The following is a 119,122-nucleotide window of genomic DNA, read 5'->3' on the forward strand; positions in this document are numbered from 1 at the left end:
GTACATTCAACATCAAACACTTTCCTACTTTTACTGAAGTAGAATTTTGAATGGAGGACTTTTACTTTTACCAGAGAGTACTATTTTATCTTTCTATTTCTACTTTTACCTAAGTGAAGTAACTGTACTTCTTCCACCACAGGCTATGACTAACGGATCAGGAGATACTAATCTTTAAAGTTTGGCCTGAAGGTGGCGCTAAAGGATACCGTTGTTTTGCCGACACTCGATTCGGGGATATAATTACTTTGTTCACGTAAAATACGGTATCTTAAAGAATGATCATCTCACCTCAAAACTGATATTCTATACAAATTATCAAAAGCATTCAACTCACACACAATGTCTGTAGTTGAATGTAGGTCACTAGTAATGATTGAGGTACTGTATGCTGATGGTTTGTTCCTGGATATATTAATGGTACCTATTCCAATTCTTCCATTAAATTAGGTATAAATATTGTGTATTATACACTTAACCTTTAATTTAACAAAAATGGTCCCTAAATGTTTGTAAGCCACACAGACAATGCAGTGTTTCATTATATCCTACAGAGGGCAGTGTGGTTTAGGTGTAGTCCATTTATAGTTTATGGCACTATAGTTTTCAATGATAGCATTTCAATGATACATAAAATTAAAAACATGTACTCATCTAAAACAATGCAAAAGGAAATTGCTTGATTGTCAATACCAACCCACTGAAATTTGGCTAAAACCCTGCTATGACATGGATGTGTGGTTGGTGGTGCAACTGCAACGCACGTTTGAGCACTGATAACCAGTATGACAGAGAACATCCAAAGACAAAACTGTTTGGACCAAGAGAGACAATTCTAGGTGACGTGAACACGATGCAGGGTGACTAACAGGACTGACCTCCATTGACAATTTTCACACGGCGGCCATTTTTCTCTTATGTCATGCTCCAGTCGGGCTCCTTCCCACACAGGGTGAAAAGGAACCCAACCTGAGCATGACATAAGAGAAAAATGGCCGCCGTGTGAATACGGTCAATCGTGACGACTGACATACTGTTACTGTTCAGACGGCTTTAGCTTTAGTCTTAAGGAAATACTATGCAATAAAATCTTATATATTTCTATTAAGTAGAAACTAGAAACCAAAAAATACATACACTTAAAATCTACACCTATATCCATATACATATCTCATTTGTAATATATTTACTTTATATAACAAAAATTATAATTAGAATCATATGGTAATATTATAAATTCTATCAAACATGGAAGCTTTAAAAAAAATGTAAGACGTGAAAAGGCCTATCTTTTATTTGCGAGCAGTGTTTATAACTGAAGGATTTGGTATACGTTTGTGTTTGCGTGTGTGTGTGTATACCAATTATGCGTGTGTGTATACTATACTAGGGCTGTCCCCGACTAAGGATTTGGATAGTCTACTATGATTGGCCAAAATTTGCCATTAGTCGACCAAAAAATATTATATATATAATTTTTTTTTATATCATTCCATTTGGGCTGTGGGGGTGCTTAATGTCTGAAGGAGTCGACTGAAGGCTTCTTGTCCTCTGCAAAAGCATGCAATTGGTCCACTGATGGATACATCTTGATATTTGTCTAGTCTAGTGTGTTCATTAGATGGGTGAAATCCTCTTTCAGTGCCTCTGTGCCTGTTTTCTTAGGCAGTTAGCATCTGGTATGCGTGCCATTAGAGTTAGCCACGCTTCTAGGCCTCTTTTCTTTTGGAAAGAATGATTGAAAAAAAAAATATATATATATAATTTCTATTTTTTATTCGACTAAGAGGTTGGCAGTCAACTACGGCTCCTTTCGACCGATTAATCGACTAATCGACTAATAGGGGTCAGCCAATTATGCGTGTGTGTGTGTGTGTGCGTGTGCGTGCGTTTGTGTTAATTCAGTGAGTGTTTGTAGTATACAATTATGTGAGAGAAGTGTCGAAGCTTACGGGGCTCAGACCGAGGGGGGTAGAGACGGATCAGAGGGAATGGGAGGAACGAGTGTGCCACTACAGAGCGGTCTCCTTCAGATCGTTAAGGTTTGGCATACGGGACCGAGAGGGCCGTCCGAAGCCATGTCCGTTTTGGCCTCCCTTGGCGCTCATTTGCTCTGGGTAGGGGTTCCCCTCGCCACGGCCCAGGGCGGACGCGTGCCAGCTGGACTCCAGCTGTCCGGGAAGTGGGTAGACCGACTGGCGGCTTTTTAGCTGGGGGGTGCTGACCCCCGAGTGGCCCCTGCTTTCGCCGAAGCCACCTTTAGCAGAGGGCGGGTTGGGCAGGGGCTGGAAGCGCATGTCGGACGGAGCGGTCTGATTGGAGGACGAGGAGGAGAGGTGCAGGAGCTTGCGCAGGGACTTGAGCGGCTGGCTCTGGAAGGGAAGGACACACGGGATGAACTGCTTATCAAACCAGTGTGAAGGAAGAGAACTACACAAACAGTCCACTACGAGGGGGCAGAGAAGAACCCTTCAAAGCAATAACTGTAAAAAGGCCCAGTTGAGCTGGTTCAGGTGTATGGTCTCACCTCGTGAGATAGGTGAAAATAAGAAACAGGAATGAAGAGACGTTTTCATTCTCTAGTGTTGATTGCTCTTGAACTAAGAAAATACAAGTTTTTAATTGTATTTGCTGTATTTTGTGACTGTAAAAGGTCCTACACTATATTCTGATTTACAAAAAGTAGCAAAAAAGTACCAATTTCCTATCTACCGATGAAACTATTCCAGAACGCACATGAACACACCCCACCCCAGGTCCAGATCGGGGGGTTCAGGAAGTACCTGAGTGTGTTGTACGTCAGACTTCTCAGGTGGCCAGTCACCGTCTCGCTCTTGTTCCCGGTCCCTGCTCTTGTCCCGGGTCCTGTGGCGGCTGCTCTGGTGGCCAGAGGACCTGGAGGACTTCTGCATCGCCGCGTGATCCACCCCGTCGGTAGGGACCTGTCACAGGAGGAAAGGGCCCCGGGGTCATTCACCCTGCCACCACTTAACACCTGAACACCAAAGCTCACAATGTCTGGACCTCTAGCCCTATTTCTTAACTCGTTGATGATGCTGTGTAGGAGAAGAGTCCGTTCTCAGCACAATTCACGCTGTGCTTCATACCAGATACTCAGCTCCTCCTTAGCCGCAAAGCTAATGTGATGCTAATGGGGCCCACGTTAACTCTTTCACTACCACACTACAGAAGGTTAACCTTTCACTACCACACCTTCTGTAGTGTGGTAGTGAAAGGGTTAACCTTCTGTAGTGTGGTTGTGAAAGGGTTAACCCTTTGTCGTGTGGCCGTGAGATGGTTAACCTTCTGTATTGTCGCAGTGAAAGGGTTAACCCTTTGGTAGTGTGGTAGTGAAAGGGTTAAAAAATGTAAGTTGAAAAAGCACTTAATCATACAAAAAAACGACTTCTTTTCTTTGGGTGCAGCCGGGTGGAGTAGGTTTCGGCATTTATTTCAGGGCTTGTACAGACTGAAGCGTGGCCCCCATTACTTGACATTGGTTTTGTGTATGAAGAACAGCATGGGTCGTGCTGCGAAAAGGACTCTATACCGATCGACAAAATAATTGGTGAATTGTAAACAGGGCTATGGGTCCAAATATTCTGAACTTACCCTTCAAACAGGCACCCCTGAACATTCCCTAGACAACATGAGAGGAGGCGGAGGCAGAGGAGGAGGAGGAGTGACAGCTACTCCTGTACTTTACGGACGGTTTCATCTTGACAACATAAACATTCTAAATAGACTCAGGTTTACCTCCTGTTGCCATTTTAATTGACAGGAAATAAACATGGGTCCAAACTGTTCCCTAGAAACAGAATTCCAGTAAAACTGTCTATACAACTGACAACAGTCGAAGCTCTAGTGTTCATTATGGACATTTATACTGTCTACAGTATAATGTACATGCAGCCCGTCATTTCCATAGACCCACTGTGTGACTCCACTACACTGCATCACATCTGATTTGGTCAGCAGGGACAGCCTCTCTTATCTTTGGCTCTGAAAACATAGCTGCATACATACAGAAGAATAGAATGGAGAACAGTAGAAGAGAGGGTCTTTACGTCATACGCTATTGTTCTCATTGTCATGGCTGTGAAGGAAGAATGGCTAAAAACAGTACAAGCCAAGAAATGCATCTGATACAGTATTTGGTCATTCACGTTCCACAGGTCCTTCCGGTCCACAAAGTAGTCGTAGTAGTAATGGAATGACGAACTATAGACTGTGACTTTTTGCTCATCTCTCTCTCTCTCTCTCTCTCTCTCTCGCTCTTGTTAGGGCTGAGGTATGTTTAGAGGCGCAGACGAGTTCACATGGTGCATCTGTGTGATGTTAGCAGGCATACAGACTCAGCTCCTGGTGATAGTGTGTCCATGCAGTCCCTGGTCTCCTCAACAGCTCCCCTTTACGTGATTCATTTCCACCCAGGTCAGAACACTAACTTCTTCATCGGTCGGCCACAGTGGCTTTAGGATTCGGATCACTTTCAATATCGATCAGCCAAATTTTATTTCTTAAATCAGAAAAGAGTCTGGTTGTTTACATGCCAAATTGTCTAGTGGTTTATACAAACGTACAGCTGGTTTAATTTCCCACCCAGTCTCTCAGCCTCTTTCAGTCTTTGATTCAGAACCTGAGACATGCTGCTAGCTGTGTGGCTGGAATCAGTGGAGACTGATCATTGTCCCATAGACCAACAGAATGAACAGAAAAATAACCCAACCAGGGCTATTTGTAAACAGATTGGCTCTGGGGAGCCCTGTCATGTCTGTCCAAGTTCCACTTGAAAAACCGTAAGTGTTGAGTCTGTTGTGTTGTATTTCATATTACTATTGGACATAATTTAAATACCCCTGATAGGTTCATCATAATGTTCTATAAAATGTTACTGTGCCACTAAGTCTAATAGGAAAATAAACTGATAAACAAGTGGATCTGGTTGGTTTAATTTCCTCTTCATCACGACACGATCACTGTATTCATCCTCCATATTATAATCAAATAGCCCCCCTTGAAAACAAGCTTGGATGAAGACTACACACAGTGGAGTTGATTAATGTTGTTAATGGCATGCGATGGCTGTCTGTTGTGGTTGAGTTAGGAGGTGAGTAGGGTACTGTGTAAAAGGCGGTTTGTTGTGGTGAGTTAGGAGGTGAATATGGTACTGTGTAAAGGCGGTTTGTTGTGGTTGAGTTAGCAGGTGAATAGGGTACTGTGTAAAAGGGAAGTTGTACCATGGGAGAGGGCACTATGGGAAGGACTCTCACAGTGGAGCTATGCTTTATGTTATTCTTTGAGATAAACAGGGGGAAAAGACATTTCTTCATGATAGGAGCCCTTCCATCATGGAGCTCCGTCTGCAATATAAGAGGCATATGACTCCAGTGGAACAGGTAGACGTGATGCAGATCTCATCAACAACAAGAACAATAACAACAACAACAACAACAACAACAACAACATCATATGATTTGTCTCTCTCTGTATGGGTAACATATAATGCCATAAAGTGTCAGAAACACAGGGACAGATATGTACTGGATGAACATAAAGACATATTGCAGCCCAAAGACAGCTTACTTCTCTAACAGCACTATAATGAAAGAGTGACATTAGAAAACGTTTGAATCTCTGACACGGAATAGAACCCACCGGTTGGGACTTTTTCTTCTTCTTCTTTATTGCTTTGAAGAAACCCTGCTTCCCCTTTTCTTTGGACGGCTCAGGGGGTTCCATAATGCCGGTCTCTGGGCCGGTCCTGAGGGCAGAACATTGAACAGGCTGAGTACCACTAATTAACTCCAAATAACCCCAAGCGATGTCAGTTTGAAGGGCGGCATGCGGTGGGTGTGAGAACCATTCCTCAAGGTAGTCAATAGCACCACAGTACCGGTACAAATGAAGGATGAACAAGCGAGCTCCGTATCGATCACCTGGGTTGGGAGGGAAAGTGTGGAAGGGGGGGCGGGCGGTTATCTAAGTGTTGATGGGGTAAGAAGATATTTATTTACCAAGGGTCAAAGGCTGGTTGACGTTTGGAGAGGTTAGTTAACACGCTGCCATCCCCCGCCGTGCCGGACGCCCTGCCCTGAACCCTGCCGTTGTGGAATGAGTTATCCGGTCGGGGAGACGGCACTGTCCCGGAACAACAGCCATTAGATTGTGCGTGTTGTCACACACGCACGCGCACGCACGCACGCACACACACACACACACACACACACACACACACACACACACACACACACACACACACACACACACACACACACACACACACACACACACACACACACACACACACACACACACACACACACACACACACACACACACACACACACACACACACACACACACACACACACACACACACACACACACACACACACACACACACACACACACACACAGAAGGCTGAAAAGACAGGCCAAGAATAGTATAGTGCTGTGTGTGTAACCATACCAACCTCTGTAAAAGCTGCCCACCCTCCTCGGCATGGAGTCACTGTAGATGATGCGGTTCTCTTTGGAGGAGCCCCCGTCTTCCGCGTGCTGATCGTGGTACATTCCAACCTGGGTCACACAACAGTTGCGATTGGAGGATCAAAGAGAAGAGGGCGGTGTTTAAGATTCAGTCAATTCAGTACACCTGAAGATATAGACCTGGGGGAGTGAGGGTCCACTGTGATTCTCCCTCCCCACTGTAGTCACCCAGTGAAGATGATCTATTAAGTATTACAGCTAAACTGTATTATGTAGGTTCATAATATTTGATGCAGGGATCAATTATTTAATTATTGTAAGTGTTAACCAATGATGGTAAATGTTTTAACTTAACTTTTGAGAAAATGCATTTAATATCATGTTCACTAGTTTCCATGACACCTACTACTATACCCATAAGCCTTGCCGATCTTCAACCAATCACAAGAGCACAACTACTCTGATGTTGGTATCCCTTCATCTCGCTCGTCATCATGCCATCGATTGCTATATTAACATTTATGTCCAAAACCCGAAAACGATGGCGTTGGAAAATAATCAGAATAATATAATCATGAGTTTTTTTGTGTGACTATTTTGGATTAGTGACGTTGTCCTCTCGGCTACACAGCGTTCGATCGAGACTGGCCCTAAAATGTAGTTTCTTATGCATTTGGCGTTGTTACCTACAGTACACAGTCTTGTACTCATGGCTTTCCCCCTAATTCTTCTCAAATGTAAAATTGTATTACGCTCAACTCTGCTCCCGTCAAGTCAAAACCATTCCGGAGCAGGGCGGAAAAGTGACTCCCCACATGGAGGAAGGAATGTTAAGATACCAAATCATCATTCTGGCTAAATGATCTAATGTGCAGAATATATAGCTTCTTAATGCTCATTATCATATAACTATATTTATGAGTTACAAAGCCTTTAGCTACAACAGGTACGGTTTGTATTCCAGCAAGGTGACATCTCGTCCTGCCTGGGGACTGGGCTGGTATTATAAGCAGTTCTGTCACAGTGAAGCAAAGCACACAACCACTATGAGGAGGCATCTGATGCACAGAGACAGAGAGATACAGAGAGAGAGACAGAGAGAAAGAGAGAGAGAGAGAGAGAGAGACTGAGAGAGACAGAGAGAGAGACAGAGAGAGACAGAGAGAGGAAGACAGAGATAGAGAGAGAGGGAGACAGAGAGGCAGAGAGAGACAGAGAGAGGGAGAGAGAGAGACAGAGAGGAAGACAGAGAGACAGAAAGACTGAGAGAGACAGAGAGAAAGTGACAGAGAGAGTGAGTGACAGAGAGAGAGACAGAGAGAGTGACAGAGAGTGACAGAGAGAGACAGAGAGAGTGACAGAGAGAGGGTGACAGAGAGAGACAGAGAGAGAGTGACAGAGATAAAGAGAGAGGGAGACAGAGACAGAGAGAGAAAGACTGAGAGAGAAAGACTGAGAGAGAGTGACAGAGAGAGAGAGAGAGAGTGACAGACAGAGAGAGACAGAGAGAGAGAGAGACAAAGATAAAGAGAGAGGGAGACAGAGAGACAGAGAGAGAAAGACTGAGAGAGAAAGACTGAGAGAGAGAGTGACAGAGAGAGAGAGAGTGACAGAGAGAGACAGAGAGAGAGAGCGAGAGAGAGCCGTTCATGAGAGCAGGATCCACCCACGCCCGCTCTCTTGGAGGGCTGGATGTGGGTGGGTACTGGTGGGTGCAGCAGCAGTTCGGACCTCGCTTTTTTGCCGCTGTATGTGAAAGGAGGCTGTGTTGTCCCACGTGGACTCCCTGATAGGGGCTCTGCTGTGGGGGACCTCTGTGGGTGCCTGTTCACTCTGTTGATGGAGAGATGATGAGGGGTGAAGTGAGCACTTACGCACACACACACACACACACACACAGATACACAGATACACACACACAGACACACACACACAGATACACATACACACACACACACACACACACACACACACACACACACACACACACACACACACACACACACAGATACACATACACACACACACACACACAGATACACAAACACACAGACACACACACACAGATACACAGACACACACAGATACACAGACACACACACAGACACACACACAGATACACACACACACACACACACACACACACACACACACACACACACACACACACACACACACACACACACACAATACAGTATAATACAGGCGTTGAAATGATTCACTGCATCCTCCTACTGAGGCCGCACTACAACAATGAGCAACATATATAGGATGATCGCTGCAGGTAAACTACTTCTGGCCACTCAAACCTGTGAAATCAAGAGACTAGCAAGGTTACGATGAAAATATCTAAACAGATCAATATTATTTTCAGTACTGTGATAATCCTGACTGCGGGTACAAGCGAATGAGAACAGTACATGTTCGAACAGACAGGCATTCACTAAGAATACATCCCACTTCAACCCAAAGGTGTATACAGCTTGTTTAGGTACAGGCTGTAGGTTGGTGTCGGGGTGATGACTGACCCTGTCCTCTTCCCTCGAGGAGTTCCCAGAGTGCCGGGGGAGGGTTCTGTGCTGCAGCTGTGGAGAGAGGATCTGGAGGCTGCTGGCCCTGGTGGGCAAGCCCTGCCCCGCCGCCAGCCCCACTTCTGTCCCGTGCGTCCTCTGGTGGTCCCTCCGTACGTACATGGAGTGCCGGTGTGGGCGCTGCTGGGAGAGGAAGGGGCTGGTGTATCCCAGATCATATCCCAGGGTCTCTTGGGGGGCGGACAGGGAGTGAGCGTGGTTTCCGCCGCCACCTCCTTCCCCCGGGTCCAGGCTGGCGTCCGGGGACTTGGCCTCCTCCGCGGCCTTGTGACGGGACGAGGCACGCCGGGAGGACGAGTCCAGGGTGTTGCTCTCTCTCTCCGAGCGGCTACCCCCTCGGCCGGCCGGGCTGTGGCCTAACCTGTCGCCGTGGCGACCCGACGGGCTGCCCGGGGCGGTGAGGTCGAGGCAACTGGAGGGGAAGTAGCGGGACGAGGGCTCGTCGGCCAACAGGTGGACCTCATTCAGGTTCCCCACCGACTTGGCGTCGCTGAGCGTGCCGTGGCTCTTGGACAGGTTCAGGTAGGCGTACTTGGGGGCGCCGTGGGCCTCTATGTAGCTGTGCCGACTGTGTTTGTCCCCCGACTGCAGTGTGTTGGTCTTCCCCTCCACGAACGAGTGGCGGTTCTGCTGGGAACGGGAGTTGGACTTGAGGTATTTGGCTCCGGGGCCGTCGGAGGCCTTTGAGCCGGTGTTCTTGGGGCTGAGGAGGTGGGGCAGGTTGTTGCCCGCCAGGTCCATGCTGCAGGAGGTGGAGTGGTTGAGGTTGGGCTGGTAGCCCTTGGGGTGCATGGTGGGGCTGAGGCTGGCCGAGGCGGACATGTTGCCGTTGAGGAAGCCCTCGTTGTTGGGGTGGAGGTCCTCGTGACGAGGCAGGCTGGAGCAGTCTCTGCTGCTGTTGGAGCGCTGGTGTCCGGAGGTCTTCCCTCCGTGGACCCTGAAGAAGGAGAGACAAGACAGCATCAACTTGACGCACTTACAAACAAAGCGGTGTGTATGGACTGGATTTATATAGCGCTTTTATCCAAAGTGCTTTACAACTTATGCCTCACCAACGGCGGAGGCAACCATGCAAGGTGCCAACCTGCAGTTAGCAGTTAGGGGTTAAATGTCTTGCTCAAGGACACTTCAACGCTTTAGCATCCGGGAGAAGCTGGAATCGAACTGGGAACATTCAGATTACCAGACGGCCGCTCTACCTCCTGAGCCACCGTCTCCTAGAACCAGTGGTTCCCACATTTTCCTGGCTTGTATATCCCTCTTAGACAAGTACCCCCTTGACCGACGGATTTTTTTTTATAATTTTTTTTATTATTTTTTAAACATAACATAAAATTAGACATACAAGCATTAACAGTAAACATCCAATGAAATCACCATTTAAATAAATGTAGTATACGAGATATACACCTAATACTTGCTATCTAATACCCTACATACATATGCTCTCGCTCGCCCACCCCCCCCGGACCCCCACTTGGATAATCCATCCATTATCATTCGTTCCTAACCAGGCACTACAATTCATATGCTAGCTTTTATTCTCTCCACCACTTCTAACCAGATTGCAATTTTGGCTTCACTGACACCTAAAATTCTTGCTGTAGATATTTCTAGATAGATCACATCGAGATATGTAAGAACCCATACCTTCCGACACATTTTTTCCGGTTGAAACCATCGTGATGCTATCAGCTTTTTAGCCGCTGTGAGACCAGAAACTGAAAAACATCATTCAACAGCAATACAGAGGGGTGTACAGGTATGTTCAGAAATAAGAAATTTGATAATTGCTGGGCCACTTCTTTCCAGAATATCTTAACTGGTGGGCAATCCCAATACATGTGCATAAATGTACCCTCATCCCCATTTGTACATAAGGAACATCTGGAGTCTTGTTTAAGTCCCATTCTGTTCAATCTTATAGGAGTCAGGTATGTCCTATGAATATAATTAAGATTAATTTGTTGATGGTCCGGGTTACGTGACGCAATTCGAACGTTTGCCCAGACTTCTTGCCAATCAAAATTTATTTCCAAGTCTGGTATATCCCTCCTCCAGACTGAGTCTAGGGGGAGGATTCCATACGAGGACGTTAGTAAGTGATGATAAAAATCTGATACGAAACCTCTCGATGTCTCTCTTTCATATCATGTGTGTATGCCCTGCTTTTCCAATTTAGGGTATCTTATAGGTCGTTTTCCAATCAGGAGTGCATTGTTATTGAATAGGGGAGTATGACTATGCAATTTATGTTGGTTAGAATATTTTTTTTGTGTTTCACGCCATATTCGGATCACATGAGTAATAAGGGGGCCAAATTTCAATTCGCATTGCTTAATTGATAATATGGTGTATACTATGTCCTGTAGTCTATGTGGTGCTACTATATTTACTTCTAAGTTTCTCCAGGATACAGATGCTTGGGAATCAAACCAGGTTGTCAGTGGTCTTAAAGAGTACGCTTTAAAATAGTGGTAAAAATCTGGAAATGCCATACCTCCGTCGGCTTTGTTTCTCTATGCGGTGGATCTTTTTATACGTGGAGGTTTGTTATTCCAAATAAATTTGTATGCGGTGGAGTGTAATTTTTTCCAGTAACCATCAGGAGGGGGTAACGGTAACATTGAGCTAATGAAGTTGATTCTAGGTAAAACATCCATCTTTACTATTGATACCCGTGCCTGTACTGAGTTTTTGAGTTTGGACCACCTGTCAAAGTCGTATTTGATCTTATCTTGGAATTTTATGTAATTGTAGGGAATACTTCAACTCCTAAACATCTGAAGTGTTTAACCATTGGTATTTTTTCTGGAAGGAGTATATTCTTTGCAGGGGTATTAAGTGGAAGGAAAGCCGACTTTGGCCAATTTATCCTAAATCCCGATAGATTGCCAAAGTCATCAATCAACTTGAGAAGATGAGGCATTGAGGTGTTAGGGTTTTGTATGAACAATATTCCGTCATCCGCATATAAACTAATATGATGTTGTGTGCCCTTAATTGCGATTGGTTCTATAGATTGGGATTGTCTTATATATTGTGCTAAAGGCTCTAATGATAAAGCGAATAGTCCGGGACTAAGAGGGCAACCCTGTCTGGAGGAGCGCGATACCGGAAAGATTTCGGAGGTGATTATACCTGTTGTAATCATGGCCGATGGGTCTTTGTATAATACTTTAATCATATCAATGAATCCTTTTCCTAACCCCATCCTTTCTAATACTGCCCATAAATAAGACCATTCCAACCTATCAAAGGCTTTCATCGCATCCAGGGACAGCATCGCTATAGGTGTGGTGTCATCCTTGCTGGCATCTAGCACATGTAGTAACCGTCTTATATTATCCGTGATCAAGCGGCCTCTTATGAAGCCAGTCTGATAGGCGGCTACGTGGCGTAGTGGGCAAGGCGCTCGCCACAAAATGCTGGAGACGCTGGGCTCGTCAGTTCGAGCCCAGCGCTCCACATTTGCTTTCAGTTTAGCTTGTCCTCCGTACTAATACACATTGGTCGTATTAGGGGGTGGGATCGGGTGTTGTGGACAGCGACTCCTACAGGTCGGTTGGTGCGCCTGCGCAGTAGAATCAGGAAGTGTCGGGGGCAGCGTGAGCCTCCCACGGCCCCACGCGTTACTCCTCGCCACTGAGAGATCGAGCTGCGCAGGTGAAAAGATGCGACTGCTGTTACCTCAAGTACCGGAGGGGACTTGTGCTATGTATGACTTAGTCCACATTGCAGCCGGCTTGTGGGAGGCAAGAAACAGCGTCCGTGACAGGGGAGGGTTGAATTGGATGATACGAAATTGGGATGGGAGAAAAATATAGAAAAAATGGGAGAACAAGTGGATCAAAAACAAAAAAAGATTTAGCCAGTCTGATCAGGATGAACTAAAGACGTCATATGCTTTTGAAGTCTGATGGCTAATACCTTGGAATACAGCTTGATATCGGTTCCGAGGAGGCTTAAGGGTCTATAACTACCGCAATCGGTGGGGTCTTTGTCTTTTTTAAGGAGGACTGTTATGAGTGCAATATTGTCGATCTTATGGAAGTTCCCCTCCTTGATTGAATATAAAATCATATTAAGTAATAGGGGTCCAATTACATCCCAGCATGAGAGGTACATTTCTGGTGGGATACCGTCCCTTCCAGGAGCCCTACCACTTTGCATTTCAGATATGGCCTCCCTAAGTTCATCTAGTGTGATGGGTGTTTCTAACTGTTTTGCGTCATCCTCTGATAGTTTAGGAAGGTTAATTTGATTAAGATATATGTCCATTTTGTTTTGATCAAAGGCCATTTCTGATTTGTAGAAGTTGGAGTAGAACTCTTTGAATATCTCGTTGATTTTTTTAGAGTCTGTAACAAGTCCTTGCTGTGCCTTAATAGTAGTTATATCTGCAAATTTTGCATTGGCTCGTAACTGCATAGCTAGTAGGTGACTTGGTTTAGAACCATGAAAGTAATGCTGTTGTCTTGTGCTACGTATTTGAACTTCAGATTGTTGTTTAAAAATGGCATTAATCTCTTTTTTTAACACATTAATTTGAGATTCCAATCGAACCGAGTAGTTGTATTGTAAAGAGGAAAATAACGTAGAGTAAAGCGTTTCCAGCTCTGCCAGTTTTGAACAACGATTCTTGTGTATTTTGGAGGAAAAGTTCCCGGTAAAATCCTTGATAAATCCCTTTACCGACATCCATAATATTCTGGGGTCCTGTACCGATTTTGCATTCTCCAGTAGGAATACAACAAGAGCTTCTTTGAATTGTGTAATGAATTCCTTGTTTTTCAGCAATATCGAGTTAAAACGCCATCTTGGGGCTCGGGATGACAGTATACCAAATTATCCTTTTAGGAGTAAATAACAGTGATCTGATAGTGCATTGGGTACCATTTCCACGTCATAGTTATCAAATAGTCTAGGGGATGCAAAAACATAATCTATTCTGGAAAATGTGCTATGTCTTGCAGATCGACAAGAGTACTTCCGGGTTGTAGGGTTGAGTGATCGCCATAGGTCATTTACACCTGTATTCTTAGACCAATCCTTTAACGCATTAGATGAATTTTTCTGGTCAACCGACGAATTTTTTAAGATTTCTTGTTGCAAAATTACTGTATTACCCTGTATTTGACTGTCATAGGTTACAGTTAAACACAGAGTCTATGTATTACTTAGCTTTTTCCACTTTGCAAGAGACAATGAAACTCTTTAAATGCACTCAACGAGTAGACATCATTTACTATCAAGATGATCAAGATTGGTAAAGGATTCCAAGAAGGGTTGCAAGGTTAATTGATAGAAATAACAGATCTAAAAAAGAAGAGGTGATGTTTTCAAGAATCGGGGGATTATTTGGTAGGAAATATATTTGTATAGGAGCCATTGCGTTGTGAAATTGTTATTTGATTTCAAAGCAAAAGATGTTAACTGCAAAAGATGTTAACTTGTACATTACCCACTGTCAGGCCACATCGAGTCACTGAGAATGTGTCATAATCAAACAGTTATATTACATAATATGGGAAGATATAGTCAAGTCAAGTCAAGAGTTTTATTTGTCACGGCATACAAGTATACAATGAAATGCGGGTGGTCTTGCCCGCAACAATGTGCAATACAGTGGTATAACATATAATAGAATCCAATAAAAAAACAACATTGTGCAATAAACAGGTAACAGGTAACATGGTGGGACATCTCGGTATCTGTACATAGTTATTTACAGAGCATATAGGACATGCTGGGTCCTTTGGTAGTGCAATACACTGTTACTGTTGTTATACTATTTCTAAATTGACCTTTCCTTTTTGGCCATAAGTGTGGGCGTGTGCGGCATGAGTGTGTGCCTTCTCATGTTAAAGTGGCTGCTAGTGTGTGAGCGTGCACAGCGTGCGTGTCGTGTGTGTGCTCATGTGTGCTTGTGTGTGAGAAGTTCAGTGCTCTGTGGCACTCAGTGTTCATTGTTCAAGGCTCTGATGGCCTGGGGGAAGAAGCTGAGCCGAAGCCTCTCTGTCCTAGTAGCTGGGGTTCGCAGGCGTCTGCCTGACCTCAGCAGCTGGAACAGGCTGTTATTGGTGGTGGGGGTCTTTCATTATTCTGCAGGCTCTGGATTTGCACCTCTTGTTGTATAGAACCTGCAGGGGAGGTAGTGCAATACCCGTGGTACGCTCGGCTGAGCGCACCACTCTCTGTAGGGCCTTCTTGTCCTGTGCCGTGCTGTTTCCATACCAGGCAGTGATGTTTCCAGTCAAGATGCTCTCTACAGCTCCGGAGTAGAAGGACTGGAGTATCTTCCCCGATACTCTGAACTTCCTTAACTGTCTCAGGTGGTAGAGGCGCTGCTTCGCCTTTTTTACAACTGTGTCTATGTGTGTTGACCATGTCAGATCCTCTGAGATGTGGACCCCCAGGTACTTAAAGCTACTCACCCTGTCCACGGTAGCCCCGTTTATCATCAGTGGTGTGTGTGTCTCCTGCTGTCCTCTCCTATAATCCACGATCAGCTCCTTGTTCTTAGACATGCCTACCATTACATTTCTAGTGTAATATTCCGTTACTCCATTTTGTGATAAACCAGCTTATTGGCATAAATTCTCTAGCATGGCCTACAGGGAACGTGTTTTGTCTGTGACAACTAACAACCAACTCTCATAACAAAATGCAGAGCTTTTGTTTTGGGTATATTACAAGATTGTTTTTGGTGGTTTTTTCTGTAGTTTTCTCAAATATTGGTACGTCCCAGATGTATGAGAGGGGTGGGGTGTGGGCTTCAATATTATATATATATATATAGTTTGTTTTTTGGCCAACGAGACTCTAAGGGACATTTGTTTTTGTTGTCATGACTTAGGACACTGCCCTGCTCATTGGAGCTGAGTTGAAATGTTACCGGACAGTTTTTTATTTTTATTTCTTTCTCTCTCTCTTTTTCTTTTGTGAGTTCTCGCTGGGCGTGTCTCTCTTCAGTCTCCTGTGCCGGTCCAAATGCCCACTCAGCTATGGGACGCAGCTAGGACACTGCTGACAGCTGACCACTGAGAAAGGAGGTTGAGGCCCACGGTTCGAACCGGGGGCATGTGCTGGCCCAGCTGACCACTGAGAGAGGAAGCTGAGGCCCACTGCTCTAGCACGGGGAGACAAGTGCTGGCCCAGCTATTCTACTGAACTGATTACTGAGAAAGTAAGCTGTCCCAGTCTGCTGCAGAACTAGGCCTATCGGCTGGTGAACGCATACACCCAGCTAATGGGACGCTAAGAACATCAACCGACAGCTGACCCCAGCCTGATAGTATCTATCGGTGGTCCAGAGATAGAGATCTAAGAGACAGCTTCCATCAGGCTTTCGACCAGACTCATTGGGCATCAGCTGATGACAAAGATCTAAGCCAGCCGGTCTGGGCCATTCACCGGGCCGCTCCTTGCATCAGAGCCATGGACTGCAGAGGGGGGTGTTTGGACTGCGGGCAGAGGAAGGAGGAGAGACCGTTCCGGGATTCGTCACAGATGATAAATGAGGCAAGTTTGAGCCAAACACATACAGATATTACGGTATCATCTAAAAAAGATATTAGGTAATAATGTACTGAACTTGGTTCAGAATGAAGATGTTTTTGAATGTGCTGTACATTGCAATGGTAAACTTGGGTTATGTGTGACTTCCCTGAGATTATATTTCATTCTTTGTGAAGAGTCTGCAAATTTTGTTTTTGTTTCTTGCTGTTATCTGTTCTTCGCTACTGAAAGAGTTTTATGGGAATTGTTTGTTTTGAATACGTTTGTATGGGAAATGCTCTTTTTGGCGAGATACTCTCCTGGTTTTTTTTGTGATTCTATTTTTCAGCTTGGTGGTTAGAGAAAATATGGTGCAGCTGCTCCGGCCTTGACAAAACCAGAGATTGGACACTGTACTCTTAAGTCCTTCGACCACCGTCTGGACATTTGCAAAGAGACACTAATGATGGTTGGCTGTTATGGCAACTTCTCTTCTGCACGTGACACAGGGTCAATCCAGAGGACCTTTTGTTTTTAGATAATAAAAATAGTTTTTGCTGAGTTATTATAATTTGTGTTATTTTTGGTTTAAGGATGATAATATTTTTTGTTGTCTTTATGAAGTGATAATGATTGTGATTAATTATCAGACGGGGGAGTTGTCGTGGAATATATTATCATGTCCTTATAGATCTGTGTTGAGATATCATGTTATACAGCGTGACTTTCAGTGTGACCAGCTTGACTGGTTAATGTGTGTATGTCTCTTTAAGAAGACTCCAACATCTTCCCAGCCATAACAAAATTGTTGTTGCTTTCAGTGACTGAGAACCATTTTTGTTTACCTTCATCATCATATCTGATATTATCTGATATTATGTTACGTCTAACAACTGTGTATTTAACATATGTCTGAACAGAACTCTTGGTCAGTCTATGGCCAGACGCTAATGTGTTAACATATTGTCTCTGACTATAAACTGTCCTTTCATTTGTGGCCACGGTGAAATAAACGTTCTTATTATTATTAATAATGACTCAGAATGATTTGTAAACGGCTCATCGTTTAGTCCTTTAATATTTCCCATTACAACTTTTACTATTATGTTTTGTGTTTTTGTGTTTACATGTGATGTATTGTATATTGTATACATGCACTTTTATTATGTTCTTGTGTGATGTACTGCACATTTTATTGCTGTCTGATATATTGCAAATGTTATTGCTGTCATCTTGGCCAGGTCTCCCTTGCAAAAGAGATCTTGTATCTCAATGGGACTTCCTGGTTAAATAAATAAACATGGGAAATAGCATAATATTTATATATATGTTCATGTAGCAATATTTAATCAGTGGCTGGATTTTGTAGAAATCATTGTCTTGGTGTGATTCTGTGATACAACCTAGTGATACAACTAACTTGGTGAGTGATACAATACACAATGGTGGAATGAACTACCCACCCCAGTTAGGACAGCCCAAACCCATCCAATCTCTCGCCGTCGACTAAAGACGCACTTCTTCAACCATTATCTGATATAAAAAAATTTAAAAGATTTAAAATTTAAAATAAATAAATCTAACCCTAACTAACCTTACTGTCATACACTTATAAACTTAAACCTAAATAAACTAACCTACACTGTAGCACTCAACACTTTGATGAACATTGTTACTCAGTTGATAGAGTTGTACCCTTCCTGATGACTTGTCGTACAGAACTTTGGATAAAAGCGTCAGCTAAATGACTAAATGTAAATGTAACTTTTTATTTATTTTTATTTTATTTTTTTATCCACTTTTTCTCCCATTTTCTATATTTTTCTCCCATCCCAATTTCGTATCATCCAATTCAACCCTCCCCTGTCACGAACGCTGTTTCTTGCCTCCCACAAGCCGGCTGCAATGTGGACTAAGTCATACATAGCACAAGTCCCCTCCGGTACTTGAGGTAACAGCAGTCGCATCTTTTAACCTGCGCAGCTCGATCTATCAGTGGTGAGGAGTAACGCGTGGGAGGCTCACGCTGCCCCCGACACTTCCTGATTCCACTGCGCAGGCGCACCAACCGACCTGTAGGAGTCGCTATCCACAACGCCCGATCCCCACCCATCAGTTTCCCACCCCCTAATACGGCCAATGTGTATTAGTACGGACGACCAGCTAAACTGAAAGCAAATGTGGAGCGCTGGGCTCGAACAGGCGAGCCCAGCGTCTCCAGATTTCGTGGCGAGCGCCTTGCCCACTACGCCACATAGCCGCCAATTATTTATTTATTATTTAAGAAATCTTCTTGCGTATCCCTTGCAGTACTTCCACAAACCCATAGGGGGCACATGTACCCCCATTTTTTGAAAGTCTGTCCCTAAACCAAAATCTCAGAGACACATCCTGAGATCTCTTGATGCATTTACAGAAAGAACTCCTGTGTATCTGCTGGACTAAATAATGTTCAAACTAGTTTGGTAATTGAACCTCTCAAGCCTCAAGCCCTCTTTTCAAACCCACACATTCCGAGATTCCATAGGGACAAAAAAGTCAACCAACAAACTAGATTCTTGTACCGGATCTCCTCTCTGGTAAACAAGAATACCCTGAAGACTCTGGCAGGAGCACTCATTCAAGGGTAGTACGACTATGCTTGCACCTCATGGTACCAAAGCACCTCAAAGACGCTAAAAACAAGATTACAAACATCACAAAATAAACTGGTCAGACTACTGCTTGACCTTACTCTTAAAACCCACCTCACCCCTGCACATTTTGACAACATAGGATGGCTTAGAGTAGACGACAGAGTACAGCAACTTGCAATGGGCCTGGTCTACAAGATACACTACACCACTAAGGTACCCATGTACATGTCGAAATACTTCCCAAAGGTCAGTGAATACCACAACCACACCAGAGGGATTTCCACAAATCATGTTCAACCCAGATTCGGCACAAACAAGGGACTAAACACGTTTTGCAATTATGCCACAACATTGTGGAACGCCCTACCCACAGCTGTAAAAAAAATGTGAATCCCTCCCTACCCACCTTCAAAACCGCTCTCAAAGAGCACCTACGGCTGCAATTCGAAACTGGCCACCGTAAATGTCCAAACCCCCCCTCCCACTGACCCACCCCCTCCTAATGTACAGTCTCCTCCCCATCATATATATTTTCTGTTAGGATCTCTGTTTAACAGTACTGTATATTTGCATATCTTGTATGTCACAAATGTAACAGTACTAGGCCTATATGTCATAAATGTCATGATATATATCTGTATATCTGTATGTTGTGTATGTCATAAATGTCATTATGAATTGAAAATGGGGGACCCTGATGTAAACAAGATGAAAGTATTTCTCTGGTCTGCATCCCCTTAACAATTGTGTGTATTGAGCCGTACTGTATTGTACCCATTCAGCAATCTGTTAATAAAGTTTTCAATCAATCAATCAAACTATTGCAGCGCTACATCCATCTGTTCTATGCAAAGAGTTCAGTCAAAACAGCATGTGAGCACGACAGACAGCGGCACAGACACGAGTCAAAGGCAGCGGGGTGGTGACTGAACATAAGTGATCAGCAGTGGGTACAATACAACAATAACAACAACAATATCATGGTGATGATGATGTATTAAAGCCCTGCATGCAAACCGTTTGGACACGCAGAACATCAGAGTAAACGTCACGCCCAGAGTGACAACTAACAGACAAAATACAGACAATGGTATAGGAGCGCCGCGTCACTATGACAACGCACCAGCGTCACCATGTTTTCTTTTATTATTATATATTTTTTTATAAACTTTAATAAAAGACCAGCTTAGTGTGTGTGTGTGTGTGTGTGTGTGTGTGTGTGTGTGTGTGTGTGTGTGTGTGTGTGTGTGTGTGTGTGTGTGTGTGTGTGTGTGTGTGTGTGTTTTCATGTTCAACGTTCAACTATTGTGCAACTATTATTTGGAACTTGCCCTTGTGTTTGCTATTTTTATTGAAATAATGTTTTTAAGTTGCAGGAAATTACAGCAAATGGCTTTCTTTATTGCTAAATGCTTTGCCTCCAGGACGGGGGGCACTGCCACCCTCCAGACAACCCCCTAGTGGGGGGCACTGACACCCTCCAGACCACCCCCTAGTGGGGGGCACTGACACCCTCCAGACAACCTCCTAGTGGAGGGCACTGCCACCCTCCAGACAACCCCCTAGTGGAGGGCACTGCCAGTGTCACCCTCCAGACCACCCCCTAGTGGAGGGCACTGCCACCCTCCAGACCACCCCCTAGTGGCGACTCAGCAGCATCTTCTCTGAAAATCCTGGGGAAAGCCCTGAAATACTTATACAAACAGTATAGAACGATTACTATGAACATACTGTAGCCAAAACCTCATCATTTGTACACTTGAGCAACTGTGTTATCTTTGTAGCTATAGTTAAAGTAATTTTCTTAAACATTTTCATATAAATAAATGTCTATTACCACTCTCTATCGCCAACTGATATAACACGATAATGATTCTACCTGTACACAGCTCATTAATGTTTTGACATTTGCTGTTCTCAACACTAGTTTCACACTGGTATCTAGAGTTGGGCAGTAATAAGGATCCTGTGGTATTTGAAAATAGCAACTGTCATTACCGGCAAAGAAAATCTCTTCTACGCATATATATATATATATATATATACACTGTGTATATATATGTATAATGAACGCCTAAATTTAAAGTGTGGTTGGTTTTAGGTTTGTCTCTCATTCCGGTAGAATGCTTCTCTGTTTATTCGGGAGATGACGTTCGACAACCGTTGACAGCTTCTTCTCGGAAGAGAGAATTAGAAAAAGCAGATGGCAGGATCGAGCGAGTTGGTCCCTAAAGGAATGCAATTTGGCAGCGTTTGGGATTCTGACCTGAATAATGAGGGAGAGCCAGCATGGGACAGGGCTGATGATGTGTCCGTCTCAGCCAGATTTGTGGGGCAGAAAGGTCTGGAGGGTGAACTTTTGGAACTGACGGATAGGTTAGCTATCCTGTTTCTGCTTATGTTAGGTTCTGATAAGAGCCCAACAAACATGGACAGTAGAGCCTTGATCGGGCCAAAATAAATCTGTCCCGACCCGACATGAAACCGTGTAGGTTCTGTCCGAGCCCAAACCAGATACAAAAAATGGAATTTCCGGTAAAAAAAAGTATATATACCGTATATAAAACAAGCTAAAATAAACTACATTGCTGGGTCATAATGGCTGGTGAAAGTAATTCCAGAGTGGCCTACACTGACCAAGGTAAGGTCTTATACGTCTCAGACAGTGATGCCTGTGTATGTCTGCGTCAGCACTGTATTCTCTGTCTGACTCTCTGCACAGTGAGCTGGCACTGTCCATAGGATACGCTTTCATTTAATCGTGTTGATTATTGTACTGGATTGTAGCCCATAGACAATTTGTTGTTCATTTCATTTGGGTGAGAGGCGTTAATGTCATGTCCTTTGCACTTAAATTTCTTATTTTCCTTAGGCTACCCACATATACATGCATTCAAAAGTTTTGTTGTTAATGAGTTGTAAATATGTACATGTTTTGTTGTTATTGTTTCAATATCCTGTTGTAAAATATGTACCGTTTTCTATTCCAGATGTTGTCGCAGAGAAACGTTATAGCAGCGACTGCATACATTCATCATGTTGAACGGGGCACGGCTCCCTCCGAACCCGGCAACATGCTTTTTAAATCAGCTGGTAATACTGTATACCCTGGGAAAATCTGGAACATTTAACAGTGTCAAACATTGGATACCACCCAACCATACAGGTGTCTGGTGGGACATTCTCAGGAAAATCATCTGGCACAGAGGAAGTATATGCTTCACGTTACCAGCAGCGATGGCAGTTTATTTGGAATGAATAAAATGGTAAATGGTGCAGTTATAGCACTTTTATCCTTGCTTTACAATTTTGTTCCTTACATTCACCCATTCACTCGCACATTCACACACACCGATGGTGGAGGCAACCATGCAAGGTGCCAACCTGCTCATCGGGAGCAATTAGGGGTTAATTGTTTTGCTCAAGGACACTTCGACACACTGCCCGGGAGGAATCAAACCGGGAGCCTTCTGATTACCAGACGACAGCTCACTGTTGCCCCCGAATAGAAGATTAACTCAGTAGTTAACGTGATTTTTTCAAGATGGAAAGCATGTAAATATAAATAAATGTCCGCCTGGGCCGCCTGTTGCTTAATGACATCAGATTTAGGGTTGATACAACCATCATAATAATATTGTTAATAATAACAATAACAATAATGATGTAATAATGATGTAATAATGTAAAAATTATCATTAAAAAGACCTGATTATGAGAAAAAAAAATTACGATGCATGGAATATTGTTGAGGCACACTAGTTACAACTATATTTCAAACAGGCACTCCATGTCAAAAATGTTGCTGACCCCTGCACTATAGTATAGATACACTTAAGGTATAGATACAAATACAATATAATAATATAAAAAGTACAAACACAAGATAGTCCAGTGATGAGAGTCCAGTGATATGAGTCTCTAGTGCAAAATACACGATAGTCATTACGGTGATGTGAGTCTCTAGTTCTAAGTTATGACAGTGATAGTTCTGGCAGCAGATCCGGCCGCCCAAGCCCTTTGTTGTAGAGCCTGATGGCTGCCGGTATAAAGGACCAGGCCAGGCGCAGGCCAGGCGCCTGTTGCTTAATGACAAGCAAGCAGTGCAAGAATGCGGAAGCATTCGTCACCGCACGCCACTACGGTAATGCGCCTTTCATTTTCCTTCGCCCAGCGCCCAGGTGCGTGCACCGGCGGCGGCGTGCTCGCTCAGGTGCGTGCGTGCGCCGGCGTGCTCGCGAGGTGCCCGCGCATGCGCATGAGATCCCGCCTTGCTCGGCCGCGGAGCGGAGCTCATTATATCCCAGTAACCGCCCCTTATTCAGTATCCAGAAATAGCTCAATTGGCAAGACTGCATGGCTGTGGATCCTACGGCTCGTTGCTGGCGAGTTCGATTCCCTTCAATTTTTATTTTATTTTTTTTTTAACGTGCATTCGCATTCTTTCGCCGTTTCATTTCGCCGGTTAAGTTTAGGCATTGTTTCGGAGTTGGTTAAGGTTAGAAGGGTTAAGTTTAGGCGCTGTTAAGGAGCTGGTTAAGGTTAGAGTTTGACTTAGAGAATGGCAATATTTTTTAACGTGCATTCATTTCGCCGGTTAAGTTTAGGCATTGTTTCGGAGTTGGTTAAGGTTAGGCATTGTTTCGGAGTTGCTTAAGGTTAGAAGGGTTAAGTTTAGGCGCTGTTAAGGAGCTGGTTAAGGTTAGAGTTTGACTTAGAGAATGGCAATAGACAGCCAGCCGAGGTTTCAAGTGATTCGTTGCAATGTACGCGGAAATGCCATAGCATTTGTCTAAGCGGGCCTGAAAAGAAAGGCGCTTTACCGTAGTGGCGTGCGGTGACGAATGCTTCCGCATTCTTGCACTGCTTGCTTGTCATTAAGCAACAGGCGCCTGGCCTGCGCCTGGCCTGGTCCTTTATACCGGCAGCCATCAGGCTCTACTACAAAGGGCTTGGGCGGCCGGATCTGCTGCCAGAACTATCACTGTCATAACTTAGAACTAGAGACTCACATCACCGTAATGACTATCGTGTATTTTGCACTAGAGACTCATATCACTGGACTCTCATCACTGGACTATCTTGTGTTTGTACTTTTTATATTATTATATTGTATTTGTATCTATACCTTAAGTGTATCTATACTATAGTGCAGGGGTCAGCAACATTTTTGACATGGAGTGCCTGTTTGAAATATAGTTGTAACTAGTGTGCCTCAACAATATTCCATGCATCGTAATTTTTTTTTCTCATAATCAGGTCTTTTTAATGATAATTTTTACATTATTACATCATTATTACATCATTATTGTTATTGTTATTATTAACAATATTATTATGATGGTTGTATCAACCCTAAATCTGAGTTGGGGGGGGGGGGGATGCAATGCAGACAAACAGCTGCATACAGTGCGACCATTTCACTCACATTTGCCCATTCATTTTTGGACACATCACACACTGTACTGTACGTGTGCTGTCATAGCTCCACCTACAGGCCTAATGGAGAACACCAGGAGAACACCAGGATGTGAATGGAGGGTGAATGTGAGGTATATCGTGTAAATAAGTTTTGATTGATCGCAAGACTACACTGTAAAAAAATAAATAATAATAAGTTACCAGAACTTAAAAATATTGAGTTCAGTTACTGTGCATTAAGGTTTTCAGTTTTCAATCCATAATAAGTTAACAGACAAATAAGTACACAACCACATTATTTCAACCTAATAAAACTATGTTTATTGTCATTGTTTTAAGAACACAAGTTGACTTGGTAATACTCACATTTTGAGTAAAATGTTCAATGAAATAGAAAAGTAAATAATAAAATGTGTTGATTAATCCCACTGGTCACAATGGTGACCGTAATAATGTTTTTGTTATAAGGCTCTGCAAATGTTACTGAATGATGTAGCAATGTATTTCCAGCTAAATTGAAATAATAAACAAATAAACTAAGGGTCTCAATTAAATATGTGGTAGTAAAAATAACCTGTGGGAGGATTTCAACGAGATAAATGCGACAACAGTGCAAAATATTTCACTATAATATTTCAAAGCAAAAAAATAAAATAAAATAAAAAAATTATAATATATATATATATATATATATATATTTTTTTTTTTTAATGCTGCCCCCTGTGCCTATGCAAATGCCCCCGTGCCTAGGGTTGCCTACCCCTGCTATAGTGTATATAGATACTGGACTGTATAGGACTGTGAAGCTATGCATTCCCCACCCTGTATCCCCCCCCCCCCCCCATGCTGCTTTGACACCCGAATTTCCCCAAGAGGATCAATAAAGGATCATCTTATCTTATCTTATGTCAATACAGTGCAAAGACACAACAGCAATGATTGCTTATCGGCAAAACAAACCAAAAAAAGGGGATCTTGCGGATTAGCACTTTTATAGCTTAGCGCTAGGTGTGGTGGCACTGGTATGGCTGAAGTGTGCTCTCCTCACCTGCTGGGGGTGGCATTGTCTCCATGGTGAGGTTTCCTCTTGGAGGAGCGGACAGGTGTAGGTGTGGGCGGGCCGGGCCGCTCCACCAACCGCTGGGTCTGGAAGGAGTGGTGGTTCAGACTCTGTTCTGTCAGAAAGCGCTCCGTTGGGCTCAGCAGCAGCAGGTTCTAACACACACACACACACACACACACACAGGCAAGTCCTCAGAAAAGTAAACAAAGAAAGCAGTCTAGCTATTTTGAGTCACCTCTTTTATCATAAAAGTCAGGTTGCAATGAATGACCTATCAAAATATAAAGTCAGCAGACCATTTTATGCTATTACACCAGACAGACAACAAAGTGTCCCACTTGCACTAAATATTGTTGTGTTCTCCTCCTTTCACAACATAGTTCTTAAAGGAGCAAAAGACGGCTGTTGATTTTGGGCAGAACATAGAAATATTTTTTAATCCTTAAAGGGGTCATATTTTGCTTTATTTTTCACTATTTGGGCACTTTTACACAATTCCTGTGAGTCTATGGAACACATTTGTAAGGTCTTTTTCAATCAAATTCATTGTCATGTATTTTTAATCAAGTACTTTGGTGCACCACTTTCTGCCCTTGCAAAGTCCAAGCTGTTTTTGGCTGGGCTCCGCCCATACTCACAATGCGCTTTGAGTGACAGTCACCCACCTGCACTGGCAGATACCTTTGGTGGAGAGAGAGAGAGAGAGAGAGAGAGAAAGAAAGAGAGAGAGAGAGAGAGAGAGAGAGAGAGAGAGAGAGAGAGAGAGAGAGAGAGAGAGAGAGAGAGAGAGAGAGAGAGAGAGAGAGAGAGAGTGTACGTGTCTCTGTGTGTTTTCATGTGTGTCTGTGTGTGTGTGCTAACGCATGGTTCTGTGGGACTAATTAATTTCGCCGCGGGGGGGGCATAATCCCACGGGACAATGCATTGGTAACTTGTTTAGCATGACAAGATATAGCCCTGTAAATATTATTGCACGGATCGGAATACGGGCGTGCGCATGGGAGCGTGCGCTATGATATTTTGCAACAGGTTGACAGTGATACAGTGAGTGCTCTCAAGTCAAGTCAAGTCAAGAGTTTTAATTGTCACGGCATACAAGTATACAATGAAATGCGGGTGGTCTTGCCACAGAGAGAGAGAGAGAGACATAATCCCCCTCTCTCTCAATGCAGTGTATGAGCCTCTCTCTCTCTCTCTCTCTCTTGATTGATTGATTGATTGAAAAGTTTATTAACAGATTGCAGAATGGGTACAGTACAGTACAGCTCAATACATACAATTGTTAAGGGGATGCAGACCAGAGAAAGACTTTCGTCTTGTTTACATCAGGGTCCCCCATTTTCAATTCATCATAACATATATGACATACATGACATACAGATAGACAGTACTGCTACATCTATACATTTATGACATATCAGATTTGCAAATACAGTACTGTTTGTGATACAAAAGTGTCCAGAAAAGGAGTGTATATACATTTGGCATAGAAACTGTACATTGGAGGAGGTTGGTTGGGTGGGGTGGGGTTGGGTGGGTTGGGTGAGGGCTGTACATTGGGGGGGGGGGGGGGTTGGGAAGGGGACACACACACATTTTACACTGTACATTGGAATATTGACAAAGCCTTACTTGGTCATTTACTGTACAACTAGGTTAGGACATTTGTAGGGGCCAGTTTCGAATTGCAGTCTCACGTAGGTGTTTTTTGAGAGTGTTTTTGAAGGTGGGTAGTGATTCACATTCCTTTACAGCTTTAGGTAGGGCGTTCCACATTGATGTGGCATAATTGCGAAACGTGTTTAGTCCCTTGTTTGAGCCGAATCTGGGTTTTACATGATTTGTGGAGCTCCCTCTGGTGTTGTGATCGTGGTATTCACTGACCTTTGGGAAGTATTTTGACATGTACATGGGTACCTTGGTCGCGTAGTGTATCTTGTAGACCAGGCCCATTGCAAGTTGCTGTACTCTGTCGTCTACTCTAAGCCATCCTAGGTTGTCAAAGTGGGCAGGGGTGAGGTGGGTTCTAGGAGTCAGGTCAAGTAGTAGTCTGACTAGCTTGTTTTGAGATGTTTGTAATTTGTTTTTAGTGCCTTTGAGGTGCTTTGGTACCATGAGGTGCAAGCATAGTCGTAGTACCCTTGAATGAGTGCTCCTGCTAGAGTCTTCAGGGTATTCTTGTTTACCAGAGAGGAGATCCGGTACAAGAATCGCGTTCGTTGGTTGACTTTTTTTATTACATTGGATGCCATTTTGTCACAGGAAAGATTAGCCTCTAGGATGGAACCCAGGTAGGTAATTTCATCTTTCCTTGTGATAATATTGTCACCCACTGTAACCGAGAAGCCGTCGGTCTTGCTGAGTTTGTTATTTGAACCGAAGAGAATGGACTCTGTTTTGCCCATGTGTAATGATAGTTTGTTGTCGGCGAGCCATATGCAGATTTTGCCTAGTTCCGAGCTGAGGGCTTTTTCAACCTGTAACTTGTTCTTGTCAGAGACCAGCAGGGCTGAGTCGTCCGCAAACAGGAACAAGTTGCAGTCACAAGCTGACGACATGTCATTTGCATAAATTAGGAATAGTAGCGGTCCTAGTATGCTTCCTTGTGGAACACCACAGCTCACTGTGAGGGGGGGGATAGGGTACCGTTTACTTCCACCATCTGTTCCCTCCCCTCCAGGTAGGATTGTATCCAGCTCACTGATAAACTATCAAAACCAATTGCTTTTAGCTTGTCAATCAGAATGGTGTGATTGACAGTGTCGAAGGCCTTTTGTAGGTCCAGCATGACCATGCCGCAGTATTTGCCCGCGTCCACCTCTTGTTTGATGTGGTCGTTCAAGTAGAGAAGGCATGTGTCAGTGGAGTGGGATGTTCTGAAGCCAGATTGGAATTCGTAGATTAGATTTTTTTCCACGAGGTACTTTTCGATCTGTTCGTATACTATTTTTTCCATGACTTTCGAGATGGATGTAAGGATAGAAACAGGGCGGTAGTTACCCGGGTCTAATTTGCTGCCCTTTTTGTGCAGGGGTGTTACTCTCGCAATTTTGAAGTCCTTGGGGACGTGTCCCTGTTTTATGGAGAGGTTTATTATGTGTGTGATGACTGGGGTGATGGCTGCTGCTGAGTCTCTGAGGAATTTGGAGGGGATGTTGTCATGGCCAGTGGCCTTGTTTGGTTGGAGGGCGCTCAGTTTTTTGAGTACCTCATCTGTAGTTACTATTTCCAGTTTGAAATCGTCTTTGTGGACGCCTAGGTTCTTGTAGTATGCTACTATGTGTTCTACCCCATACTGCCCTGAGTGGGAGGGTAGTTTGTTTACCAGTGTTGTGGCTATGTTTGTGAAGAAAGTGTTTAAGTAATTGGCTACATCCAGCTTGTCTGTGATGAGCGTGTTGTCTTTATGTTTATGTTTGAGAACCTGGTTTTGAGTTTTTTACTGCAGCCTAGTTGATTGTTGAGTAATTTCCAAAGTTCACGTGGTTTATTTTTGTTTTCCTCGGTTTTGTCATCGATGAAATTTTTTTTAGCAGTTTTGATCATGGAGTTTACGTCATTTCTCTCTCTCTCTCTCTCTCTCTCTCTCCCTCTCGCTCTCTCTTTTTCTCTCTTTTGAGGAAGTGCTGACTGACAGGGAAACCACTTCTGCATTATTTCCACTCGCTCCGTTTTGACCATACTTACTCAACGTTACGCTAACTCCTCCAATCACAGTTAAGAATTCGTACACGTCACAGATCCACGTAAATTCAGAAGGGCTTGGTTTAGTGGGGGAGGTTATTGTCTCAGCTGAACTGGAGGAATGGGACTGGGTAGAAATTTCACATCTAGTCAGTGTTGGCACAACCCCACATTGCTACAAAACAATGCAAACCACTGGAAAAGGCCATTTATAAGATAGGGGACCTTTAAACCAAATTCGACAACTCCCTTCCCAATCAAAATGCCACGTCACTAGAGGGTTTTATAGACAGCTTGCTCGTTCCAATCATTTGACTTTTCTTTTGATTGTATGTCGATGTTTTAGCTTCTGCTCCTTACCGGAATGACAGATTTGTATTTCCTTGAGTACTATCGATTACTGTCAATATATATTAGAAATGTTGCCAAAAATTGGCTGCCGCCTATTGATCCTTTAATACTGGTAATAATCAAATCTATTTTTAATAATCCTTGAATCTTCATTTGTACATAACATTTTAATTAATGCCAGCTGGATCTTTTGCTAATACAGCCACCAAAAAAAATTCCCATATTGTGAAAAAGAATTTCAGTGCTTGTGCACTTACAGTACATTTCGGTCTCACATAGGGTCTCTCTTTTGCACCCAGCTCATATTCACAAACTGTGTCTTTAAACAATAATGTACAATGTAATCAGAAAAAGCTTATTGCAATGCGCAGTCCTAAAGTTGAACCTAAAATATGTTTCTGACTATTTAAACTGTAAGTTGTATATGAAATCGCTGGATCTTGAGTCATATTTGATCTGCAACGCCTAGTTTGGAAGCTTGATCTGAATTTTGTTTGATTGTTCACGCACAGGTGGCAGGATGACTGTTGAAGGAGAAAGCACGCTCACTCACTTAAAACATTACCGTTTAGGAGGCTATTCGGCTTTGCATTAGCAATTTGCAAGCAAAATAATATTCTGTATGATAAGAAAAAAGCATCAACTCCAGTGAATGCTTCAAACTGGAAAAATGTTTGTCCTCGCTCTAAGTCTGCCCCGGGATGGTGCATGAAATAAGCAAATGGATTAGGTCTTTGTGTTTTAGCGATGTTGAGTCACTGCATACAGGGAGAAGCACAAGTGCACCACTGTCCACTGCCCACAAGCTTGACACGAGCTTCTGTTTACAGTGCAGATGGTGTAAGACAAGCTGAGACACAGTATTCAAGTGGAACAGTACAATGAAAATCGTGTCTCTCATTGCATTATTTTACACAGTGGGTGTATTGATGTAAAGCTACCCATAATATTAAGATCTGTTTGTTGTGAATTTGTTTGTTGTGATTGTTGTGAAAATGATGACTCTTTGATTTCTATATCCCCCCTTGGATATCAACCAGAATCAAACTATTTCAGATATCCAATATGCTTCCCTGAAAACATTGCATAATCTACTCGCCTCGGGTTATTACCCTGATAGGCCCATCAGTCATTCTGTCCGTTGTCAGTAGTTGTAAAGCATATCAGCTAGCGTGTCCACAAACAAGTAATGACACTAGTGTTCAGCAATTTAGTTCAACGTCCACAGCAACTATGACAACTGATTTATCACCTGCTAAATAAAGGTTAGCCAACGTCAATCTCCCATAGCAAGTGATCACACTAGTCTCGAATTAGTTTGTACATTTGAAAGCTTCATGTATTATGATACTAACTTGACATCTCCGTTCAGTGAACAGAGGGCCACGTCTCCCCTCAGCATCCTGAGAGCTGGCTGTGCTTATACAGTTAAAACAAATCAAATAACATCGCCGACACATCTGACATTAACGGTCGGACAACAATAAGTGTAGACACTGACTGGGAAGATTGATACAGCAGTGACCAGAAGTCAGTCTTATTTCCACTGTAGTCTGTGTTATGCGTGTGTAGAAATAGAAATGAACACAGACTGAATCCTACAGCATTGCCCTGTGTGTCCTACCTTCATCAGGTCCAGCAGGGCACCGCTGATTATCCCTAGGTATCTCCGTTCCAGGGTCTGTGGGTGGTTCACGGCTGGGAACTGAAGCAGACGGAGAGCACAGAGGACACAGGTCAGAGGTCAGAGAGGGGGCGCGGTTGGGTCCCAGGGGTCTCTAGAACATCTACGTTGTGCTCGCTTCTTGTTGATATCTTAAAGCTATTAGGATGTTCCCACCCGGTGATTAAAACACGGGATCGTCTTGCGGGACCCATTGATTGGCATTTCACACACTAACAACACAGACATTGACAGACAGGGGCCGGGGGGGGGGGGGGGAGGGGGGGTGGGGGGAGACGACACCCCGCTGAAGGATGGAGCTAAAGGTTCTGGTGCATCTCCAGCAGCGAGCCGCTGAGGACTATCACACACAACCTGGCCTCAAAGCACACAGGATACATGATACATGATGACTCACTGTGATCCAATCAGTCACGGCACGGCAGACTCAGCCAAGGATGGAACACAGAACACAGGCGGGGGAGACGAGAGACCGGGAGGGAGAGAACATTAATAAGAGAAGAGAGAGAGAGAGAGAAGAGGGGGAGGGAACGAGAGAGATGTAGTGAACAACAGAAAAGAAAAGAAAAATATCAAGTTGAGAGCGACGGGGGAGAAAAAACCAGTAGAGAGCAGCAGGTATGAGAGGACGGGTGGAGTGAGTGGGCGAGAGAGGAAAGAGAGCACAGGACTGGAGAGAGAGGAGAATGAAAGTGGAGGGGTCCGGGGAGGGGTGTAGAGTGGCTCAGCATTACCCGCAGCCCGTGGAAGCGAGGGTTGTTGTAGAATAGCTTCATCTGCTCCGGCGGCAGGGGGCCCAGCACCTTCTGGATGGTGAAGAGCTGATCTATCTCACTCTCGCCTGGGAACAGGGGCTGCCCGTCACTCAGCTCCCCTAGGATACAGCCCACTGACCACATGTCCACCGCCTTGCCATAGGGAGCCCTGGGAGATGTAAAGGGTTGTGGGGTGATTAATGCTATAGGCATATTAATAACTGCAACAATACTGTATATGGAAGTTCAATGAGTTCCTCATAATAATAATAATAATAATAATAATAATAATAATAATAATAATAATAATAATAATAATAATAATAATAATAATAATAATAATAATACACTTTATTTGTATAGCACCTTTCATACAAGAATTGCAGCCCAAAGTGCTCCACAGCAGTGATGTAGACACAAAATCGACATGGGCATAATATGAGCATAGAATTGGCATAATTATAGACAGGCATAAAATGAGCAGAAAATTTATATTAAAACCTCCTAGAGAATTTGTAATCGATTTCTGTCATTAAAATCTATAAAAAGGATTGTAATAGATTTCTTATTGATTGTGATAGACTTCTAACATTAAGATCTATAAAAGACTATTAGCAGGTTTCTGACAATAAACCTAATAATAATAACAATAATAGTAACCTTGGTTTAGTTTTGGTGCCCCCACCGTTGGGTTCCTGGACAGGGCTGAAGAGAACAGACTTACCCGAGCAGGAGCTCTGGAGAGCGGTACCATCTAGTGGCCACATACTCTGTGTAATTGGCATCAGTTCCCTCAGAGAGATTACGAGCGAAGCCTGGGAAGATAGAGGCAGAGATAATGTTTGATGAAAGTTGATGTTACTGGAACTGCTACAATTACTTCAGTGCCTCTGATCATTTCATTTATCTTCATTTATACTCGAAAGGCAACTGAGGTTTCCCTCATTTACAGTCACGTCGAGTTTACATACAGAGATAAGCAATCATAAATACAGCATACAAATCATCTGCAATCATGCAGATCATGGTGATATGAAATCACAACAATAAGACAACAAGAAAGGGGTAGACAAAAGCAAGGATAACAAATCAATTAAAACACTGTTTTAATCGTTTTAATCATTGTTTGATAATGATTAGTGACCAAGTTCTTAAACTTTGCAACAGAGGGGAGAATCTCAACCTTTAAGGACTGTTGGGAGTTCATTCCATGAGCTAGGGGCATCATAATAAAATGCAGATTTACCCTGTTCTCTGGGTAAACAGAGTAAACTCTGGGGACTTCAAGAACCAGCCAATCACGGGTTCCATAGGTTCCAACATTCCATTCCAATAATGATGTGGTATATGAGGGTAGCTCAGTAGGGCCTTAAAATGAACAAATACCAGTGTTTTTTGCGCCTCTCCGTCAGTAGTTTTTATACAAGCACTTAACCCGTTGAGTGCCGACGACGCGAATTGTCGTTTTTATTTTATTTTTTATTAGCGATCTGAATTCATATTTCATCAACCGAGTCTCTCATTGGTACAGCAGCCCATCTAGGAGCTCAGATGGGAAAATACCGCCCCCTATCGTCTATTCCTGTGTAACTGCAGGCCATTCGATTAGACTGGTGGATCTGTGTGGGGGGAGCCAACTGGCTCCATTATGCTGGCGAGGGATCTGATGATGAGGGAAGTGATCGCGAGTTGGAAAGCAGCGTGGAATATATATTTACAGCAGCCAATAATCAATCAATAAACATGATCGATATTTGGAATGGCGATCAGGAATTGGAATAACCTTTTTGGAGAACATCTGATCTAAGGATAATCAGAGCTGTATTCACTGAGATAACAGCGTGTCCCGTATGTGTATATGTGTGTGTGTGTTGAGGAAATGAGAGAATCGATTTCTCAGCTCGCTTCTATAGCGTGCATAAGTACACATATACTATCGATAATCTAGCGTTTATTTGAAAACGATTCATAAATAGGCCGACAAATGACAACGTGTCTAGTGTATTAGAGAATATTCCAATAAATGCCGTTTATGAGGGAATCTTTCTATTTTCCGGAAATTTTCGAGAGAACGATAGCTTTTCGAAATGCTATAAAAAGGATATGAACCAATTAAAAAACAATCCGTTTCGACAATGTTGACTGCAAACAAGTCATTGATAAGCGACGGGCAGATTAGACACATAGCCATAATTTAAAACATAGATTATGCGTTTTTAACGCTAACATTGAAGTGGGTGGCGGCATTCAAGGGGGTAAAAAGGAAAACACGGCCGGCATTGAAAGTGTTAAGAATCATGACTGACTCAAGTAAGGATGGTTGTTGTTGGCAAGTCGCTAGGCCACCTCAACACTTGGAAAGCTAACCACGAGCTGACAACCCTGGCATGCTGTACAAAAACGGTCTTTCCTATCATCTAGGCAGCAGCAAACCGAGAGCAGGCAGTCTGAAAGCAAGCTGGCCGGTATCTCTGTAGATTACTGTAGTAAGTGAGTCAGCAGCAATGAGAGTCGTGAAGCTGTCGTCTCACTGTTAGATAAGAACAATAGATGGAAAATAGAACAGGATAATATGAGAGACCAACGGGACTCTGGGACTTTGACTGATTTTAATGGTTGCAATAGCTTTCTTTCTCACTGCTTACCTGCCACTGGCAATGGACCTATCTTAAACCCTGCCCTCATTTCTTGATCCTCCAATCACGACAGTTGCTTCATCAGAGGAAGAAGAGTGTGGAGCTTGAGATATCAATTACCACATTAATTTGAACATTATTTAGTCCAGCAGGTACAAAAGTTATTTTTGTAAATGCATCGAGGGACCCCAGGATGTGTGATTGGAGGATAATTGGAGGAAAATATGAATCCATAATGATAGTTACCATGTTAAATACTGTCTCCTACAAACGCAAACAGCAGTGGTGAAACCAAGAACAAAAGTTGTATCTCGCATTCTCCGGTCATGCCGAAGGTTCCGTTGGCACTAATCAGGACTGCCCCCTCATAGTCGATTAATCAGTTGATTGATTTGATCAACCAAGACTGTCAGTTGATTAGTAGTTTTTTTAATGCTTTTTTCCCTTATTATCTGAAAAATTATAAGCACATCTCTGGTAAACTCTAGATTTGAAGAGCTCTGCAGGATCGCACGTGGGGAAACACAGATTCAATCAAACTACGAACGAATCGATGAATTGACAAATTCCGTAACTACCAGTCGACTAATAATTTCTTTAGTCGAGAACAGCCCCAAGTGCTGCGGTGAAACACGTGAAGCATGTGTTTGTCTCAATGAGTGCTCTAAGTAGAGTACTGTGTTGGGTCTGTGACTGTGCATTTCTCTGACACAGAACACACCACAGTAGGTTCACAGTCTCTCACTCCAGATTGCCAACATTATGTTCACCATGCAGCGTTCATGGCTCCCTCCATTTTGTTTAAGTGTTGGTATCACTGCCAGATTGAATCGAGGCTCTATTTTTTTTTTATCTTCTTCTTCTTAAACACATTTAATTTGTTCGAGAACCGGGACATACGCACTCGATGCAGCGTACGTGTTGACGAGGCGGGAGCTACCGGATAAAAACACAGACACGTCAAAAGAGAGGTGGCTCCACGTTCTCGCCACCCTGATGAAGACGGGCTACGCTGTTGAAATGTTGGTTTTAAGAACTTGTGTCTCAATAATATATATTTTTTTAACTTTCACGTTAGAGCTATGATGGTGTCGTTTTTTCTTTTTTATAAATCTGTTTATTTGCATTTATGCAAATTTTATTTTATTTTATTTGCGTTTATACAGAAACTTCATAAAAGGATAAATAGAAAATGAAACGTAAACACCCACAACACTCCCGCCCCCCCCCATCCCACCACCCCTCACTGCCCCAGCTCAACTGCTCTCCCCACCCAAGATTCCCCACCAACCCCCTCCCAATCTCAGGACACCCATCTCCCCACACATGAAAGAATTAAACATTGAGCACAAAAACGAATTCACAAATGAACAAATAGCACTACAGTATGAACAAACAAAGCAAAACCATATAAGAAAATAAACAAAACAATTATAAAAGGAAGGGGACTGTAGGCCCACATCACTCCTCTAGTATCAGGGTCTGTGCGTGGGTGATAAAGGCTCTCCAAGTTTTCTCAAACTTGGCTAGAGATCCTTTCAATGAGAACCTCTCTTTTGTAGTTTTGAGGTGTTTGAGGAGTAATCGCTCACCAAAGTCACACAACTTGAGGACATCTTCAGAGCTGATGAGGAGGTTCTCTGGCTTTATATCTGAGGTAGAGGAACAGAGACAGGATGTGATGTCAGAGCGGCATCGGTGGTGGGCGTCATCACTACATCAGCAGACACTAGTTCTAGCGCCACATATTCAACTTCCTCATTGAAAAGTTTAAATGTAATTCAAGTATTCTTCAATCACTTCATTAAAGTGATCCAAATGATCAAAACAGCACACAAATAACCCCCCCCCCCCCCAATAATTCTGCATACATGGTTAAGATCCCAGGCCATCTGGATTCCTGTGCTGTCATTGATTCGCCAAAAGCTCCCATAGGCCATCTTGATTCCTGCTCTATGGTCACTGATTTGCCAAAAGCTCCTATCTTGTGGATTATTGATCAGTTAGTAACAGTAGACTGACTATATGATCCACAAAGCCATCATCTCAGACTCTTACATGCAACTCAGTAACAAGGATGGCCAGGATAAAGGAATGACTTTCAGTTGTTTACATGGGCGGATTCTTACCCCTATGAACAATGTCGTTCTTATGGCACCAGTGAATTGCTTTGATTAACTGGTAGATGTAATTTCGGACTTTTTCAGGCACTACACCGTTGGGCAACTCCTCGAGCAACTCGAGCATATTCTAGAGGAGAAAATCACAAAAAATTTAAATTTAAATCATCAAGTCGATTCAGTTCTCTTCATCTAATTATCTTGAAACACACTAGAAGCAGAACGGCTGCGGAACAGCCGGTGAATGGCAACCGTTTCCCTCTGCGGGGGGCTCATGGAGGAGGGGTAGTCTGAAGCGCTTCAAATCACATTGAGGCTGTTTTCACAGCGATCCCAGAGAGTATACGTTCAAAGATCATAAGAGAAGTAGCGCAAATGATGCAGAGTGAGATGGTTGACCTACCTTCTCCACATATTCAAAGACAAGATAAAGCTTTCCTCTCCTGCGGAACGCCTCCTTCAACTCCACAATGTTCTCCTGTTTGAGGGTGCGGAGCATCTTAAGCTCTCGTAGGGTGGTCTCTTTAACCTCCTCATTTTCTACATGGAGGTGAGAGAGAGCGAGACAGAGAGAAAGACACAGAGAGAGAGAGAGAGAGAGAGAGAGAGAGAGAGAGAGAGAGAGAGAGACAGAGACAGAGAGAGTGAGACAGGGAACGAGAGAGAGAGAGAAAATCAAGACACCCAAAACATAAAATATCATGCTGCTTTTGTTAGATATTGCAATTGCAATATGACTCACAATATAAGAGGAAATGGTGGTTTTTGCATCGTACTTTTCATTTAGGAAAATCTTGAAATGTTCTAATTATTAGATCTTTAATCTAATTAAAGATAATCGAATCTAATTTTTATTTAATTGATTGCATTTTTTTAGGGGCCTGTACTTAATAATGTCTTCTTGTGTCTGTAGAGTGATTTGGAGGCCAGGGCATCTGTGCAGCACCACAACATTTAAAGGTAGAATCTGTAATGCCGTCAAACAGCGACCTCTGGGCAAAAGAGCCCCACTTGGTATTGCGCTGCGTTTACTGCTTTGTTTTGAACCTATTATTCTGTGAATTTCTCCAGAGTGGTGGCCAGCGGTAGCAGCCCCTCCGCTATACCCACTGAAATCCAATCCACAGAACATTTTGATTACCGTAATTGTTCAGCTCGAGCTCAGAGACAATATTGGAGAAGACACAGAAATGAAATAGAATAGAATCGAATCCAGTCCACTCCAACTCCAATACAATAGAGCAGCGGTTCTCAAACTACGGGTCGTGACCCAAAGTGGGGTCGTGGGTAGGTGACAGTGGGGTCAATAATAACATTTTGGCTAAATATGTCTCGTTTTAGAAATGTGTATTGACAACATAGTGCTGTAATTAAATGTTCTAATAAATATGTATGATCAAGTTCAACAATGTGTGCTTTTATTTTGATATTCCTTAATTCCAGGTTGAAATTACGCAGTACATTAAGTGTGGGGTCGCCAAAAGAAATCCTAAATAAAATGGGGTTGTGGTATAAAAAAGTTTGAGAACCTGTGCGATAGAGAAACAGTTAAAGGGTTAGAGGGGCTAAAAGTCTAACATCACTCCATATGTCTACTACTGTATATTGTGCTAAATCTCAACAATTCAAACAATAAAATTTTCCGGAAACCTTTTCACCACAATGTTAGGATAGAGCGGTAAAGGTGCTCCTTTGTAGCATTGAAGGAGGAATGCACACGGGGATCACTGAGACCACTCAGGAGGAGCTGAGACGCAGAGCGGGAGAGAGGAGTGCTGTGTAACCGTGACGCAGATGAGTGTTTTTCTCCCAGAATAAACGTGAGCTGAGCTCTGCATCATAGATTAGTTTCATTATTCAGAAGATGGACCCCTTACCTTCGCTGTCCTTGAATTTCTTAATGGCCACGATTTCATTGGTTTCCTGCAATGATATCAGAGAGGCGACTGATTAGTCCAGCTATTCAGTGTTCCTGTCAGGGAGAGTGAACGAGTTATCGATCTCTCCCCCTCCCTTTAGTGTTCTCAGTAGGACTCTGAGTAGCCTAAACAAACAAACAAACAAACAAACAATTTAACAAACAAACAACATATTATTCAATATCTATTTTATATAATTCATTGTTGTGGTTGTTGTTGTTGTTCATTACCTAATACCATTAAGAAATCACCGCTAACTCATTGCTTTACACAGGAATTCTACCCTCTCCTAACTCTACTACCAAGATCTTTCTGCATCATCATCATCATGATCATCATCCTCATCATCATCTCTCGATCGGTCTTTGTGAGAGCGACAGAGAGAGAGACACCCGCCACCAGCATCCCTGCGTGTGCCTCTACATGGCCTAGTTAGGCCTGGTGTTTCTGCCTATGGCTCTGAGCTGTGCTCTAGTTTCCCCCCCTCCTCCCTCAGAAAGCCATGGGCAACATCACGCCAGAACAACGTGGATCACAGTAGAGCCCTCCTCCTCCCACCCTCTACCGAGGAATATAAGATGAGTCACAGCACTGAGAGCGCACGCATGCACAAACACACACACACATGCACATGCACACGCACACGCACACACTAGCCTGAGAATAAACACATCTAAATAGCCTGCTAGATTTTAACTCTTTAGTTGAAATCTAGTTTAGCTGAAAAAGTAGTAAATAAATACACCCCCGTCTGTGGTTAGGTTACTAGTGGTTACAGAGCATTTCAGATTTGTCAAGATACAGGATATGCATGCGGTATATTAAGAGAAATCTGTGAGATCTGTGAGAGGAAAACATGTGTTTGATAGAAACTCTGATGTACAAGACAAGGAGCCACACCGTAGCTCCTCTCCAGACAGACAGAGAGAGAGAGAGAGAGAGAGAGAGAGAGAGAGAGAGAGAGAGAGAGAGAGAGAGAGGAGAGAGAGAGAGAGAGCGAGAGAGAGAGAGAGAGCGAGAGAGCGAGAGAGAGAGAGAGAGAGAGAGAGAGAGAGCCTGGAAGAAAGAAGAACCAATTGTAATTCCAACATGATGAGGTGTGTAAAACGGTCATTACATGAAGCCTATTCCTGAACACGACAAGACTCACAGCTGCAACATCCTTGCTGCCCACGTGTTACAAAGAAAGTCTATGATTTAGTAACTGTTAGATAACAGGAGCAGGCTATATCAAGATACTTAACAAAACAGAGCCGTCTCAGTGGGTTGCTAGGCCGTAGCGCACACACATTTGGGACAAATTACGACACATTCAAATGCTCAAGTCTTGCAGAGTAATTCTCACTAGATCTGTGCTTTTCTGGGACCCAACCTCGTGGCTATAGATTCCAACGATTCCGACGCTTGATCTACACGCTGACAGCAGCCGGAGAACTTGCCACTGCATACTGTAGTGTGGACCAAAAGTAAAGTACCTGTGATCACACTGATCTCAATCTAATCTGTTCATAAAATGTGCCAAATGTAATCTGCATCTCTCACGTCATAATGTCAGCATGCTCCTAACCCATTAAAACCGGGAAACACATTTGTGTGTATATACAGGCTATATATAATGCATCATTAGCAGGCGTTTTAGGTCTAAGGGGGCTACATTAGGAGCAGGAGTGAATGTAATCTGCATCTCTCACGTCATAATGTCTGCATGCTCTCATTAAGGAGCAGGAGTGAATTTTAGCCCCACGTCTCTTGTGTAATACTTTTATTTTAAGCCCTTTAGGAATTCTCATGTGGGGCTGGATCGGAAGGCTCATTTCTGTGGGAGAGGCGGTCTACTCTGTCATTATGCACCGTCTCTTGCCACCTGAGGGGCAGCGCAGTAAGCAGGTCAGGTCTGTGCTTTGTGTGACCGCATCCGTTCAAACTTTAGAGCCTCCACAAGGAATTACTTAGTGTCGGTGCACAGTGTGGGAATAATTACACTTTTTTGGGCAATTTTGCCCCATGGAATTTCGGAACTTGAAGAATTTGTTTTCTAACTTTTTTAGCACATGTTCTAACCACAGCTATGACAATTTTCACACAAAGTTTATAATTTCTTTTTTATTATCAGAATACTTTTTTCACTCACAACAAAACTTTGAAAGCGATATTTTGTTTTGGAGTAATTCGTGTTTGTTTGACATGTGGTTTTGACTTTTTTTCCCTGTGATTTCTAGAGTGTGTCTGGGCAGGTGCAGCTAATCACTGTAACCATGGCAACCAAGGGCACAAGGGGGTCGTATGCACACTCCTATGCAGAGAGTTGAACAACATTCCACTGTCAAACACTGTTAAAAATAACTTCTTAAAGGAACAGACACATATTCAATAATAATAATAATAATACGCTCAATTGGTTTTAAAAGTGGTAGACAACTGCTTCTAGAAACACACACACACACCACACACACCCATATATGTATGCATAGTGCATACCCACACGCACACACACACGCACATAACCTCACCCTGAATGCTTCCAAAACGAAGGAGCTAGTCATCGATTTTAGATGTAGCAAGGTATCCCATCTCCTCATTACCATAAATGGCTCAGAGGTGGAGATGGTGAGCAGTTTTAAATTTCTTGGGGTCACTATTTCAAATGACCTGAGCTGGCACTCCAATACCAGAACCATTGTTAAAAAAGTCCCAGCAACGTCTTTTCTTTCTTAGGAAACTGAAAGAGTTCACTAATAACAGGGTGATTCTACACAACTTCTATCGCTGTGTGATTGAGAGCGTTCTTACTCCCTTCTGTACTATATGGTTTGGTAACATTACAGACCAGGAGAAGAAATCTCTGAACAGAATTGTGCGTCTCGCACGCAAGACAATCGGGGTTAGCCTGCCAGCTCTAGAAGAGATCTATGGTGCCAGGCTGCTTTGCCGTGCCTCTGGCATTATCAACGACCCCTCTGGTCACCCAGCCGCAGGCCTCTTTTCCCCCCTCCCGTCGGGCAGATGCTACCGCTCTATCACATGCTCTACCTCTCGGTTTACTAAGAGTTTCTTCCCCAGTGCTGTGCACAGCCTGAATAACTCCAAAGGCTAGATTTGTATATTATCCTATTTTATTTTGGTGTGTTATTAGTCAGGTTGTGGAAGTGCTGTTTCTGTGTGTCTGTGCATCACGTAAATTGTGCCTCTATGCATTATGCACTTTACTATGATATGCACTTTAGGGGATGTTGATATCAACCTTAGCATTTGTCTGTTTTTTTTTCTGTACTGTTTCTACTCTGCTCCTGTATTGGATTAGTTGTAGACACAGTGTTTGCTCTGTACCTGTCTTCCAATGTGGATTCGTCCATACATGGCAAATAAAATCTCTGACAACTCAAGCACACACCATTTAGCAGAAATGACACAGACAAACACACACCATTTAGCCACACCCCCTTTCATAACTCATATATATATATATATATATAGCTGTATAGTAACTTATTACACAGTGTATTTCTCTAGACCTCTCTTGGCAGAACCTGAGTTGTGGCCAGCAATAGCAACCCCTCCCTATAACTACTCAAATCCAACCCATCAGACCAAAACAATAAATGTAAACAAAACACAATACCAAGAGGGGCTCTTTTGCCATGGGGGTCGCTGTTTGAAGGATTACAGATTGAAGGCTGCAAACAATCTGTAAATCCACCCAATAAAAGTGGATTTACAGTAAAGGTTTCCCACTTTTTGGGGAGGATTTGCTATAGGACATAGAGAGTTTATACACAGTCTTTGTAAGAGCCTTAACTATTGCACTCGACTATGCGGTGAGAATATGTACAGAGGTAGAAGAGTTGTGGGGTGCGAGGGCTGATGTGTGGTGGACAGCCAGGGGACAGTTCACATGTTAAATGGTAAATTATGCATTTATATAGCGCTTTTATCCAAAGCACTTTAAAACATTTTGTTCCTCACATTCACGGTCACCCATTCACACACTGACGGCGGAGGCAACCATGCAAGGTGACAACCTGCTCATCGGGAGCAGTTAAGGGGTGTTGGAGCCATATTGCTTATTATGTAGAATGCTTTCTTTTTGACAATCATGTGTTTGATATTTAGATTTAAACTCATTCTATATTCTATATTGTGTATATATTTATCATGAAGCAGAAATAATTTATTTTGGTCACTTGGAATGATTGCGCCCTCTATGTTGATTTGGTATGGTAATGGTAGGCCTAATGGTTCACTGATTGATAATCATTAGCAGGTGTTAAATGGGTGTCTACCGGGAACAAGGACAGTTTTTGATTTGGAAAAGACAGGCGATCATACAGTTTTTCGACCACACACACGCAGCAACCACACTTTGTTATTCGCAGTTTGTTTTGTCATTTGTTTATTCGCTTTCATTTTGGAATTGTGCATCCTATGCTTGGAGACACAGGAACAGGAATCGAACCGGGAACCTTCCAACCACTCTACCTCCTGAGCCACTGTCACCCCCAAAGAAGAAGAAGAAGAAGAAGAAGAAGAAGAAGAAGAAGAAGAAGAAGAAGAAGAAGAAGAAGAAGAAGAAGAAGAAGAAGAAGAAGAAGAAGAAGAAGAAGAAGAAGAAGAAGAAGAAGAAGAAGAAGAAGAAGAAGAAGAAGAAGAAGAAGAAGAAGAAGAAGAAGAAGAAGAAGAAGAAGAAGAAGAAGAAGAAGAAGAAGAAGAAGAAGAAGTCTTTATTTGTCATGCAGATTAACACACACATTCGAGATGGGCAACACACAGGAACACACACACACACATTGGGTCACAGATGAAATGTCTCTCTGCACTCGACCCATCCCATCGTCCTTCTCCCCCCGAGGGCAGCCGGGAGCAGACACCAATCCAAGTGATCCTGTCCGTCTTCGTCAGGGACACGACAACGTTAGCGATCAGTTCTACATGTTTTTTTCTCCATTGGGTTTTTCTTATTGGGAGGGGAAACCCTTGCGAGCACGGGGAGAACATGCAAACTCCACACAGAAAGGCCCGGGAGTTACTCCACCTGGGTACCTGGCAACGTGGCAACCTGGTCCCCAAGCGGGAATCGAACCCAGGACCTTCTAGCTACACCACTACGAGGGGTGTTAAATGAGGGCCACAGTTTGAGGGAGAAAACTGTTCCTATGCCTCGTTGTTTTAGACACTACAGTCAGGGAGAGCTTGGAAGATGTGGTGGCCAGGATGTGCTGGGTCAGCGGTGGTCTTGTTGGCAACACCTCCTGGTCCTGGAGGCTTGGCAGGCTGCAGCCGATGATTCTCTTTGCTGTCTGGGTGATGCACTTTTGGCCACGTCTGACTGTTTACTGAGGAGGTGAGGATGGACTCAATAAATGGCCATGTAGGATTGGACCATCACTGCCTGTGGCAGGCTGAACTTCCTCAGCTGTCGCAGGAGGTTACATCTGTATATATCTGCAGACTCCTGTAGATAATGGTATCTAAATAAGAATCCTCTGTCTAATATTAAATTGCGCTTCTACTTCTTTTATCTATTTATTTTGTTATATTATTATTTTTCATTATCTGTCTTCTCTTTTCATGCTCTTACTTGCCTTTGTACATCGGTGCTGTGCGGTGCTGTGCTGTTGATAACGATGCAATTTCCCCTGGGGATAAGCTTTCTCTCTTCTCTTATCAAGAAAAATCAAGATTATGGTATATGGGTGAGCCACAAGAAAACACCTTCTGTATGAAAAATTTAAAAGCCTTTATTGCAAAGGACAAACAACAGAGTGGGCTAAAAGAGAGACATGTAATGAATTCAGAGTCCAATAGACATGTACATACATACTGTACATAATGCATAAACGCATTGCAGGCATCCAATGGGAAATCACACAGTCCAATTGTCAAACACTTCAAATACCTCTCCAATTACGAGAATCTATCATGTTTTTTGTAGGTCACCTCATCCGTAATGTATACCACAATTCTAATGTTTTTTTACAGGAAACTAGACCAAATCCTTGTTTTCAAAGATACCCTTTTATCACCCGCTCTATGTTTTCTACATGCTCACAATACACAGTTAAGTCATTCCAGCGCAGGCCAGACCAGCGCTCTGTTCAATGCGGATAATGCCGGTGTTTGTGAGTGCTAAAACTATATTAAATATTATAGCTATGGATCTAATAAACACGTCGATTGTCAGTGAGTTTCTTCCGGTCAACATGCAAAAAACAGATAATTTTTTCATACATACATTTCCGTTTTATACCGTGGTGAATATGAGTATAGTTTTAGAGTGATCCTGTCGAATCCCAATAACCCCAGCACACGGCGCTTCAATGTATTTTCTTAGAAATCGTGCCATTTGTCGCTTGATCTATGAATCGTTCTGAAATAAACGCTAGATTATCGGTATTATATTTCATCATACACGCACGGAAGCGGGGGAGGAAAAGTCGCCCCTCCGTGCTTTGGTCGCAGCCAACAGCAGGCACACACACACACACAGACACGTTGTGTTCGCTGCGAAAAAAACATCGGATTAACCCAAGATTGGTAACATCTGATGTACTGCAAAAATAATAATCCAATTCCTGATCGCCATTCCAAATATTGATCGCGGTCGTATTTCCAACGTTTCTCAACCAAAACACATGAATCTGCGGTGCTCAAGTCTCCCAGTCCATGTGTTATAAACGTTAGTCATGCCCGGAACGGAAAACCTGGACCGGACTTCTTAGATCGATGAACAGCCCAAGCAGGAGGGATTCCAATGATGTGCAATACCGGCCGGAAGGCGTTAGGCGGCGGTATTGGCCTTTTGCGAGCTCAGACCCATTCCCAATGATAACATCAGGCTGGATTAGGCCTGTCACGATAACACATTTTGCTGGGCGATTAATTGTCCCAGAAATTATTGCGATAAGTGATATTATTGCGGTTGAGAGAAATAATTTTTTTGAGAAATGTATTTCCCAAAAGTTTTCAATCAACTTTTTTTTTTACTAATATAATGATAATAGCATAATAATGCAAGGAAACCGTTTCAAAGTGCAATAAACCTTTATTTAACATTGGAAGACATTTTAAATATCCAAAATTACTACCTAACCAATCAGATATGAGGTAGCGTCAGAAGCAGAGTAAACTCGTTCCCAGTTTTATCTCCGTGAGAGCAATGATAAAACGAGCAGAGCAATGTGTGTGGACAAGAGGCGGGTTGCTACGTTTACTGTAGGAAGGGGCTTTTAGACCCATGTTTTTATTTTTTGCTTCGAAAAAAGGGACATCATCTCAATATGCGGGACGTGGGACATTAGGTAAAATGGCTGTGCAGTATACAACCAAAAGCGGGACACCTGGTCACCCTAACTGTGGCTCGCGTTTGTTTACTGTGGCTCGCGGATTATGTGATGGGCAAGCTACTTGGAAAATGTAGTAAGCTACACTACCAGTTACTCTCAATTAAAATATAGCTCAACAATAATCAAATAAACACAAATATATACTATCTCTATTGGAATGGAGACTTTTCAGCACAGGATAAACTAGGGATGGGCAAAAAAAACAGATAGATTGATCACATGATGTACTTGAGTACTCGTGGAGGAAAACGCTGTACAAAATAAACGTCTTTTCCGGTGTTTTAGACTTTGCACTTTTATTTTGAAACCCACCGACCGGAAGTATTGTTGTTATTATCCTAGCAGAACCTATGAGCGGACAACTTGTGTCGTCCGGTTCTGTGTTTTTGAGCTAATGATAAAACAAATGTTGAGATTGTTGGTGAACAACTAACTTTAGGTTAGTTTTAACGTTAGCTACTAACGTTAGATGCAGCTACTACAGGCAATCAACGATGAGGAGGAAGCGTCATAGCATCAACACTAGATCTTTAATCTTTATTTAGCAGTCCAGTTTCTCCGGGCAGTAGCGTATAGCGTTTGTTCACGCTACATCACTACTTGGGTCTAAAAATTGCTACACTACAAAGAACGCTACTTGGTTCAAAAGGAGCAACGCTACCATCACGCTACTGAGAAATGTAGTTAAGCTATGTAGCGTTGCTACTGCCCAACATACGCATGGTGCTCACAGGAGCTCCCGTGCTGTACTCTGTAGTAACGCCAGCGGCCCGCCTCCCCACACGGAGAGGTACTGGTTCCCGCCTCATTAAAACAAACACGCAAATAGCAATTAATTGCGCCCATCAAAATCATTGCATTCATTTTCATTATTGCGCGATAAATTGATTTATTGCTTATTGCAACAGGCCTAGGCTGGATGGATGAAAAATGAATGGATATAGCGAATAAAAGAAATAACGATTAAAACCCGACTTTTCTCGTGATTGGCGCTCAAGCGATGGCGAGTTAACCCGACTTTTTTTGGGATTGGCGCTGAAACAGTTAAAGGGGAACTATGCCCAATTTCAGAATTCATACATGTTATTCCGATTGTCTACGGAAATACATTGCCTGTAGCCTATAAAATAGGATAGAATAGAAATACTTTATTCATCCCGAGGGAAATTTGGCACTACAAATCGCTCACAGTAAACAGTAAACATTTAGGTAGACAAAAACAAAAGTCACGAATAAGAATAAAAATAAGCCTAAGAATAAAATACAGTCAGGGAAATACATTTCCTATGTTACATTCTAATATAAAATATACAGTAAAAATATACAGAAATATACAGTAAGCGTAGATTTGTAAAAGTAAAAGTCCAGGAAGATAGTACTGTCACCCTGTGCTCAGTGATGCAGTGAGGCACAGTGATGTATTATACAGTCTGATGGCTGTCGGAATGAAGGACTTCCTGTGCAGTTCAGTGCTACATCTTGGGAGTCTTAGTCTAGCACTGAGCGTGCTCCTTCTGTCAGCCAAGTCTGTGTATAGTGGGTGGGAGGGGTTATCCCTGATGGCATGGAGCTTAGCAAGGCTCCCCCTCGCCGCCACCACCGCTACAGAGCTTTAGATATATACTGTAAGATCCAAAGTGTAGCTAAATATTAAGAATAGTTTTGAGGAATTCAGAAAATAAATTAACATCTGTATGAAAATGTTAAGACGTGCCTTTTGAATACAAAGATGAATACATCTTAATCATAACGTAGGCCCACGCGCCCGCATTGTAACCACAGAGCCGATCAGTGCAAACAACACTACTTGTGACCATCTCAGGATATTTAGACCTTCAGCATGAGAGCACATCCAGAAAGAGACCCCCGACTACTAGCAACAGGTGGGACCAGACATTGTGCGTATTCAACAAGAGTCCATGCTTGAGAAACAAGCCTTAATGAGGGCCTGATGGCAGACCTGTCCCCTCGTTGTCTCTCTCCCTCTTGGTCTCCATTCACTCCTTGTGATAGGGCCACTCAAGGTGACCCATTTCACGCTACATGTGAATGTCCTTTCTTCCCTCTCCTGTCCCAGTTTCTGTTCTGTGGGTGCAAAAATAACTGCTCCCGTCAAAGGCGGGTGGATGGGCTATTTCCACTGAATGATGCTACATGTTACTTATATTACTGAAGATGTAGGCCTAAAACACAGAGCTCATTCATGATAAAACATAATCCCAATGTGTCACATTTATAATCTGTATAAAAAATAAAAAATACAGCATTGCCTTGGCTTGGGCTGAGGGGGAGGGAAGCCGTGGGTGGGAAACTGGCGTTGTGGACAGCGACGCCTACAGGTCAGGTCTGGGCGCTTGCTCAGCGGAGGCAGGACTTGATAAAGGCAGCGTGACCTCCCACGCATTACACTTCACCAATGAGAGTCCTCGCTGCCAGGTGAGAAGAGAACCACTGGCTGTCGCCGCACGTGTTGGAGGAAGCTTGCGGATACTTCAGGGTTTCCTTGTACCGACCAGTAGGCGAACATGCACACAACAACCAGGTAGGGGAGGGGGGGGGGGGGGGGGTATTGGCACAACGACTAAATTGGGACAGGGAGAAAAAACAGAGACAAATCGGAGAAAGAGAGATACAAAAAAATAAAAAAATTTAAAATAAAGATTCTAGAATCTAAAGCATTGGTCGTGCAGGACAAAAAACAGATGACTGTAGAGTTTAATGTTGTGACATGCTGTTACATGGCTGCTAGTGAAGTTGTGATGTGCATAATAGACCAGATGACAAGGCTAATTACTACTCTGTTCTGGAATGTTCTGTTTTGTGAAAAGTCTCAGGCAAAATCAATTAAAACATTTAGAAAATTTCAAACATGAAACAGCACAATTCACAACATAATAACAATAATAATAATACATAAAAAGACACAAAAAACATCGACTCAACACAACAATGACTAGACAATAAATAAAACAGATTGTACATTTAACACCCTAAGCCCCCTCCCTCACCACCCATCACAGCCACGATCCCCAACCCTTGAGAGCCCCAAGTCCGGTACCCCGGCGAGCCAGAGCATCATGCCTCTTTAACACCCCAACCCGCCAAGGGCCCGAACCAAGGGCCCCCCCACCCCTAGCCTGTGACACTCCGACACAATCAAAAGGGGCCCAGAACACAAACATAATGGGTTTCCTGAGCCCCCTCCATCTACAGGCCCGGCAGCCGTGAACCCCGACCCCGGAGGACCCGCAGTCCGGCGCCCCCACGAGCCAAAGCATCACGCCTCTTTAATGCAGAGACCCGCAGAGACCCCGAACCACTGCCCCCTCCAGTCCGAGCCCACAACCACCAGACCCACATCTAAAGGGGGCTCAGATTATATACATAATTAAAAATACAATAGAAAACAAAAAGAAAAAACAAGTGGACAATGGTCTTCGCTCGCTCTTCACCCCCACCCCCCCCCCCCCCCCACACACACTCACCCCAGGACCTCAACGTGAGTTAAATACATAATATATGGTAGATTATCTAGCAATTGACCGTTATATGTGCTCTTTAAGTTTTGCAACCGCTGCCAACCAGATAGCAATATTCGCTTCGTTAACCCCTAAAACTCGTGCAGTGGATATCTCCAGATATATCACATCGAGGTAGGTAAGAGTCCATACCTTCGGGCATAGCTTGTCTGGGTGTATCCATCGTGAGGCAATCAATTTCTTGGCGGCTGTGAGGCCGGCTAAAATGAGTCTCTTCACATGTGTAGAGGTAGAGGTCGGTAATTGGGAAACCTCATTCAATAATAATACAGAAGGCAGGACAGGTATAGTCAGAGAGAAAATATCTGATAGCTCGGTGGTAATCTCTTCCCAGAAAAGCTCAACAGGAGGACATTCCCAGTACATATTATGCATAAATGTTCCGATGGCCCCGTTTGGACATAAGGTACATCAAGAGTCAGGTCTGAGACCCATTAGATTCAATCGTCTAGGGGTCAAATAAGTCCTATGAATAAAATGTAGATGAATCTGTTGGTGATCTGGGTTGCGTGAGGACAGCCGGACATTTTCCATGACCGCATCCCAATCAAAATCTCCAACTCCAGGATATCCTTTCTCCAAATCGTATCCAGGGGGAGGTCCTTATACGAGGACGTAAGTAAATGGCGATAAAAGTCAGAAACGAAGCCTCTCGATGTCTCTTTGTCATAAAACAATTTGTGAAAGCGGTGGCGCTCATTTTAATTACGGGCCTGTAATGAATTTTTTTATTTTGACCATCTGTTGAAGTCATTTGTAATCCTGTCACCCAAGATGGAGTAGTTATACCGTATCGTCTGGCTAATAGTGGGGAATATTTCAATTCCGAGACATTTAAAGTGCTCCACCATAAGTATGTTTGCAGGCAGGATGGTAGCCTTCGCAGGCGCATTAAGTGGAAGAAAGGCAGATTTTGGCCAGTTGATCTTAAAGCCGGATAGGCTGCCAAACTCATCTATCGCATTGAGAAGATGTGTAACGGTTCCAGGGAGGACAATGAGAACTTTGCTCACAAAGTGAACATTGGCCACAATGGGAACAGTGGTCTCCTACCTCCCTCTAGTGGTCACCATCAGATGGGCCAGATGATGCAGGCCACCATTTTGTGTTTCTTCAAGATAGTTGAGTTAATTTCTTCATGTATGTTGTCCTGGGCTTTTCCTTTCCTTGTTTAATTGTCATCCCCCTGTCTGGTTGTTGTTCGTGATATTGTCTTGGTTGTTGTTGTGATATTGCTTTTGTGTCTGGTTGGTGTATAATTGTTTCTGTGTTTTTGGACGTGCCAGGTGTTGTCAATTGTAATTAGTCTAGTATTTAAGTGTGTGTCCTTCCTCATTTCTGTGTGGCGACATGCCTCCAGTTTCCCCCCTGTTCCTGTCCACGTCGTGTTGCAATGTGTTTTCATTCTAAGTAAGTGTTAGTGTTTTGTTGTTCCTGTTTATTTTCCGTATTCTCAAGTTCGCTGTTTCACTAGTGCCAGCACGGCTGCACCGTTTATGTTATTTTTGTTACTTGTAGTTTAACCTTGCTCTCTCGGTTCTAAATTAAATAGAACACCAAATTTTTGTGAAGAGCAACCACCGTCTCCGTTCTCTGGTCATTCTGCACCACCGTCTCCGTTATCCTATCATTCTGTAGTTCTGGGGCTCCTCCATCGTTCTGCATATTGGGTTCTGTTCTTCCCCAAATCCTAACAGAATGACAGGATAACGGAGACGGTTGTGCAGAATGACCAGAGAACGGAGACGGTGGTTGCTCTTCACAAAAATGTGGTGTTCTATTTATTTTAGAACCGAGAGAGCAAGGTTAAACTACAAGTAACAAAAATAACAAACGGCGCAGCCGTGCTGGCACTAGTGAAACAGCGAACTTGAGAATACGGAAAATAAACAGGAAAAACAAAACACTAACACTTACTTAGAATGAAAACACAGTGCAACACGACGTGGACAGGAACGGGGGGAAACTGGAGTCAACAGTTGGTCTGGGTGGAGTATGCCCATAATTTTCTCCCCAGTTCGGCCACCAATCTGTCCCCGTTTCAATGTTCTCTCGGCTACCAACCCCCTTTCTTTCCCGATCAGGAGGAGGAGGTTGGAGTTCCCTCTGCCCAAGCCTTCATCCGCCGTTGTCGGAGCACTTGGAGAAAGGCTCAGGAATCCCTACTCCAGACCTCGGCCAGGTATCAGAGGCAGTACGACCGACACCGGACACCTGCTCCCGACTACCGTACCGGACAGAGGGTTTGGTTGTCTACCCGGGACCTTCCATTAAAAATGGAGAGCCGTAAACTGGCTCCTAAATTTATCGGTCCTTTTAAAATCAACTGTATCATCAGCCGCTCTGCCATCCACCTATGGTTACCCCGGTCCCTCCGTATCCACCCTACCTTCCATGTTTCCCGGATTAAACCTGTCTCCTCCTGCCCACTTTAACTCCCCGCTCCAGCTCCTCCTCCTCCGTGGATTATCGATGATCACCCTGGCTACACGGTTCGTTGTTTGCTGGCCGTGCGTCACCGTGGACAGGGTCTCCAGTACTTGGTGGATTGGGAGGGGTACGCACCGGAGGAGAGAAGCTGTATACCCCGCTGCCAGATCCTGGACCCTTCCCTGATCGCTGATTTCCAGCGGGCTCATCCTTTTTTTTTTTTTTGGTCTTTTTCCCCCTCCATTTTCCTCCGATTTTCTCCCATCCCAATGTTAGTCGTATGCCAATTCCCAGTCCCTTCCTGGTCGCTGCGCACTTACCCCCCACAGTCAGATCATCTGGGAGAGTGGAGGCTACCACGTGCTTCCTCCGACACACGTCCAGCCAATCACCGCTTCTTTTCACCTGGCAGCGCGGATTCTCATTGAGAGGGCGTAGCGTGTGGGAGGACCACACTATCCCCCTCACGTCCAATCCGCACTTAGCAGGCGCCCCGACCGAACTGTAGGAGTCGCTGTTTACAACGACCCGGACCCACCCCGCCAGCTTCTCCCACCCTCTGATACAGCCAATTGTATCAGTGCAGACGGCCAGCCAAGCTGGTGACAACCCCGGAGCTGTGAGCTGGATTCGAACAGGCAAATCCAGCTCAGCTCCGGGGCTGGTGACGAACGCAATCTCCGCTCGGCCACCTAACCGCCCTTCCAGCGGGCTCATCCTGACCTCCCGGGACATACGCCAGGAGGCGTTAGTTGAGGGGGAGGTACTGTCATGCCCCTCCAGGTCTCCAGGGTTCCTGTCCACCTTAACTCTCGTTATTCCCTACCCAACTACTCTCCCTCTGTCTCTCTCTAACTACAGGATGGGGTGCAGGTGTGTGAGGACCAGAGGAGCAGCTGATTGGCATCAACAGGCTGATTACTATTCCTATTTAGTAGACCTGGCCCAGATGTCATGAAGCTGCTATGTAGTTCCTTATTTCCAGTCAGTCCGTATACTCGTGCCTTGTTCTCTTTGTCAGTCTGTGTTCTATTGTGCTTAAATCTAACATTCTTGTCCTCCTTTGCTCGCAGTTCCTTCCTGGCTCCACTCCCTGTTCCCCTGTCTTGGATTCCTGTGCATGACCTCCGCCTGCCTGACCATTGTCTCTGTGAACATCCCTGAACTGCATGAGAACCCACTCCTGGCTACGACCCCCCCCCCCCCCCCCCCCCCGCTCGTCTGTCTACCCCATACCTGCTCACTCCCTCTATTACTCTTCTTTTCTTATTAAATACACCCGACATTTGGGTTACACTCTGATTCCACATTGTCTCTGCTTGTTTGTGTCTGCATCTGTGTTCTGGCTTAGTGAAACCGTTACACTGCTAGCATGAATGACATGCAGTGATGCCGGTAACGCGTTACTAAGTAACGCGTTATTGTAATCTGATTACTTTCCCCCGAAAATAGTAATCTAACGCGTTAATCTTTAAAAGCCAGTAATCTGATTGCAGTTACTTGTCCAAGTGGCTGTGCATTACTATTTCGTTACTATCTCATCATAAATTCATAATGCAGGCGGAATGCAGTATTTTATTTCGTTTTCGACAGTCAAAAATACATTTTGAGCTGTTTTTCTTTTGGGAGTGACGTAGTGTGGCAGTGAAAGGGTTACACAAGAATGTGTCCCGCGGGCCGCGGCGTGACTGGACACTCTGTCTGTGAGTGACTCTGCTTTGGTACAATCACATTCCCCATCCACAGTCTGCGAATCAGAGGCAGAGTAGGGCGGGTCTTCACAGCACGTCATGTGACATATGCGCCAATCGTGTGACAGCAGGGCTCCGTCGTCGGAGAATTCCACCCCAAAACGCTTGGCAAAATTAAAAGTGAGTTTCTGTTCAGACTTCCATCCCAAAACGCTCGTCAGTCACTACTTCACGTTCATATGCGGAGGAAACAAAATACTGTCTACCGCTAAAAACAGCACATCCAATTGCATTGAAAGCATCTGGAATCACAACACTAGCCGACGCTTCGACTAGTAGGTACAGGAGGACTCGGAGGCCAGCCAAACAGCAAAAGAGAGAGATTGTTTCTTTCCCTTTTGATTAATGTATATTTGATGGTGGCAGAGCAAAAGCTCTTATTTGCCAGATTTACAGTTAATTTACATGTTAAAGAGAGACTGATTGTATGTTTATAGAGAGACATTTATAAAAACTATTTAATTGTTACAGTTGATATAATTGAATAGTTCAGCCTGCATTTGTTAGATGTGAATGGATACACTGGTTTTGTAAAACCACTGGCTGGCTGCTCTAATGCTGTGAGCATCATAGACTGTTGCTTTACCATACTTGATGGTACAGAAGCTGAAGCACTAGTTTAACAATTTACGTTATGTGCAGAGAAACAAGTTAAAAACAATTTATGCACTTTCAATAAAGCGTTTAAAAAAAACGGTTGGGGGAACGACGACGACTTCGTAACCTAGTTACTTTCAAAGTAACTAAGTTACTCTGATAATCAAGTAATCAGTAAAGTAACTTGGATTACTTTTTAAAGGAGTAATCAATAATCAGTAATCGGATTACTTTTACAAGTAATCTGTGGCATCACTGATGACATGTAACACTATACATCTATACACTCACTTAATCATCCAACTTCATTTGACTACTAAAACAAACACAAAGGACGAAACGTTGACTGAAATGAGCTAGGCCCCTTAAGTTTCACACTGCATTGTTTCACATCTGATTAAGACGCTGGATTTCATATTTCACGACTACAAGCTTTTCAGCTACATTACGGTAATTGATCCCCTTTGAATCATAAAAGCATTTTCATAAACACTTAAATGCTTTCAATTTACAAACCGCATAAAGGCTATACAATTTGCTGTTAATGTTTCACCTCTCTCTCGGCCAGGGCTTTCCTGGGGGAAACCATTAGTTAATGGCGTGAGTACATCCACGGCCCTGCCGCTGTGTGCAGAGTGAATTCCTCAGAGGCGTTCCACGGTTAAATAAATACTTGCCACAGCGATGTTTACTCTCTCCCTCCTCGCTGCTTATCTGTGACTAAAATACCCTGCATATACATGGACATAAATTAATGTGGGTAAAATAAGGAACAGCCATCGGCCACATGCAAGGTTTGCCCTAGATGTGAGGCTAGCGAGAAAAAAATATGTACTGTAGCAAGAAAAGAAAAAAATACTGTTTGGAGGAAGGAATCGGGTTACTGGTTTTTGACGGGCAACACGCGGTGCTTCATTTGTAAATCACTGTTTCCCTGAAACACTGGGAGGACGATAAACCAGCAGGGTGCCTGCCGCTTTCAACAACGTTTTTAAGACCATTTTGAATAGAATTGAATACCTATTTCACAGCCATACTGGCAAAAAGGGTATGAAGTAAAATGACTATGAACAGTAATTCCATACGAATTATGATTTTATTTCTGTACTGCTTACTTTGCAGCCTGGACATTTCTCCCTTAACATATTTAAGCGTGACACAGAGATGTTATCGCAACATAGAAGTAGCCTCCGAATCCAAATACATTTTTTATTAAAACTTTTTTTTATTTTAAAATGGTATTTGAGACCTTTTAAGCCCTTTAAGGCTTAAAATTCTGATTATTAAATGTAAGACTTTTTACGACCCTGGGGAACCCTTAACCAGTGAGTGAGGCTGAACACGAGTCAGCTGGGAAACTGATGTCAGGCAATATGTGCAGCAGATGTGAATAACCCTCTCCATGCAAACATACTGTACCATCACTACCATGGCATCAATTATTCCCCCAAATCATAGATATAGGGCATAACATTCTCATTCTGTTCACCAGGCAACAGCCTGCTTAAACTGGGTTGTGAAGGGGTGCATCACTAGCACATTAGGAGAAGCCTACAGTTTCCTATAGACTACTTTCTGATCGCAATGACCACAATAGACTTAGCGACAAAGGTTGTTGTGGAAATCACTTGTGTTGCACAAGTCAACAAGTGCGGCAAACAACTGTTTGCATGTGGTCAGTTCAATCAATACACAAATCAAAAGCTATAGCTTGGATAATTAACACTAAACGTGATGTTTGATACTGAGAAAATAATACATTGAGTATTTATGTTGACAATCTTAATTAATTATATTTATTTTGGGTTTCAGCTAAATCCTTTATTTGAAACAAAGAAGAAAAAGGAAAAACAAACATTATTTGCTGATGTTTTTGTCAAACTTCAGTAAGAGAAACTTGGTTTATATCACAGAAATATAAACACAGGAGAGTGTTAATTAGGCTATCTACCTTTTGTTGCTCTATTATAGCAATACAGGAGTGTAAAACCAACTTGCATCGTATTACAGTCACATTTTGGGTTAACTGAGTGAGCCCATTAATTAGGGGCCTTCCCTACAATCTACTCAACCGTGCCTTACACTTTGGGTCATTTAACTTGCGGTCATCCTGGGACAAGTGAAACCGTCTGTATTGATCTGCTTAGTTTCGTCCACACAAAGAACAACATCAGGCATTCTCAGAGTACAGTTATCTCACTGACTGTTTAACATTATGTTGGTAAATGCACATGTGTGATGACCACATAATCAATATTATGTGAAGGCATCATTGGCTTTTGTCACCCCTTTTAAAGGGATAGTTCTGATACTTTTTTTAACCCTTGCCCTATTTGCTACATACCAATGATGATGTTGGTTGGTTTCTCAGCACAATCCATGCTGTTGTTCCTCATACTTTAATTAAAACATTTTAAATATTACAAAACAAGTAGGAGTATATACAGTGCAAGGAAGTGTTGGAGGTTGAAGGACCATTAATAAAAAGTAATACTACATATATACACAGTAATAGAGAATATGCAGGGGTGGAGAGAATATCTTTGCTGTACAGCTTCATAAGAACATTAACTATTGCACTTGTGGAGGTGTTAAGTTCAGTTTAGTTTCTTTTGACAATCAATAACAAGTACACCGCCAACAGTCATGCATACATTATAGAAGCATGGAGGATGACACAATAAAGTTTAAAAAATATTTTTCCATTCTGGTCCTCTTTTAAAAGACAAGACGAATAGGCAGACATGACAGTGGCACATCTAAACCACAGCTTGCATCATAAACACAAATATATATAGTATAAAGTACAGTTCATATCAGCTCAAAATACTTGTTGGCCTTCGGAGTGATGTAGAAGGAGTGATTAACTCTGAGTGATGTAGAAGGAGTGGTTTACTCTGAGTGGTGTATCTGCATTTAATTAAATGTTAAGAATTTGGTGCAAGCATTAACCTTGCCCAAGACTTTAAGCACCATTATCTCACCACTTAAGTGGCCCTCCAATGAACAGCCTAACTAGTTGATAGAGGTATTTGCTGCCAAATGAGTCATATTTAATTCTATCCGAATGTCCACAGCTCTACTAAATCTAGCTTTTGTCCCCAAAAGTATCGCTTCAGTGTAGGCCTAAGTCTAAGGAAAGCTTGTTGTTTGTGAGCCATGTCCTCACATTACTGTGTTCTCCAATACCAGTTTGTCTTTATGTGAGACAAGTAGAACCGAATCATCCACATAGAGGAAGAGATAGCAGGATGAACAGGCAACATTCAAGTCATTAATATACAGTAAGAACAATAAAGCACAATGCCCTGTGGAACACCACACGTAAAGAGAGTGGAGAGGGTCAACGGCTTCAAGTTCCTCAGAGTTCACATCATTGACAAGCTGGACTGGGGAGTGCACACCGGGCCACGTGGCCAAAAAGCGCCTCTACCACCTCAGGAGACTGAGAAAGTCTGCATGGGCCCACACATCCTGAGGGCCTTCTACAGAGGAACCACAGTGAGTATACTGACGGGATGCACCACCAGAACAACCGCCAAGCACTGGAGAGAGTAGTGCGAACGGCTGAAAAGATCTGCGGATGTAAACTACCCACCATAGACAGTGTATTCACAGAGCGGTGCGTCAACAAGGCACATGGGATCCTGAAAGACCCCAGCCACCCAAACCACAAACTGTTTGAGCTCATGCCATCTGGCAGACGGTACCGCAGTCTCAGGTCCACATCCAAAAGAACACTGAACAGCTACTTCCACTGGGCAAACAGACTACTGACAGATACTCTAAGTCTAAATCATCACATGAGCATACACACAAAAGAACCTTACACACACTGCTTAGATTTTCTTTTATTTATCTGCTGTTTTTTACCTTTACCAAAAGAAATTGTATAGATTGCTGTGTATTGTGTTTACAAATCTACTACGGTTGAGGAGCCGGGGAAAACAAGCATCTCACGTTTTTCTGAATGTATACACATTTAAAAAAGCTGTGACAATAAAATCATCTGAATCTAAATCTGAATAATGGCCTTGGGGCAGGAGAGTGTGCCGCTTACTTCCACTAACTGTGCTCTATCCGCCAAGTAGGACCTGATCCAGCTTTGTTGTCTATCCCAATGGCCTCCATCTTATACAGTAGGTGACCAACCGAATACAAAATATATACAAGGGTGGAAGAGTGTGAAGGATCATGTGTGGCGAGGGGGCTGACATTTTCAGTTAAATTGTTAAAGGGGCGCACCACTCAAATTAAGAAACCCAATATGTTGTTCTCATGGCCAAGGAAAGTTCAATCAATATTTGTGAACATGAGCTACTCTCTCCCAAAGCCAGACACCAGGGATGTAGGACTCAAACGTCCATATACTCATAAACATTCCCCTGGGTGCTCTCTGAGAGATTGGACGTCGTGGTGACCAGGATGTGAGGGGTCGGCCTGCTACCCCGGTCCTCGAGCTGCAGAGGTTCTGAAGGATTCCAGCCAAATATCCTTTCTGCTGATCAGATGACATGTTTCAGTCTGGCCTCATCCCAAGTGCTGCTGGCTGACCCGAACCAGACAGCAATGGAGGAGGTGAGGTTGGACTCAATGGTGGCTGTGTAGAATTGGACCATTATCGCCTGGGGCAGGTTGAATTTCTTCAGCTGTCACAGGAAGTACATCCTTTGCTGAGGTGGAGCTGATGTTCACCTCCCACCTGAGGTCCCAGGATATTGTGGCTTGAATGACTCAGGTAACTGTGACGGGGGGATGTTCTACCTGAAGTTCACAGGTAGACATTTAGCTCCAGCTTGTTGTACTGTAGCTTCACCAGGACACCAGCTGCTCAACCTTCTGTCTGTATGCAGACTCATTGTTGTTGTTGGCCAATCACCGTAATGTCGTCTACGAATGGCAGGACAGGAAGGTGATGATTTATATTGTCTTTGAACCCTCCAACAATAATTTTTTTGTCTTGATTCAAAATGTGTTTTGTTGCACAGGGAGCGCAGATTGGCAAGGAACATTCCGGTAATCCTCTCCATCTGAGGCACGCTAAGGACCTCCATGCGCTTCCCTCGTCCTTAGTTTCGCGGCCTGGGATAGAGCTAAGAATATTTAACTAATCTTGTATAGCTATCATACTATAAGAATATAACCAATCTTCTATAGCTAGCAATTCATCATCTTCGTTCCGAAGGTTGCCTATCACTCTCCAACCCAATCTGTCCCCACTTCTTCTCTCCAACTCCGTGACTCCGCCTCTCACTCCGCTCCAACATTTACTATATAATATATATAATATAATATACTATATAATTACTATAAGAATAAAACGAATCTTCTATAGCTAGCATACTATAAGAATATAACTATTAGCGAGGGGGGGCGACAGTGGCTCGGGAGGTAAAGCAGTCGTCTGGTAATCTGGAGGTTCTCGATTCGATTCCTGCTCCTCCCGGGCAGTGTGTCGAAGTGTCCTTGAGCAATGCACTTACTTAACCCCTAACTGCTCCTGATGAGCAGGTTGGCAGCTTGCATGGTTGCCTCTTCTGTTGGTGTGTGAATGTGTGAGTGAATGGGTGAATGTGAGGATCAAAAATAAAAGCACCATTTACCATTTATAGCTAGCATACTACAAGAATAGAACTACTCTTCTATAGCTAGCATACTACACGAATAGAACTACTCTTCTATAGCTAGCATACTACACGAATAGAACTACTCTTCTATAGCTAGCATACTACACGAATAGAACTACTCTTCTATAGCTAGCATACTACAAGAATAGAACTACTCTTCTATAGCTAGCATACTACACGAATAGAACTACTCTTCTATAGCTAGCATACTACACGAATAGAACTACTCTTCTATAGCTAGCATACTACACGAATAGAACTACTCTTCTATAGCTAGCATACTACACGAATAGAACTACTCTTCTATAGCTAGCATACTACAAGAATAGAACTACTCTTCTATAGCTAGCATACTACACGAATAGAACTACTCTTCTATAGCTAGCATACTACACGAATAGAACTACTCTTCTATAGCTAGCATACTACAAGAATAGAACTACTCTTCTATAGCTAGCATACTACATGAATAGAACTACTCTTCTATAGCTAGCATACTACACGAATAGAACTACTCTTCTATAGCTAGCATACTACAAGAATAGAACTACTCTTCTATAGCTAGCATACTACACGAATAGAACTACTCTTCTATAGCTAGCATACTACACGAATAGAACTACTCTTATATAGCTAGCATACTATACAGTATATACTAACATTTGTATAGCTTTCCAACATACTACATACTACATACAACATATTAGGTCAAGTTCCAGGATTTCTGGCCCACAGTGGAAAGACCGCTATTGAGAGCTATTAAGACCAACCGTGTCACAGTTTTGATGCTCCATTAACCAAGTACAAGATAATTAATAAAACATGAACCTACGGTAGCTTCTCTGTACACTCCAGCATACTAAAACCCTACAACGTTGAGAGCCTATAAGGTTACGGGTGGGTGATTTTTGGACACACCTCAGCTGGTCCATTTACTCAGGGTTAAAACAGAATAATATAAATCATTAGACACAGAATAGGACTTCAAACAACATATACATTATATATACATATATATATTATATATACATTATATTTACGTGGGGTGGTCCATGGAACACTTCACAACGGACATTAATAACATGACAGCGAAATATGACGAAAGAATAACCAGGAAGGAGAGAGAGAAAAGTATAGTAGGAAATAAGAGAATAGATGGAGAATAAGAGAGAGATTAAAGATAGAAGCAGAGAAAGACAGAAAGACAGAAAGTATAGGTAGAAATAGAGTAGAGAAAAGGAATGATGGAGTAGACAGAAAGAGAAAGAGAAGGGCAGAGTATAGACAGAAAGAAAGAAAGACAGCAAGAGAGTAGCCAGAAAGAGAGTAGAGAGCTAATGCCCTAGCCCTCAGTATTATACTCTGCTCTGTCCATAGGTGTATGGCCGGTGGCCAATCCCAAACACGGCATCTGTGCATTTTCCCACCAAACCTAGGTTAAAATGCATAGCCTATGTGTTTTTGGCTGACGTGTCTCCTACCCCATCTAGCTCGGCCCAGAGATAACAAAAATGCACATGTGCCCTGGCCTTGACACAGACGCCACTGCACTAAGGAGAGGCCTGAACAAACGTACAATATGTCATAATTCACACTCAATATTCTATATCGATAATGATTGTACCTAATGATATTTAATAATAACTTTTAACCGGAGATTGCGTTGGTCACCAACACCGGAGACGCTGGATTCGGGCCAGCCGGCGTTGTCACCAGCTTGGCTGGCCGTTCACACTAATACAATTGGCTGTATTAGAGGGTGGGAAAGCTGGCGGGGTGGGTCCGGGTCGTTGTAAACAGCGACTCCTACAGTTCAGTCGGGGCGCCTGCTCAGCGCGGATAGGATCTAAGGGGGGTAGTGTGATCCTTCCACACGTTACACCCTCTCAGTGAGAGTCCGCGCTGCCAGGTGAAAAGAAGCGGTTGATTGGCTAGACGTGTGTGGGTGATAGCCTCCACTCTCCCAGACCGACTGTGGGGGGTAAGTGCGCAGCGACCAGGAAGGGGATTGGGAATTGGCATAACGACTAACATTGGGATGGGACTGGGAGAAAATCGGAGGAAAAAGGAGGGGGAAAAAGATCAATAAAAAAATAATAATAATAATAACTTTTAACTTAGATCAATGTCCCCAATTAAATAAGGTAAATATAATTTCTCAAGCCTGAAAATATTTCCCACAGTTACACTACATTGTAGTAATTATGCCTAGCGTATTAGTTTGCGCTGTATAGCTTGAAATGTACAGTGAGTAAAAGCAGCAAAACCAGTCAACTAACTAATCATCCATTTCTACCAGACGGCGCAGAGCATGACTTATTTTCTTATGTCAACCAAAATGTACGAGCGAAACTGTGAGGTCAGCTAAATAAGAGAGATGTTTGGAGAGCACCAACAGCTGTGAAGCAAGCATTGCTTTGACACAAACGCAGCTGTTTCTTCTGGCCCGTACACTTATCCGCCTATTGTCACAGCACGTCTCGTGCCCTTGAACTAGGTTTATGTGTCTGTGTGTGGTACTACATATGTCAGCACATACATGTGTGAGCTTGTGTGTGTGTGTGTGTGTGTGTGTGTGTGTGTGTGTGTGTGTGTGTGTGTGTGTGTGTGTGTGTGTGTGTGTGTGTGTGTGTGTGTGTGTGTGTGTGTGTGTGTGTGTCTGTGTGTGTGTGTGTGTGTGTGTAGGTGTGTGTAGGTGTGTGTAGGTGTGTGTGTGTGTGTGTGTGTGTGTGTGTGTGTGTGTGTGTGTGTGTGTGTGTGTGTGTGTGTGTGTGTCTATGATATATGTGTGTTCATCATGATGTTTGTTTGTTGGCTTAAAGAGGAATGTCATCCATTTTAAGAATTCACGTATGTTATTTCTGTGCCCCTGGACAGTTCAGTCAATGTCTGTGAACATGCAGCACCACTCTCTCCTGAAGCTAAGGCTAGAGTTGTCTCCCAACAGGGGGCGCTCATGCGTGATGTCACCGGGATCTCGAGTCCGGGGCTGCTTCATAGACAAATGACCATATTCACATGGTGGCCATTTTGCTCAGGTTGGGATTCCTTTCCACCCTGTTCCCAGCTAAATGACCTCTGTGTGAATGACATTACATGAATTATTAGATGTGGTGACGTTCCTCTTGTAACAGTGTTGGCTCATTCACATGGGTTATTCTATCAGGTTACCTTCTAGAATTGTAACTGATAGCCTTCTAGAATTGTAACCGTATTCATTTTACAATTTGCCCATAGAAATTCAATTTAAGTCAATTCAGTATCTATGAATTAGTAGTTACTGCGGCTATGTCAGAAACACTGACAACTGTGTTCCACTGATGACTGTGTGACAAAGTGACGTGACAAAGTAGCGTGCCTAAGTAGTGCCCACTTCGCAACCACTTCGACTGTCAGAGCAATGCAACTGATCAGTTTGATCGGTCAAATTGGCATTTCATTGGCTGCTTTATGCGGCCCCCAATGATGCTTTTACAGTGGTAACCAGGCAACTAGTAGTAAAACATCTCTCTAACCATCTCACGTGGAAGACATTTTAAGACAGGTGGTAATCACTATATAAACTATATAATGCCATTGAGCATTTTCTATACTGCGATGAACAATAATTGCAGATAATCACCTGTCGGGTGTCGCTGCAATAGCAAATTCCTCCGTTCTAATTGTGTGTGTCGATGACTGAGGCCTACTGAACTGAGTTCTGTTCTCCATAATGGAGACATTGGTGTTTGCAGCTGCCTGGGATCAGCTCTGTGATAATTACAGCCTGTGGTTCAGGGTTACCCCCCCCCCCCTCTCCTCACATTCATCTGTTCTGTTGTTCTCCTCTACATTCTCACACTCAAAACCCAGCATAGCAGACATCTCTTATTAGCTGATATACAGTTGATGGGAAAAGTTCAGAAAAGGTTGTGAATGATGCGGAAAAAACAAATGTTATTTGCGATAAGCTGCGACCAATCAGGCTACAGGAACCCTTTTTAGCCTATGACGAGCGTTTGTGGATTAAGCTATTTCAACAATCGAACCGTTTCCTCCACAACATGTGAGAACAATGAAAATCCCACCTATTCCCTACAGACCCGCCCACCTCATCAAAAGCAATGCTTTCCTGTGACCATTATTTCAATGTTGATTTCGAAAGCCACTGTGTCAGTCTGGGTATTCCTGCGGCATCGCTTTCATCTTTAGAGTTACGCAGTTACTCAATCGAAATGTAATCTGAGGTTTTCCAAACAATGGAATTAAACGAACAATGACTATGTTATCTTGGAAGAGAGTAATGGAATAGGGGCCTGGAAGATCGACAATCTGCCACAGCCAAGAGAAGAGGGTGCAGGGGCCTGGCGACCGATCAAATCTTCAATAACAGCATTAGAAAAGATGGCCATGGAGCGGTCGGGTGGCGTAGCGGAGATTGCGCTCGTCACCAATGCAAGAGGCTGCGGTCTCGACTCCCGGAGGCGTCTATTCTTTTACCAACAAACTTGCATTTTTCCGCGATCTGATTGGCTACTGATGTTTCTGGTCAGGTGACATCTGCGCCAATCGTGTGACACCTGTTTCTGTGCCTATTTCCGCCTCTAACAGCCTGCAAACTACCTAACGCCTAGTTCTATCACTGGTTAAGCTTAGGCGACTCTTTCGAAGTTGGTTAAGGTTAGAGTTTGGAATCAGGGCTGGTGTTCTTTGCTCTAAGACAAACTCTAACCGTAACCAACTTCGAAAGAGTGCTAGAAGCTTAACCAGTGATAGAAACAGGCGTCACACGATTGGCGCAGATGTCACATGACCAGAAACGTCAGTGGCCAATCAGATCGCGGAAAAATGCAAGTTTGTTGGTAAAAGAATAGACGCCTCCCGGAGTCAGCATTGCCCTGCGGCTTGGGCCGGTCGTCATACTAACTCGTTTGGCTGAGTTAGCGGGAGGGAAGTCGTGGGTGGTAATCTGCCATTGTGGACAACGACGCCTACAGGTCAGGTCAGGGCGCCTGCTCAGCGAAAGGCAGGAAATGGTGAAGGCAGCGTGACCTCCCACGCGTTACGCTTCACCAATGAGAGTCCTCGCTGCCAGGTGAAAAAAGAGTCACTGGCTGTCTCCACATGTGTCGGAGGAAGCATGTGGTGGACTTCAGGGTTCCCTTGTACCGACCAGTAGGAGGAACATGCGCACAACAACCAGGTAGGGGAGGGGGGGAATTGGCATAACGACTAAATTGGGACGGGGAGAAAAATTGAAAAATCAGGCGGAGAAAAAGAAGATTAAAAAAAATAAAAATAAAAGATGGCCATCGCCAACTTCTTAGGTTATCTCGGTTTATGACACTGAAAACAAACGTCTCTTGATGAGGAATAAGAAGCAGAGATAACAGGAGGGACAGATTATCTGATGGTTCATGGCAGCCAAATCCCGAAGCACAGGATGACTAGCTCCAAACCAAAGTGGATGACCAGGCACAGAGGGACCACCTGTTTCAGACAAGCCAGCGTAACACACACACACACCAAACAGTTCTAACATAGCACACATGCTCTCTCTCTCAACACACACGCACGCACCGCGCGCGCGCACGCACGCACACACACACACACACACACACACGCACACGCACACGCACACACACACACACACACACACACACACACACACACACACACACACACACACACACACACACACACACACACACACACACACACACACATCTCCCAGTAGGTGTCTGGTCTAATCAAGGGTGAAGCACCGTGGTGTTGATGTAACATCAACAATCCAATTACACAGTGATGATTGAAAATGTCCTCTATTTTCTCAAAGCAGCATTCCTCTGTGAATTGCATAAACATGCATAAACAGCAAATAAGCAACAATGTAGGTGTATGTTAAGTGTCATTCTGTGTTTATGTCTCTGCAGTTGATTCTTTTGGACTCTGATTCTATGTTTCCAGACAAAACAAGAAACTCAAGCAACGCTAGGAGTGACAAATGAGTGTGAAATGTGGGGTATAAAAGCTGACGCGACATAAAACAGGATCTTACCTTGTGTCTGCACTTCAGAACAACACCATAGGCACCTGCAGGAAAGAGGCAAACGGTATATTTAGCACCCAGGTCCCACAGTTAATAATAGTGTGATGAATATTGTGCCCAGGTCCCACAGTTAATAAAGTGATGAATATTGTAATGCAGACGTGGAACACCTCACTAGTAGTGAAGAACAAGAGGAAAGGGGTTTTAATAGAAGCCTACAATAAAAATGTATTTACGATATTTGTAAAACATGATGATTTGTAATTCCCAATGCTAAAACCAAATTCCCTTTGGTCAAAAGAAAATCTAGGTCTACTGGACCTATTTCTTATGTCAGGCTATTGGTAAAAATAAAAAAGCAGAAGAAAAATGTCTGTTTATTAAAGCCTATTTTAAGGCAGTTTCTCTCTTGCTCAAAACCATAGAGGAAAAACATGCTTTCTATAAAAGGACTGGTGATGGGGGAGAAAGTAGGACAGCCGGCTTGGATGATGTTATTCACCCTGGCAGTGACACACATCCCCTCAGGTTCTAAGTGGAATTCTAGGGCTGAGAGCAGCATGTGAGGAACTCAGAGGACCCTCTCAAGAACATCGGTGGCAGAAGAGGGCTCTCAAGAATCATCTTCACAGGACAACTGATATACATACTGCATCCTTTCAAATGAAGGCTATAGGAATCTGTATGGCCCTTTTCCATTGCTGGACTGTATTGTGGCGCACCACGCCATCAAGCTGTTAGGATCGACTCTACTTTATACAGTCTAGCATTACAACATCAAGCTGTTAGGATCACCTATACAGTCTAGCATTACAACTGGATTGGTTAGCTAGCTTGATGTAGAGCTCCTTTAGGCATAAGCCAACGTGGTCCAGGTGTTTTGCTTCAATGTTGTGTGGTGATTGCCAGTGATATTTAGGAAGTAAGTAACAGATATCTGTACAACAATCAATGTTCAGATTATTCCAATCATTAGTCTGATGCCTATAGGTTCTCATGTTATTAGTCATAACCTGACACTGATTGAATCTTCATACCGCATCTGGGAAGTTGTAAGCATTATGTCTACATGTCTATACTGTCGTGATGCACTGGGTTGGTTTGTATCATGAAGTCTGGATTGAAGGGCCTATTTTATCTCTTTTTCTGAATTAGGAAAAAAAAGACAGTAGGTCCCTGGTAAAAATGTAGCAGGGTTATTTTAAAAGCAATTATCATATTTCATTGGGTGGAATTATTAACGCCCCCGAATGCAGGATGACTCAGTGACAACAATGTGCCACTTTCCGGGAATAGAAAACATTTTTAGATTAGAAAAGAAAATACATGTAACTACAATATTTGTATGTTTTTTGGCAAATATTGGTAATATTTGTAAAAAAAACGTAAAGAAATATAGTAGTTACTTGTATTTTCTTTTCTAAAAAAAAAATAAAAAAAATAGATAGCTTACAGCTATTCTCCTACAAGGACCTAATGAAGCACTGTCCAATGTACGCAATAAGCAACAGACTTGGGAGGGGATGTACAGTACAACTACCCTGCAGCAGTAAACATATGTTTAGTCATAAAATCTACTCTGTAGTAAACAAAGAAGCTGTAGTTTAACATATTTGAATGCATCTTTAGGCTACAGCCTACTAAATAAAAACCTCAATAAAATAATTTAAAAAACAGATTATTCAGAATATTCAAAGAGGCTTATTTAGGTAAAATTATGAATTGATGATTATAATATAACAGAATTAGGATCACAACAGAAGGTTTAAGATGACCTGTTCCTGCATGTCCGTACAATACATCCAGGGACATGAAGGAACAGGTCATCTTAAAGGAACAGGCCAATTTTTGGGGAAATTAGCTTATTTTCCATCTACCCTGGAGTTAGACAAGCAGACATACCCTTTTCTTCTCTGTGCATGCATTAGGCTTAGGGAACAGCTGCACTGTTAGCCTAGCTTATAACTGTACTTCTAACTTCAACATCTAACTGTATGTTTGAAGGTGCCCAATCCGTAACCTCTAACATCTAAGATAGGTTTCCCTGCCATTGCTCTATATTTCACTATGATGTTTCGCCCATGAAAAGGGGAACACCACCCATTTTAACCCTTTCACCACCACACTACCAACGGGTTAACCCTTTCACTGTGACAAAACAGAAGTTTAACCCTTTCACTGCCACCCGACAAATGGTTAACCCTTTCACAACCACACCGGTTAACCGTCTGTGGTGTGGTAGTGAAAGGTTAACCTTCTGTAGTGTGGTAGTGAAAGGGTTAAGAATTCACATAATGTGCAGTCGGTATTTGCCAGGCATCACTCTCTCCTAAGTCCTAAAGCTAGAAAACAGAGAGAGAACCCTCCAATCAGTCATGTCACTGGGATGTAAAATCCAAGCCTGCTCCATGGACAGAGATGGAGAGAATCTGAGTGAATGAGTGCAGTAACTTGCAGAGTGTGATTCACAAGCCCCTACAGGCTGGTAATTAACGAGTGGTTAATGACAGCCGCTTGGGGGCGTGAAAGTATGGTGGCCGCGTGTGAAACAACATCATGACATACAGTGGCGGTAATTCCAGCTATCTCACCTTCACCTACAATCCCAAGGACTTCAAATTTATTCATTACATCACCGATGACAGGAACCTTCATGGAGTTGAAAGGCGGCTGGGCGAGGCGCTTGGAGCTCGGGGAGAGGGGTCCCAGCTAGAAGAGGACATGAGGCTGTCGGCTCCTAGGGGGTGTCTGCTGGCTGTGAGCCACAGCATGCACTGCATGCCTCCCTCAGTGTTCCACCCTCATCTGCACGAAGAGATACAAGAGCAAATGTATAGTAAGTAACCTATTCAGTAGCTAGTGATGCACTGGGTTTGGCTATTAGGCTGGCACCAGACCTGAAATTAATCTGTTCTTGATCTCAAACCCCGCCCCCTTGATCTCAAACCCCACCCTCTTTTCTTGATCCTCTGATCACAACTGTTGCTTCCCAGAGAGGGTGGGGTTTGAGATAGATGCGTTAGACGCAAGTCAAGAGTTCATACTGGTAGATGTCCCTAAAAATGACAAACTTCTTCTCTGCAATATCGTTATTTGAGCAAGTGTAATGCAGCGGTTTTGGAGAAGATTAGACTTACATGATCATAACCTGACTTCCATGCATGTGTGCACATGCACACACACATGCCTTTGTGGGACTCAAGCTCTGTTTGTCTCCTATGTCATAATCAACCATTGTGTGTGTGTGTGTGTGTGTGTGTGTGTGTGTGTGTGTGTGTGTGTGTGTGTGTGTGTGTGTGTGTGTGTGTGTGTGTGTGTGTGTGTGTGTGTGTATGTGTGTGTGTGTGTGTGTGTGTGTTTGCGTGCGTGCATGCTCAGCATAAGCCTTTGTTATGAGCCCCTCATTTGACTTCCTGCCAGTTAGACTACCTGTCTCCCTGTAGTGTAGCCTATAGCCAAATATTTGGTTGTATTGTCTGTAAAAACCCAGGGTTATGGGCGCCCCAGTGGCAAACCACATAACGCGCTGAGTCGCGGCACGGCCGACCCCGGTTCGATTCCCGAACCCGTCGTTATTTGTCAAATGTCTTCCCCCCACTCTGTCTCCCGTTTCACCTCTCTCTCTCTCTACTGGACTGCCCAGTATAGAATAAAGCGATAAACGATAAAAAAAAATTAAAAAAAAATAAAAAAAAGGGTTATTTGCATTCAAACAAAGCAATATACAAATAAACCAGAACACTTGTGCTCTTTTTTTGTACAATATAAGATTCCAAATGCCACTGATTCTATCTCATCTTTTCTTTGTAGCGATGCCTGCTCATTGTTAGGGGCATCGTGAGCTCCTTATTAGTATGCAAAATCCCAAAACCAATAACCTCCGTCTTCTAGAACGCTAAACATCGCTGTACGCTCCGCCACTCTCTCTAAATCTTAACGTGAGAATTATCGACTGCAGCCACTCCCTATAGACAAATGATTATGTAAACTTGAGAAGGAATTGACTAATGAGATACATACATAATGACCATCCTAAAGTGGTTTCCCCCAAAGACATTAGCCTAACTTAAAATGCTTTAATTCATCTATTCGTTTGGACAAGATGTAAAGGCTCCACCTTATTGACCATATTCACACGGGGGGTTGTTCTAGGGTGGGGAACAGGGTGGAAAGGAACCCAACCTGAGCATGACATAAGAGCTAAATGGCCATGAATGAATGAATGAATGAATGAAAACTTTATGTAACAGATTGCAGAATGGGTACAATACAGTACGGCTCAATACACACAATTGTTAAGGGGATGCAGACCAGAAAAATACGTTCGTCTTGTTTACATCAGGGTCCCCCATTTTCAATTCATCAAGACATTTATGACATACATGACATTTATGGCATAGGGACATACATGACATACAGGTATTTAGTACTGTTATATTTGTGACATATACGATATTCAAATATACAGTACTGTTACCCATGGATCCTGAAAGAGTATATACATATGATGGAGAGGGGACTGTACATTAGGAGGGGGTGGGTGGGTGGGAGAGAAATATACATATGGCGGGGAGAGAAATATACATACGGTGGGGAGAGAATATATGTATGGTGGGGAGGAGACTGTACATTTGGAGGGGGTGGGTGGGTGGGAGAGAAATATACATATGGCGGGGAGAGAATATATACATGCGGTGGGGAGGAGACTGTCTATTAGGAGGGGGTGGGGGTGGGGGGGTTTGGACATTTAGGGTGGCCAGTTTCGAATTGCAGCCTCCCCTAGGTGCTCTTTATGAGCGGTTTTGAATGTGGGTAGGGATTCACATTCCTTTACTGCTGTGGGTAGGGCGTTCCACATTGATGTGGCATAATTGCGAAACGTGTTTAGTCCCTTGTTTGAGCCGAATCTGGGTTTAACATGATTTGTTGAGCTTCCTCTGGTGTTGTGATCGTGGTATTCACTGACCTTTGGGAAGTATTTTGACATGTACATGGGTACCTTAGTCGTATAGTGTATCTTGTAGACCAGGCCCATTGCAAGTTGCTGTACTCTGTCGTCTACTCTAAGCCATCCTAGGTTGTCAAAGTGGGCAGGGGTGAGGTGGGTTCTAGGGGTATATTCACTGTGTGAATATGGTCAATTATCCTCATCTATTATGTCAACAGCAGATGTTAAAGATGTGCCCACAAACCATAATGTTGTCGATGCCTAACAGGTTATTGTGAGCAGGAATGTGCAGGAACATTGAAGTGGATCATATAGCTGTTGTTTTGTCTCTATCAACAGAATGACTCATGCGTGGTAATGACTGACTCACTTTTCACAATACAACACAACACCTCTGGCAGGATCAGTATACTAGTTATTTACAGCCTAATTAGGACATTCAACTTTAAGATTCTGGCAGGAATTATTGGTAGGATTATATAGGCTATATATTATATCTAAATATAAGTGATTAGGAAAGAACGTTGGGTGCTATAATATGCACATGCACGCGCGCACACACACACACACACACACAGGCCTACACCTACGAACTGGAGGTCCTGATCTTTTATAAACATGCTCCAGCAGGACCCAGTGCCAGAGAGGCATCCTGGCTTAATGCTCCACTAAATAGATAGCTTACAGCTATTATCCTACAAGGACCTAATGAAGCACTGTCCAATGTACGCAATAAGCAACAGACTTGGGAGGGGATGTACAGCACAACTACACTGCAGCGGTAAACATAGGTTTAGTCATAAAACCTCCTCTGCAGTAAACAAAGAAGCTGTAGTTTAACATTTGAATGCATCTTTAGGCTACAGCCTACTAAATAAAAACATCAATAAAATAATTAAAAAACGGATTATTCAGAATATTCAAATAGGCTTATAGGTAAAATGATGAATTGATGATTATAATATAGCTACCCTAGTTAAAATAATTGTTATGTGAAGGCCACCAAACACCCTGTTGCGCCTAGTAACAAATCGAATCCCATCCTTGACAACAACAAAAGTACAACATCAATAAAAAGCTGGCAAATAAAAAGAAATGTGTGTGCACGTGGGTGCGCGCGTGTGTGCCCGTGTGTGTGTCTCGTCTACAATCCAGCTCACGCAGTTGCAAGAGAGAGCCGAATGGTAACGTTACAAGGATTTCTAGTCCATGTTGTCCACACGTTATTCACAGCCCCTGATACTGCACCACTAGTAATTAATATGACTTAATCACTCTAATTAATCACAGCTAGCATTAGATTCAAGACTAATGGGTATCCCTATGGAAAACGACATTTTTTTTGTGAACATGATGGCAGTCATAAAACAAGACGGAAATACAATAGAATACAAGCAAAGAAAAATGCCTCTATAGGGAATGACATCCTAAATATCAGTAGCTAGTTGAGTTGATTGAATCCGGAGGTGGTGGTGATCTCGCTGCTAATAAGGAGGCGTATAACGGCGAAATAATAACCAAAACAAACCTCGAGCTTGGTGACGTTACGCAATTGGCAAGCATTTAAGGACATTATTATATTGACAACTCACGTTTGTATTTCAGATTATTATAATATACTACTCACTCAGTTTTGGGGGAAATGATGGAACTGGACCCATATCCAACCACCCTCCAACGCAGTTATTTTCATTGCACCACCAACAGTAACTAGATCCTCCAGTTGACAACCCATCGAGCACGGCGCCAGGCAACCGTTTTTGAGTGGCGCGACAGTGTGTCCAATGAAAATGGTTTGAGATTCATTATCCAAACGTTTGCTATACAGTTAAACCAATGAAGATACAGAGAGGGTACGGGGAGGCGACGTGGAGGGAGGGGCTATTGTAGAATGTGGGTGTTTCACATTAGTTGGGGATACGGTGCGTGTGATATTATACCCTACTACTCGATACAGAGGCGTTTTTAGGACTTGGAAAGATCAGGGGCTGAGCCCAAAACATCTGGGGCTGTGTGATGGTGTTTTCTTGTTTTCTGTTGTGCTGTCTGGCACTTTACCCATTAATCAGCCCCCTCCCTCCCTCTCTCTCTCTCTCTCTCTCTCGCTCTCTCTCTCTCTCTCTCTCTCTCTCTCTCTCTCTCTCTCTCTCTCTCTCTCTCTCTCTCTCTCTCTCTCTCTCTCTCTCTCTCTCTCTCTCTCTCTCCCCACCCCTCTCTCCTTTATATTCTCTAGTCTACATGGTCCAGACATAGTAGTAAAAAGGTAGAGGAAAAAAGGGGGATCTGAGCGTTTTTGAGGTCTGTCCGACGACATGAGGCTGCCTGCTGGGATATTTTTTTATATGAACCTGTTAAGTCTTAAGACATTGTTAGGGTGGTTCCAAGGTCAAGGTGGTTGTCAAGGTCAGAGTGTGCAGTAGGTGCTACATGATACAAGTGCCATACATCCTTGGAAAGCTGGGACCCTAATGAATATTAATATGCAATAAACATCATGTTCTGAATCTTGCCTATATTCAAATGATTCAACTTCTGAGTGTATAGAGGCTTGGGACATTAATCCATTGCCATGCTTAATTATGTAAAAAAAAAATTATTATTGATTAAATTATTGATACCATTTGTTACACAGATTTTGTGCAAAATGTAACCATTTTTGACCTCTCCAGAATTGATTACATGGTCAAAGATCCCTCTAGTCTAGAATACCACATTAAGACACAGAGACCTTTGATAACACTAAATAATGAATGCTGTGATCTGGTATAAAAGAAAACATTGATATTTGGAGAGTTCTGTAAGAATAGCATTTATCAGCGATTGGATGGATGTAATTTGTGGCTGTTTTATGAGGTTGTGGTCACACAATAGGTCATTTTATACAATGAGTAAAAGAAAATGGTCTCACTACATTGAAATGGCTACTATGGGCTCATTGGATCCACAAGTCTCATCATCAAGCGTTGATTGATTGATTGAATGATTGAAAATTGTATTAACAGATTGCAGAATGGGTACAATACAGTATGGCTCAATACAAACAATTGTTAAGGGGATGCAGACCAGAAAAATACGTTCGTCTTGTTTACATCAGGGTCCCCCATTTTCAATTCATCAAGACATTTATGACATACATGACATACAGATATACAGTACTGTTTAAGAGAAAGAGATCATAAAAAATATATATACATTCGAAGGGGAAGAAACTGTACATTGGAGGGAGTTGGGTGGGTGAGTTGGGGGGGGGGGGGGGGGTTGGACATTTACTAGGGCCAGTTTCTAATTGCAGCCACCCGTGCTCTTTGAGAGCGGTTTTGAAGAAGGGTAGGGATTCACATTCTTTTACGGCTGTGGGTAGGGCGTTCCACATTGTTGTGGCATAATTGCATACTAATCAACAACATGTACATTATGTTATAGCCACAAGTAATATATTTACATGTTGTATAAGTAATATATGTACGTATTGTACTGTATCTGCAAAAGTTCAAAAGAAACACCACGACTGGGAGACAAACCAACAATGATTGTGGTTGCAGGCGAGTGCTCTCACTAGAGTAAACCATCCACCCACCCTGATACAATACTATGATTATAGTTTGTTTTAACGTTTAACGGTTATGGTTCATTGATTGATTGAAAACTTTAATTAACAGATTGCAGAATGGGTACAATACAGCACGGCTCAATACACACAATTGTTAAGGGGATGCAGACCAGAGAAAGACTTTCGTCTTGTTTACATCAGGGTCCCCCATTTTCAATTCATAATGAAGTTAAGATGTAAAGTCAGGGTTCGACGGCTAAGGTTAGTGTAAGGTAACAGTTAAGGTTAGGGTTTGGGTGGCTATCAGAAAAGTGTGTCTTGGTAGTCTTGAGGTAAAGGCATGCACTTGCCTCTCATGTGGGTGCCCTGGTTTGCTCCCCAGAAGGGGAACTCAAAGGCTTTCTGAAAACGTTAAAAGCTTAAATATTTTTAATATGTCATTTAAGTTATTATTACACACATACATTTTCAATACAATGTGTAAATATATTACGTATGGCTATAAAATAACATACAATATATACCTTCTTTCCTGTGATCAATTAGTACTTTATTTACATATTTCAAGTGAGATCGAGTTGCAGCTTTCCAGTCATACCCAATTCATGCAATTCCTACTGTTTAAGGACTACAGTATGCAGAAATACACAAATACACCATTTTAAGAATAGGCGAGAATAACACATTTGTACTAAATGCAACAAACAGCATGGTTTTCGCCCGAAACAGCATGGGATTAGCATTAGGGATTAGCAAGTAGGCATGTCTGTACAGGGGAGACTCATGGGCACCCAGAACCATTCTTCATTCAGACATCTTGAGGTGAGATGTCAAGGGCATGAAAATGACCATGTAACTTTAGAACATTATTTATCCCCCTTCTTGACAAGCTAGCATGACGTGCTTGTTACCAATAGATCCCTTAGGTCATCTAGTTTCATACCACTACCTTCGTGGTATAGCTTAAAAAATGTCAATTAATCAACTGTCATTTTAATATTTGGGGCTATAGCCCTGGAAGCCCATGGGCTAACAACATCCATGGTGTGAAATAACACACACACACACACACACACACACACACACACACACACACACACACACACACGCACACACATGCTCACGCACGCACGCACACACACACACACACACACACACACACGCACGCACACACACACACACACACACACACACACACACACACACACAGAAACAGATACACCTACACACACACATGCACAAATTCACACATCATAATCTCTATCTGCATACCCCATTTTTGGGGGGACTTTTTAGTATTGATAATCTTTTCCTTTACCCTGTACTTTTAAACTCTTTAAGAGTTTAATTTCCTTAGGAGACCTAAAGGAAATCGGACCTGCACTTGCAGAGAGTGTGGAAATAAAATTGGAATCAATATTCCATTTTCCATATTGCCATTGTGAGTAGTATCTGCAGACTACCTTGTGCAGCCAGAAAGCATGTATCTTACTGCAATGATATGCAAAATGGCACAGGTAGGCCTTACCTTTAACCTAGTTTTCCTCTCAGATGATACCACCATGCCACCTACAGGATGGAATTAAAGAATAGAAACCACTTACCACTTATGCACATGAAAACGTCTGTTATGCACCTTTGCATGTCCCTTTGCCACGATAATAGTTATTATCATTTGAAAATATATTATATTCATTCTGACAACTATTATAATTATATCACATTAATTACATTATTTCAGTCTACATTATACCATACTTAAAAAGTTAAATATTTACCAATTAAAAATCTCACGCATGAATGCCCTTCTCTAAGACATTTTGAAATCACATTGGACAAACACTGACGACTGAATCGGCTTTTGATAACGACTGGTAATGAAAAGAAAGTACATTATGTCATACTATGCCACCTGCAGCTATGGCTGTGCACTAAAGATGACCCTCTGCCCCTGAGGTTGTTCATCCACCTGTTCCCTTTCCAAATACAATACATAATCAGTCATACTCTAATATGGATATTCATTTCAAAGGATTCTTTAATAAAGTCCTTCTTGCCTTATTTTTTCAGTCCGAGTGTAACATTATGCTGCATGTCTAACTTCAGCAGATGACCCCCGATTTGAAGTTCATCTTTAGAATCTGACAGCACCAGATGATAAGCAATTAGGAGGCATCTTATTTATGTGCCATTCAGGATGATGCCAAGAACTTTGCCAATTCATTAATGTAATGTGCACAACCCAATTGAACCACAAATAGGCCTATACTGTTTATTTTTATAGTTATTTATTGCGAATCCTCTTGGCAGGCCCATATCATGATTTATATATTGTAATTTGCTTTACAAGATGCTTCATTTGGCTTATCTCTCTGAGGGCTCCCGTGAGAGTTTGAGACCCTCTTTTCCAAAAGCCTTTGATTTGATGACATCTATAGTGATTGATCATTGATCAACAGTAGATTCAGTCGTATGTAAAAAGTGGCTACCTGGCAATAGCAGCCTACAAGCCACTTACCATCTACACAGTATTTACAATCTCACATTGGAACAGCTCACAACTATCTATACTTATTTAGACATATAATATCCAACAATATGAGCTCTGAGCTATGTATAAGCTATAAGGTTACTGTAATTGCCAGGAGCGTAAACCTACCTAAACTCAGTTTACTCACCTTTTTATTGATGAAGTGAAGTTAAATATCTTTTTCTATTCATAAAATAAAGTTTACTAACCTTTTTCTTGATGAAAGAAACTTCACCCACCTTTTTATTGATGAAATATAATGTGCTCACCTTCTGTGATGAAAGAAAGTTGACTATTCTTTTTCATCCAATATAAATCTTTATTATACACATCACACAGTATATAGTATATAGTATATAATGAAAGAATTACAGACTAATAAGACGTTGTGACCTTGTATACATTTTTGAGCCAAAGCTACTTTAGCTTGGTATACTCCATATACCAGGGCACATACACGGCATAAACCCTCGACTACACCACTAGTTCAAGAGAAAATATGCACTGCATAAACCCTCGACTAGAGTGGTTCCCAAAGTGGGGGTCGCGAGATGATTTCCAGAATGTATTGATTAAAAAGAAAATTATAATAAATAAATAAAAAATTATATATATATATATTTTTTTTGTATGCAGTCAGGCCACTGAACTTAGAAGCAGGCCAGTGTTTCTAGTTGCAGTGGCGCGATAATTAGATAACCCATGGGGAACAACCAGGAGATCACTGCAACAGAGGGTAACGCAGTCTAAACTCACACAAGTTGGAGATCTCTCTCTCTCTCTCTCTCTCTCTCTCTCTCTCTCTCTCTCTCTCTCTCTCTCTCTCTCTCTCTCTCTCTCTCTCTCTCTCTCTCTCTCTCTCTCTCTCTCTCTCTCTCTCTCTCTCTCTCTCTCTCTCTCTCTCTCTCTCTCTCTCACACAAAGGGAGCCGCATGTGATTGGTGGAGGCGGGACCCTTACAAAAAACAAAAAATCCATCAAAATCAGTGTTGTTGCTAATCATTGACACATGCTGGCCTGTAATAATCCCCCCAAGAAAAATCTACTTTGCATTTGATATATTGCAAATATTTCACTTTTTGTGTTTTCTTTTTACACTATATTTCACTATATTTCCTGGCCTGAATCATTTCCCTAGTCCGGCCCTGCAAGCCTCCAATGCTTATTAGTGTGTGTGCGTTTGAACGTTTGCATGTTTCAACCACATTTACATTTATTAGAGTGTAATTACATTTTAATTTTTTGGGGGTCCCGGCTCTCTGACACCGTTATTTCGGGGGCCGCGGCCTGAAAACTTTGGGAATTAGACCACTAGTTTAAGAGAAAACCCTCGAGAAAACCCTCGACTACACTAGTTCAATAGAAAACATGTTGAAATACTCTAGATAACAACTTGTGAAGAATAGAGTGAAAAAAAGAGTAAAGGAACAGAAAAGTGAAAATAACAGGGAGGAATGGAAGGATCAGAGATTGAAACGTTACAAAAGACACACAAAAGGTGGGTGCTGGATCAAAACATATTCCTTCAAGACTAGAACAGATAGATCCGCACACCAAATAGCTCCCTTCAAAGGACTTTTATTTTCTGTAGTATTAGTAGTGGTACTACAGTATTCTGTAGTGGTCTATAAAAGTATTTTAAATGGAGCTATTTGGTGTGCGGATCTATCTGTTCTAATCTTCAGGATCAGAGATTGAAGCACAGTAAGCAGAAGTGTAACGGTGACACATGAATTAAGATAAGACAACGTTGTGCTGTTTTGGAGAAAAAATAAACACCTTTTCCTTTCTTTTTCTTCTTAAAAAAAATATAAATAAAATAAAACTAACGTTTTTACATGCACAGCCAGAAAAGAAAATACCCTTTTGCACTTCCACTTTTGATTCTGAGGAAAAGTTGTCAAAACTTCTACTTAGCAATAACCGTGTCCAAGGCAACGCCTTTCTCGCCTTCTTTGCCTCAACTTCCTTCCTTTTCAATTGTTATTCTAAATTACCATGCTTATAAATCTCACTGTGATCTGTGAGAGATAATCATACTTTAATAGGTGTCATAATCACGGCGAGAGCCTTTCTCTTCCCTCCTGCTTCCACACCCTTATATGGGCAGCATCCGACCCCAGCATTCCCACGCTGCTAGAGGGACATCAATCAGCGAGGCTGTGAGGGATTCCCTCATCAGCAGCCAGCGGCGGCGGGGGGGAGGGGCTAGCAGGGTCTTAAGCCCCCTCTGAAAAAAGCTTAGCCCCCTCTAAGCCCCCCCTCCCAGACAGTTATGTTTTTTATTTTATTTATATATAAAATAAATGTATAAATAAATGTATGGAATAAAAAATATAATATATGAAGACATCGGACTGACTGATGTAACTAAACTAAATTATTAAATCATATTGACCTGCCATGATGACCTGCCGTTCACCTTTGTGGCACCTGTTGTGTGATTTGATTGGTTGGGTTTGTTGCACGTGATTGCATCACTCATTTGCATGCGCACACTTTAAGTTTAACGTTAACTCTAGCTAGCGCGAGAAGTTTCTAGCTGCAGCACTGTCTCTACTTAGTAGCAAGCTTAAGTTAGGTGACATTTATATAATGGACCGCTTTATTATTATTGGAAAAAAGCGAGGGAGTGTGGTCGTGGATGATGTTGTTGATGGACTTGGTGGTCGTGGAGATCCACCAACTAATTCCAGCAACGTGGTGGTCGAGAACGTGGAGGACATTGTGTTCGTGTTGCCAGACACGGAAGATAATGAGGAGGACCTGGACGATGAACAACAAGGCCCCGGGCCCGGGGTAACGTCAGTGGCGAGGCCCGCAGTCGCAGAGGGTTCATCTTCGGCCGAAGATGACTCGGATAACGACAATGAGAGTGGAGGGGCCGCCGCCCGGGGGGGAGAACAGGTGGCGGCGTTGGCTCACAGTCACATACCTGCCGTCATTCGCGGCAAAAGGCCTGGTGGGCAACTTGGGTCTGCTTGCAATCAGTTCCAGAAGGACCAAAGAACTGGACGTCAATGCAGTGATCGATCGCTTCGCTGCAAATCACAACAACAGGCGGATCGTTCTCCTGTGACTGGTGGTGAGTACCATGCAGTCTTTGTTGACACACACACACACACACTGGAATGTACGGGCGGCTGTGCCCATTTTAATGTCGGGCGGCTGTGCCCATTTTAATGTCGGGCCACACACACACACACAGACACACACACTGGAATGTACGGGCCGCCGTGCCCATTGGCTGTTACGTGGTGAATGAATGGTGCACGTCATAAATATAGTCATATTATTATAGGCTATGTTTTTGTTTGTCATTATCTGATATATTTCGTTGCTATACCCTTTGTAGAAACTAAATCTTAAATATTACACCTTTCCTTTGGTTACTTTTCTTTCAAGCGTTGTTTTAAATTCTAATCATACTGACTGGGAGACCTTTTACGCACAAGCGTCAGATTACCACTCCCGATATAATGTCGAGCTTTATTGGGTTATTGGGTGCTTGCATTGGTGTATAACGCTAAACATTTAGTAACGTGCATTTTCAATGATGTAGCCTATATTAGCCGTTATTTTGTTTGTTGCATTAAAATTCATTAGCACCTGCTATAAACAATTCAGCCCCCCCAAAGCTCCTGCAAGGCCAATTCTCTGGCGCCGTCGCTGTCAGCAGCCCCTACTTCAACCCACGGATCCTGTCGTCCCTTGTCGCAGTGTTATCCTACCAACCTAGGTACAAGGACTTACTCACTCTTGCTGCTCTGTCGTTGTTTGCCTGCCTTGCTCTAAACTCTGTTCTCCCTATGCCCAGGACCATCACTCCCGGCTCGCGCCATCTCCTGATACGCTGCCCGCTCGGACGTCGCTGGGAATCTCAAGTGAGCGCCCCTGCTCGCCCAAAGCCGCACATTTCTGCATATACATATACGTCCCGCCAGTTCGTGGTGGAGGTGGACGCCTCGAGTACCGGGGTAGGGGCGGTCCTCTCCCAGCGCTCCGCTCTCGACCAGAGACTACACCCCTGCGCCTTCTTCTCTCGCCGCCTAACCCCGGCGGAGGTCAACTATGATATTGGGAACCTGGAACTCCTGGCAGTCAAGCTGGCCTTGGAGGAATGGAGGCACTGGCTGGAGGGTTCAGAGATCCCCTTCCTGGTCTGGACGGACCATAAGAACCTCGCCTACATCCAGACGGCCAAGCACCTGAACTCCCGCCAGGCCCGCTGGGCGCTGTTCTTTGGCCGGTTCAATTTCCCCTTGACCTACAGGCCAGGCTCCAAGAACATTAAGCCGGACGCCCTCTCCTGGCAGTTTGTCCTCGAAGGGGGCCCCTCACACCCTGACACCATCCTCCCCTCCTCCTGCTTGGTGGCTTCCGCCACCTGGGAGATCCAGTCCGTCGTCCGAGAGGCCCAGCGCGCCCAGCCTGATCCAGATAACAGCCCACCTAACCGGATTTTTGTCCCCGACCTTGTCCGCTCCCAGGTTCTCCAGTGGATCCACGCCTCCCGGTTCGCCTGTCATCCTGGGGTCGACCGTACCCTGTCCCTGCTGAAGCGGCACTTCTGGTGGGCCTCCATGAGGGAAGACATCCGCGCCTTCGTCCTTGCCTGCACCGTCTGTTCTCGTGGGAAGGCTTCCCACCTACCGCCTGCCGGGCTCCTCAGTCCTATGCCTGTTCCTGGCCGGCCCTGGTCACACGTCGCCCTGGACTTCGTCACCGGTCTGCCTCCATCACACGGTAACATAGTCATTCTCACCATTGTCGATCGGTTCTCGAAGGCCGATTACTTTGTCGCTCTCCCCAAACTTCCCTCTGCTTCAGAGACTGCAGACCTGATGGTGCTTCACGTCTTCCGCCTCCACGGGATCCCGGTGGACATCGTCTCCGACAGAGGGCCTCAGTTCATCTCCCAGGTCTGGAAGGCCTTCTGCCGAGCCCTGGGGGCCACGGTCAGCCTCTCCTCCGGATACCACCCGCATACCAATGGCCAGTCAGAGCAGGCCAACCAGGACCTGGGGTCCGCCCTCCACTGCGTCACGACCCGGGACTCCTCTGGCTGGAGCGCCTTCCTGCCATGGATCGAGTACGCCCACAACTCCTTGTCCTCCGCTGCCACAGGTCAGTCTCCCTTCGAGTCTTCTCTGGGCTACCAGCCTCCACTGTTCCCTACCCAGGAGGAGGAGATCTCAGTCCCCTCGGTGCAGGCGCACCTTCACCGCTGCAGCAGGATATGGGAGGACACCAGGGCCACGCAGCTCCGCTCCGCTGACCGGAATCGCCGCTTTTCCGACCGTCACCTGAACCCGGCCCCCGACTATCAACCAGGTCAGATGGTTCTCGTCTCGGGACCTTCCCCTAAAATCAGTTTCCCGGAAACTCACCCCCCGTTTTGTTGGACCCTACGAAATTCTGTCTGTCATTAACCCCTCAGTCGTCAGACTCAAGCTGCCATCCCATATGCGCATTCATCCCTCTTTCCATGTGTCCCAGTTGAAGCCGTGGTCTCCAGTCCTCTGTCCCCTCCAGCTCCGGAACCTCCCCCTCCACTGATCATTGACGACCATCCTACCTGGACGTGCGTCGTCACGGTCGCGGCTTCCAGTACCTGGTGGACTGGGAGGGCTACAGCCCGGAGGAGCGCAGCTGGGTCTCCCGCCAGCTGATCCTGGATCCCGCTCTCGTCCAGGACTTCCATCGGGCCAACCCTGACAAGCCTGGAGGGTCGCCAGGAGGCGCCCGTAGAGGGGGGGGGTCCTGTCATAATCACGGCGAGAGCCTTTCTCTTCCCTCCTGCTTCCACACCATTATATGGACAGTATCCAACCCCAGCATTCCCACGCTGCCAGAGGGACATCAATCAGCGCGACGGATCCTGTCGTCCCTCGTCGCAGTGTTATCCTACCAACCTAGGTACAAGGACTTACTCACTCTTGCTGCTCTGTCGTTGTTTGCCTGCCTTGCTCTAAATTCTGTTCTCCCTATGCCCAGGACCATCACTCCCAGCTCGAACCGTGTCCTGATACGCCGCCCGCTCGGACGTCACTGGGAATCTCAAGCGAGCGCCCCTGCTCGCCCAAAGCCGCACATTTCTGCATATACATTGTTGTCATGTCTGCTTGGTACCCAAGGAATTAAAGCTAATCTAAAACACTCCATTCTCTCTCTCCCTGTGTGTTCTGCTATTGGGCTCAGCCACTGCTGCCGTAACAATAGGAACATCTGACAGGAGAAATTATATGATGCCTATCACTTACCTCACCACCAAGCTGGCCAGCACAGCAGCGGCCAAGGGCCCAACCCAGTAGAACCAGTGATAGGACCAGTAATTGGCTACGACCGCTGGCCCAAAGGCTCTGGCCGGATTCATACAGCCACCGGAGTTCAAGTTCAAGTTTCTTTAATAGTTGTCATAGTAAAATACAGAATATTTTTCCATTAAATGCTTTTTTCTGTATGAGCTCCTAGATAAAAAGTATAAAATAGACAAAGTAAAGAGCACGTAAACAAAAAGTGTTCAGTCAATCAATATACATATATACAATATACAATACAGAGTAAAAAAAAAGTTACATTGAGGTACAATGCAGCAATGGGTAGGTAGGTAGGTAGGTAGGTAGGTATTTATTTAGACAACAAAACATATACAGATCATTACATCACATATTTGCTTTAGTCAAGGATAGGAACGAAAAAGCCAATGACTTATTTACATCGTTGTCCCTGGAAGTCAAGGATGCTTGATACATACACATACAACTCATTACAGAAAATGCAGGCAGCAGTGACCAATTTGCTTCCAAATGCTGCTCCAATTTGGTTTAATCACGATATATCACAACCTTAATTTCCTGCGCGATGTCCAGAATGGCCTTTGACCTCGATTGTTCGTCAGAGTAGTAGACAACGAGTCTCTCCAGAATGGCCTTTGAGCTCGATTGTTCGTCAGAGTGGTAGACCGCGATGCTCTCCAGCATGGCCTTTGAGCTTGATTGTTCGTCAGATTGGTAGACAGCGAGCCTTTTATAAAGTTCCACCTGGTTGGTTTCGATCCTGGCTATTGCCACAGCCAAAGGATCTACGCCTTTCCGAATTAGGTTAAGGCAGTACCAGATCCATATGCTGATCGCGCCCATTCCGATCATCATGAATGCGAGTAGATACACATTAGGTATCTATTGTAAAGCCAGACTGAAAACTCCCGAGTGGACATAGCGGATCAGCCGCATCCTGCTTCCTCGAAGAAAATATGCGATCTATCGCTGCAAATGACCAGCTTATTAGATCCATATCGCGGTTGATTAGGAAGTTGAGTTGTTTCTGTTGAAAAAGCTTGAGTCAACACGACAGGACGGCTTCAGGGAGGTAGTGGCGGTGAAAGATGAGAATCCACACGGCAGCCAGACAGCTTCGGGAGGAGACGAGAAGGCAGCGGTGGGGGTGGCCTTGGAGGTCCGGGAGAGGGAGAGATATGCGACTGTACTCTGGGGAGGCTTGGAGAGGAGGATCAGGTACAGCTTAGGGTAAGGTGTAGTGCAAATCTCTTTGTTAATAAATATAAAGTGTGTTAAAGTGTTTAAAGTGAGTAGAGTGGGTGTTACGGTGAGTGTTTATTTAAAGTGAGTGTGTGCGTGTGGATGTGTGTGCTGTGAGTGTAGATGATGGGTTGTTAAATAGTGGCATTGTCGTTGAGCATCCTGATGGCCTGGGGATAGAAGCTCCTTCTGAGTCTCTCTGTACTGGCCATGAGACTCCGGTATCGCTTGCCTGACTGCAGCAGTTCAAAGAGGCAGTTGTTTGGGTGACTAGAGTCTTTGATTATTCTCTTAGCCTTGCTCCTGCAACGCTTGTTGTAAATGTCCTGGAGAGTGGGAAGTCCACCTCCAATTGTGCGTTCGGCTGAACGGGCCATTCTCTGTAGTCTGCTACGGTCTTGTGCGGTGCTATTCCCAAACCAGGAGGTGATGTTACCAGTCAGGATGCTCTCTATTGTGCATGAGTAGAAGTTCTTGAGTATCTTCTGACTCACTTTGAACTTCCTTAGGCTCCTAAGGAAGTAGAGACGTTGCCGTGCCTTTTTCACTACACTGTCAATGTGTGTGGTCCATGTCAAGTCCTCGGATATGTGGACTCCAAGGTACTTAAAGCTGTTCACTCTCTCGACCGGTGCCCCGTCGATGCTGAGGGGGCTGTAGTCCCTGGCCCCCGTCCTTTTAAAGTCCACAATCATCTCTTTTGTTTTGCTGACGTTCAGGGAGAGGCAGTTCTCCTGACACCACCACGCCAGGTCCTCTACCTATTCCAGGTAGGCCCTCTCGTCGTTTGCAGAGATCAGGCCCACCACTACTGTGTCGTCAGCAAACTTGATGATTGTGTTGTTGTTCCGCTGTGCCACACAGTCATGTGTGTACAGCGATTAGAGGAGGGGACTCAGAACACAGCCCTGAGGGGCCCCTATGTTGAGGGTGATGGATGAGAAGGAGGTGGAATTAACTACCCACCCCAGTTAGAACAGCCGAAACCCGTCCAATCTTTCGCCGTCGACTAAAGACGCACTTCTTCTCTGAAAATATATACATATGATGGGAGGAGACTGTACATTAAGAGGGGGTGGGTGGGTGGGAGAAAATATATACATACGGTGGGGAGGAGACTGTCTATGAGTGTCGTCCTGTTTTTTGGACTTGACTTATTTTCTTAAATACTCACTTTGAGGCTTCCACCTGTAAAGGTTGTTTTTTGTTGTTTATTTTTCCCCTTCTCCTTAACTCATTGGCCGCCGGGGATTAGCCTTATCCTGTGGTAGCTACTGCCACACTGTAAACGATGGGAGTTAGTCACCTTGTTTGTAGAGCTAAATCTATATTCTATATTATAGCCATGGATACAATACTATAGTCATTTGACATTGAGTTTCTTCCGGTCAAGATGCAAAAAAGAGATAATTTCTCCATCCATACGTTCCCGTATTATACCGTGGTGAATATAAGTATGGTTTTAGAGCGGTCTAGGGTAATTCATGAAATTCTTAGTTATGGCAGTATACGTCGATTACATTGTACACGTTGCCATGTCTTGCCTGTATACGCTATTATCCCAAAATCAAATCTAGATCATAGCTATTATGTTCCATCATGAATGCATGAAAGGGGGTCGTTTCTGATTATTTGATTGTCAGTAACGGCATTCGCATTGAACACTAAAAACGTACGGTTATGTATATAACCATAGTTACATGAATGTAGTGACGCTCAGCGTCATTAGTGCACATACTTCACTCCCGTACTTGTGCACTGAATAAAAACTCACAAATGTACCTTTACCTACCAACATCCGTCTGGCCACACCCCCATCCGCCACCTATATAAGCAGGGGTGTGGCCATACACTCACCTCCTTCTCAATCTTTCACCACAAGGCAAGATCAAGGGCCGCAGTGGCGTCCTGACGCTGAGCGTCACTACATTCATGTAACTAGGGTTATATACATAACCGTACGTTACATATCATGTAGCTCTGCTCAGCGTCATTAGTGCACCACAGGAGCTGAGCAGAGCTTACGCCCGACAAATGTACCCCACTGAGGCCCCCCACAACCATCAGAACCGGGGAGGACCCGAGCCCCCACGACCCTCCCTATTGAAGGGCGGGGGGGAGACAAATCCGACCGTGCGAAGAGGAACTCGAGCAACTTAACGCACAGGGTGCAGACCGTGGGGCGACCCACGACTATGCACACGCACAACCCGCATGCCACCAGGGAACGAACGGAAGGAACAAACCTCGTTACTACCCCCAAAATCACGGGGTTAAGAGCAAAGCACAACCCCGTGGCAAGGCGTGGCAAGGCCATAGCAGCGGAGCGCGAAGGAGGACCCAGACCCAGAAGGGACTGGATCCCCCCGGAGACGCCACAGCATCGAGACCTCACCAGGCGGTCACTAGTGACACCGCCCCCCACATCGCCAGCGTATTTGGACAGGGCCCATCCAAGAGCAGGCCCTTCCCCCCAACAGCACGCCGCCTGGCTCACTGCCCCTGGCATATCCAGGCAGTCACCAACCAAGCACAACCCAGGCCTGAACCTACACCGCCTCCGAAATCGAACGAGATCGGACGCGCTCAGGGCGGCATGGCCGTAACTCGAAGCACTCAAGAGGCTACACAACAGCGGGAGCAGGCAGCGCACCGGGGAGACGACCTCCAGAAGAGGCCGATCCCTCAATCCAGGCAGCAGGCACTTGACCCGAGCCTGGAGCACTGCGGACGAGACAGGCGCCAAAGGGGTCAACTGAAAACAGCACCCCGGCAGAAGGGGCATATGCTGGCATTGTTGAGCACCATGTCAAAGCCTCCACAAAAAAAACTGACGCTCTAGAGCAGACCTGGGCATTGTACGGCCCGCGGGATGATTCTGACCGGCCCGCGAAAGATTACATGATAAGAAAAAAAAGAAAAAAAAAATTACTTTTTTTTTTTCATGTCAACGTTCACACGCACAATATACGCTTACCTAGGATTTGACTTGATTCAACAACAAAGCAGTCAGGGCAAGCCGAAAACGGTCGAAAGTGTGGTTATTTGAAGTTTGGATATTTTTTTTCACAACTGAGGTAGGTAGATACAATTTTTAGAGACTAAAGTACAGAAAAAAGGTACCGTTGGGTACCGGTATCGATTCACAGGTACCGGTACCGTATCGGTTCAAATGTGAACGGTACCCATCCCTACTGAACACACAACTGCAGGGCAAGGGCATTTTTGCTCATGAAATGCATAGCCATGTGAAAGCCTTCATGACAAAGTTGCAACAATCTCAAACACATGAAAACCCTGAAAGAAGTCAAACCATCAGCTGATCACCGGCACAGGTACTCATCCATGTTGGGAGCACTGCATGATGAATTTTCAAGGCGTTTTCAAGATTTCAAAAAGGTTGAGGATGAAATGCAGCTGGTTTCCTCTCCCTTTACCTGCAGTGTTGATAGTTGTTCAGCTTGAACTCATTGACCTGCAGTCTGATTCACTACTGAAAGAGCACTTTAAGTCAGCATCACTGCTAGTTCTACTCTGCTCTCAAGGAGGAGAACTTTCCAAACATGAGGAGACATGCTCAGAAGATGTTGGTTCTCTTTGGATCCACCTACATATGTGAACAGACATTCTCAGTCATGACGTTTACCAAGTCCAGGTACAGATCCTCTCTCACTGATGAACATCTGGCAGCTGTGCTTCGCATCTCCACCTCAGACATGCAACCTGACTTTGATGGACTTGTTAAAGTTCAACAGAGACTGGATTTCTCACACTGAATGAAAAAAAGAACTGAAGAACACTAAAATGTGGAAATATAACAAGTGAAATGGGACACTTGATATTTTTTTTCTTTTTTTGCACAGTTCTGAAAACATTAAATGTTTAATATGGGCATGTAAAGTAAAAAAGGCTACAAACTGGGACACTTTTCTTTACACAGTTCAGTGACATGTCTTGTTTATTTTTGCTATAAGATGATGTGATGTCTTTAGAAAGCTAAGAAAATCCTTGTTTCAATAGTATGAAACTCAAAATGCCCTTTGTTTCACATTTTGTTTATCATTTTGGAAATAAATTCTATTTGAATAAATGATATTTTTGAAAGCTAACCTCACCTTTTAATTGCCAAATAATAACATACACTCTTACCAGGGGTCAAAACAATGCCATTTACTGCTTTTTATATAGAAATAAAATGTATATTATGCATAATTGAGTTTGGAATTTTGGCCCGGCCCTCCAACATATTTTCAGTTGCTCATTCGGCCCCCTGGGAAAAATAATTGCCCACCCCTGCTCTAGAGGGGCCGAGGCAGAGAAGGCTGACACGATTGGCAGACGTCATGAACGTGCAGTGGCACACTCAACGGGTAACCCGGGAGTTGACTCCGCTCCAACACACCAGGGAATCAACCAATCTCTTGGTTCAACATGAGGTGGTTGTTCCTATAACCCCTCAGGAAAAAACTCCAAAACACACCTGCGGGTATACACTGGCTATACCGCAGTACAAGTGTTTCAGTTTTCAAAAAGGGGTTATCCCAGGCCTACGGGTCGACGAAACGGACCGGGACGTACACAGGGATGCCAGAGGAATTCCAAAGAATCACCTTAACAGCCCCCTCCCAGCCATGCTGAACAGGAGAAGAGAGGGGCGAAAAGAATGGAGAGAGACCAGGCCCCCTTAGCCTTAACAGTGAGGGGTAACACGCAGTAACACAACCACGAACATCTCCATAACGTCAAAAACCCTGTGACACCCGGGCCGACCCGGCATTTTTCCCCCTGAAAAAAGCACAAGTCCCTCAGGGTACCAGAACAGCAGATCTGCGTCCCCGGCGGACAACGGGTTAACTGATCTGGACCGGCGTGACCTGAACCAGTCCCGTGCCCTAATCACGCCGACATCCCCGACACTAGGAGGGGGGTAGGTACGCGTGTCGATCTAAAACAATATAGAGGGCGCCACCCAGACGGTCCCCTATGTACCGCGCTCAGTGGCCCACCCCAAGGGCGTGATACCTTTCTACCTATGTTTTGATCTATTCCGTTAACATCCCCCAGATATGAACGAGAATTCGTCGAGACAACACTGGCACTCGGAAGAGACAGACTCCATCCCAGTTGCCACATAAAAACGCAGTTTTAATGATGAGCAACCAGGGCGCGCAGGCCCATGCGTGATTCCCATGAGAAGCACCCAGGGCCAGCACTATATACACGTCGAGACCCAAACACTTCAATGGATATCACAAGACACCAGACATTGTTCCTCCAAGCCGCCTGGGAGAACGACAAGAAGCTGTCGCGCTTTTTTTCCTCTTTTTTTATAAAAGAGAAAAAACAGACCGACATGAATCCCATGTGACGCGGCTGAGGGAAAAATCTTTTTACTTTTACACCCCGTCAACCTCTCCACAAGAGGGAGACGGGAATCCTCAGAGAGACTTCCCACATGAGCCACAAATTGAAAAGTCAACGTAACATTGAGCCATGTGACCAAAAGGCTCAAGTTACACATATATCGAGCGTAGCAGAACACCAAGTTCCTACGCTCTGCCACGATAACTTGACAATAACAGAGAACCACACATGGGGCCTGTAAAAAACTCACGGAAGTCATCGTCCAATAGAAACGTGCCCAGTGACGTATTCTATGACGGGGGGAATCCCATGACTCAACTGCCCGTGATAGGTGCGGAGTCAGAGAAACCCCCCCCCCCCCCCCCGTGCCTAGCTGACCTATCAGCGTGGCCGGACCGAATGAAAAGAGGGCCAAACCCCCCGACCAATCAGAAGAGGGAAGGAGGGGTTTATTCGGTTTACCCCCTCACAAACCCAACCCTCGTATACGATAACAACAATAGCCATATGATACCTTAAGTAGCCAGCATGCTAACGAACAGCGTATATCCAAAGGATAAGCTACCCAACACACGCTAGCCACAGATGAAGTCTGTGAACAGGGTTTATAACAAGGCCAAGGTTTATATGTGAACACGACACCCGTGTTTTATGTTACAAGAACACAGAAGTTTGATAGAGAGAGCGCGGTCTAAAAGACTGTGGTACCATTACACACACAAGCACTTCTGCAGACCAACACTACAGTGTTGTGGCTCAATATCACAGTTTTAAGCAACAGAACACACAACTAACCTCTACCTTTATAAGAAGAACATAAGTCTTCAGGTCGAGGAAGAAAAAACCCTTTCGACCGAGTGTTAGCCACAGGCCTTGCTAAGCACACATGTATATGTAGCGACCAAACAAAGACTAAAAGTCTAGCCCTCCTATCAAACCCACACTAGCGAAGGTTAACACATCGACGTGTCACATCGTATCCCCATCATATGTAGTGAATAAACACACAGTTTGTAACAAAATACAGTCCCTCCTAGGAGGGACTTTTTATTCTGACAAAATCATATGTGGGCCGGGGAAGGGAACAGGGGAAATAATAGGGGAAAAAGTCATCTTTAGCGACGCTTGCCACGAGCCGCTCGTGGCTTGCCACCCCAGGGAGCCCCGGAGGGACGGTAAAGGGTTGCCTGGTCTCGACGATCCCTACCGTCACCTCCGAGCGTGGATGGGCCGGCTGCAGTGGTCGAGGCGCCCTCTCTCCTCCTGGCCTTCTTCGCTGAAGGGCCAGCAGTGGCGGTGGTAGCGGCGGCGGCTTCGGACGCGGATCCCCGACGACGAGCCTTCCGCCTGACTCCACCGGCGACATCGGGCGGGGGGAAGTGAGGCTGGAGCACGGACCGCTCCTCCTGCATATCCCTGCAGGTTGCAGTCATGAGCTGCAACGCCGACCCGAAGAGCCCAGCATCGGAGAGGGGTGCCGTCAGTAGGGGAAGCCTCTTCCTGTCCGGCACTAGCGCCTGCTCCAGCCAAAGATGGCGCTGAGCTAGAGTGGCCAGGGCGCGTACTTTCCCGGCGGCGATGGCCTGCAGCTGGATCAGATGCAGGATGGCTCCGGCCGCCTGGGCGTGCTGAGCATGTTGTTCCTCCGTCAGCACCGTACCGCTCGTCATCATCCCGGACATGAACCTCGCCAGCTGCGCGATGTTGGATGTCGCAGCCAGGGTTTGGGTTCCGGCGATGAGCGACTGGTCACTCCAGTTGGCCAACCGCCTCGCCGATTTCCCGTGGGGAACCGGCTTCCGCAAAGGCTCCTACACCACCTCAGGACAAAGGAGAGACGCCATCGGCCTATCAAGCCGAGGCACCCCCTCCTTCATACCCTCGACCAGACCCACCACCCTCGTGACTTGCACGTAGGCGGGGGTGAGGCCCGTGATGTGGGAGACCACCTGTCCCTGACGGACGTAGGCCTCCATTGAGGGAAAAAATGGGCAGACAGCGCCCGTCTCCCTCACAGGACGACGTTGCCATAAGTGACCTATGAGATCATCAGGGACAGGAGCAGGCAGTGGCTGCGGCAGCGGCACGCCGTTTGCGACTGCCGCCGCCGCCATGAGCCCGGGGAACAAGGCATGTAGTTCCCCATGCGTACCTCCCTCCACCGAGCTTGTGTCCCTCACATACGACAGGCCCATTGCAGAGCCACTCTCCGATATGGCTGATAGCAGGGCATCTCGTCGCTGAGTCGGAGGTTCTAACCCGACACCAGAATACGAGGGACTCCAAGGAGACATATCACCCCCTGCCATTTCATCCTGAACGGAAGGGGGATATGTCTCCACCGGGGCGTCGAACAAAAGAACATCTGCTTCTACCATGTAATCCTCCGTTTCCATCGGCCACGGAGAAACAGACGCACCTTCATCCGGCTCCAGCAACTCCCCGAAACCAGGCCGTTCGCGCCTGCATGCTACCATCCTACGACGGGAGCGAGCAGACGCAAAAAGCTTGCGTCTCAAATCCTCCGCCTCGAGAGGAGCCGGCTGCCCAACGGCAGACGACCCCTTGGCGGCGGAGGAACCAGAGCAGGAACCAGGCCATCTCACAGGAGACGGCGCTGGTGCACCAGCTCCTCGGAGAGGCAAGCTACCCACCGGACGTCTACCGGGCGCGGATGACGTCCACGACAGCGGCGTCAAACCCGCCCCAAGACACACGGCAGAGGAGGCAACGGAGAACCGCTTGTGAAGGGCGACGTTGCTAGCGCGACCCCCCGAGGTAAACATTATAGCTTAGCTTTTTTCTTTTGAAAATTATGAGAGAAAAAAAAAGCAAGAAATAATGTGAACGCTTTTACTCAACTTTCTTCAGCTAATAAACCTTGTCAAAGTGATTGGTAGACAGGCACTTTCTTGTGGTGAAAGCGAAGAAGGAGGTGAGTGTATGGCCACACCCCTGCTTATATAGGTGGTGGATGGGGGTGTGGCCAGACGGATGTTGGTAGGTAAAGGTACATTTGTGAGTTTTTATTCAGTGCACGAGTACTGGAGTGAAGTATGTGCACTAATGACGCTGAGCAGAGCTACATGATATGTAACGGTTATCAGCCCGGTTGGTGTAAAAGCATTGCAGGATCAAGCAAAAATGTACGTCAAATCGCCCTTACCTGTGGCCGGGAGTAATCCAAAAAGAATATTCCAATATCTTGATCGCCATCTGGTAGATCCAATGTCCATTTGCTCGACGGCATAATCCACCATAACAAAGGGATCAGGCATATTTGACAGGCTTCAATGTAACCGGCAGGACCGTTCACCTCGACAGAGAAGGAAAATTTTACTCCTGTAAAAATGCACAAAATCTCGAAAGAAAACTCACCAAATTGCCCAAGATGTAAAATTAAAGAAGGAACATTTCTGCATATGTTCTGGCAATGTAGCAAATTGAAGCATTTCTGGAACAAGATCCACTTATTTACTAAATCTGTCATGGAGTTGGAATTTGAGTTATCACCATGTGTCTATCTATTAAATAATATAACAAACTGCCACTTAGACCAAAAGAAATGCAGACTGTTGGTATACATAACATATTTTGCAAAGAAATGTATACTTCTTCTATGGAAAAATGAAATCTCACCAACATTCAATATGTTCATAGAACAAATATCTCAGTTTCTTCCCTTAGAAAAGATAACGCTTGAAAAGCACAACCAGGGTCACTTATTTCAAGAACTTTGGAATCCACTCTATACTCAACTGGAAACTCATAATGTAGTCCTATAATGTGTCATATCTAATATAACAGACGTGGAGTTTTAGCAGATTAGATTAGCTGATCTGTTGAGGCTCTTTGTCTGCGTGTAAGTGCCTGGTTGCCTGCGCATGGCTGTCAAACCCTGCCCCCACGGGGTCGGGTCTGGGAAAGGGAGCTGAACATGCAGCGGCCCGGACCCTTCTCTGTCGGAGTAGCCATCGATAAGCGGGTGTGAGCAACTGGGTGCTATAAACTGTCACTGTTTACAATACCGACATTTGCACTTTTATTCCTTATTACTTATTTACTTATGATTTACCTACTGTCCTTTTATTTTATTTTATTTTATTTTATTTTATTTTATTTTATTTTATTTTATTATAATTTTATTATAATTTAATTTTTGTTGTTTATTTGTTTATTTGTGTGTATGTGTGCCTGTACGTGGGCAAGTGTGTGTGTATGTGTGTGTGTGTGTGTGTGTGTGTGTGTGTGTGTGTGTGTGTGTGTGTGTGTGTGTGTGTGTGTGTGTGTGTGTGTGTGTGTATGCCTGTATGCGCGTGTGTGCGCGTGTACGTGTGTGTATGTCCCAGTGTGTGTGAGTGTGAGTGAGAGATGGGAGAATGGATTGAGTGGGGAGCACAAGGAAACATTTTCAAAATTGTTCATGAGAGTGACACTGAACATTCTGTAGATCTGTCGATTGAATGTGAAACCTCATGAAAAATTAAAAGATTTAAAACAGAAGGAAAAATGAAACCCGAGACCTGGGGCCATCCCACAGCCCTGGATACAATGTTAGAAAGGGTGCTCGATACCGCCGTCTAGCGTGATGCGGCCGGTATTGCACCTAGGCATTTTCAATGCGATTCCCAATGTTAACGCAGAGTCAGTGGGCCTGTAATGAATAGAAATATTGAATAAAATAAATAACGATCAAATAACATATATATACGTGGTTGGCGTTCAACAGTTGTCCGACAAACACGTATATAAGCGATGTCGGCGTCCAATGAGTTAATGTCTGTGTAAGCAGTTTAGTGGTTATTCGTTACACGGATAACTTGAAGAGTCCCTATTATCTGCTTGTGACCCACACACACACGCAGCCCTTACAATAAATTAGTATTAGTTTGGTGCATGAGACTCAGAAAGTTGATGTGTTGAACTTCCCAACTTCCTGAGTCTCATGCACTGCCGACTGTATTGGTCAGAATATAAGACGACCCTGATTATAAGACAACCCCACTTTTTCAAGACACATTTTTGAAAAGATCTAGTTTTCTTTTATAAATAAAATAATTGTATTTGAAAATAATGATAATAAAACATGTTTTTTTTTATTCAATGTAGGCTAGGCTGTTATTTTAATTTCATCTTTTGGTAAAATCTTGCTGGTATAACAGCAATGACAGCCAAACTGTGACAGGCTGAATTGTCTGTGTCTCAGAAACTACACAACTTGTAGGCTTAAAGTCAGAGGCAAACTTTCCTCTTCAACTGAACAATAAAGTTGCACTTTATCTCTCGCTGGCTACTTCATCATCCATGAACTCGGAACAGAACACTTGTCAAGGCAGTAATACTCACGCTCCCAATGAACTGGCAAGGACGACCAGTCCAATGCAGAAAGGCGCCAGAGGCCCAGAGGGGTCTTGGTCTGTCTGTTGACTGCAGTCATGCAAACCGTTAGAACAAGGAAGAATGTCATGAAGATCTCTGCCAGCAAGATCCTATACAGGTTTCCATCAGGTTTTAAAATAAAATAAATAAAATCAGACTGCATGGCGGTGAAGGCAGCCCCGGATGCACCATCAAACAGTGATTGAGAAAATATATGACCTGTAGAAGAAGAGGTTGACACAAGCAAGTCAGCCTTCTATAGTGCAATGGGAAACAAATTGAGTTTACTGGTAAAGTATTACACAACAGCATTCAGATTTAGGCATTCATTAATTTGTGAGTATGATTAGCCTCATTTACATTCCATTATATTGTGCTAGATGACATGGAGCTGTCTATACCTTTTCTAGTGCACTTCCAGTTATTCCACCAAGAAGTTGAGATATCCAGTATGGTATAAGTCTTTTGTAATTCAGGCCACCTGAAAAGACCACTGCCAATGTCACTGCAGGGTTCAAATGACCTCCACTGATGGAAAAAAGAGGACAATATTGGGACAAGTAGGTATAGTCCCTGGTCTAGGTCTAGCCCTGCCTTTGGTTTAGCAAATGACTAGCTTACAGTATACTAGTTTACAGACTAGCTTATCAGTATAGTATACAGACTAGCCAATAAGGCTCAGGCATTCCTTCTGCTTTCTTCCTAAATTGAAACACAACAATCAAAAATACAATTACTGTATTCATTAAGTAAAACAAAAAAATTTGTCTAGTTAACCTTAGTTGGTTGACTGAGCTCTTGACACAAGAACTAACACTATAGAATTTTTTTTATTATTGTATTTGCTATATTGTCACTGTATAACGGTTTTATTTTGGTTTTACCTGATTCCAGCGGTGAAAGCGATACAAATGGACAGAGCAAGCCCATTTGCAACAGCTGCCTGCGTGGGATTACCAATCACTGAAGCGCAGCCGGTAAAAACAAATAGAGCTGTCCCAAAGAACTCAGCCACAAATGGTAAAACAAATTTGTCATACCAGGTACGGTCTATTTAAATCAAAATGACTACGGTCAATCATTAGGCTACAATTAAGGTAATTGATTTTACGTGTAAACCTGCAATAGTGTACATCCTTTATTCAGGGTTTGTTTAATTTAAGAGTAAATTAAAGAGATTATTAAATGTATTATTATTTTGAACAAAATGTATGTCAGTTTTCCCAATAATTTAACTCACATATTATATTAGATACTTTTCTTTAGGGCGGCTAAGTGGCACAGTGGGCAAGGCGCTCGCCACTAATGCAGGAGATGCTGAGTTCGAGCCCAGCTCTCTGCATTTCTACCAGCTTGGCTGGTCGTTCATACTAATACAATTGGCAGTATTAGGGGGTGGGAAGCTGGCGGGTGGGCATCGGACATTGTGGACAGCGACTCCTACAGGTCGGTTGGTGCACCTGCGCAGCAGAATCAGGAAGCAACGAGGGCAGCGTGTCCCTCCCACGCAGACCCTCGCCGCTGAGAGATCGCGCTGTACAGGTGAAAAGATGCGACCGCTGCCTCCTCGTGTACCGGAGGGGACACGTGATGCAAGGCTTGGTCCACATTGCAGCCGACCTGTGGGAGGCATGGCCTAACAGCGTTCGAGACAGGGGAGGGTAGAATTAGACAATACGAATTCGCAATGGGAGAAAAAATAGAAAATGGGAGAAAAAGTAGATACAAAAAAATATACTTTTCTTTTCCTGTACATGAAAAGAAATTCTTATACAATAATCTTCGGGGTTGCTTTAGCCTATAATCAAGCCACGACACGTATACTCGGTCTGATAACGGGAGAGTCAATTACTGGGGTTAATATTTGACATTATCGGCTTCCCGTGGTTATTGCTGTCAATAGCTCCGCCTCTAAGCATCAATTTATCCCAGTTTTTACAAATGTTGGAAGGCATAATAGGCTGACATTTCAGTCGTTTGATTACCTCAAAAATGCCACAGTTTATGATACAGTTCAGAGCCTAACAGGTCATTATGAATTGAAAATGGGGGACCCTGATGTAAACAAGACGAAAGACTTTCTCTGGTCTGCATCCCCTTAACAATTGTGTGTATTGAGCAGTACTGTATTGTACCCATTCTACAATCTGTTAATAAAGTTTTCAATCAATCAATCAATCAATCAATACTTAGGGACCGTCGTAAAAGTGCAACATGGAACATTTCAATCTCAAACCACTGCCTTGGTGGACACCAGGGGCGTTTTTAGGGTTAGAAAACGTTAGGTTATGACTATAACCAAGTTCTGTTAATTAGGGGTGACGCTTGACATCACTACTGCACTCCCTCGCGTACGTGCACGCGCACTGAATAAATTCCACAAATGTACCTTTAATACCAGTATTAGTCTGACCACACCCCTCATCAGCTTACCTTCATAAGCAGGTGTGTGGTCACCTGCTCTCCTCCTTCCCAAGCTTTCACCACAAGGTGAGGTCAAGGGCTGCAGCGGCCGTCTGATGCCAAGCGTCACCCCTAATTAACAAAACTTGGTTATAGTCATAACCTAACGTTCTGTTTCATTAGGGGCTCTGCTTGGCATCACTACTGCACAAGGGGAGGCCAAGCGGAGCCGCTGGCTGACAAATACACCCCGCTGACAGCCCCCCAAAACCATCAGAACAGGGAGGGCCGAGCCCCCCCGACCCCCCCTAATGGAGGGTATCCCCCCTATTAGGGGCTTCACGGGAAGGCGACGGACCCGACCGTGCGAAGAGGCACTCAAGCAACTCAACGCACAGGGTGAGCAGACCGTGGCTTGACCCCACGACTACACACACGCACAACCCGCATGCCACCTGGGAACGAACGGAGGAACAACCTCGTTACTGCCCCCAGAATCACGGGGTCAAGGGCAAACCCAACCCCGTGGCAAGGCCGTAGCAGCGGAGCGCGAAGGAAGACCCAGACCCACCAAAAGGACTGGACTCCCTGGAATGGGGGCCCGGAGAAGTCCATGATGCCAGCATCAAGACCCCACCAGGTGGGCACGTAGTGCCCCGCCCCCCACATCGCCAGCGTATTCGGACAAAGGCCCCTCAGTTACTGCACCTGGTATTCCCAGGCGGTATCCCAACCAAGTACCAACCAGGCCAGAACCTGCTTAGCTTCCGAGATCGGACGAGATCGGGCGTGTTCAGGTCGGTACGGCCGTAAGCCGAGCGGGCCCTGTCCCCCCAATAGTACACCGCCTGGCACACTGACCCTGCAGAACAGGCAGTCAGCATGGCCGTAAGCACACAAAAAAGGTTAACCAACGGAAGCAGGCAGCGCACCGGGGAAAAACCAGGCAACAGGCTGTTAACCCTAGCCTGGAGACTGCGGACGAGACAGGCGCCAGAGGGGACAGCTGAACACAGCTGCCCCGGCGGAAGGGGCGTATGCTGGCGTTGTTGCATGACCAAGCCTCCATTTAAAAACCCCCACCCAGAGGGGTTGAGGCAGAGAAGGCTGACACGATTGGCAGACGTCATGAACGTGCAGGGGCACCCTCAACCGGGTAACCCGGGAGTTGACACTGCTCCAACACACCAGGGAATCAACCACCTTGGTGTTACCCAATGCGGTGGTTGTTCCTATAACCCCTCAAGAAAAAACTCCAAAACACACCTGCGGGTATACACCGGCTATACTGCAGTACAAGTGTCTCAGTTTCCAAAAAAGGGTCAACCCAGGCCTACGGGTCGACGAACATTACCTCGGACCGGGCCTGGCGATACGGGAAGCACAGGGTCACCAGAGGAGGTCAAAGACCACCCCCAACAGGCCCCACTTCGCCATGCGTGAGAGAGGAGCGAAAAATAATGGAGAACCAGCCCCTAAGCACACCGTACTTGGTATTCCCAGGCGGTCTCCCAACCAAGTACTAACCAGGACCAACCTGTGTAGCGGCCGAGATCCGACGAGATCGAGCGTGTACAGGTTGAAATGGCCGTAAGCCATTACGACAGTGCTGAGTAAAAACGTACCCAACCAGGGTCTCCATAGCGCTTAACCCTGTGACACCCGGACCGACCTGGCATTTTTCCCCCTGAAAAAAGCCCAAGTCCCTCAGGGTACCAGAACAGCAGATCTGCATCCCCGGCGGACAACGGGTTCAACTGATCCGGTCCAGCGTGACCAGAACCAGTCCCGTGCCCTAACCACGCCGACATGCCAACTCCAGGAGAAAGGGCAGATATGCGTGTCGATCTTAACATGAAAAATAAGGCGCCACCCAGACGTTCGGCCGAACCGCGCCTGGTGGCCCACCCCAAGGGCGTGAGACCCCTCTACATATGTTCAGATCCATTCCGTCATCATCCCCCAGACATGAACGAGAATCCGTCGAAAAACCAACCCAGGTCGTGGGATTTGGTCGTCGGAAGAGGAAAAACCCCCATCTCAGTTGCTTTATAAAAACGCCGTTTCAACCACAAGCAACCAAGGCGTGCCAGTCAGTCGCCTGTTTACAGCGAGCTAGCACTATACGTGCGTCGGGACACACCCCCATCAATGAACAGGCTATTTAGACCTGTCATTGAATCCCCAAGGCGCCCAGGGGAACGACAAGAGGGGTGTGACACTCCCTAACTCCAAAACTTTTTGAATAGAAAAGAAGGAAGCATCAACAGTATGTATCCCAGTCTACACAGCCAGGGGTAAAAAATTTTCACATCTTTACATCCCACCACCCTCCCATAGGAAGGAGACGGGGATCGCCAGAGAGACTTCCCACGCGAGCTGTACAGATTGAAAAGAATATATTGCACCTTGAGCCATGTAAAAAATTGGTTTTAGGGCTCTCCGGGGAAGAGGCACTGAACCCATACACACTCAATAATCGAATTGAATCAAATACATATACAATAGAATAGGACCCTTCTAGAGGGTCCACCCACTTTGACAATCTGAGGAGGAAGGCTCTGTACTCTGATGGAGGCTCCCTCACATGGAAGAAGGAGTCCGAACTCACAGAAGGCCCGAATAGGCGCTTGGTGAGGAGGAGCCCTGACCACCCCCCTGAAACAGATCCATCACATGGACCTGAACAGCACACGGAAGTCCTACCAACAGAGACGCGCACGGTGACGTACTCTATGGCGGGGGAATTCCTGCGGTGCACACGCCCAATATACCAGGCCGTGGGACCAGGAAACTCCCCCCCCCCCCCCCCCCCCCCCCCCCCCGTAACGTGCCGAACCGCCACGTGACGGGAACCTTGAAGGACAGGGGGTGTACCCCTGACCGACAGAAACAAGGGGGAGAGGAAAGGCTACCAGTTCACCCCTTTACGACCCCACACCCATGATACGATGTAATGACAAAAAGAGAATATGACACAGTCATAGTCAACTCTATGAAGCGTTTGACAGCTCCACACAGCGCATGAGCTAACCTGCTATCTGATTTTTACTAAGGAAAAAACACAGAATAGAGAGAGCTCTAAGAGCCCCGGTCCAACATACACATGTGCTTCTGTGGCCAGTCCAACCCAGTTGTAGGTCACATGACACACACAACCCATCATCACCTACAAAAAATGGCAAAAACACTCAACAGAGGAACGCCGTTTTTCACAATGAGAGAATACATCATTCTCGATTAGTATCGGCCACAGGCCTTGCTAAGCACACACGACAGCGACCAAACCATTTTTTCTTTTAGGAAAATAAAGTTTCTCCAGCAGTTTTAGCACAACCTCAGCAATCAAGCTAAGAGTTACATCGCATCCCTACCACACAAAAGACACAATTAGTGCACAAACATGTCTGATAGGAGGATGAAAAAGTCCCCAGGGAACCGGGGGGAAACACAATCCTCTTATTTTACCCTCAATACGGCCAGTTAAAACAGGAAAACCTGTTAATATGTGAACACTGTTCATTGTCATCACAGGCTGAGAAAAGAACATTCTTTTACTCACTTGTCACCAAGCATAGCTTCATAGGTTAGTTACCTTAGTTGTGAGTACACGGTACATATAAACACCATGATGTTTCTCACACAACAACCAGATCATTACATCCCGATTTGCACGGAGAAGCTAACTGCCAGTGACAAAAACAGCTCACACATAACCCGCGCCGTATCCCAAATGCATTGCAGCAACACACGTTTTGGGAAAAAACATCGTTATTCACAATACATTTAGAAAAGTAAAACCAGAAAACGTGTTATAAGGTCTGGTCAAACCTGTTCCTACCCGGAACGTAGATCAGCGAAGTGCAGTCACAGACACCGTAGGAACACAGCCACTCCTGTGTTGTTCGAACTGGGCAGCGTCGCCGCCCCAACCCGCACTACAGTCCTCTTTGTTGATGCAACCTTGCCGTCCTGGCTCAGGGCAGGGTCGACGAAACATCCCCTGTCAAGGATGACGTCGTAGTCAAGAGTGTAAAACATGTTAAAATCAAAGCACGTTCAACAAAATAGCATCAAGCTAACGGCCGCTCCAACCGTTCGGGCGCTACTACTGCCCCTGCTCGCGAGACGCGACCAGAAGCGAGCTCACGGCGGCGCGCGAGAAGCTAAAGCTACCCCGCGCCAGGCCATGGCCTATAGCAGCAAGCTAACGTTACCTAGCGATCACGACATGCTAGCACCGCAGCTAACAGCTGACTGGCTAACAGTAGGCCCACTAAACAGGCCATGCAGCGATCCCAGCAGGCTAACGCAGCAGTTAACAGCTGACTGGCTAACCGTAAGCTAAGCAGCTATCACCTGAACATGTAAACAATGACATAACACTCACCCAGACAGGCCGCCGTTCTGAACCTCTCCTCACTTTTTAAGAGAAAAGAGAAAACAAGATGTCAACACCGCTTCACAACAGTGATTTTACCAACACCCGACGGAATCAGCACAATACCAAACTGGCCTGTGTAGCTGACTTGAACATGGATCTGCCGCTATCGCACATCCATGCACATATCCCCTCATGAAGGAATACTCTCATTTGGATATGAAAGATGGGGCCTTAACACGGTGACAGAGAGAATCCACTCGTCCAGAACACACAGGGATCACCAGTGTTAATGGTTGCGGCCCACTAGTTAAAACTATAATGGTCTTCAGACCAAGGCCTTCTGTCGCCTAGGTGGCTGAACAAAGGACCCTAGCCTGGGGCCGGTTTCCATAAACATTGTCAAGTAGCCCCCATAGCACTAACAGACAAGTGGAGCCTGCCAGCAAACACTACTCACCCAACCTGGAACGCACCGCTTCTCACAACAGCGGCATGTCCGACAGTTCAGCTGTGGCCTGACAGGTTTCACCCCAACAAACACAGCAAGGAACTGCAGTTGAGAAGCATACAGCGGCGTGCTCCCAATACGAAAACCGGTGGAGGGTTTTTAGAATGATCATCATCTTCTAGACACTCCAGTACGAAGACAATATCGCCGTATTTTCTCGAAAATAGTGAGAGAGAAAATAAAGATATGATGTCAACGTATCTCCTTCCTTGTAAACAAAACATTTTCTCCACGTCAACTAACAACACGTCAAGTGGGGTACTACCGAGGCACTTCCTTGTGGTGAAAGCGAGAAGGAGGAGAGCAGGTGACCACCAGTGTTGGGACTAACGCGTTACAAAGTAACGCGTTACAGAAACGAAGTTACTTTTTGCCGCAACTAGTACTCTAACGCATTACTTTTTAAATTCAGTAACGCTACTTACGTTACTGAATGGTTTGTTAGTTCGTTACTGCGTTCTTTTTATGTAGATTCATAGCGAGCGTCCTTATTTCGCCTGCGTTTGTTTTGTTTACTGTAGACTGAAAGGCGCTATATAAAACGAAGTATTATTATTATTATTATTATTATTTCTTTCCGTAGCCTCATTCTGGTTTTCGCACTTCTGATTGGCCACTGACGTTCTGAAAGAAATAGACGCTCTCTACAGTAAACAACAAGAGGACGCTCGCTATGAATCTACATAATAAGAACGCAGTAATAATAACGAACTAACAAACCATTTAGCAACTACTTGGAGAGATAATTAATATACAACATGGAAACGAGATAAAGAACATGTTTGAAGGGCTGCTGGAGTCAACTGGACTAACGTTACATCTCGACCACCGCAGACTGGTGACGGTGAGTGCAATGTGTTCACTGAAACTCAAGATCAACGGATTTTGACTGTACGAAATCTGCCAGGGAATCTCATAATACTAATCAAACAATATAAATATAGTCCTTTCATGCACAATTGATATCCTAACTATTCTAACGTTGCAATGCTTTGATTGATATCTTAAACAACGCTGCAAGATGGTTATGAATGAATTAATGAATGGATGAATGAATGAATGAATGAAAACTTTATTTAACAGATTGCAGAATGGGTACAATACAGTACGGCTCAATACATACAATTGTTAAGGGGATGCAGACCTGAGAAAGACGTTTGTCTTGTTTCCATCAGGGTCCCCCATTTTCAATTCATATAGACATTTATGACATACACAACATACATGACATTTATGGCATAGGGACATATAGGTATTTAGTACTGATACATTTGTGACATAACGGTATTCAAATATACAGTACTGTTACCCCTAGATCCTGACAGAGTATATACATATGATGGGGAGGGGACTGTACATTAGGAGGGGGTGGGTGGGTGGGAGAGAAATATACATACAGCGGGGAGGGAATATATAATGAAACGCTCTAGACCACATTGCTTAGCAGAGTTCGTGATGTGAATGGAAACTGTCAAGTTGATCAACCGATTTTGAGTATATGGGGCATGGGACTTGAGCAATTATTTTTTATTTTTTTTTAATAACTAAATAGTTACTTTTCACAGTAACTCATTACTTTTGGGTGTAAGTAACTAGTACAGTAACGAAGTTACTTTGAAATGAAGTAACTAGTAAAGTAACTGAGTTACTATTTTTCAGTAACTAGCACAACACTGGTGACCACACACCTGCTTATGAAGGTAAGCTGATGAGGGGTGTGGTCAGACTAATACTGGTATTAAAGGTACATTTGTGGAATTTATTCAGTGCGCGTGCACGTACGCGAGGGAGTGCAGTAGTGATGCCAAGCAGAGCCCCTAATGAAACAGAACATTGGGGGCTTCAGCCCATTCAGCCTTTTTTTTTTACACAGAAATACGCAATTTTAGAGTAATTAGAGACGAATACTGAAGAACTAGATTAGAGGTTCTTAAAGTGAGGTCCAGGTCCATGAGGGGGATCTGGGCAGTCCCCATAGAAAATTCAAAGTTAACAGGACCAAATCATCAGTTTCTTATTTATTTATTTAACCTTTATTTTGCCAGATAAAACATTGATCTGGTCCAAGAGGCCCCAACAGGAGTACAAATATACATATATATATACATACATACACACACTCATATACACCAATAACAAAATAAAAACACATTTAAGAATCATGCACATAAACAAACAAACAAACATATATGCACAATATATGTACAAAAGAAATAAACAGTTCATCTCTAGTCTTTACAGTTTTCTTCGATTGCATAAACACTCAAATCAAAAGTATTACACAATTATCAAAACCTTACACTCAAGGAGCAAAACATAGGCCCAGATTTGCACCCAAGCAAGCACAATGTCAGCCTCACACTTTTTGCAAAACAATACACACAGTGATTTTCAAAACACTAAACACACTTGCATTACATTAGAATGTCAAATTACCACACATATGAGCCAATTGGTTAAACACAGGCATCAGATGCACAAACACACCATTGCTTAATTGTAGATACACCAATCAGGTTTAAGCACTATAAAAATGCAGCAGGTGAGTTCACCTGTCTTCAACCAAAATTGAAGGAGAGTGAAGTACTGTACACAGAGAACGTGAAAATATACAATACATTCACCAAACACTACACAAGACAACTAATGATGCAGACTGATGATTTTTTTTTTTTTTTTAAAGCTCCGGGGCTAGGAGAAAAACATCCGGGGCTAAAGCCCCGGAAGCCCAGGGCTAACAACGCCACTGGTGGACACAGAGCCCCCAGAAAACCCCTCAACACAGCTACCAGTGACCCAATGTCTTATTTAAGGGATTTTCATGCTTTAAAATTCAATAACTTCCTCATTTTAATAACTTCCACACTTTTTGTGTGCCATTGACCTCCGTTAACAACTTCCACAGCTGTTAGTTTGTCAAACACACCCTTAAATAGGAACTAACAGCTGTGAAAGTAGAAAGTAGTATAGTGGTTTTTTAAATGTGTAAGCTATTGAACCTTAAAGCATGGAAATCCATGAAATGTCTGAGAATAACTGATTTTCGTGATGAATATTGGATTATTATGTCTATAAACAATAACATTCTATGCCGATGTAGGATTTTTGGAGCGGTAAAAAACAACCAAAATCCTATCTGGAAAAGATATACGTAATCGCTGATGATTCAGGTTCAGATTCAGCTTTATTGTTGCATCTTTGTCAAATTTCTCGTACAAAAAAGAGCAAGATTCTTGGGTCTTGCCCCCTCGACCTACAGCATGGCAATAAAATACACAATAGAACAATACTGTAGGCTCAATTTGCCTATCTAAGCCAGGATACGTCTTCAACGCGCTCACACCACATTGACTTGGGCTGTCTTGTTACTCACTGTTTGATGTTGTTGATAGTTGCATCCGATGGGTTCGAACCGGTTGAGTTTTATGGAAGGAGTTGCGTAAAGTTTCAAACAATAACGGAGCAAACAAATGAAACAAAACAGGCTCCAGACTTGTACTAAAGAGGTTTCAAAACAAACAGGCGCAGCAAAAGGGTTTCAAATAAACTCATAATGATTCTAAACAAAGTCTTTCTTTTCAGTCTTTCATTCATTCAATCTGCGCTGTGTGTGTGTGTAGCAAGCGAGCGGTTGAAAAACTGTTTCTCGTCTGGCGTGCGTTTACACACAGCTGTGCCATAATTAATAGGAGAACCATGGTGCCATTTTACGAGGCGACCAGTGGCGGCGCTATTTAGTCAAAACTATTAAATCAAATGAAATGGCTCCTACATAACCGGCCCCTATTGTTATGGGCAGGCTCTAATAACAATACAAAATCAAAAAACTGCTGGAGCCATACAAAATGTTCAAAACAAAATAAATACTTGTGAGGTGGGAAACAGGCATGGTGTATAGGCCTGTTTGAATCTTCAGTACCTAATTTGAGTTTGGCACCAGCAGGCAAATCTTGCTGATGGGCCTTTCAAGTACACTGGTCTTTGTCTGAAGACGCACACTTCTCACAAGTCCTCTTGAGTCTGGCATTGTTTCCAGGACTCTAGCCAACATCCAGGATCCTCTTGGTGCATTCGTGTCAGCTATGATCACAATGTCTTCCTTTTCAAAGTTCCTGCGGATGCGGTTCCATTTTTGACGTACATTCATAAGAGGTAGGTCAGGTGTTATTCTATCTCTTGGCAGGTCTGCCATCTTCTGTTCTCCGACAGATCCATTGAGACGTCGACATGTCACACATTCAGAAATAATCTTTCTTGCCAATGAGTTGGCACAAGGAATCCAATACTTTTGTCTCAGTGAGGAGAGCATGTGGTTTCTCCCACTGTGTCCTACTTCCTTATGGATCTTTCTAAGAACGAGCTTTGACACATGATGGTCCTTTGGGAGGATGGCAGGGTGCTTTGCATCTTCTGGCATGGCTGCTCTGCTTAATCTCCCACCCACTCTTAATATTTCGTTTTCAAGTTTGGGATCAAGCTTGTAGATTGAACTGTGTTTCTGCACGTTCAAACTTCCTTTCTGCAATGTTTTGATTTCCTCTTGAAATCCTTGGGTTTGACAGAATTGAGCAACGGCTATCTCTGAAGTGTCCAGTTCATCCAGAGAGAGGTTGTGTGCCTTTACAGCGTTTTTGAATTTTTTCATCTCTACTTCAATTGTCTGTCTTTGTTTGTCTGTGTCTGGTTCTTGAATTTGCATCAGATCTTTCCTTTTTCTACTCAACTGCAAAAGGTGAGTTCTCAAATACAGCATCCATGCTACAGCTCTTTTCAATTTGTAGAAACTTGAGTAGTGGTGTATGAGAGTGCTAGTAGGATCTTGATCTGTCATCTGAATGGTATTGACTGTAACCTTCTCTCTTTTGACTTCCGGATCGTCGGCTGGTATGGGGGTGAGATCAGCAGGTAAGTTAGGCCATGTCTCTTCTTTTTCCTGTAGGAAGTCCGGTCCCTTCTTCCAGTTTTCACACTTTAAAAATGCATCAGCTGTAAGACCTCGGGACACATGGTCTGCAGGGTTGATCTTGATGTTCACTTGGGTTCTGAATGTATCTTCATCCACATTCCTGTTCACTTTCACTGCTAGTACTGCAGCAGTAAGTTCCATTCTGGGTGTTGTAACCCGTTTCAAGGGGGCGTCTCTTGCCTTTGCCATGATTACACGCAGTCTGCGTTTCTTTGGGTGGCGTACTCCATGGTGAGTCCTTCTTTTGTGAAACTCCACATCTTTCTTGAATTTCCTTTTTTGGATCATGAGGTCATTCAAATGTATTATTGATATGCGATTGCCGGAAATATGGGTTGGCTGCTTATGGCTTATTGTGGGTTTGTGTAGAAGCCCACTAACCACCCATCCAAGTCTTGTCTTTACAGCATAGGGCCCATTACCCTTGCTATTAATTACTGCCCACGGTTCCATAAACTTAGCTGCATCATTACCAATCAGGAGTCCAATATCTGCATCAATATATGGCAACTTAACCTCTTTTAGGTAGTTCCATTCTTGCACATCATCCTGAGTGGGAATTTGTTGCTTGGTTACAGGAATTTCTGTTTGAGTATAGAGTGGTGGCAGTTTTAGGAAATCATCTCCTTCAAGACTTGACACTTCCAGCCCATTGATTCGGTTAATACTTATGACCCTTTCTTGTCCTAGAGTACGAAGTAGGATTCGAGTTGGTGTCGCCTTAGCATTCAGTTGCTTCCTTAAAGCTTCAGTACAGAAGGTTCCAGTGCTTCCTGGATCAAGGAAAGCGTACGTTTGAAGTACTTGGTTAGAATTCAACAACTTGACTTGCACAGGAACAATTGACAGTTTCTGTTGGTCACCGGCCCTAGTATGGATAGGCCTTTTCATGGTGACTAATGCACTGCCCACTGACATGCTATCTGTGCTTGGACTAGTTTGACTTGTATCTTTTTTAAATTCAATGTGCAACACAGTAGGATGCTTCTTTGTACATATCTTACAAGTCACACGTTTTTTACAGTCCTTACTCATGTGACCCTGAGTCACACATCCAAAACATAAACCGTTTACTTTAAAGAACTCAACTTTGTCTTTGTGTATTTTCTTATCCAATGTCTTGCACAGGTCTGTGCTGTGGTTTTCTTTGCAAAAGAAACATGTTTTCTGTTGCACGGCTGCAGAGCTGCTTGTGCTTGACTGTGACTTTGGTTCTGAGGATTCGGTTACTGTGGCAAAACTGCTCTTAGTGTATGATGAAACTGGTATGTATTTCAAATTACTATTTCGGGGAGAAGGGATTGTCCTCTTTTCTTTCGGTTTTGTGTCTTGTATTTCTCCAAAGAGGGGATCAATGGCAATGTTTGCTTGCCTTTCAATGAAATTTACAAGTTGTGGGAACTTAGCTCTTCTGTGTGTACGCTCATAGTAACCATATGCTACTGTCCTCCACCTCTCTCTGTGCTTGAATGGCAGTTTTGACAAGACAGATTTCAAGTGTGTAGGATTGTTCATGTCTTGCAGAATTTCATTATTGCTCATAGCATTGCAGCATGTTCTCAAGAAGAGTGAGTATTTGTGTAAGGCTTTACCATCTTCCGATCGGATTGCGTCCCAATTCAGAATTTGTTCCTGATAGGCAGCAGCAATGAAAACCTCATTTCCAAAATGTTTGCGTAGCAGCCGTTTTGCTTTCACATAGCCTTTTTGGGAATCCATGTGAAGGCAGCTTCTCACAATTGCCTTTGGTTCTCCATCTGTAAATTGTTCAAGAAAGAGCAGTCGATCTCTGTTGTTACTTGTCTTGCTTTCTATACAATGTTCAAATGTACTAATGAAAGAGACATAACTTAATGGATCACCTTTAAAAACAGGAATCTCTCTAGAAGGCAAGAGTGAGAACCTCTGTTCTTGAATTAACATTTCTGTGATTTCATTTTGTTTTCTCAAAATGTCCATCATGGCTCCGCCTGGTTGAACATTAACCTGAGCACCATCTTGCAAGCCAAGGTTTGGGTTAGGCTGTTGGGGTTGTTGGTGAGCAACAGGCATTCGTGACCTTGTAGGCTGCTGAGCCATTTGTTTCTGTGGCTGCCGTAATTGGCCACTAGGGGCATGTTGAGACCTTAGTCTCAGTGGTGGATGGGAAGCAGCTCCTTCAAATTCATCATCATCATCATCATCATCATTATTCTCTTCATAGTCATCATCTTCCTCTTCATCATCCAATCTATAATTAACCTTATGGCTGTCCACTGGTAAGGATTGCATTGAGTCAAAATATTCATTGATGTGGATTAAGGGGTTAACATCAAGCCTGGTGTCTACATGTTTAGTTACATCCAGAACTTTTAACCTGGCATCAGCAGCTGCAATTTCCACTTCCAATTCAAATGCTTCCTTTCTTGCTTTGAGCTGTGCCTCCTGAAATTCAAATGCTTGTCTTTGCTTGAGATAAGCAGAACGTGTGGCTAGATCGGCTCTTTCGGCCTCTACCTGTCTTAATGCTGCGGTGCTTGAAGTGGATTTCATGCCAACTGATTTATTGCCAAATGATTTCTCACTTTGTGCTGGTGTCACTGCTGGTGTCACTTCTGGTGGCTTTTGTGCCATAGCTGCAGGGGCATTATTTATCCATTCTATAACCTTATCATGAAATTCACATATGATTTCGAACTTCGGCATGTACCACTGATCTTGTTCTTCTGCCGCTTCCTCTTCTGATAACAGCTGCTGTACTGTTTTGTGAAGTGATTTGAAGTCATTTGTTTTAGAATTAAATTCATTGTATTCTTGTTTAACCAATTCAACATTTCTGTAATCAACCATAAGTGCTTGTAACACATTTCTTTTGCTTGTGAGTTGTCCAAGTTTAGCTTTTCTTCGATTACATTGTTTTGTATAATTAGCCTCAAGTGCCCGTTGCGTGGGTTTCACTTGTCTCTTTCCCTCAACCACAGGCAAGTTAACATTTGTGTCAGAAGTGTGAACAGTGGTAACTTCAATCACAGGAGCTGCATCAGCACCTTCGGTCACAATCAAAGCAGCTGCATCAGAATGGCCCAATTCCTCTTTATCTTTCTCAGACATCGTTAAGCAGCATCTATTTATCTATTTATAACGGTGCACAGGTTTATTTGATGACGACATATATTCCTTCAGATCCACTTTAAATGCGCGTCTTTGGCGTTCATTTATCCACATGATATCGCACATTGCATTATCTTTAATAGAATCACACATCCTTTAGATTTTGATCCTCCAATTCTATTTTGAAATGCGCGTCTTTGGCGTCCATTTATCCATATGATATCGCACATTGTATTGTCTTTAATAGCATCACACATCCATTAGATACTTTGATCTTCCAATTCCATTTTGAAATGCGCGTCTTTCGCGTTCATTTATTCAATCATATTGCACAGTCCATTGTTTTCAATAGCGTGACACATCCAGTAGATCAGTTTGATACCATTTTAAATGCGCGTCTTTCGCGTTCATTTATCCAATCATATTTATTGCACAGTCCATTGTTTTCAATAGCGTGACACATCCATTAGATCCGTTTGATACCATTTTAAATGCGCGTCTTTCGCGTTCATTTATCCAATCATATTTATTGCACATTCCATTGTTCTCAATAGCGTGACACATCCATTAGATCCTTTTGATCCATCAAATTCCATTCATTGTGTCCGTATCAGAGAGTTCTGTTTCATTAGGGGCTCTGCTTGGCATCACTACTGCACTATCTCGCGTACGTGCACGCGTACTGAATAAACCACAAATGTACCTCTAATACCAGTATTAGTCTGACCACACCCCTCATCAGCTTACCTTCATAAGCAGGTGTGTGGTCACCTGCTCTCCTCCTTCTCGTTTTCACCACAAGGAAGAAGTGCCTCGGTAGATCCCCACACTTGACACCATGATGGAAGAAAGGTTTAGGAGCAGCTTTGGGAAACAAGGATATGTTGACATCATATCTTTATTTTCTCTCTCACAATTTTCGAGAAAATACGGCGATATTGTCTTCGTACTGGAGTGTCTGGAAGATGATGATCATTCTAAAAACCCTCCACCGGTTTTCGTATTGGGAGCACGCCGCTGCATGCTTCTCAACTGCAGTTCCTTGCTGTGTTTGTTGGGGTGAAACCTGTCAGGCCACAGCTGAACTGTCGGACATGCCGCTGTTGTGAGAAGCGGTGCGTTCCAGGTTGGGTGAGTAGTGTTTGCTGGCGGGCTCCACTTGTCTGTTAGTGCTATGGGGGCTACTTGACAAAGTTTATGGAAACCGGCCCCAGACTAGGGTCCTTTGTTCAGCCACCTAGGCGACAGAAGGCCTTGGTCTGGAGACCATTATAGTTTTAACTAGTGGGCCGCGACCATTGACACTGGTGATCCCTGTGTGTTCTGGACGAGTGGATTCTCTCTGTCACCGTGTTAAGGCCCCATCTTTCATATCCAAATGAGAGTATTCCTTCACGAGGGGATATGTGCATGTAATGTGCGATAGCGGCAGATTCATGTTCAAAGTCAGCTACACAGGCCAGTTGGTACTGTGCTGATTCCGTCGGATGTGGTAATGTCACCGTTGTGAAGCGGTGTTGACATCTTGTTTTCTCTTTTCTCTTAAAAAGTGAGGAGAGGTTCAGAACGGCGGCCTGTCTGGGTGAGTGTTATGTCATTGTTTACATGTTCATAGCTTACGGTTAGCCGGTCAGCTGTTAACTGCTGCGTTAGCCTGCTGGATCGCTGCATGGCCTGCTTAAGGCCTACTATTAGCCAGTCAGCTGTTAGCTGCGGGGCTAGCATGTCGTGGTCGCTAGGTAACGTTAGCTTGCTGCTATGGCCATGGCCTGGCGCGGGGTAGCTTAGCTTCTCGCGCGCCGCCGTGAGCTCGCTTCTGATCGCGTGCGTCGTTAGATCGGCGTCTCGCGAGCAGAAGCAATAGCACCCGAACGGTTGGAGCAGCCGTTAGCTTGATGCTATTCTGTTGAACGTGCTTTGATTTTAACATGTTTTACACTCTTGACCACGACGTCATCCTTGACAGGGGATGTTCGTCGACCCTGCCCTGAGCCTGGACGGGGATTGCGTCAACAAAGAGGACTGTAGCGACTGGTTGGAGCGGCGACGCTGCCCGGATCGAACAACACAGGACGGCTGTGTTCTACGGTGTCTTGTGACTGCACTTCGCTGATCTGCGTTCCGGGTAGGAACGGGGTTGACCAGACCTCATAACACGTCTTCTGGTTTTACTTTGCTAAATGTATTGTGAATAACGGTGTTTTTCCCAAAACGTGTGTTGCTACAATGCATTTAGGATACGTTGCGGGTTATGTGTGAGCTGTTTTTGTCACTGGCAGTTAGCTTCTCCGTGCAAACGGGATGTAATGATCTGGTTGTTGTGTGAGTAACACGGCCGTGTACTCACAACTAAGGTAACTAACCTATGAAGCTATGCTTGGTGACAAGTGAGTAAAAGAATGTTCTTTCTCAGACTGTAATGACAATGAACAGTGTGTTCACACATTAACAGGTTTTCCTGTTTTAACTGGCCGTATTGAGGGTAAAATAGGAGGATTGTGTTTTTCCCCCCCGGTTCCCTGGGGACTTTATCACCTCCTATCAGACATGTTGTGCATTAATTGTGTCTTTTGTGTGGTAGGGATACGATGTAACTCTTAGCTTGATTGCTGAGGTTGTGCTAAATCTGCTGGAGAAACTTATTTCCTAAAGGGAAATTGGTTTGGTTGCTGTCATGTGTGCTTAGCAAGGCCTGTGGTCGATACTAATCAAGAATGATGTATTCTCTCATTGTGAAAAAAACGGCGTTCCTCTGTTGAGTGTTTTTTGCCATTTTTTGTAGGTGATGATGGGTTGTGTGTGTCATGTGACCTACAACTGGGTTGTACTGGCCACAGAAGCACATGTGTATGTTGGACCGGGGTTCTTAGAGCCCTCTCTATTCTGTGTTTTTCCTTAGTAAAAATCAGATAGCAGGTTAGCTCATGCGCTGTGTGGAGCTGTGAAACGCTTCATAGAGCTGACTATGACTGTGTCATATTCTCTTTTTGTCGTTACGTCGTATCATGGGTGTGGGGTCGTAAAGGGGTGAACTGGTAACCTTTCCTCTCCCCATTGTTCTGTCGGTCAGGGGTACACCCCCTGTCCTTCAAGGTTCCCGTCACGTGGCGGTTCGGCACGTTACGGGGGGGGGGGGGGGGGGGGGGGGGGGGGAGTTCCTGGTCCCACGGCCTGGTATATTGGGCGTGTGCACCGCAGGAATTCCCCCGCCATAGAGTACGTCACCGTGCGCGTCTCTGTTGGTAGGACTTCCGTGTGCTGTTCAGGTCCATGTGATGGATCTGTTTTCAGGGGGGGTGGTCAGGGCTCCTCCTCACCAAGCGCCTATTCAGGCCTTCTGTGAGTTCGGACTCCTTCTTCCATGTGAGGAAGCCTCCATCAGAGTACAGAGCCTTCCTCCTCAGATTGTCAAAGTGAGTGGACCCTCTAGAAGGGTCCTTTTCTATTGTATGTATATTCGATTCAATTCGTTTATTGAGTGTGTATGGGTTCAGTGCCTCTTCCCCGGAGGCCCTAAAACCAGTTTTTTACATGGCTCAAGGTGCAATATATTCTTTTCAATCTGTACAGCTCGCGTGGGAAGTCTCTCTGGCGATCCCCGTCTCCTTCCTATGGGAGGGTGGTGGGATGTAAAAATGTGAAATTTTTTTACCCCGGCTGTGTAGACTGGGATACATACTGTTGATGCTTCCTTCTTTCTATTCCAGAAGTGTTGGAGTTAGGGAGTGTCACACCCCTCTTGTCGTTCCCCTGGGCGCCTTGGGGATTCAATGACAGGTCTAAATAGCCTGTTCATTGATGGGGGTGTGTCCCGACGCACGTATAGTGCTAGCTCGCTGTAAACAGGCGATTGACTGGCACGCCTTGGTTGCTTGTGGTTGAAACAGCGTTTTTATAAAGCAACTGAGATGGGGGTTTTTCCTCTTCCGACGACCACATCCCATGACCTGGGTGGGTTGTCGACGGATTCTCGTTCATGTCTGGGGGATGATGACGGGATGGATCTGAACATATGTAGTGGGGTCTCACGCCCTTGGGGTGGGCCACCAGGCGCGGTTCGTCCGAACGTCTGGGTGGCGCCTTCTTTTCATGTTAAGATCAACACGCATATCTGCCCTTCTCCTGGAGTAGGCATGTCGGCGTGGTTAGGGCACGGGACTGGTTCTGGTCACGCTGGTCCAGATCAGTTGAACCCGTTGTCCGCCGGGGATGCAGATCTGCTGTTCTGGTACCCTGAGGGACTTGGGCTTTTTTCAGGGGGAAAAATGCCAGGTCGGTCTGGGTGTCACAGGGTTAAGCGCTATGGAGACCCTGGTTGGGTATGTTTTTACTCAGCACTGTCGTCATGGCTTACAGCCATGCCATTCTGTACGCGCTCGATCTCGGCGGATCTCGGCCGCTACACAGGTTGGTCCTGGTTAGTACTTGGTTGGGAGACCGCCGGGGAATACCAGGTACGGTGTGCTTAGGGGCTGGTTCTCCATTATTTTTCGCTCCTCTCTCACGCATGGCGAAGAGGGGCCTGTGGGGGTGGTTTTTTGACCTCCTCTGGTGACCCTGTGCTTCCCGTACCGCCAGGCCCGGTCCGAAGTGATGTTTGCGACCCGTAGGCCTGGGTTAACCCTTTTTGGAAACTGAAACACTTGTACTGCGGTATAGCCGGTGTATACCCGCAGGTGTGTTTTGGAGTTTTTTCTTGAGGGGTTATAGGAACAACCACCGCATTGGGTAACACCGAGGTGGTTGATTCCCTGGTGTGTTGGAGCAGTGTCAACTCCCGGGTTCACCGTTTGAGGGTGCCCCTGCACGTTCATGACGTCTGCCAATCGTGTCAGCCTTCTCTGCCTCGACCCCTCTGGGTGGGGGTTTTTAAATGGAGGCTTGGTCATGCAACACTGCCAGCTTACGCTCCTTCCGCCGGGGCGGCTGTGTTCAGCTGTCCCCTCTGGCGCCTGTCTCGTCCGCAGTCTCCAGGCTAGGGTTAACAGCCTGTTGCCTGGTTTTTCCCCGGTGCGCTGCCTGCTTCCGTTGGTTAACCTTTTTTGTGTGCTTACGGCCATGCTGACTGTCTGTTCTGCAGGGTTAGTGTGCCAGGCGGTGTACTGTTGGGGGGACGGGGCCCGCTCGGTTTACGGCCATACCGACCTGAACACGCCCGATCTCGTCCGATCTCGGAAGCTAAGCAGGTTCTGGCCTGGTTAGTACTTGGGATACCGCCTGGGATTACCAGGTGCAGTAACTGGGGGGCCTTTGTCCGAATACGCTGGCGATGTGGGGGGCGGGGCACTACGTGCCCACCTGGTGGGGTCTTGATGCTGGCATCATGGACTTCTCCGGGCCCCCATTCCAGGGAGTCCAGTCCTTTTGGTGGGTCTGGGTCTTCCTTCGCGCTCCGCTGCTACGGCCTTGCCACGGGGTTGGGTTTGCCCTTGACCCCGTGATTCTGGGGGCAGTAACGAGGTTGTTCCTCCGTTCGTTCCCGGGTGGCATGCGGGTTGTGCGTGTGTGTAGTCGTGGGGTCAAGCCACGGTCTGCTCACCCTGTGTGTTAAGTTGCTTGAGTGCCTCTTCGCACGGTCGGGTCCGTCGCCTTCCCGTGAAGCCTCTAATAGGGGGGATACCCTCCATTAGGGGGGGTCGGGGGGCTCGGCCCTCCCTGTTCTGATGGTTTTGGGGGGCTGTCAGCGGGGTGTATTTGTCAGCCAGCGGCTCCGCTTGGCCTCCCTTTGTGCAGTAGTGATGCCAAGCAGAGCCCCTAATGAAACAGAACGTTAGGTTATGACTATAACCAAGTTCTGTTAATTAGGGGTGACGCTTGGCATCAGACGGCCGCTGCAGCCCTTGACCTCACCTTGTGGTGAAAGCTTGGGAAGGAGGAGAGCAGGTGACCACACACCTGCTTATGAAGGTAAGCTGATGAGGGGTGTGGTCAGACTAATACTGGTATTAGAGGTACATTTGTGGTTTATTCAGTACGCGTGCACGTACGCGAGATAGTGCAGTAGTGATGCCAAGCGTCACCCCTAATTAACAGAACTTGGTTATAGTCATAACCTAACGTTTTTCAACTTGAATGTAGGCTCAATTTGCCTATCTAAGCCAGGATACGTCTTCAACGCGCTCACACCACATTGACTTGGGCTGTCTTGTTACTCACTGTTTGATGTTGTTGATAGTTGCATCCGATGGGTTCGAACCGGTTGAGTTTTATGGAAGGAGTTGCGTAAAGTTTCAAACAATAACGGAGCAAACAAATGAAACAAAACAGGCTCCAGACTTGTACTAAAGAGGTTTCAAAACAAACAGGCGCAGCAAAAGGGTTTCAAATAAACTCATAATGATTCTAAACAAAGTCTTTCTTTTCAGTCTTTCATTCATTCAATCTGCGCTGTGTGTGTGTGTAGCAAGCGAGCGGTTGAAAAACTGTTTCTCGTCTGGCGTGCGTTTACACACAGCTGTGCCATAATTAATAGGAGAACCATGGTGCCATTTTACGAGGCGACCAGTGGCGGCACTATTTAGTCAAAACTATTAAATCAAATGAAATGGCTCCTACAAATACAATACACAAAAACACAATAAAAACCAGCATAATGTATGATGTATGAAAAAGGTGACAGTGCTGAGAGTGGTTAATACAAAAAGTGCAACAGTAGAATGAAATCAACGTAAGGTACTTAAAATACTAAATACAAATATATACAATAAAATCTGGTAAGGAGTTTAGCGTTCACATCACTGTGTAGTTAATGTCCCAATCTTAAAATATAAGAATTATTTTATGCTGTAGCCAATCATATAGCCTACACCACAACAAGATTAGATTAGATTCAAATTGATTGTCATTATACAGCACTGCACAAGTACAGTGTACATCTCATGAGCTGTCTAACGCCTGTCCCGTCTCCCTGTCTCCCTATGACTTGCTGTCCTGGAGTGTTGACCGGAGTGTTGGACGTCCCGTGACGAAGGCCGGGAGATTGCGACCCCCTCTGCGTGCCCCCCTGTCTCCGGAGGTCTCGTAGTGGTGACCGGACTGCCTGATGTCCCGCGATGATGTCTGGGAGTTCGCGACCCTCTCTGCGCCACCCCCTATCTACCTGTCTCCGGCTGTCCCTGAGCAACGACCGGAGTGTTGAATGTCCCGTGACTAAGACGGGGAGGACGTGACCCTCTTTGCGCCGCCCCTGTGCCTCAAATAGATCCGCTATCAACTCTATCTTTAATCTTTCAAAATGTTCAGTTGCTATCGCTATTAGCTCTATCTTTAATCTTTCAAAATGTACAGTTGCTATTGCATGCACTCATCTGTGTTTCACCACACACATGAGTGCATGCTTACCAACTGTCCGTCTGCAACACTACTATCACCAACATCTAAGAAGGGAGATCCCCCCTTGAATGGCCCTTCTAAGGTTTCTCCCCTCCACACTGCCTGTGGAGCTTTTTTCCCTATTGTTAGGTTTTAGTGAGTTTTTCCTTACCTTCGCGTGGGGTATGTCTGGGAGTGCTTGCATTCTTTCATTTATTTGCATTCATCTAAAAATGTTTGGACCTTATGGTGTTCTTGTTCTGTTCTTGACTTATTGTTATGTTTTCTTCTTGACTTGTTTAAAGAAGACCTGTACGGCCCATGGGGACATTAACGTGTGTTGTCGGGCCCTATAAATAAATTTGATTTGATTTGATTTGATTTACAGTACAATGAAAATAAGTTTGGCATCCAACCAGAGTGCATATAACAGTTAAGTGCAATAGCAATATCCAATGTACAAGTGATGGGTATACTATAGTGTATAATTAAAAAAGAAAATCGAACACAGGACCTTCTTGCTGTGAGGCGACAGTGTTAACCACTACACCACATGCCGCTGGGCATTAATAATAAGGCATTAGGTCACTGATAGCTTTGATTGATTGATTGATTGATTGATTGATTGATTGATTGAAAACTTTATTAACAGATTGCAAAATGGGTACATTACAGTACAGCTCAATACACACAATTGTTAAGGGGATGCAGACCAGAGAAAGACTTTCGTCTTGTTTACATCAGGGTCCCCATGTTTAATTCATAATGACATTAATGACATACGCAACATACAGATATATATCATGACATTTCTGACATACATATATACAGGTATACAGTACTGTTACATTTGTGACATATAAGATATGCAAATATACAATCCTACTGTTAAACAGAGATCCTAACAGAAAATATATACATACGAGGGGGAGGAAACTGTACATTAGGAGGGGGTGGGTGGGTGAGAGGCAGGGTTTGGACATT

At 44.4% G+C, this 119,122-nt stretch overlaps 2 protein-coding genes across 2 annotated transcripts; both read right to left on the bottom strand.

The window, feature by feature from the left end:
* Nucleotides 1-1,873: 1,873 nt before the first annotated feature.
* On the bottom strand, nucleotides 1,874-72,795 carry LOC311222996 (cyclin-dependent kinase-like 5). The gene is made up of 18 exons (XM_084307671.1): nucleotides 72,740-72,795; nucleotides 68,756-68,969; nucleotides 66,174-66,208; nucleotides 38,811-38,856; nucleotides 37,337-37,473; nucleotides 36,943-37,063; nucleotides 36,406-36,465; nucleotides 32,902-32,992; nucleotides 32,157-32,346; nucleotides 31,363-31,443; nucleotides 25,689-25,855; nucleotides 9,021-10,020; nucleotides 8,224-8,325; nucleotides 6,477-6,582; nucleotides 6,018-6,141; nucleotides 5,659-5,764; nucleotides 2,784-2,942; nucleotides 1,874-2,372 (listed from the first exon to the last, which is right to left on the bottom strand). Exons 2-18 carry the CDS (start codon nucleotides 68,817-68,819, stop codon nucleotides 2,013-2,015), a joined length of 2,949 nt encoding a protein of 982 aa, XP_084163797.1. The 5' UTR covers nucleotides 68,820-68,969; nucleotides 72,740-72,795; the 3' UTR covers nucleotides 1,874-2,012.
* Nucleotides 72,796-83,451: 10,656 nt separating this feature from the next.
* On the bottom strand, nucleotides 83,452-107,878 carry LOC311223626 (aquaporin-8-like; the record flags this gene model as incomplete). The annotated part of the gene is made up of 5 exons (XM_084308401.1): nucleotides 83,452-83,596; nucleotides 89,312-89,367; nucleotides 91,663-91,849; nucleotides 96,361-96,526; nucleotides 107,767-107,878. 5 exons carry the CDS (start codon nucleotides 107,876-107,878, stop codon nucleotides 83,452-83,454), a joined length of 666 nt encoding a protein of 221 aa, XP_084164527.1.
* Between the last annotated feature and the right edge of the window lie 11,244 nt (nucleotides 107,879-119,122).

Source organism: Notolepis coatsorum (assembly GCF_963971535.1).
Source record: "Notolepis coatsorum genome assembly, chromosome: 2".
Lineage (NCBI taxonomy): Eukaryota > Metazoa > Chordata > Actinopteri > Aulopiformes > Paralepididae > Notolepis > Notolepis coatsorum.

What these genes read in the sequence shown, in the direction of transcription:
- LOC311222996 (XM_084307671.1), bottom strand. Translation starts at nt 68,819, where the DNA reads ATGAAGGTTCCTGTCATCGGTGATGTAATGAATAAATTTGAAGTCCTT. An exon ending in TCTTTGAATATGTGGAGAAG is followed by an intron (nt 37,064 to 37,336) that starts GTAGGTCAACCA and finishes TTTCTCCTCTAG; the next exon opens with AATATGCTCGAGTTGCTCGA. An exon ending in TCTCCAGAGCTCCTGCTCGG is followed by an intron (nt 32,347 to 32,901) that starts GTAAGTCTGTTC and finishes TACATCTCCCAG; the next exon opens with GGCTCCCTATGGCAAGGCGG.